At 39.9% G+C, this 144,179-nt stretch overlaps 7 protein-coding genes across 18 annotated transcripts in view; all 7 read right to left on the bottom strand.

The window, feature by feature from the left end:
* grik4 (glutamate receptor, ionotropic, kainate 4) overlaps positions 1 to 15,153 on the bottom strand; it is a 288,509-nt gene extending 273,356 nt beyond the window's left edge. For both annotated transcript variants that reach the window (XM_034867139.1, XM_034867140.1), the window contains exon 1: positions 14,319 to 15,153. The gene's annotated coding sequence lies outside the window, so the exon portion shown is untranslated. The remainder of the gene's footprint in view (positions 1 to 14,318) is intronic.
* Positions 15,154 to 28,549: 13,396 nt separating this feature from the next.
* Positions 28,550 to 75,665, bottom strand: arhgef12a (Rho guanine nucleotide exchange factor (GEF) 12a). Of its 3 annotated transcripts, none has more exons than XM_034862198.1 (41): positions 74,237 to 75,665; positions 51,895 to 51,915; positions 51,067 to 51,158; positions 48,500 to 48,565; positions 43,785 to 43,883; positions 42,620 to 42,669; positions 42,327 to 42,384; positions 42,057 to 42,229; positions 41,705 to 41,782; positions 41,205 to 41,324; positions 40,241 to 40,348; positions 39,791 to 39,925; positions 39,460 to 39,561; positions 39,163 to 39,273; positions 38,932 to 39,030; positions 38,448 to 38,490; positions 38,083 to 38,188; positions 37,779 to 37,916; positions 37,613 to 37,645; positions 36,937 to 37,051; positions 36,748 to 36,847; positions 36,457 to 36,660; positions 36,242 to 36,380; positions 36,114 to 36,146; positions 35,851 to 36,002; positions 35,440 to 35,586; positions 35,083 to 35,168; positions 34,205 to 34,330; positions 33,782 to 33,896; positions 32,521 to 32,621; positions 32,232 to 32,309; positions 32,016 to 32,091; positions 31,761 to 31,928; positions 31,442 to 31,529; positions 31,255 to 31,332; positions 31,079 to 31,173; positions 30,784 to 30,987; positions 30,438 to 30,674; positions 30,047 to 30,276; positions 29,864 to 29,939; positions 28,550 to 29,762 (listed from the first exon to the last, which is right to left on the bottom strand). In XM_034862198.1, the coding sequence occupies exons 1-41, from the start codon at positions 74,266 to 74,268 to the stop codon at positions 29,752 to 29,754; spliced, it is 4,323 nt and encodes a 1,440-aa protein (XP_034718089.1). In that variant the 5' UTR covers positions 74,269 to 75,665; the 3' UTR covers positions 28,550 to 29,751. The 3 variants fall into 3 exon arrangements, with proteins under 3 accessions (XP_034718089.1, XP_034718096.1, XP_034718106.1); XM_034862205.1 differs by having other exon boundaries at positions 30,047 to 30,273; XM_034862215.1 differs by lacking the exon at positions 48,500 to 48,565.
* A 1,692-nt stretch (positions 75,666 to 77,357) lies between these two features.
* Positions 77,358 to 82,658, bottom strand: tlcd5a (TLC domain containing 5a). 4 transcript variants are annotated; one of them, XM_034862262.1, is made up of 3 exons: positions 82,305 to 82,658; positions 80,579 to 80,782; positions 77,358 to 79,611 (listed from the first exon to the last, which is right to left on the bottom strand). In XM_034862262.1, exons 2-3 carry the CDS (start codon positions 80,772 to 80,774, stop codon positions 79,079 to 79,081), a joined length of 729 nt encoding a protein of 242 aa, XP_034718153.1. In that variant the 5' UTR covers positions 80,775 to 80,782; positions 82,305 to 82,658; the 3' UTR covers positions 77,358 to 79,078. The 4 variants fall into 4 exon arrangements, with proteins under 4 accessions (XP_034718153.1, XP_034718142.1, XP_034718164.1 ...); XM_034862251.1 differs by lacking the exon at positions 82,305 to 82,658 and adding an exon at positions 80,959 to 81,203; XM_034862273.1 differs by lacking the exon at positions 82,305 to 82,658 and adding an exon at positions 80,980 to 81,203.
* A 572-nt stretch (positions 82,659 to 83,230) lies between these two features.
* oafa (OAF homolog a (Drosophila)) lies at positions 83,231 to 98,661 on the bottom strand. The gene is made up of 4 exons (XM_034862228.1): positions 97,888 to 98,661; positions 86,607 to 86,741; positions 86,283 to 86,463; positions 83,231 to 85,144 (listed from the first exon to the last, which is right to left on the bottom strand). Exons 1-4 carry the CDS (start codon positions 98,116 to 98,118, stop codon positions 84,870 to 84,872), a joined length of 822 nt encoding a protein of 273 aa, XP_034718119.1. The 5' UTR covers positions 98,119 to 98,661; the 3' UTR covers positions 83,231 to 84,869.
* Positions 98,662 to 115,211: 16,550 nt separating this feature from the next.
* On the bottom strand, positions 115,212 to 125,316 carry pde9al (phosphodiesterase 9A like). 2 transcript variants are annotated; one of them, XM_034867650.1, is made up of 20 exons: positions 125,152 to 125,316; positions 124,617 to 124,750; positions 123,090 to 123,160; positions 122,454 to 122,531; positions 122,061 to 122,104; positions 121,873 to 121,927; positions 121,519 to 121,589; positions 121,245 to 121,332; positions 121,056 to 121,134; positions 120,882 to 120,956; positions 120,693 to 120,779; positions 120,475 to 120,579; positions 120,092 to 120,174; positions 119,658 to 119,814; positions 119,351 to 119,464; positions 118,977 to 119,081; positions 118,339 to 118,467; positions 118,159 to 118,254; positions 116,604 to 116,686; positions 115,212 to 115,856 (listed from the first exon to the last, which is right to left on the bottom strand). In XM_034867650.1, the coding sequence occupies exons 2-19, from the start codon at positions 124,683 to 124,685 to the stop codon at positions 116,636 to 116,638; spliced, it is 1,557 nt and encodes a 518-aa protein (XP_034723541.1). In that variant the 5' UTR covers positions 124,686 to 124,750; positions 125,152 to 125,316; the 3' UTR covers positions 115,212 to 115,856; positions 116,604 to 116,635. The 2 variants fall into 2 exon arrangements, with proteins under 2 accessions (XP_034723541.1, XP_034723542.1); XM_034867651.1 differs by lacking the exon at positions 116,604 to 116,686.
* A 4,150-nt stretch (positions 125,317 to 129,466) lies between these two features.
* Positions 129,467 to 137,398, bottom strand: hepacama (hepatic and glial cell adhesion molecule a). Its single transcript, XM_034867652.1, has 7 exons — positions 137,123 to 137,398; positions 133,570 to 133,917; positions 132,982 to 133,263; positions 131,413 to 131,503; positions 131,116 to 131,183; positions 130,893 to 130,963; positions 129,467 to 130,286 (listed from the first exon to the last, which is right to left on the bottom strand). Exons 1-7 carry the CDS (start codon positions 137,217 to 137,219, stop codon positions 129,924 to 129,926), a joined length of 1,320 nt encoding a protein of 439 aa, XP_034723543.1. The 5' UTR covers positions 137,220 to 137,398; the 3' UTR covers positions 129,467 to 129,923.
* A 4,372-nt stretch (positions 137,399 to 141,770) lies between these two features.
* Positions 141,771 to 144,179, bottom strand: part of spa17 (sperm autoantigenic protein 17) — an 11,259-nt gene continuing 8,850 nt past the window's right edge. For all 5 annotated transcript variants that reach the window (XM_034867375.1, XM_034867377.1, XM_034867379.1 and 2 more), the window contains one exon: positions 141,771 to 142,752. In XM_034867375.1, the coding sequence (XP_034723266.1) occupies positions 142,697 to 142,752 (56 nt within the window). In that variant the 3' untranslated portion in view covers positions 141,771 to 142,696. The remainder of the gene's footprint in view (positions 142,753 to 144,179) is intronic.

The following is a 144,179-nucleotide window of genomic DNA, read 5'->3' as shown; positions in this document are numbered from 1 at the left end:
AATAACAAGTTTAATTCGGATCTCTAGAGCTGGCTAGCCGCAAAGAAAAAATCTCCATGGTTACTTGACTGGGTTTAATTTAACCTGCTTTTGTGCAACCAAGTCAAAGCTAAATCCATCCAGGATAACTTGAATATTCCGGCTTATTTCCTTATCCTGGTTTTGTGCAACGAGCCCGTGGTGTTTTGTACTACCTGTTTTTTGTGGTAAATCTGGAAAGGGGTTATCTGTATGCTGTGACTTGCTGCAGGTTCTTTAAAAATTGTCTGATTTCACAGTGGCTGACCATTCACAGCCTGTACTATTGCTACTGAGTTGGTTTATTTTTTATAGTGAAGCCATTAGAGTCTAATAATAAAAAGAGGTTCTGCTGTCTATCTCCAACAGAATAAATTCATGACACAAAGTAGGTAGGTGAGGACTGGCTGCTATAGCAACAAGTGTCGTGCAGCCAGGCTAGTGCTGGATAAAAGCTATGTAAAGGTTTTCCTTATGCACATGAAATTACACTTCCTTAATATCAAGTGTGGTCAAAATGCAGCCTCTTGGGAGACAGTGTGATACAGAGCTCCATCATGCAAATGATACTACATTGTATTTATCACAAAAATAAATCCCTTGCCATTCAAGCCATCTGTGAAATTAGAGGTTCATCATGGTTGATTACCCTCAGAAAAAAGTGAGCAACATTTGTCCAGTTCACTTGCATTTCCTTTATTAGTTTCCAACTTTAATGTATTATTGATTTGAAGCGGTGAAAATCTAACCTCCCCTCATGGCATAATAATGAGGGCGAGGCTACAGCAAGGGGACCATTTATCTGTGTCAACATATTGCAAAGGGAAATTACACATCTCTCCTTTCCTTATGTTTGAGCTTGAGACTGAGGCCAATTCAGAGTCCATTACACTGGCCGTCTTTAAAATCCACCCTGATGTACAGTGACCTTAAAGGATTTGTGAGGCTGCATGAATAAATGGCTGCCAACTGCCTGACTCAAGGCACCATGCAGCTTTAGTTTACCCTCGAAGAAAACAATCAATACGTCCCATCATTTGTATATCGCATGCCACTAAGTGGACATGAGAAGGAGACTAAGGAGAGAGTGCAATAAAACAAAGTTAATCTAGAAAGAGACTTTTCTTTTTCAAGATAATACAGAGTGGTGTTTCTCTCTCGACAAAATTATTTCTGGCCAAGTGTAAGTGACACTGGCACTCCAGACAGCCAGGACAACTGACTGAATTTGTTTGCCAACATTTTTCATTAAGTTTAGCTCATGAAAACATTGGTTGCCAAATAATTATTTTACCTGATTTAACTTGTTAAGACAGCTTAATCACTTCCTGGCTCTTTTCATGATTATTGAAAAGTACTAATATTATCCTTATAATGAAGAAATGCTAGCTTGCCATGTGCCTATAAGTATCTTTAAACCAACAGACACAGGTCCGTTGTCCGGGGTAAATAATCTTCTGGAATCATTTGTCAGAATACTGTGTATTGTGAAAACTTTATAGAATTTGTGAGTCACATAAAAGCTTGTTTTTTTATCTTCCTAAATTTTACTTTCCCTTTACCTAGGCAAAAAAAGTTAAGACGTTTTCACGCTACTATGAGATCAAAGGTAACGTCTAGCCAGCCCCTCCTCTCCCGCGAGGAAACTTTCAAAAGGGCCAGCCATCAAATGTCAGGTGCTCAGAAAAGAGAAAAACAAAAAAGAGAAAAATGATATAGCTGCAAGGGACTTTATGGACAGGTATTTGATCAAACAGTGTTTGGGAGAGCTCTTTTGCAATATGCAAATGGTTATGTGTTGTGTGCGCGACCTGTGCACAGTCAGGACTTTGGGGGGTCATCTTGTCCTTGGCACAAGTAAGACACACAAAGGGCCTTCCAAAAGAGACTAAGGGCCTTTCTCAATCTGCGTTCTTGTCTGTAGTTTTGTCCTTGAAATGTCATCTTTTGGGACCAAAGTTTTGACCCAATACACAATTCGCATTTCTCAAAAGAACAGCTAGCGGTAATATCCTCGACATGCCCATTTTACCAAGGATGCATCGGTTAGTAGCTTGTATGAACTTGACAGCCCCGGTATCCCAACATTTATTTTGGCATTCAAGAGAGGATTGGGTTTGCAGCTGTTTCATCACTAAATTCCCATTTGAGAACCTTTTAGGGGAAATCCACTGTGTAGACACCAAACTTAGGCATAGGTCTTACAAACATTTTTAGCAAATTGAAAATTTTCCTAGGAGTTCAAAAGCTCCACAAACAAAGAGCAGTTGGAGAAAATGTTGTCAAGCAGTGTTTTATTTAACAGTCTTCCCTCATTGATGTTTTCTTTGTGTTATTTCACTATGAGCTGTTGAAATAAATAGTAAATAGTTTAAGCAGTGTTATCTTATAAAAGGACACAAACATTGGTCATAAAGAAAGAAATTCATAGCTCAATAGGTTTTATTTTTTGAAACTACTTAATAGTGATATTAATTCATTTTTTGTTTCTAAAATGGTTGTATTGTTGTCGTTTTTATTTCTGGCTGTTATTTTGGAACACTGCAGGCGACCTCTGTGTTGCGGGTATTGCGTAACACCAGCAAGAATGCACCGTTTCAAACAATCCACAACGTGCTGTGTATTCGTGACTCTGCAAGTTCAGTCTTCCAAAAACAAAAAAACAACTGGGAAGAACGTTTTACCCAAGAACACAAGTCCATTCTTTGCTTTCTTGGGGTTGAGAATTACCCTGAGAGTCAGTGGCACTACTTCACTGCATATTTGCATAAATTCATATCTCTACGGTGTGTCCATCTAGGTTCTCTTTTTTTTGACCGCAGGTAGGTCACAATCAGTGCAGGTGCTTTATCTATGGCAGCCTGCCTTGCACATACTCTAAATCTCGTTTATCACTGTCTAAACAGTTGACAAGTAGCGTGGTGGATATGGATCATCTTAGACAGTCAGATGAACCACTCCCAAAGGCACACTCTGCACACATTCACAGGCATGCTGTCAAATGAAAAATGAGAAATGAAAAAAGCCCAAGAGGATTTGCATACAAACTGTAGGTCAGTGATTCTCAACGTCCAGGCCGAGACCTGGTACTGGTCCTTGCTGTGCTTGCAACTGGGCCTCAAATATGTCATGTGACAAAAGAAGACAAATTCTGCAAAACAACATCTCTGTGCAGGCTCTTCAGCTCTTATCTCCAAGGATCTATGTTGTGAGAATGGGGCCCCTGTAGTAACTCTCCTCCTTCTGTTACATTTTAAAAACTGCCATAGTGTATCTAAAGAAAGGATTTGTCTTGTGTGTACTGTTAGGTTGTCATATGTCCACTTAAGAACACCAGCATCCAGGTTAATAGCATGTCTTTACATAGCATTGTTGCTAGTTGTTGTCTGCAGGCTTCAAAGACTAAAAGATAGATGTTTGATAGCTGGTTAACCTTCACAACTTTGGGGAGGTGGGCTCCCATGTCCAATCCATCAATTGATCAAGAACACAATGAGACCATGAATCTTACTTCACTTTTCTTGTCAGCACATTGCAAATGGCCCTTGCAGACCTAATATCATGTTTGCTCACCATGGCATTTATTCAAAATAGAGGCAAAACACTCTATTTGGCTTTCCACCCATTACTTTTCTCTTCTGAGTGGACTTTTTATTTACTCTTAGACCTGATGTTCTAGCAGTCTTCCCATTGGATGAAAACAGAACAATAAACTACTACTACAATAAAGAGACTGACTTACAATTGATGACTATTTCCTTGAAACATACATGTGTGCTATAACTGGACATTTCTCTCCCTTGCTGCAACCGACAACCACTAAGCCTTATGAAAATAGTTTTGTGATGATGTCACCAGTAGGGTAGTTCGTTTATGGAAAAAAAAATCATAATCACAATTATTTTAGCCAGTATTGAAATCAGGAGTTTTAACACAATTCCTCTTTGACTTTTGGAAAGATGTTGCATTTACTGAACTTAAAACTCAGTGAAAAAGAAGAAAAAAATCACAGTGAAAACTAGGGCTGCACAATAACCCCAATTTTATCAAAATTGCAATATGGCCTAGTGAAAAATCCCAATTGCTGGGCGGCACAATATTTGTTAAGGCAAAATATGTAAACAATTCCTAACTGAAACAGTATTGTGGTGCTGCGGAAACGTCCCTGCTTACAAATCCTATCCCCAAAATATTATATTTTTTTAATTTTAAAATTTTTCAATGAAAATTTAAATAATTAATAAAAAAATATCATTCCCTTCAATATTGTGTATCATATCGCAATATTAGTCAAAATAATAATAAGATACTATCCTCATATCTTGCAGCCCTCTAGAGCGACAAAGATGAATCAATTTGTTGTCAACTATCAAATTATATTATATAACTATTTTGACAATCGATTAATAAGTTTGTGTCATTCTTTCCGAAAATAAAAGTAAAAATTCTCTGATTCCTTGAACTTAAATATTTTCTCTTTTTTTTTATTCCTCAATGACAGTCAAATGAATATCTTTTTTATTTTATCATTTAAGGATGTCATCTTGGGCCTTGGAAAACACAGATCAACATTTTTTCACAATTTTCTGACATTTTATAAACCAAACAACTAATAGATTAATTGACAATGAAAAGAATCATTCCAGCCCTAGTTCAAACCTACGTGGTTTTTAGTGGGATCATTTGAAGGTCATTTTTAGCCAATTTTTACACCTTTAGTTGTGAGACGCATCATTTAAAGAGTCACAGCTCTTTCTTGCTTCTCCTGTTTAAAAATTCCATCAAAAATCAATTAGCTGATGCTTTTATCCAAAAAAAAATTCCTTTGCTATAACCAGAGGGCACACACCTCTGGAGCAACTATAGGTTAAATGTCTTGATCAGGGACACGTTGGTTGATGTACTGCAATGGGAATTGAACCCAACTCTCCTAAACTAAAGGCATGTGTCATGTCTACTGCACCACCACCACACATAGGAATACTGCAGTGCATGCTTGCAGCTTGTAACCCAGTATGAATTGACTTTGAGCCCTGTAAATTTGGCTTTCCTGCAGTGTCTCAGCAGGAGGATTTCTTTTTCTTTGTGTTTTATTTTTGCTGAACACACATAGCATTGTTATGGAAATAGTGAACTCAATTTAGTTTTGTAGTAATATCCTACATATTCGTGAATTTGGGGACATTTCATGAAACTAAAACAAAGGATATTGTGTAACGGTGGCTGCCTTTCCAGGCAACGGCACGGCACAGAGCTCCAGAGAGCTGAAAACAACATCCAAAACACCCCCACTCTACATGGTTTCTTTGACATGAGAAATACTTAGAATTTGTACGTACAAATCAACTTTGGGAGCATGATTTGGATTGGTGAGCTGTCTTTGTCTAACGGGTTAACTGCCAAAGATCAACAATATCATCAATTAGCCACCTCTAACATGACCTTTTCTCTTAAAGTTGGCTCACTTACAGGCAAAGTAAGTCTTTAGAACGTTGAGTGTATTTCAAAGGCAATTAAAGGTAAAAACTTACTTTAAAATAAAGTGTATTGCAAGATAAAGCTAGTCTGGTTCCAGACCTCTGAATCGCTGCCTACATCTCAGATCTTTTCAGCAGTTGAAATAGGTTGGGTGTTTTGCTTATTGGTGTTGGTCTCCCTGGTTTCTCTGCAAAGCCAGTCAGCTATTTGAAGGCCTCATCTCTGGCAAAAATTTAGCAATGGATATATGATAGTGTAGTAGAAGTAGAAAATATCTGCGGATCTACGCCCGCCAGCACTTTACTGGAGCTCCCCAAAGATATGGCCTAACACTCAACCTTGGGAGGCTGTCCAGTGATGCAGTGTGAGTGGAGAGATACCTGTACCTGAGTGCTATTAGAATGTTGTGTTTATCATGTGAAGGACACGGTTAATGTAACCTTGAGCAAACGACTCCACCAGCTATATTAGCACAATAAATATGTTAAACATGACCTATGGAGGCAAGGAAGAAAACATACAGCCTGCTCAGGAAACAGGGGGAAAGAAAGCCTGAAATTTAAAAAAATATATTTAATGCACACTATTGGTGTATTTAAAACTGTTCACTCATGTAAACTAAATAGAAAATGACCAAACAAGATTTTGGACACTGTACTGAAATTTTACAACCATCTTTGCGTCAGTAGTTACTGACACAAAGATGGTAAAGATGGTATGGTTATTTGTGTGACAGGGAAACCAGGCGTAATGAAGCTGAACTTACAAAGATACTAACAACACGTCCCTGAAACAAGCAGAGCACTCAGAGGGATAGGGAAAGATTGTATATACTATGTTCTTCAATTTCTAATGTTTATGAATAAAAGCCTGGTCCATTTTCCCCTTGTCAAATTAGCAATGTTAGGTGGGTATTTTACAGAGGACTATATACTGGAAGATGAGCGCTGTGAATTTGAACAGCATTACAAAATGGCAAACACATTATATAGTGTACTATTTCAGTGGTATGGAACGGTTTGGAACACCGCTTGTGTGTGAGAAATTAAGTCCTGAGTGTGAGAATGCTGCAGTGATGGATGGTTAAATGAAGTGGGACAGATGCAGAGCATGACAGTGCCCCTGTTCTTTCCAACCCACAGGAGAAGAGACTTAGTTAAGGACAACTGGGTGTCACTCTGTCCCTCACTGTGAGGCAGAGAGCAGCTGATGATAATTAACCTTCAACACAATCAGCTAAGACCTCAGAAGTTAATGTCACACAAACCCTGAGATGAGGCCAGTGTATTCACTCATGTTCTCTGGCATCCATGCCAAAGAAACAGTGCAAAGCTATGAAACCAATATTATTATAGTAAAGAAAAAAGATTTTAACATCTACTGAGAGGATATGACCTGTAGAAAACCCATAAGTGACCACAGGAGAAAATAAGTCAGAAAAAGTAGTTTAGCCATGTTGCAAGTTTCTTATTTTTTTGCAACAAGGGCCCGGTTGGGGCCAGTCACAGAGTGATGGCAGCAATTATGTAGGGCCCAAGAGTTTCTGGGATAACTGAATCATGGACGGAATTGCAAAGTTTAAAAAAGCTATAAAACAGATTCCATAGGGCCCTACATGAAGGCAGTGCTAAAAGCTTACTGGAGATTCAAAAATATTTCTGGGTTTTGCATCCGAGCCGCCCCACTTTAACTGTATTTTAAAAAACATCTTAAAGTGCTTCTATCATGTATTTGGGCTTTTTCCTTTACCGTGTTATATATCTTTTTTGTGCATGTTATAGGTTTACAAAGAGAAAAAGCCCAAAGTCCACCCCAAAGGGTCTTACCATCTCCGTCAGAAAACAAAAACAGCTCTATTGTAGTCCTGCCTTTACTTCCATGACAAACGTGCATCACTTTGTAACACATGAGATAATGCTCGCCTAGCTGCTAGTGCGGCAGGCCGTCATACTCTGCTCTGACTGGTAGTGCTGACCTACAGTTGGTACTGTACATGTGTGACACCCAACAGAAAGGGAACAGAAGTGAGATGCCTCACTCTGTTGCCAAAACAGAGAGCTCAACACACAGGGTGAAAAGAAGAGCTGCAGCAATGTGCAGTACAACAAAAATATGGTGTTTTTCAAAAATGAAACCACGTAAACCTCTGGTACAACTTCTAAATACAATTATAAAACTGAAAATGAGCATAATATGAACACAAAAAAAAAATAGGAAGGGCAACTTAGGCCCGGGGGGCCACCAGGCTTGCAATACACTCGGGGAAACCCTGATTCTTACTACATAAGATGCACATACATACTGTTGCCTAATTTTGTTTAACATATGTTATTAATAATTGTGCTTGATAAAGCATCCACTCGCTAAGTGTTTAAGTGACTTTGCCAAACTGCCATAATTAGTTCAGTGCATTTGATTGAAATTACTTCTAATAATAACCTTGTACAATTGAGATATATTTAATGGATGTTTCTCCAAAGGAAGAAAAAACACAGGCTGTATTTCCTACTAAAGCAGACAATTCAAAGTGCCGGCTAAGAAGGGCAATCTAATGGATTCAAAATGGAACATGGTGACTCTGACCGACCAGAGTGTGATGCTGGAGGATACCAGGAGACAACACATACCCCAAATTAAGCTGCAACGAGAGTTAAATCTCTCGTCAGATGTAATAACCGCTTCATCTTTCTGACCTTTCTTTCATCCAATCATAGTAATTTCTTACAGAACTGGGGGTCAGATTTGTGGATGACGATAAATACCAGGCTCCTGACTGCAAATGAGGTGTTCACTTTTACTTTTCAGCAATGTGCAGTAAAAATATGGTGTTTAAAATGAAACCATGTAAACCTATTCTTGAACAAAACTCAAAATACAAATACGAACCTGAAAATGAGCATAATATGAGCGCTTTAATTACCATAATTATAAGTATTCATCATTATAAAATGTTGTGTACCATCTTAAATCACAATTAATATATTAAATAGAGGCATTTTAGACCGAATATATTAGGACAATATAAAATATTAAGGTTTACAGGAAATCAAGCCTGCTCCTCTTCCAATTTGTTGATTGTAGTCTAGACCTCAGCAAATCTGGCCCTTGAGCAAGCTGAAATCCATGCATACTATTGGCGTTTTTCCACTGCTGGTAACATTTGCATGTGTTAGGGGCCCCGGTCAGTATTTACTAACGCTATACGCTAGCGTTATATAAAGTACATGAACTTTAGCAACCATGATTGCACACCAACATGTTTGCTGTGTACTGTGTGTGTTTCAGAGCAGTCACGCTTTGCAAAACCGCCGCCGCAGACCGTCTGGTGGGCAACGTCCGACCGGTGAGATCTCCGGTTGTGACCTGCTGGGCTTTGTATAATCTTTATGAGAGTCATGGAGAGATTTATGACAACGACTGGGATGCATCTGGGACGGCAGAGCCAGTGGGGACACTGTCACAGGGTGCAGAGGAAGAAGACCGGGATGTCCGGGAGGGTTAGATGCGCTACTTGAAAAGCTAAATAAAAACTTTTCTATGATTACTTGTCTTGTTTTTTTTAAGTAACAGTGTGCAATATTGGAAACGACATAAAGCCCCTAACAGCCCTTAATATTGAACAGTTGATATGTGAGAATAGTGCAGAGAGTAGATAATCTGTCGGTGTCTGGCTAGATTTGTTTTTTAAATGTCCATTTGTTCTGGACACACACTCCACACTCCTGTCTGCTAACAACGCAGTGATCCGACCAACCAGCAGTCTGCAGGTTTTCACGTCACCTTTTGGGCTCGCCTTAGCTCGCTTGGAACCTCGACTGAGGTAGTACTAAAAAAAGTCCCTGATAGCAGGTCCACGGGACTTGTTTTTGTAATGGAAAACCAAAAAAGGCAAGTATAGTCGAGGCTTGTCGAGTAGATACCATGCAGTGGGAAACCGCCATAAGTGACTGTACACCCGAGCTAGAACATATGTGGGCTAGTACCAAGTGAATTAAAATACTCACTTTTAAACAAAAGGAATTAAAAAAATAAAACATATCTGTGTCTCCACTGCAACCATAAACCAACATTGGCCGATGAGCTAAAAAACTGGCCCTTGGTTGAACCTAATTGGCAACCAATGCTTAAGGTACTGTACGCCAGCTGCCTACAATGCCCGGTTTCAACACACATCATTGGAAATGAGTGAACTCTGGAGCGCACAAACAAACAAAAAGCAGCCAGTGAGTGAAGTGAGCAACAGCACTCCACCCTCAGAAATATAGCCAGGAAATTCACAAACAGGTTGCAGGACACAAAAAAATAAATGTTGCACCAAATGGCATTGGGTAATCTACTAAAATGTGCACCTTCACCAAATGCAGAACAAAAAACGAGCAATAAAGTCTTAATAGTGCCGCGAAAAATAGAAATCTGGTATTTGGCATACAAATCCAAAATAGGAATAGCCTGACACTCTGTGACATTCTCTGTCACATCTGTGACAGAGAATTTACCTGTAGGCCACTTCTCTGGTAACTGAGCCCCCATCTGGTTTGAGAACAGATCTGCTGCTGGTCTGGGACTTGGCCTAGCCCTGTGTGTGCTGTCCTGATGCTGAACCAGGTGGCGTCAAACATTGGGAGCTGCTGCTCCTTCCAATCTTCTACTGTACTCTATTAAAAGCAAATTAAACATTTTCTAACATCTGTTTTGGGTTGGTGATTTGTTAAAAGTAACATTAATTTAATGCATTTAAAGAGGATTGAAGGCACTACATGTCTGCAGAAAGTCATAGTTCATTGCATTAAACATCAGTTTGACCAAGAAAATAAATGATATCCTTCAGAAAAGCTGGCCAATCTCTGCTACTTTGACTTTAATAACTGCAACTACTACTACTGCTATTATAATAATAATAATAAATCCATTTATTCATTATAAGTCATTACAAGTTAGTTTATTCATTCTGTTTCTAACCTTAGACAGCTAATACCATTTCTTTTTACAATTATAATTTGAAATGATGAAGGCACTTGCAGATGAAAAGGTTGTACAAAATGTAAACCAGACTTTGGTTTTATTATCTTCTTTTTTTGTTACCTCTGAAGGCTAATTAAGATTTGTATTAAACCTATGGCTTTCTTTCTTTCTTTCTTTTTCTTCTTTTTTTTGAAAACAACCAAAGCACTGACAACAAGAAAGATCTTGGGTACATAATAAGAATATGAAACAACATTGAAATCATAGGCTACAGCAATCACGTCAATGCTCATCTGTAGAGGAAACCATGAGGGGTTTCTTCTGATGGATGGGAAACCAGCACTGAATGGCTATTGACTCTTCCAGTCCACAGAGAATTCATGAACAGTTCAGGTTACTGATTGGTAGCTAATTAAATGCAGCCTCGTTATCTAGCTAGTCACAATTAGCAATTGTATACGGGTCAAATTGACCCCTTTCAAATTTTTACAAGAAGAAAAAGTTACATTTTTTTTCTACCTACAAATCAATGGCCTTACCTTATTTTCCTGTGATAAACATGTATTTCTGAATCAATTCAGTAAATTATTCCGGATATGGCCACAGACTGAGTAGGAACCCGAGGGATACGACAGGTTCCCGAAAATGAAGACAATTCAAGGTCCACGGTAAACGCTGGTAAATAATAAAGCTAACTAGCATTAGCTTGACGTTATAAATTCAGCCCAATAACTCTTGTTGCAGCTGGATAGAAGGGGTTTACAATGTATTTGTGCTGTTGGTTACTGACCTTTGAGAAAAATGCTTAATTTAGCCTACTGATTGGAATGTAGCAAATGTAAGTTAGGCTACTCATCAATGCATAAAATGGTGCCACTAACGGACATTGTAACCTTTAGCTAGTTTTGTAGCGTTAGTTTATGATCCTAAACAACTGGTAACAAGCTGAATTTTGAGTCTAGCAGGTAACGTTACAGACACGAAATGTAGGCTATCACAAAATTAAGCGGAAATTAGCCATATTTGTTTAATTATTCTTCAACAGAAGCAGAAAACTAGCTAGCATACCTTGAGCACACTTTGGTGGTTTCAGCAGACTGTCGTTTTTCTTCCTAAAGTTGCACGAGTGAGGTTAGACCCTAATTTCTAATCTATGGTGGTGTGTTCAATAAACCTTGGGAAAAAAGGAAATATGGGCTGGAAGATAAAGAAAACAGTAGACCCCACAAATTAGTCTTGCTCATGTCCTCATTATGAACCTGACCTGCATCAATTCACTTTTATCACAAACCTTAGTGACTTTACATTTTCTATTTATTATCAGCCTCATTACTAACAGAGTGTAAATTGTAATTTTCCCACTGGGGATCAATAAAAGTAAAAATTTTAATTATTATTATTATTACTAATTCAATGATATGATGACTGAAGTGGGGCTGTAGTACTCGAGTCCAAGACCAGACTCGAGTACTACAGCCCTGACTGAAGTGCTCTTGATACATTTCAGAATGTGTGATTACTCCATGTTAGCTAGCCTACTACATGAAAGATAAAGTGGACTCACATACGTGGGGGTCAAAAGTTCACATAGGAAATAGCAGCTTGATAAAATGATCTTAACTCCAGTTCAGTTTAATAGCTTTTTCCAGACTTTATCCATTTATTGAGTTTGGTCCATTGTCAAAAGATAAGATACTTTGGATCCCATGGGCAAAACAGCAGCTCAAATGCAAACCCAAGACAAACTGATTCAATAGAAATTGAAAAGAATATACTATAATAGGAATATAACAATAAGAGTAATAACAATATGTACACTAGACGCTGCTTTTATATACAGAGGAGTGATGGAGTTGCATTTAAAGTTGTCATCTTTAATAGTTTATTTAACCATCTGGCAGCACAAATCTTTAATTTCTATAAATGAGTTTTCAACAACATGGAATTATTCTTAATTTGATTTTCCTAATGATAAATCTTCACATGCTGGTAGTGTTGGCTTTCAAAGCTTACTCTCTGCTAGAACAAACTAGAATGAGCTAAAACTAGATTTGCCGGACATATAGCCAGTAGGCTGTAGCCAATTTAAGATTACCACCATTCCCAGTTAATGAGCTGTCAAACTTTAAGTATTCCGGGGGGGCCTTTGGCAGCAAATAGCCTACTGTGTGAAACTGGATGGTCAAGATGCAGATAAACTTATGAACATGATATTGATTCTGTAGAGCAAATATGGGACAGCCAGCAAAGCAGTTTGTGTTTATGGATGCAGCATTTATTCATTTTAGGATCAACACAGAGTACATGAGCTTGCAGAAATGCTAGCATCAGCTGGCACCAGTGTCCAAAACAGGTGGTTACCATGCCGTTGCCAATAAAGTCAAAATATTTTGCTGAAAAATGGAAAATAAGCAAAGTACTGATTTTTTTTTTTTTAAAGTACACGAGAAAAGACAAATTATTATCAAATAGTGTGAAGAGCCTTTGACCAGGACTGTAGAGGAAAACAAAAACATCACACATTTCTATTTGGAAAGTTTTAATTTATTGTCGGTAATCAATGAAATAATCAAACCGTCAAGTTGTACTATATGCAGTCTTTAAAAGACCGAAGCATTTGGTGAAAATGCATCTGCTGATTTAAAGTTAACAATAAGCTGTATTTGCCACGTATGAGGACACATATGAGGATTTTTGCTTTGGAACATCATTGCTCACTCACACTTGCTCACTCATACAAAACAAGCAACAAAACAGACCATGTATACACACTATAAACAGAAACAATATAGACAGGTTGAGGCAATAGTGAAATAAAGAGTGCAAAGTATGCAGGAGTAAATTATAATTATGATTATTGTTATTTTCATTACGGGACATAATGCAAAGGATGCTGGAATAAATAGTATTATGTTACAATAAGAACAGTATGAACAGCTCTGAAATAGAGAATGATGAATAAAGGTTATAACCATTTATTGCATGGGGGTCCAAAGCATACCCACATTGCTATTTACCCCACCATCACTTCACACTATCAATTCTTTGAGACGATAAACAAAAAAGGGGGTTTGTTAGTTTTGGCATCCACAGCAAAAACAAAAAACCTGTGGATGCCACGAGTGGAGCCAACAACAGACACTACATGGAACCACAAGGTGGTGCCAAACATGAGCGCATGTGTTTCCCCAACCATTCTCTCTTATTATATTTCAGTACAACATCACGATCCGTTTGTTTCCTTTTGACATATATACATACTTAAATATACAGTATACTTTTAATACATACATTAAAAAGTAAAAGTCAAGATGGTAAAAAAGTAAAACTCTCTAGTCCAAAGTCTCTGGGGAGAGTTAAATCAACATTTTACCACACCGGCAATCGATCATCTCCTTAATGAATTTACGCTTGATCTGTATCACTCCACTTAAATGAAACCCTTTCGCCCTATCATCTGTCACGACTACGTCCTCGGCCTCTGCCCCCTACCAATTAATGACGTGGTCTCCAATATCTGCTGCACGAGGACCATTTTTTTTCCCATTCAGCCCAGCATGCAACAATTAGGCTACAGCTGGACTTTACCAACGCATCTGGCACACACAACCAAAAAAATGTGGCTGAGCGGGTGTTATGGAGCCAGAATGTTAAAACATTCATTGACGAGCATATGATGGATAATCAATGTCTCAACTTCTGCTGCACCATGAAGCATTTTAACCTAATATCACTATAAGGAGGTTTAGTCAGTGACTGGCGCAGCCTTTATGAAATTGGCATTACAGCCTTTAAACAGACAGGTTTCCATAATATGCTCTTAAATGCATTGCGTATTTTGACTTTAAAACTTGTCTTACCTGCTTATCTGTGTGCACCCTTCTGTCCAGTTTTGAAATAGATTCTCTGTTAGTTTGACTTAGGTTTGGTGTGAGTGTCCGCTGGCCGCAGAAATATGTCGTTTTGCAAGTAAAGCGTAATTGCAATGTAACTCAATCCATCCCCCCCCCACCCCCCCGTATAGTTCTCTGGATGTTGTTCCGTGGCTCCCTCCACACGCCGAGACTCACTAGGCAGATGTGCAGAGTAACCGATAACATCGGCAGCAGTCCAGCTCTATTTTGTCTTTAGATGACCAAATCATTTCCTGTTTTATGGGGCATTAGCGCGCCCGGTGAATAAAAAAACATCCTCATCCCAAATAGTTGAAAAAAATACCCCATCCTCACTTTATCCTCTGGAGAAAATCAGTCATTTTCACAGCACCGGAGAGTTTTATTTTTCCTGGTTAGTCTTCACCACTTACGTTGCCTTGAAATGTGATAGGCTTACTGAACTGGAAGAATATTAGGCTTATTCCAGCGATGCCGGTGATGCTGCGCATCCTGCATCCCAATAACGCGATGAGAGAAGAGCGCAAAGAAAAAAAAAAAACAGCCAGAGATTTCGCTTTGTCCTGTTCTCCTTCAAACAAATTACGGACGTGTGAAACACGCTTTTGTAAAAACACAAACCAAAGAAACACCCTTTTTTACATCTTGGGTTGTGGATTTAGTCCCGCACAGTCGGCTGTATCCACTGCGGTCCAGTGGAAAGATGCAGAGCAGATTGAGGTGCAGGCGAAGTCTCGTCCCTTTTTTCTTGCGCGCACACACTCACAGTCAGAGGGGATTTTTATTTGTGGAGCCTTCCTCACACCCTGGCTGACCAGACTTGAAAAGGAAGACGCTCAGGACTCATGATGCATTTATAAAAGCGTCCAAAACTCCGGAGCTTGTCAGAGCTGCGTTTCTTCAACATGTGAAAGTAGCCAGCAACGGAACAGCTCATCTGACGGAAAGGGACATATTAAGGAGAATAAGTCCGTTTTTTTTTTATTATGACTGTGTACTGGAAGGTTCAGCAGTGGAGTAAGCCAGTGAGATCATAGCCTTTATCACGAGGGAATTCAATCTCCAAAAGAAATGTGCAAGGAGCAATTATTTCTTAGAATAATATAAAGCACATCACTCTGATGCAACTTGCTATAAATAGGCTTTAATGCATTCCTGCCTGTTTACGACAGCCTGCCCCAGGTCAGGGAAACATGTTTTGTCTTGTATCTTCAGTCCTCTGGGAATGCAGTAGCAACATTTGGAGGACACAGGAAGAGCAGCAACAAGGTGTTGTCCCTCCTGAGCAGGTGAAAAGTACAATCCACCCCCTAGAGAACAGTTTCTGACATCGCCACCAATCAACAAAGCCCGCAGCCTTGGCTTGCACTTCTACAGAAGTCAAGATCTCTCATTCAATTCAGTGGGTCAACAACAGGATCATAGGCTACTGCTGCTCCATCTTGCCCTTTGAATGGTTGGTGGTTAAGTTGGTTGGTTTCCTGCACTGATCAAGACTTCAGAGTGGCCACCAGCAGGGGCGTCGGACTGGCGAGGGGGGGGGGGATTGTGCAGCAGAATTGTGTGCACGCAGAAGATTAACATGTAACAGTGGACTTAAATGTCTTCTTTATTTTGTTTAATATTTTACTTTCAAATATTTCAGACTTAAATGTCTTGTTAAACACCAAACAGTGTAGTAGAAGGTGAAGGTTGATGTAACTGGACATCTGAGAATCATTTTTCACCCCACTCAGTGCTCACCCACCAGTCACACCATACAGTAAGTGTGTGATGGGTGGGTAAGAGGCTCCACAGAGATACTGAAGTGCAACCCCATCCACATATTGCTCAAAAGATGATTGCTCGGAGAATCACAATATCAGAGAATCGAAGAACCGTATCACGTACAAGCAGGATGGGAGGAAAGTAAGTTGGGGGATTCTTTTCCCATGATGGCAGACGTGGGATGTTTTTTTGTTGTATTGCTCTTGGATCATAACTACACAAGGGGTTTATTCCTTAGAAATCACCTGCAGCAGCGAGGTATCCACAGGCGTGTTTAGATATAGCCTCAGGAATAACAGTGAGTGAATGAATTACACTGTAATATGCACAACACAAAACCGATTTTCCATATCCCGTAGCAAGTTATCATTAATGCAATTTGCATTCCAAACAGTCAGCTACGTGTCAAGTAATTTATGACATAGTATTGATAAAAAATGTAATCATTATGCTTCAAGGGGGAATCAGTGTTATTGAAATTCCACTGTATTTGGCCAGATTGGAAACATATTGGGATATTGTGTAGAAGTGCAGGCCAAGAGTGATATTCATTTTTTATAAGCCCCCTTGCAACAAACAAAAAGCTCTGCCGAAATTGTATTTGGCTATTTGCTGTTATCTAAACGTATTAAATCACTGTTAATATATTGCATATTAGGAGTTTGTCCCTGATGACACAAAATGCTTACACAACAGGTTGATCTGATGAAGACATGCTTCCACTAAAGGAGGAAGAGTCACTTAGTGCTTCAAAAGAAGTTAAGATGCAACAAAAACAGAGATATCTTCCTGATTATTCCATGCTTTTCTCTTCCTTGTGAAAAGCCGGCGCCCAAATTACCCACAATGCAATGGTCGGGATAATGTAGAGCGAGGCGGTCATTACAGCAAATACAACCCTGACAGGGTGATGCAGGAGCCCAACGCAAACAGAGGATGTCCTCCGCACAGGGTCAAGCACACCTTTATCACCCGTGGTGCACACTTAAGCCAATATTTTGATGTTAATGACAAATAACAAGAAAGCTTACAAGAACAAAAGTAAATACAACATAAATCTGCAATACAAAACAGCGAAAAGGCCATCCTGCCCTCCCAAAACATTTAACTTCCTCCCCTCAGCAAAAAGAAAAACTACGTATAATGCGTTCCATTCACCTTGGAACTGCAGAGATCTGAGAAAAGGTTGACTATAGTCCTCATAAATCGACCGCAGTTAAAAAAAATCACAACACAAAGAAAGTGAGGGACATCCGGCGGAATTTCAGGCTTCACCTTAACAATCCCGGATATGAAAGTTGTTGATATCGCTGATACTATGTCTAGCATATATGTATAGAATGCTTTTCAACACACACACACCAGTCTACCACCACTCAGATCATCCCCATGCTGTCAGAACTGATTTTATTATTTCACTGATTACGGATTAATTAATGTATGTCTTGGGCTGGTCCAGCTACATTTGAGACCTTTGAACCCCATGTGAGGCAGCCTGTCATCTCAACACATCCGGAATGCTTTTATCGTTGCCTTTTACTGGTATATTGTTTTTGTGTTTGGTCTCGTCTTTCATGCTGTCTATTAACTACTGCAAAACAATGCTTTGTAAATCCAACTCATTAGTGCTACAACACTTGGCCGGTTTCAAATCCAGTACTGATGAAGTGCCTATGAAATTAAAGCTTCTACAGAATTAGATTTAAATTAAAGTGCAACACTGATGTCAGAAGATGTTAATAGGTCCCATGACTTGGTGCCTTAGTGGTCCCCTCATACCGTATCTGAAGTCTCTTTCCCAAAGTTCAGCCTTGGTGCAGAATTACAGCCACTAGAGCCAGTCCCACAAGAGCTTTCTTTAGTATGTGCACTGTTCATTTCCCCAGAGCTCAGTGCAGTGGCAGAAGGGCTGTCCAAAAAACACTGAACAGGACTGATTTGGTGTGCAGTGTTGCAGCTTAGGAGTTCCTAGAATATGAACGAGCATATCTGATCTCCCATTTCAGGCCCGGTCATAGAAGTGTGCATCTCCGGATGGGAAATAGCTTGTTAATGGGGCATGGACAAAACTTTAACTGTGGCTGAAAATCTGACTTGTGGAACTGGCACATTGACAGCTGCATAGCATTTGCTGAGGCACAGTATGCTTTACTGAGGGCCATATAGTTGTGGGTGCCCTTGTACTGTGGAACAATTCACTGAAGCAAGATGGAAAATCATACGTTGATTTAAACATGTCATCTGTGAGTCCTCGGCTGTCTCTCAGCCATCCGCCACGTGAAATTTGTACGCCTTAATTTTTGTTTGCATGACCACGTCTGACTTAAAACAAACCTTATTTGTGCGAGAGACATTTTGTGATTAGGCAGCACACTGACACTGCAATAGGCATTATTGACGAATCCCCAATGAGCTGCAGCGATCTGTGGGTGGGATGGATGTGAAGGAGGCTGCTGATGCTGAATTGGCAGGACAAGGGTACAGTCACCTCACTATGATGTGAACAAGGGTGCGTGGTGCAACTCACAATGGATGACACGTTTATGCTGAAGTCAGGGTGGGTTCATCCCTACTGGCTTATTGATTGAAAGAAGCTGGCAAGCTGCACCAACAGGGAATAAAATCTTCTGACAAATCAGAATATGGATAGTCAGCAATTTCCCTCATTAGAATTCAAAGCATTACTCAATTGACAGCTGTTTTTGGCATAGACTCTCTTATTCACTTGTCAACCTATCCTGTCCTAGGAGTGGACTGGTGTGAACTCTGCACTGAACTTTGCAAACTAGAATCAAAGATCACTTATCACCATGAGTTAATCGGGTCTCTAAATACACTCTCCATCTAATTTTGTGAGTAAAATTTCTCCAGTCAGCTGTAAACTACGGGGTCATACATTCTAACACACAGTTTCAGTTATGTCACATGTAAGACCTGTTGATTTTCTTGTTTTGTCCGGGCTCCTTTCACTTGTCTGAAGTGGAATTGAAAAACAGTGACACACTATTGTGTGCGTTGATCAGGATTTAGACATTTTTCAATGAAAACGTGTTGGTTTTGGGGTTGTTTGCTCACAGCACCAGACCATGATCCATCAAATGTGATCAAACCACACCTATATACCTCCAATCCTGATGAAGCAGATTAGCTTATAAATGGGAAACTAATAATAAAGAAAAGTTAGCAATGTTTTTGTTTTCCAAACTTTAAATTTGACACATTTAGTAATGTGTCTTAAATGCTATAGAGAAATACATCAGAATACAATGTTTTTTAGGGGCTTTAATGCACTATAAAAGTGTTATGCTGTTAAACTGTTTGCCAAAATGCAATGAATTTGTTTCTTTTGATTCTATAAAGTCTAGTTTCTATAAAGCTGCTACCCTTAATGTGTTAAAGACGGATTTACAACTTTCATCCCAGAGTGGTTCAACTCCTGTGTTTCCGCTGTGAGCCGATGCAGTTTGAGACACTGCAAGGCTGGCTAGTAAATATTCATTGGCTATAAATCAGACCACTGCTGCACTGGTGCAGTGTCGATGTGTCAGGTTGTGTGGCACGGTATCTGTGTGCGCACACAAACACACACGTCACCTCCCATCCCCAAAGGTCCTCCAATGCTGTGCATTGTGTGACCGAGTGGTGCTGTTCACTTTGCATCAGCTAACAGGATAGATCCCCGTCCTCCCTCAGACCGACAGCAGGCTAATGGCTCTGGCTTTGTTCCAGTGGCCAGAAAGAGCTGGGAAGACTTAACGTGATGGATGAAAAAAAAGAGAGAGATGGTGAAAAAGAGAGAGTGGTTGATGAGCAATAAAGCAGTGAAGAAGAGTAGAGTGACATGAATCTATAGCAGAAAGAACTTCTTTTCCATGTTGGTCCAAGCTAAGCGAATCCAAACAATAATTATACTTGACAATTTTGAAAGCAATCATACAATTAGATGCCGCCCGGATGGAATTGCATGCGCAACAGTGGATATGCTTCCTCTTTTTAGAAAAGCTGCTGTTGAGCCAGGGTTATACGTGCTTTGGTTGGCACAACTTTTGTCACTTGTAGCAAACCATTACCCAGGCACACAGAATAGCCATATTGCACTTAGCTAAGGAGAATGGACAGTTAAGTGTTTCTCTAACTCATTCCAAGGCAGGAGAAATGAGCAATGAGGACGGGTGGGAGTGACAGTAATAGTTGAGGAAGGTCTCAAATCACTGCCTGCATGGCAAGTAGGAGGCTAAACTTAAATTGGTAGAAAAACACTAAAACTCTCCAAATTGTTGTTGTGAATAAGCAAGATTAAATACTTATCTCTGGGGAAATAGTGCAACTATGGAAGCGCGCTTGTTCCCGTCCACCTTCTATTGCAAAGACGTAGCGTGTATTGCCTTAGCTGCCCTTTCAGAAATAAATCATCCGTCAGACTATGACTCAAGACATGCATCTTTGACCCCAAATGAAGAAAGTTAGTTTGAATTTGGGAAGATTTACCTGCAGGCTAAAACACACACACACACACACACACACACACACACACACACACACACACACACACACACACACACACACACACACACACACACACACCTTATCTTCATTTCCTTCTGCTCAAGAGTAATCTGGTCCAGGTGTCAATCACAATCACATTTGCCCTCCCTCTAGAATTGACTATACATTGGCAGACTGTATTTTTCTGATCAGGCGACTACATCATAGCCACAGGCACAATGGGACTGTCAGTGCATGACCTCTATAAACAGAGGGAAATGAAAAGCCATTCCAGATCAGCTATTACTTAAATAAGCTGTCTCTCGAGAACAGGTGCTCCTGCTCGGGAAAAGAAAAACTAAGTGAAGGGTATTTTGACAGGTCAGAATATCTTAACACAGAGACAGTCAACAGGGAGTCCTCAGTATTCAGTGCAGGGGGGTCGCCAAATAATGTCAAAAAAGAAAAAATTTTGGCAGTTGATTTTTTAAGAAATCAAAATATGTATGAAAATATATATTAGTATGAATCTGACATGTTAATAGCAAAGATAAATTGGCCTATTTTTGAAGAAAAAAAACATATAATTACACATTGAAGATAAGCGTATTATAGGTAAAGTATGGTAGCCGTGCAGTTAAGCTCACATGACGTATAAATAACATATCAATGTCCATTCGTTTATATCCACCCGACCCAGTTTGATATGTGCAATAGGTACAGTAAGGGGTCCCTACTCCGGTTCTTTTTCAGTTTAGGGGTCCTTGGCTTAACAAACGTTGAACACTTGACAAAAGCCCATGTGCTGTAAAACCTGGTTTGAGAGGCCAAAGCCCCGTTTATCCAATTTTTCAATGATGAAAAATTAGATAACCCCCCCCTGCCCCCCTCCCAGTTTAGAGGGATTAGCGTGGCCCTTGACTGGACTCATTCTCTGCAGAAGCAGGGTGAACTTCTGCTCCAGTAGGTCTTGAGAGACAGCTCACCTTTAGGCTTTGCCAGGGATTAATTGCATCCTCTGAATCCGTGCCCTTTTCCAGGACCAGCAGGATGCTGTTAGATGACTTTAAGTGGACGGTAGGAGAGGCTCTCGGATGTTCCAAACGACTAGTTTAGGGCCTCCAGCCTGTGCAGAGAATAGCAACAGACGACCAAACAGGAGTCATTTTCAATTCCAGTCAGGTTTTGTTGATGTTCTCTTTTTGTTTCTGCTTCCTCTTAACTTTTTTCCCCTCTTCGAGTGGATTCCTTCCCTCCTGATGTTGACATTAGCATTGGAGCATTATTGATCAGCACTCTACAGGAGCATGTCCGGTAGATTAAATCACCTGACCCCATCTTGGTCGCTCAGCACCCATTCAGGACTTTCAGGCAGGCGCGCATTACCGTTCCTTATCTAATATTGAGATGCAGCTGTAGCTGGGAGAGCTGAGCTCTCCCTCCCAACACCTCACTGGACACCAGACACACAAATGCACCAAGCACTTAGAACTACAATTAAAATTTAAAAAATCTCGTTTAACTTCAAATTTTTAGCAAACCCTGAATTTACTTATTTTTATATTTTTGTAAGCTAAAATGCAATCAGAGTAAGAGAGAATAAGAAAAAAATGTGATTAGATTGTGGTCAGATGAAGCTTTCTGCATGTCTTAGAAAATTAGATCCTGGTTTTTTGAAGGCACCTATACCTGAAAAAAATCCATTTTGCTCCCTTACATCTCAAGATTGAAGCTTCTTCCCTTCTTTTAAATTCACTGTTTACGAATACTGTCAATGTAAAACAAACCTGTTCAGCTTCAAAGCTCATGCAAAATCACGCTCATGCTTAAAACATAACCTGATCCAGGTGGGGCATCAGTGACTCATAAGAGGACAGCATGTTATTATATGCATGTAATTATGGATGTGGGCTTTAAAATAATACTACAAAAGCCTGTTTATTCTGTACATGCCCACTAAGAATTATCACACAATTAAGAAAGCTATTCACACTTAATGCAAGAAAGAAAGACTCCTGATGATTCCTCGATGACTCACACTTTGTGACTCAGGACTATGATTGTACCAGGAGGAATTAATAAAAAAAAAGGGAGGATGTCACGCACAGATTTCAGTACTGTCAGATTTATGCAACAATTATATAATCTTTCAGCCTGGGTGTTCATCAGGTGGGCTGTGTTTTGAAATCCAGTGTCACCAGCAGCTGCTTTCAACTGTGTTGGGATGTGTGTATGCTTCCTTTCTAAGTGAATGAACCAAATGTAGCTCTTAATAGTATATGATGCTCTATATCTATCTATCTCTCGTGTAGCTAAAACAGATCCATTCATGTAATTATTTTCCGATTCACATTTTATCGATACCATTCACAGTAAATATGTAGCTGGAGCCAGCAGCTGGTTAGCTTAGCACAACGACTGGAAACACAAAATATCAAAAATGCAATGTGTCAATTAGTCAGCTTTAGAGGTTACCTTGGAACAGAGCCAAGCTAGCTGTGCCCCCTTGCTCCCTTATGCTAAGCTAAGCTAAGCTAAGCTAAAGTAAGCTAAGCATCTGCACGCTCCTGCTGCATATTTACCAAAGAAACATGACAGTAGCATTGATCTTCATAGTTACTCATATTTAATCTTATATATATTTTATTTAGATTATTTTTAAAACACATCTGCAATTACCACTTATCAGCATAGGTCCCACCAAAGAAAACAAAACGGAGACCTTTGAAATTGTAACTTTAAGGATGAGAAATGTCTTTATCAATTTCTCCTCTCAACCAAATCCAGCCTCAGGAGGAGCGAGGCAGTCCCCATTCATCGCTGTCACAAACTGTTACTGCTGACCCATCACATGCCCAGAGGACAACACAAAGCAGCTGACTCTACCAATATGCCTATCAACCCACAACATATCACTTTGCTTCCATTTTGGATTTTATTTCCCCCCTTTTTTTCCTCTGTTGTCACGGCACTGTCCACAAAACCAGCCACCCGTTCTCTGCCCAACCTACCCGACAGAACAGGAGCGGCAGCCGTCTACCTTGCCAGCACTTGGTCACCAAAATCAGTAAAAGCACGGCTGCCAAAAAGTGCCATCGATTCCTGCTGCTGCTTTGAGCTACGTTTATCTCGGTCCCAGGTCACAGCTCAGTGCCTCTCTTTGGTTTCTCTTTCACTGCAGACTGAACCGGGGTGCCCAATGCCCGCTGGCCCGCCTGAAGCTTTTTACCCAGATACTCCATCAAAGTACGGTGTGGTAATTAGACAGGGCAACACTAAGCCAAGCCACAGGTGCCTATTTATTAGGTTGATTATCAAGTGTCCCATAGCAACAGCCATTGAATTGGCTCGGGCATCCTTTGCTGTTTGGCATACAAAACTCTGTGCTCTTTCGGCAGGACACATTTTAGCATATTCCTCCCATTTGAAGGGGTCAGTTCATTCATCTCTCTGCACCAGCTTAACACTTCCTCTCCACATCTCGCATGGCTCGTTGTGCTTGGGACAGTGATTACTCTGGAGACGCCATGGATTAATCAGTTGGTGGAGAGCACATTGATCTTCAGTCCAATTCATCAGATATTGGCTTCTGCTCGATGGAGGGGGAGAAATGCAGCATGAAAATCAATCCCATGGTCAAGGGTCCCAGTTTTGGGAATCAAGTTATAATTAAGGTGACTGTGCTACATACAAGCAGCATACAGTGTGGACTTGACTGAGTTCAACTTGACTACAGGAAACAGGCTTTTGACTAAGAATTGTGGTTTTAATGTTTTAATAGTTCATTTATTTGAATCCAACTTTTTAGGAGCAGTCCACCTTATTTTTTTCTTTATTTGTTTCCTCCACAGTTTGACAGGTAATGGGATTGAAATGATGAGCTGAACTACACAGTGATTTATGCATCGGAAAACAACCCCACTGTGACTCTGCTAGAAAATACACACAGAAGTAACGGAGGGTATTTCAAAAAATTTTGCTGACTGATCTTAAGTTTGATGACACACAATCTTGCTGATCCCATGGGTGATTGGATATGTACTGGTAAGAACAGCAGCTCATGAGGATGCGCGTGTGCATCCCGCTGCAAACACACGTTTGAATATTGATGATCTCCAAACCAGAAGAGTGACGCGTGCTGAATAGAGAATGAGATCCATTCTGTGCATGATTAGCTGAGTGATAACATCAGGTTTACCATGGGTAGTGACACTGATTACCTTTCTATGTAAAACACCAGCTGTAGCAACATGCCGTTTGTTTCAGTTCTATACATGTGGGTACAGCGTCGGCACAGAGACCCGACGTGGGAATATATAAAAGCCAAAGCCTCAGAATGGTAATAGATGCACTTTTAAATGCATGAGCATATTAATGAGAAACTCTTTTGGGACAGAAACATGCACACGTATGTTCAGAGTTTGATGACTGCAAAGCTGATTGGAGAGATGTGGATGCAACACATTCTCCAGAAAATTCCCCTTATTTGTTTCCTGTCACAGGTGAGTTATTTAGTCAAGCATCCCTATCTTGGAATTAAACCCCATGGCAACAACCATAATGATGTGCTCCACCATAATCACCCGCAACAGTTCTTCGTGGTACACAGCATCAAGTAAACATCAAATCCTTAAATTGATTTTCGGTCTTGGATGTGTATAATTTATGCAAATCAGTCTGAAAACACGTGGGTGATTGGGTTTTGTTCCGTTTTCTTATACTACATCTAAAGGAGGACACAACACTTTGGGGGGGGAATAAAACAACAACAATGCAAGTCTTTGCTTTTGGATAAAGGATAATGCTTCATTTTGCTGTCTGACTCACAGCACTGTTGCATAGCAGAGAGAAGAGGAGGAGGAGGAGGACGAAGAGGAGGAGGGGGAGAAAGGCTCGTCCCATCAGAGCTTGACACGAACTGCCCTCCTGAAAGGCTCTGATGTGACTGACACCTCTCTCCTCTCTGCCACTCCAATTAGCTTGGTGACAGGTGCATGTGGGGAAATAAGACAATCAATTACCATCCCCTCTCTTCTCCCTCTGTCCTCTCATCATCATCTTCCCTATGTCTTTATCACACTCTGTCCCTCTCCTCTCCCATTCTACTACTCTTAATTTATTGTCTTCTCTTGCTCTTTTTACCCCCAATTTCCCAGTCACACCTTGTCTCATTGTCTCCTCAAAGCATATCTCTCTCTCTCTCACACACACTCTCTCTCTACTTATCCCTCTGTTTCACTGCAGCATGCCTACAGTCAGGGTGACGGGGAGAGAAAAAGAGAGAAAATGTCATTAAGACTGTGAAGCGTCTTCCTTCTTTCCACTCAGAAACACAGAGCACTATCACTGCCAGGCATAACACGGATGTGTCTCCACTACTATAGGTAGCACTAAGCCCCAACAGGGTCCCACTAAATGCTGCCCAGCCCTCTGTGGGGTCCTCCTGAACATATCTGTTTGCATTACGGAGGCAAACAGGATACCTTCCTCAGTCCATTGATTTATCAGACACTAGTGTCAAATATATCCGGTAACTCAAAAGGTACCGTGGGTTATTTAAAACACTGATGTCACTGCAGGTTTCAGGGTGGGTCTTCTTGACTGGATGTTTGATGGTGGAAGTTTGCCACCTGCTGGTAAAGCTCATTACCTTCTCTGGTGTTTTTGATCAAACCTCTCTGATGAGTCCTACACAATCCTGGCATTTAGTGCTGCCAAACATCCGCAAAAAAGCTTTTCATTCTGTTAAGGCCAAAGGGAAATTCTTGACATCGGACCAAGAGGATCCAAAATGTTCATGTTGTCCAAATATCCAACCCTGTTTTCAATTTTGAAATGGCTTCGGGCAAATACATGCTCAACAGCTCATGTGTCGTTTAATTTTGGTTACTTAGATACAGACCATCTTTCAAATGGCCAAAACTCACGCCCTGCATCCATTAACAATACACTGAATCGCTGCCAGCTGCAACGCAACGAGCAGTCACTCACACTGCCGTCTGTTTACATGCTCCGGGACATTATTGAATAGCTAGTCATTCACTTACACAGTATAGTCAACAAAAATGGATAACTCCTTTGATAGATGCTCAAATTGCATTTTCAGCCAATTCCAAATGTTATGGTTTTACTTATAGTTAAGTCAAGTTGTCTGTGAAAAACAATGAACTAAAAACAAGGACAGATGCACTTTAGCTCACAGGGAAAGTTCTGAAACCCTATTAAAGACTTAAAGGCAACTTGAAACATGTTTATTTTTATTTTTATCGATAGATTGTTTCGGGTCGCAGTAGGCAGCTGTTTTCAGTAGAAAAGCTCTGATAAACCCACTGCAGACCAACTGCCAAGCACTGCAATGTCAGTCAGGCAAAAAGGCTAACGGTTAGCTATGGTAAATACAATGGAGCTGTTTGCCGTTAACTGTTAAACAGTCTGGTATTTCCCTCATAATAATTGAGCCGAAAAGGCTAAAAGAGAAATTGGACTTACATTTACCAAGTAGGCAGAATCATGAGTCCAAATAAATGATAATGAAGGCAATGGTTTGCCAACATGGTTGCTGCAATGTGTGTGTTCAGATTTCTCCAAAGTGGCTGAAAAATCACTTTTTACAGGTTTAAATAATAAGTCTTTAGTCAAGTAAGATAATTATGTAGTTTTATTAGTATTAAGGGAGAGATTATTAAAACATAACTCTCGCCAAAATGCAACCTAGGGTCTTTTTGTGAATGTACCCAAGTCAAACTTTGGTTTAAGAGCATATTTAGAAAGGAAGCGCCACTTTTAAGAATTACTGTATTCTCGTTTTCGGTCAAATGGCCTTTTGAATGGGAGAGCTAGGGGCACGACTACGATATCATGAATATCACTATTTCAAAACACTAAGAAGGCTCGACACAACATGAAACTTGGCTTGAAGTATCATGAGGGGCTCTACACATAAACTTGAGCATGGAGAATATTGTTTGTGTGCAGTTTATTAAATAGAAAGGTTTTGAACAACTCCCTTTAGAAGAAGTTGGGTTTTTTGCTTGCCGCCATCTTGTCAAAGAGTGTTGATCTCCAAATGCAAATGAACGGACTCCATAGGAGGAAATGTTGATCTTATATGCTCCTTTTTAAAGGTTCATTTTGTTTTACACTAACAACAAAACAACTATTTTGTATATCTGTGATTTTATATGGAAATAAGCTTTAGGAGGGTTTCCATCTTTACACTCCTCCCTGTAAAGTTGCATTTGGAGATTGACTCTTTTTGACTGGCAGGATGAACTCGAGCGGGAAAACCAACTGCTAAAGAGAATTGTTCAAAACCTTCCTTGTTCACAAAAAGACCCTAGGTTGCATTTTGACGAGATTGATGCTTTAAATGAGGATGTATAGGGTGTCATCTAATCAGCAGGGAATATAACAAGCACACACTGAGATACTGACATCTGAAATTTTCTTACTATCTATCTATCATGACCAGTGGACAGTTCAGGGTTTAAATCTACTGACTTCTATCGCTAACTCTATTTAACAGGAACTCAAATTCAAGCAGAAGATAAGTGGAGTGAGTACTCTACAGTTATATGAAAAACTGGTTATTTAAAGTTTATTGATTAATAGCATAACTGAAAGTTTGTCACTTTGAGAAAATGGAGTCATTTAACAATAGGGTGAGTAAAAATATGATAGGCTGCTTTTGTTAGACACCTGCGGATTGATGATGACTAATGCAGGTGTCCTTGAGCTTTCTTATCATGTTTTAAGTGATAAAATGGTCGTCAGACACTTCTCCCTTACTGAAACAGTCATTCAGTAAGTGCCGAATGACAATTTACTGATTTGCCGACCATGTGGCAGCCCGACAATGTAGTTATTTTATATATTTTCGCGAGATTCACATAAGGAATCAGGTGCGCATTAAAGGTTAAAGAAAATGAAGACAGGTATGTTTTTCTTTTTGAATGTGTCATGGCACCATTTATTTATTAAAGTAATGCATAACCTTCCAACTTGAACATTGTACATATGTTAAACTTCATGACATTATTAGAATATCAGGCAGTCAGATCAGCATCGCCAACAGCAGCTGAAAGCAGCAGCATTTCTGTCGGAACTGATACTGAAAGAGCACGAGGGCTCATGGTAACAGAGAGGGGAACGGGGAAAGATACCCAAACGCAGATGAGGAAGCATGACATACACAGTGTAGGAGGGGATAAATAGGCACGAAAAAGCTACTGGGATGAGGACAAGGAGAAGGACGACACCCATAAAGCGTCACAGGGAAAAGAAGAGGGAGAGTCACGCAAAGGAGAAGAGGAGCAGACGAGAGGCAAAACACCACTCACAGTGAGAGGAGGAGGAGGAGGAAGAAGGAGGCGGAACGAAAATGCAACAGGACCAGATCAGAGCCTTCAGACTCTTCATTCTAGTTAACACCACACATGGAATTTAAAGAATTCAAGAGTTGTAACACAATGGGATCTATCCATCATCAGTGCAACTCTAGCCTCTATCAGTCTGAATATATTCCTGCCATTTCAAAAGGGCACGCTAGGCTAGCGCGCCTTTGCGCTAGCGTGCACCCAACACTCACACTAACCCTGTATGACTGAAGCAGGAAAGCAAAAAGTTAACACCATGGCCAAAAGCATGCAAGCAATGTGGGAAACACTTTAAAAAAAGATAAAATAAAATAAAACAAAAAGAAAGAAAATAAATACATCTTGGGATAAAAAAAATCTTAATACATTATCTTAAAATTTTCCTTTTCTTGTTTTGTGTTTCATATATATATTCTTAACACACATCTTTGTACATTTTGGTATAAGTTCTCTTTCTTGCAGGGAGGTCTGGGGAAAATGGGTGTTAGATGGTTGAGGTTTAGGGGCAATCCCACTTCCCTGATTGCCTTGTGCTGATGAAGGGGGGCGCAGCGTCACAACGATGACTCCACCGTTTCAAACGTTTTTGCACACAATAAGTCTCTCATTCTCTGTGGCGAACGTGGGTGAAGGTGATGGAAAAAAGGGGCTCAGCAGGGGGAGGACAAGCTTATAAGATGTCCAGAAAGTCCAGGACACAAGAAGTAGGAACAGACTACAAGTCAGTACTTCCTCTTTGGGAGCAGAGCAAAAGGCTGCGGTACGGACTTCCACTATCTCTTATCTGGGGAAAAAATAAGGATCAAAAAAGGGCAGATATAGGAAGCGATTTATATATTAGGATCTAGTAATTCATATGTTGACACTGAGCATGAATTGAGATACCTTTGTTTCCATCCGTGTCTGCTGCTGACCTCTCTGGCCTTTGGCGTATTAGACTATTGTACTTGGCCTCAACCTCCTGCAAGAGAAACAAACAATTCACGGTCACATCAGGCAATATAAGTGTGTAAAAGTCACACGGTTTTATAGGAATGTGTGTGGGTGAGCTTAGTGCCTGTTAGATACCTTCAGGTAGTTGAGGTTGACCTGAAGGTTTCTAAGGTGGGACAAGACCTGTCTGCTAAACGAGGAGAGGCTGCCGGCCTGCGACGTTGAAGAAAACCTCAAGTTGATGCCAGAGTCGGCAGCGCAGCCTTGTGATGTCCTCAGCTGCTTCCCTGTGGTTGATGCCAAGATGTCATCATCGGTGCTACTCTCCCCTGGGCCACCGTAACCCTCCAGGACTAAATACCCTGCTGAGAGATTTAAGAAGACGCCTTTCAGGACAACCGCTGTGGAAATAACTGCAGGATCAGGAATTCAGACACAGCGCGCCTTACAATGACTAGTGTAACCTATTAAAACCGACAGGGTAATGTATAATGACAACTCAATTGTTCAAACTGTCCAGGCTCACCATAATCTTCAGGAGAATCGAAGAAGCCCGTGTCCCCGGAGCCCAGGTCCTGAGTCGGGTCCTCTATCGGGGAGCTGTTCTTCTCTGAGCCGTTGTGGGCCATCAAGCGTGCGCGGCTGTCCACGGGGGTCCGCAGAGAGGTGGTCCTGAGGAGGCGGGCCCCCGTGGAGCGTTTGTTTTGCTCTACAGCCTCCTGGGACATCAGCTGGGTCACCAACACCTGCTTTAACGCTGCCACTGACGGACAGCAGAGGACGAGGGTTTATGATTGTTCTATATTTACTGTGTACAGCTGATTGATTTGCAGCATATGTAGATGTAGATTTTGAGTCATCTGTGTGCTTACATGTTTTCAATGCTTCGTCTGCTCTGGAAGGAAACATGTTAAACGAGTCTCCTTCTTTGCCATCTTCAGCCACTCGGTAAGGAGGCTCTGGGTCCACAAAACCTTCCTCCTCCTCCTCTTCCTCTGCCTTTACTCCCTCAAAAGGATTATTACCTTGTAGAGAAGTCTGCGTCACAATTCTAGGGGCCGGAATGCTCTCTTTGTCTGAGGGGGTATAATTAGAGAAGGATTCTCTACACAGCTGACCAAGGTAGAATATTTAAAGTAACACAGAGGAAAAACTGTCTTCAGCTACCTGTGGACTGGGTGCTGCCGGTGGATGTGCGGTCTGGGTCTCGACTCAGCCTGGAAACACCTGCTGTAATGATCTCTACACCGTCTCTCTCCCCACTGGCACACAAGCAACATCTTATGTTAGTAACAAGCTCAAACCCTGAGAACCACATGATGAAAAATGATTGAAGAACGTACTCAGTCTGAGGTAATGGTATGATGCTGTGAGGTTTGACTTTCATGGCTTCAGCTCTTTGGGTGATTAGACGCTGCCACCTTGTGCAATGGGGGGGGACGGACAGTTATTAGCACATTTAACAACTGGAGCAATACAAATGTAATCAATCAATCAAGTGGTATAATGTCTTGAAGTATGTAGTCTTACGTTCTCTGATCTGAAACTGTGGGCGCCATCAACTCATAGATCTGGGCTCCGTTCTCTGACATGGATAGGACAAAGAAGGACTTGTTGTCTGGCAGGAGAGAGTGTGGACAGAAGATCAGGGTGAGATTAATCACAATACTGAGCATTAGACCAAGACTTCCTGATACCTTACTCTGGGTTGTATGCCTGGATGTTGTATAGGAATGGGGTTTGTTTGTTTCTTTCTTTTAATGATTTGCTGTGATCCTGATTTATGAAGTTAATGTTCCGCCGGTTGTTGTGGAATGCAAAACAGAGAAGAGAATAGGTGTTAACTGACCTGTGGCCACAGAGCGCACCAGCACAGAATTAAGTTTAATGATGGGGCTGAAGATATGTTTGGTATCTGCGGTGCCTGCCAGGTTTTTACAGTGACACTTCAGGATCAGACGCTCATCTTGCTTCTGTAGTAAAACCAGGATGTCCTGCAGGAGGAGTGTGTACAACTCTGAAAGGAGACAGAGAGGACACTAACATTCAGTTTTGGCAAGCAATGTTAAAGTTTCAATCAAACTGCGTTGTGCTGATTACAAACCAATAGTCTTGTCTTTGTTCACTTTCCATGAAAGTGGTCCCTCGTGCACCATTGTTCTCTTGGTTAAATCCAAATTCTGAAGGAAGTAGAACGGGAAAATACTTTTAAAGCTTGTAGCACCACCTTTCAACTGAGAAGTTATTTCAACCAGCGCGTGTGGGTGTACAAGTGAGTGTGCTTTAACTGAGGCTAAATGGGGTGGTGTAGATTACTCACCTTCAGCTCCAGGATCATGGGGTTGTCTGTCTGCTTTAGAGAGGAGAGGTCCAATCTTCTCTGATAGTCCTCCAATCTCTAGAGGAAGGAGGGACATGGAAACAGAGTAAAGGGGATAAGTAAGCCCCTTTTTAAAAAAAGAAGCCACTGCTTGGGGAGCAACGAAGGCAGTGAAAAAATAAATTGTAGTAGTGCAGGAAAAAGGAAGGACTTGGGATGAGACAGAAGGGGAAGAAGAGAAAAGTCAATGGGGTGGCATAAATTGGAAAGGAGAAGAAAAACATCCCACCTGCTTGTCCTCAGATTCCTTCACAGCCTGGTTCACGTGATTGAGGATCTTTCTGCAGCAGTCTGCGGCCTGCTTCACTTTGTCCTTCTCCACTGCGTTGTCTGAAAGATATCACGACAACAAATAAGAAGTGAGGCCTCCTTAGTTCTGCGGGAGGCTGTCCGGCAAATTGATATTTCCTCTGTCCATTAACACACAATCGTTCTCAAAAATTATGATAAAGCAGGGGGTTACTATGATCCTCCAATAGCTGGTTATACTTTATCGTTAGTGCATTCTCTCTGTGTGAGAGCCGAACCCCAGCCAAGACTAAAATGATGGACCAAATAATGGTTGTGACATTTCCCAAAATGTGCACTGCCGCTCCAGGACCATTAAAATGCTAATCTCTCCATTTGTCTCTGTAATTCACTAATGGCTAGTATGTTGCCACACAGAACCTTGCATGAGACTTCATTAGGTCCATTTTTAACCACTTTCATCTTTTTCAAGAGTTCAATCTTTATCTAAGTATTATATTACATTTGAAGACTAAAATAATGTCTAGTCAAGTCAGGAGAGTCTACAGTAAAAGGCTATGCAATAGTGGAGAAAATAAGTGCAATATTGGTTTGAAACTCTCATTTTTAAAAGTAGATCACAATTCCTCTCCCTGTGACACAGTCAGTTATTGACTAAGTATTTGTGACTGAATGGAAGAGACTTTGAAGTGTCTGAATAAGACTGCAGGATGGCATCCGTTTTTGTACCTGCGTAAACTATAAGTGGTTTGTATGAATGCACAAATGTGTTCTGTGGCTCCCGCTGCAGGCACGTTGACATCATTAGGCTTCATGTGCGTCCACAGCCAAAACAAGTGGCTGGCAGGTGCTTTAATCTGTGTCTTGCCTCAATATATACTACTATACTATATTATTAAGCTGTAGCGATTAGTCCAATGCAAGAAAATGTATCTAATAACTTTAATTGAATTATAAAGTAATTTTATTTTTTTAAAGCAGAAATGCCAAAGATGTACTGCTTTCCCACACTTCTGAAGAACTCGTGCTCTTTTAACTTGTGATGGGAATTTCCATTTTATAGAACAAAAAATTTATCAGGAATCGGTAGTATAATCAAAAATAAAAATTATTATTACATCCAAGACCATGTACACAGTTAGTAAGTAGAGTAATATGTGCACTACAATATCCATGTGCAACATGCGCAAATCCCTGTAAACTGTGAAGGTACTCTGATTGGAAAGGCAACATTAAAGTACCTGTGTACTTGGCAATGTTCTCTAGTAGCAGGGGGTACTTGGTGAGCCGCTGCATCTCTACAGGAATGATGTCCTTAAGCTGCAGTCGGCGACACAGCCGGTTACTCTCTGCCTCCTGCAAAGCATAAGAAAAATTATACAGAAGGGGTGAATTTAATCTGTCGCCAAACAGCCATCATTTAACAAGTAATAATGGTGGCTGAGCAACACTAAATGTAGCTTATGTTTTTACCAAGATAAGTGACATCTCAGAGATTTGTTTTTAAAATTAAACATATATACAGTACATTTTTATACATACATCCATATATGTATCTCGCTCATTTAACTTTTTTGTATGACACATTCTGAGCATTCATTCAGTATAGTCGCCAACTAGAAATTTCAAAGGTTACACCAATTTGTAAAGCATAATGTCAGTACCTGGACAAACGATGTAAACCGTGAGTCTTTCTTCTGTTTGGTCTTTATGATCTCCAGAGCAAAAGGCTGGTTGCTGCAGAAAGTCCCCACCGCCTTCTTGATCTTCTCCTCCTCTCCACCGCTGAACTGTAACCACCCAACCCAGGACAGGACAGGGCAGAGACGGACAGAGACGGTGATCAGTCACTCAGTCGATCTGGGTCAGGGGTAGTTGCCATGGAAATGTCTAGTATTCAACCACTACAAGGAGTGGCAACTCCCAGAAGGGGGCCGGGCTTAATAGACCTCGTAGGTGAGACAGCTTAAGTTTAAATGGAGACTCCATCAATGCTCAGAACCCCAGGGGACCGTTTACTCTACTTATCCCCCTTAGAGATATTTTAGACAAGCCTGCCAGCTGATATGCAGCTAACTCGCATCTAATGTATTACACATGATGCCGAGATGTGGAGATGTCAGCCAAATCTAGGGCACTGTCTGACATAACCATTTATTGAGAAACAGGCTTTTATTTCACTTGCTTGCTTCCACTGTGATAACATTTATTGGCAGAATGTTTACTTTTGTGCCATGTCTAAGGTTTTATCTTTCAGGACTGAGGGATTTAATGTTAACCTGCTCTCTCTTATTAAGAACTGTAAATAACCTTTTTCCTGTACATGTGACATTTCAAAACTAATAAAAATAAAGGCCAAGAACGCTATTTCATGCCAACATCAACATTTTTATTTCTCGCTATAAAGCAATTTTGGGCAACAGTTCAATTTCTATGTGCACAATACATTTTTTTCCTACCATATCAGTCATCTTGAAAAGTATTCAATATAAGAAAATGTTTGAAAGAGGAAATACAATTTCAGCCTGTGAATTGTACTCACCCAGGAGAGCAAGTCGTCTCCTATCTGATCAATTACTGAAGACTCATTTCTCTTCCGAACGGCTGCCATTTGCTCCAGTATTGAAACTGAAATTCAGAGAGGCACCAATGGACAGTTAGAGTGCGTGCGTGTGTGTGTGTGTGTGCTTGTGTGTGTGTGTGTATAAGATAACAAAGATGGAAGAAAAAAACATGGAAATATGAGAGTGCTGTGTGTACTGCTGTTGTAGTTAGTTTTACTTTAAACTTTAGTTATTATATATTATTTTCTTTTACTGTGTCTTAATGGTTCAAGATCAGTCATGTGTAGACAATAATTTATGTTGGATTAATGTGTTGGATTGTGTGTGTGTTGTACCATGTAGCTGTAGAATCTCGTCCAGGTTGGTGAATATGTTCTTGATGTCCGCCGGAGGCAGGATGGACTCTTTGGCGAGCTTCTGGTAGAAAATGTGGTCCAAAACTCTCAGCATCCTAACATGCGCACGCTCTGTATAAAACAGCTCTGCAGACACAATGCAAGATGTTAATTCAAGATGGCAGATCATTTGCACATCTCAACATGATGTGCATTCAACAACCACATGGGTTGGATCCCAGCAGATGCCCTGCTGCTGCATATCTCTTTCTTCTCCCTTCTACTCCCTATACTCTATTACACAACAGGATTTTAAAGCACAGTGAGGGGGACCCTCTTATGTTCTTTGAAAATAAATCTGGCTTTAATGAAATATGTCATATGATGTGTAGTGGTAAGCCATGTGCTCACCATTGATGACTTCCTGTCTCTTGATTTCTTGAGACCTGAGACCTGCAAGGACCTCCCGTCCCACCAGCTGTTGCCAGTTTGGAGGGTCATGCTCGGAGTCTGTTCCCTGGTCGTCCTCACTCTGGACATCAGCTGAACCCAGCCCCTCAAGCCTAGGGCATGACAGAATGTTAGCTTTTCATCTGGTCACTGAAGTTTCACCACTTCAAATCATCACTTTTGTTTAGATGAATTTAAGTTTGAAAATGATCAGGTTTCCTGACCTTCTTATGGCCTTTGGTGTTCCCTCATGGGCTCTACAAAAACGATTAACAGTAAAATTAAGTTTAAAAACAAATATTCTCTATGTAAGGAACCTAAAGTGTAACTGCAAATGTGTCTGTAAATGCACCTGTCGCTTTCTCTGTCATCCTCTTGCAGTTGGTCCAGGCTGTAAAGGTCAAAGGGAGAAGCAGGGTATGTTAACCCGTCAAGAGGATCGGACTGAAGGCCGTCACTCAGTCTGGGGGGGCCTGAGGTCGGAGTCCCACCTGAGAGACAAGTAAAAAGTTAGAAATAGTCTTTTTCTTCTATTGATGTGCTAAGTCAAGTCGCTTAGTAGCTCACCCATATCAGTGTCTCGGCTAGTGTCTGAGCCATAGGTGGCGCTGTTTGGGGATGAGGTGTTGACAGACATGGAGTGTGTGAGTTCAGTGCCCTCGCTCGATTGGCTGCCTCTTAGACGAACAGCTTCCATGTGATCACTTGCCCCCAGCGTAGGTTGAGACAACTGTTTCTGCGGCCTGGGACGACCATCCAAGGCTTTACCCACTGAGTACAGAGAAATGTGGAGTCAAAATTGGGAAAAGCTTAAGAAGAAGTGTAGTAATTTTTGCTTAATCAAAAGTTCTAACTCACCTGATGCTGCTTCAATGCGGCTGGGCCGAGGTCCAAGGATACTAGGAAATCTGGGTTTCTTCACCTTCTCTTCTCCTTCCTTCTCTGTCTTGATGCTTTTCTGTATTACATCAAAAAACAAGGGGCACGTCAGGTAGATGACAAAGGGTGAGGTAGAAGGGTAAAGGTGCAAAAAGCAATGTTAAGTACCTTGATCTTGGGAAGAAAGTTGATCCTGACCCGTTTGGACTCCAGACTGCGAGGCTCCTTGACCCTTACACCAAGGTGCTTCATGTACGTATAAATGACATACTGCATTGTAGTGCTAAATGAAAACGAAAGGGACAACACTTGAGTTTAGTTGCTCCATTTTGAATTCTAAACGACAAACAAGAGGATGCTACAATCTGAAGTGTCCATATTGCGACATGCACCATATGTCATACCAGTCCTTCTTGTTCAATTTCTACACAAACCATCTGGGGTGTGCTGCGACCATATGGCATTTCAAACAAGACTGTTTCAATCAGTCACACTTTTGAATTATTTAATATAAACACACTGCATAAATTACATGTCTTCTTTAAGAGACTGCCCGAGTGTTTCATTTGTAAAGTGTGACAGATGACAGCAATATGTTCTGTGTTATTTGCCAAAACATCAAAGACTACACTTTAAAGGTTAAAAAAAAGACTACCACTGACAGATATAATTAAATAAGATAATTCATTTAAAAGGAGTCACAAAGTCAAATAAATTAATGAATATGTTATTATATTATTGTGGGACAAACTACAGGCTGGAAATGCAATGAAGACACAGATGGTTTGAGAGGCTATGAGAGCCCCTGAAGTCTTAAATGTATTAATTAATAAAGTTGGCTTACCATTTCTCTTCCTCTGTGGTCTGAGTAGTTAACCTAAAACAACAATACAATTAGTGGCTGATTATGGTTAGAAACATGAAATATTTGTTAATATTTGTGCATCCCCAAAGCATATGTTGTTATGAATAGCATGTATCATGTAACTGTGTGTGCATGTGCTACTTACAGGATATCCTCTATCTTGGTGATGATGTTTTCAGCATATGAGCGCTCTCGCTCCAGAGCGACACGGTCTCTGACTCTCTCTTGGTCCAATCTGGTCAACTCTACTTCAGCCACCGTTAGGCCCATACTGCGCTTCTGCCTAAACGTGCCAATATATCAAGTCATATACTGTGGATCGGTTGATCATTTTTTATAAGGATTTATTTTCTCCATTTGCATGATGTGGGAGCCAAATTCTCATGGTCCGCAAATAATCAGAACGAACCAAACCATGGTAAATAAAAATTCTGAGGTGACAAATTTACCTGAAATCCTCAAGGTTCTTCTGGATGTCAGGGAGCAGAGAGTCCTGCAGTGTTTGAACATGTAGTCTGTTTATATCCTCAGGGATCAGTTCTGTCCGCCGCCGGTCTGGAAACACATGCACACACACTTGCATATAGTGTACGCCAACTCTCTGATTATGCCAAGTGCACACTTAATATGCACATTCATAGTTAAGCAACACTTTCCAAACCATCAGAGGATTTGATTTCTTGACACCTTATTTGGGAGTGGTCATGGCTTACAGGGACTGTGTAATGAGAACCGGCCAAATGGTTAAAGTGACACTTAAAATGACACTTTGCAGACAACCAAATGAAGAAAAAGCCCGCCATGAAATACTTACCGAGGTCGGTAGAGATGGATTCAGGAACAGCAACTTTCAAATTCTGAAAAAAAAACAAACAAACAAAAACTTTTACACTTCTTTTAAGTGATATTCAATGTCAATGTGAGGAATGTAAGGGCAGATCATAAATCAAAGCACTCGTAATCACATGCCATAACCTATGCATGATGTAATAGTCAGTTAGCTGTGAGTAAATTTTTTGTTCTAACCAGTAAATTTGCTATGTGGTGTTAACTGTGAAAAGGCTGAGTTTTTTTTTCATCAGGTGGATCATTCCACATTTTGTCTAAAATGTAATCACTGGTGTTTAAGATTGGAGCTTGGGCTTTGGATTTAAAAACACCAACAACCACAACAGATGTTGGGACTTTCTTTGGTGTATTTAGTTTCATTTTGATAATGTTGTCAAATGGAGTTTTTTGTCAGAATGTCTAACTTGTAGTGCCCATATTTTACTGTGGGGAAGTAAAACTGCACTTACTGCTCCACGGTCAATGAAAAAGGTGTGAAGGTCCATGAACACCCGTCTGGTCTCTTTGGAGTTGGTCTGCTTGTAGAAGTCAGTATAGAGGTAGCACAGCTAAGAACATGAGATAAGAACGCATTAAAAACAAAAAAACAACAATAACAATAGTGAGCTGTATTGTCTGCCAGGCTGCATGAAAACAGGAAATTAACACATAAGAGATTTCAACAAGGAAGAGAGTCATACCACAGGAGCAGGGTCAAACTGAGAGATAACATGGTGAAGGAAGGCTGCGAGGTGGGCCGGACGAGACTTGAGCTGCTCAATGCTGTTAAAGCTGTTACACTGTCCATTAGTCTGAAACAACATCAGTTCAACAGTTTCCATTCTTGTTCTCTTTTCTGACTTCACATGTGACATGCAAGTTTGAATAATATAATTAAGAACTTGCTTGCAAAGAAAATGTTATTAAAATATGTTTAATATGACAGCTGTGTTTAGTATTATGACATAAATGTTAATAAAATGCCTTGCGGTAAATACCTGCTCCTGGTCTGAATCAAAATAGTCGTCCTCAGCTCCAATGATTTGCGAGACAAGGCGGATGGAAGAGGGACTGCTAACTGTGGTAGGGGAGAGAGAGTCCTGGGGGGGGAAAACATTGGTAAATTGTGGAATGACTTGGTTGTTTATCTTCATCTGTACATATACAGTACAACCCAAATGACTGGGGTTGACTTGCACTCACAGGGATATTAATCAACATGCAATATCTATCTATTGAAAACACTTTCAAAACGCACTGCTCAAGTGTACACCAAGAAAGAGTACATTTCTAATGCAGAATTTGCACATGGCTAAAGAGTGTAGATACCAGCTCAGTGGCGTCCTCTGTCTCTGGAGAGTAGCAGGAGTTCAAGCTGTTCCTGGGTGTGTTCTTTGGGCTGGGGAAGGATGACTCTCTTGGGTACAGGCTCTCTGGAGATCCAGGTCCAAAGCCACGAGATATCTGGAGATGGGATGGAACACAACATTCCATTCTCAAGTAATCCCAATTTAACAAAAGAAAACTCAAAAAATCTCAACTGATTACAAATAACTTATTCTGTTAGTTATTATACACGACCAACAGTAATTTGAATGCAGAATCAATGTACACATTAATCAAAGCCAAAGCTGAACAGGGATAAGACTGATTTACTTCAGTAATTTAGCGTGAGGCCATTCATCAATTGTCATAAAGCTACCTAGTATTGGAATGATGCTTTAGCAAAAGTTCAGAAGGAAATTTAAATGACGTTGGTAAGAAGCACAGACAACTTACAGGAGTGCTGCTCCATGACAGGTCTGTACTGTTGTCTCCCTTTAAGACGGAAGCGTGCTCGGTCTCAAACATGCTCCCATCATCTGCATCAGCACCTGGAACAGGCTCCTACGGATTCACAAAATAATTGTTATAAATTATGAACAAGATAGCCTGTGTAATAATACTGTACATACATTTATCAATATTTTATTCTACTTTCATGAAACATGACTTTTAACATTGAGAGAGCAGCCTAATATGTTGGAATACATCACACAAGGTTCAGTGAGTGATGTATATAAAATAAGCTGTAACACAGACACAAAAGATTGGCTTCCCGCAGAGAAAGACAAATCCTCTAATAAGATTAGGATTATAGTTAGTCTGGAGCGATCCCTAAATGTACAACACAACATTACACTGCTTGGATGTTGCTGGTAGATCAGTGTCCCAAGATACCCTATTCTATATGCAAGTATATAGAGGGAGTTAGTTCACACTACAAAACTTTAGCCCTGATTTTCCACTCTGCATCAGTTTATGGAGCTCCCAAAGAAAATTCCAGATCAGAGGGAAATCTGTGCATTGTTTTGCATCTGCAATACAATGCAAAGACGTTGAGATAACAGACTATGAATAGTAAAGACGTGTTGAAACAGGCTATTTTGTGAACAACGACATCAACAAGCATGACTACAAGGAACGTTCTGCGGATTGCTTGAACAATCTGGCGCTAATGTAACACCAGTTCCAGTGTCACTTTTTGGGCAAGTTTATTGTGACAAAAAGCAGTTTGAAAACCAGGCATGCACATCGGGGATCCTAGTGAAAGTTCTTGAGGTGCTTGATCCCCCTGTCAGTCATGTAGTGTGAATACAACAATGACTTTAAGACTCCCAATAACAAGAAAGAAAGTTGTGTAGTGTGAACAGTACAGCAATTGGACAACTTTGAAAGGCATGTTGTGTTAACTTGACTTTACCTGTGATGCCCCAGAGGCCTTGAAGAGCTGACCCTGCAGCTGAGGAATGTGTTTCTTAGCTTCCTGGATGTCTTTCAGTAGTTTGGGGGAGGGGTTCCTGCTGTACTCCTCCTTCATGACCTTTACAGCAGGAGGGGTGAAATCAAAACAAGCAATCAAGACCAGTAGTAGCCCCTTATTAGTATACAATCAGCCTAGTTGACTCTGGTCTGAAGTGTGGGATGTTTAGAAAAATACTGTCTCAATTCCTTGCATGATAAACAGCAGTCATATCAAGTGTACACATATTGTACCAGCTGCCTCCTACCCAAAACAATCTTTGATTGGAAGATGGATGAGAGCTGATCCTTTCATTTTCAATACAGATAATGAGAAAACATCCCTTTAGATACATAACTGCAATAAAGAGGGGAAATCACCTCACTATTGCAAACACCTACCAACGAAAACAGTGTTAGAATTGAGAGAAGACTGTAAGTGGCAGTGATTGTGATGCTTACCTGCAGCTCCTGCTGTTCTTTTGAGAGCAACTTTTGCAACATGTCAACCCTCTGGTTGCAGACACTACTATTCTCATCCTGTGAGGAAAAAAAGAAAAGGACCTGTGCATTAGACTACAGATGAGAAGCATTCAAGCAAATATTAGATATAGGTAATCCAGATGCAATTAACATATATCTAAGGATAAAGAAAATATGTGAAAAAGAATGGGATATAGAGAAGCCACTACAAAACGGAGAGCAAATTTAGAAGGAAGCGAAAGACATTGATAACCCAGGTTAAAAACCCTGAAGATGATGTGGAGGCAAGAAATAGAGACAGGTCAAAAGGAATAATTGATGTCTTCCGTACCCATGGTGGTTGAGTGGAGGAGAGGCGGTCCAGAGGACTGTAGGGGCGTTCTGCTGCTGGGGAATTTGGAGAGGAAATGCTAACGCCCAACATTTCAGACTCCGCTTCAGACAAAGGGATCTGGGCGAGCCCTGGAGGACGCCCCAACACTGTGAGGGCCACATAGGAGCCCGCTATAATGGATAGATCAAAGAAAAGTGTCAGTTTTACTTAAAGGTTTTATTATTATTTTTTATGTGGCTTTGCTAGAACACACACAGAGGAACTTACATTTGATAAGCTTCACCACCTCAATGTGATTAGAATGTGTAACAAGGGTCCCGTTAACCTGGAAGAGAGCAACAGTACTATGTTGAGAATTTAAAAAAAAATACTGATTCCAAAACCTCTCTTTCTAGGTCCAGCTTTACAATGTGACATCTCATTCAATTATCAGATGCAGCAGAATACAGTAGAGCTACTGAATAACCAGAAGGTGGCAGCCTATAGCCTCTGTATTGGCCTTGGAAAAGAAAACTGTGACTTTAGCAGTTTCAAAACATGGAGGCAAATGAACACAATACCTTGATGATCCTGTCTCCTGTCTGAACACCTGCCCGCATAGCAGCCCCATCTGGTAAACACACAGGAAAAACAGCGTTAAGCAACAGAAGAGGTGAGGAAAGAAACAGAACAAATGGACAAATGAAATGGATGGAGGGGAAATAGAAGGGAAAGCACATAAGACATACTGCTTCATGGTCTGCACAATGAATACACCGTATAGCCTTGACAGACCAGGTGCTGCAAAGTGACTATTTGAGGGCTATTTTGAAAAACCATAACAGTGGTTATATTACGAGAAGGACCTGTTTCACAGCTCCACCCAAAACAAAGGGATTTAGACATGAGACAGGTTATTATGAGATCCACATGTGACTCTACAGTCAGCAGCATACAGTTGAAAGATTTTGTAGACCAAATACAGTTTTACTAATACACTACTTATGTGCATTTGGGGTTTTCAGTTTAGTATGGAAATTTAACTGGCGTCACTTAACCAAGGACATAATCAGTCTGATCAGTTAAAATGAAAGTAGAAGACCAAGCATGGGTAATAACTTGCCACTACATTACTTGTCTATATGAACTGGAAAGCTGCAGCAAGACACTACATATACATGCTGTTTGCTTCTCAGTTCACAATGACATGAAAAAGAAGTTGTGTGAATTATTCAGATGAAACAAAGTAGATAGCTCTTTGTGTTGAGTCAGTGACTGAAGCGCTAATAGGGAGCCATACAGGAATAGTTAAACACTGCCAAACGTTGATGGCTCGATCAGTTCCTTCCTCTTCTGCCTCTCTCCCTACTGTGCAGACCGTGTAATGTTTTTGTGACCTGATAACAACCCACATCATTTTTTACAGACAGCAAATGGCTGCCGGGGAGCATATACGTATCCTGTCAAAGTCCCCTCTTTATTAAAAGACAACATGATAAAGCAGAAGCTGCAGTTACTGTGAAACTGCTGAAGAGGAAATATACAGGCAACGGCTTGACTTCTCTAAGTAAATGCCAGACTGGTGGTGCTTGCTGAGCCCCAATTACCCCTCACATTTTAGGGCAAACTACCATGACAGTTTGATGTCAGTGCATTCAAAAAGTAGCCCACATCTCTATTTCAATTGCTAAGACCAGAAGTAGTCATTGTAACAACAATGAGAACAAATTTGAGGCTCCACCTTACCTTCTTTGACAAGTTGCACAAACACTGGGTTGTCACCACTGACAGTAAGCCCAAAGCCATTTTCATCTTTCTGGATGATAACACATCGCTGGACCAGACCTGCAAGTGAGACAGAAAGACATAACAGTGTTTTCAAAAGGAACAGGAAGTCACTAAAGGAAATTTACTTAACTCACTGGAGCCAGTGAACCGAATAAAACTAAACATCACTGTTGTACTACATGCTAAGCACATATTTTGAATAAGCTGAAACATTTATTCTGAAGGGAGTCGACTCAGTGATAATAATCACACGTTGCAGTTGAAACAGTCTATTAACAGTACTTTATGCTAGTGCTATCAAACAATTAAAATATTTAATCACAATTAATCACACATTTTTATCTATTCTAAATGTCCCTTGATGTCTTTTTGCCCCATTATTTTTTCTCATTTTAATGCTCTTATCAATATGAAACAGTGGATCAGCTTTCTGTAATGTTCAATTTCACACATAACATTCACACTTGGAAGAAAAAATCTCTCACACATTGTAACACTGTCCATAATAAAAGGGTGAAAAAAAATACTTTGACAAGGGGGTGGGGGGGGTGGGGGGAGAATTCACATTAGCTGTTTGCTTGGCCATCAAGTGGTATCTCTGATTGGACGTGCTCCAATGATTGCTCCGTTCACAACAACAAAGCACATAGATCACTTTGGTCTTGTCACTGAAACCATTTGGCAACTTTTAGAAAATAAATTTTGCCTTCAGAATCTTATCGGCATCCATCTCGGTGTCTCGTGCTCGCCATCCACTCAAAACGTAACGCTACTACTCTTTGGCCGGCTCGCAAGCCCAAACACGTGTGTGCAGCGTGCATGTTATTTTATTTCCGGTCTCGCTAGATCCGGTGTAGTATTTCGAACATTACTAGTTGTTGCAACAGCATGTGAAAAAAAAACGTTGCTAGGCCAAAAAGAACGTTAATCTTGCGATAAAAGATGTACGCTGTTAAAATGGGTTTGCGTTAACGACGTTAATAACGCGTTTAACTGACAGCACTACTTTATACACTTTTTGTAGTACCATGCGAGTCGACCATTAAATAATGGCAAAACTAGCCAAAGTTTTTATAACTTACAGAAACATTACATGTGATAGTTTGTCTTCTTTTTTACTCCCTCTCTTTCTAAAACACATACACACACACACGCATATATGCGGGCGCTGCAGCGCCTTGGCAGGTTCTGTCCTTCTCTCTACAGATTATTATGCAACTATAATGCATAAAGTTGCCGGTTTCTGGGTCGGGTTTGCACGGTAATTAACAGTGCGGATTGACTCTTACACACTAGACGCCGACATTGTTGTGTTACAAGTCACGCCTCTTTTTCTTCCAGAATGCCGGCATGCTATGTGAAATCACACCCCGGGGCGGCATTATGCTGGCTTTGGTTGGTACTGTGTCAATAAACAAAGCCGACATAATGGCCTTCATTGCGCCGCTATTGTGGAATCTCTGTGTGAAAGGGGCTTAGGACTCTGTTGTCAGGATAACATGACAACAACATCCCATAATGTGAGCATGTACATTAAATAAAGCATTAAAAAAATCCTCTTAAATACAAAAACACTAACAATGATGGTCCTTCTGTGTGAGAAGATGTTTGGAACGCCACACGTGTTTGGTTGTACACTCACAAGCCAGAAAAAGGAACGTTACTTTTCAGGTTTTTTATGATGTGTAGCGAAGCATAAAGAGATTAGATCTAGTCTAATGTCTATCTGACACTGACTAGACAGGACAGTACAGACAAAAGACCACACAATCCAAAGAATCCAGAATGCTCAAATAGAATAAAATACTTTCTTATGTTATTATGAACAAGAATTAAGCAGATTTTCCACAACGAAGATTGTATAAGTGACCCAAACTGAGTAAGGTGAGCCTTGAGCTGGTTTCTTGTGCAGAATCAACCAGCGGGTCAGTCAATCAATATGGGCAGTGGTGGGGTGGGGGTTAGAGAGGAAAGAACAGGAGCTAATACACGGAGAGAGGTTAGAGGTGGCAAAAGCCCCAGGCTGGGGGGGGGGGGGGGGGGGGGGGGGGAGGGTTATGGAGAGGGTAACGTCGAGCTGAGGGAGCAGGGGGAAGGGAAAGGGGGAGAGGGCATGGGTGTCAAGGAAACAGATGAAGCCATATGGGTTAAAGATCTGGTGTGAATTTGCCTCTAGATGTTGATTGTTGTTGATTGTTTTATGCTTCACAGTATTTTAGATCTTTGGTTGGTATTTTTAAACCAAGACGTGGAAGCGCTTACATGGTCACTGATCAGGTTAATCCATCTCCTCCAAGTTTATGTATTATTCATTGGCTTGACTGATCTGTAATCGGCACCCTTTGCTGAAACACATGGAAATGTGCGCTAGAGAATAAACTGACCTTAAATACTGACAATCACGGAAAGAAGGAACCCAAGTCATTAGCATGGCAGCATGCAAAGGTCACACTGTCCTCAAAACTAAAAGTCTGTTCAAAGTGCCGTTTCTGTGATAAATGCTTTTCATCAAATTGCAAATTTCTTCAATTCTAAGTTGGTGCAAGACCAGACACAATGAAAAAAACTGATTCAAACAGAGAGAACTATGCTTTGTTGAATATGATAGTAGAGGATTATCTTGATAATCTGTGTCCCAGACAGAGACTAGACATCAGCAGAAAGTGTTACCTCTTACTTGAGAATTTGTTTCTATCAATTCACTGCATGTGAGGACAGGCACCAGATAGAAGTCTTTTTGTTGGAAATATGTAAATGATTTAAAAGTCCCAAGGCATGAACATTTCACTTTATGAGGTTTTTTAAGATTAATCTGAGTTCTCCTAGCCTGCCTATGGCTAGAAATGGCATTAGATGTAAACTGAGCCCTGGGTATCCTGCTTTGCCTTTAAGAAAATGATGGGCCGATCTGGAATCCTGCCCCTTATCCTCATAAGGGGCAAGATTCCAGATCGGCCCATCTGAGCTTTCATCAGCTCCCCTTTCTCTGTTTTGCCCGCCCAGAGAATTTGGCCCACCCATGAGAGAGAGACATCGTGGCTGATTCTGATGCATCTGAAGTGAAGTGTGCGCATGCGCTAACGTGCAAGCTGCCTGTTGCAGTGCTCCGTCTCTGTCTTCTTAATACTGTTGCTACTGTGACACAGAGTTTCCCTTTGGGGATCAATAAAGTATTTCTGAATAGAGCAAAGGGGCAGTTGATCAAGGCCACACCCCCAGCCTCCACCTTGCCCCCCCCCCTCCTCAAAAGCTACAGACTCAAAAATGTACATACTAAGGAAAACTCATAGTTCAAAGTCTGGAATTATGCACCAAGGCTAAATTATGGGAAAGCGACTTCAGATATGGTATTAGGGGACCACTAAGAGCTATAGAAAAGCATCCAAAGAGAACCATGTCATGGGACCTTTAACAATTTCTGTCTCTATCTAAAGACAATTAATGTTAGAAAGTGTCACCAAGAGAACCAAGAGAACAGTGTTATAACAACAATCAATAATGAGCCTGTTAATGTGGATTTTAAAGAAATGTCACCTTGTTCATTGGGCGGTCCTTGTACAGATGCAAGCATTATTTTTGTGTGCGCTTCCTTTCTAATCCTATTTAGATGATCACTTAACTGAATTCGTGCATCAATATAAGGACCTGGGACCTACCCGGGGAAAACCCTGAACAACTTCTGGCAAATTTGAGATCAAATATGCACCTTGTTGTGTTGTCTCATCGTCAGGTCCGTCAGGCCAAGCCCATTTCCAATTTTTTCAAATCAATTAGCAATCACAAACGTTAAGGCGGGCTTTACATGATGACAATAGCACAGCAAATTTCTGTGAACGGGCTCTGCAACGCTCGCTGGTTGAGATGTTTTTCCACCGCTCAGCATACAAGCTGTGAATGAACCTTACCCAGTACCTTCTCAGTTACAACTGAGAAGGTACTGGGTAAATGCAATGCAATGTTTTTTAATAAAAAAATTTAAGCAATTTTATAATTTTGGACCATTTCTGTCCCCATATCTGTTCCTAAAACATTGGAAAAGCTATAACAGATAATACATATGACTAAAAAGCTTGACAAAACCTGCTAAGAAGTCCACTGGGGACCAACTACAATCAGTAGTTCTGAGTAAAGACATTTAGTCAGTTTTGATGCACACATTCATTCGGTTTAGGTGGTGCCCAAAATGGCGTGGGTGCTGTTTCTAAGCCTTATAAAAATGTAGGGAAAACCCTCCAATGGATTCAAATAGTGACAATTTTTCCTTCTGTGTCACATTGTGTCACAATGTGTTTAGTTGTATTTTGGCAAACAAGTTGTCATTGTTAGGGTTTGTTGCTCATCTTTGTTTTACACTATAGTGAATAAATAGTTCTCGGTTCTTGAACTGACTAAATTAAAAAAATAATTTTTAATTTTTTAAACAAAGCAAACAAATCTTGTGTTTATATCCTCCCAGTTAACATGATCTCTTGGCACTAATAATACAACCGACTCAGAGGGGCATGCAGCTCAGACCTTTGACCATGCAGTCAAATATAATAATGACTAAAAATAAGTGAAATAAATAAAACTCTCTCTGACAAAAACAAAAATCTATTGGCAATTTCACACCAGAATCTGAAGTATGTATAGATACAGCTGTCACACCAGCCATTCCAGCAGGAGCATCTTACCACAGGACTCTGGCTTCCCCTCTGCTAGCACACTGCTGCTGCCACTCTTCTGTACCACCAGAGCTTCTGCTCACAGCCCCCACAACGCAGACCACAGTGCAGACAGCACAGCAGCAAACACACACACACACACACACGCACGCACACACACACACGCACACGCACACAGCCACACAAAACAAGAACCGACACAAGTAAAGGAAACACAAAACAGGAAAGAGAAAATCATGAGGGAGAAACAATCATAGGAGAAGAAAAATTAAATGTACAAATAGGTAGTTTAAAACATAATGGTTTAGATAGGCAGCAGTGCAGTCTCGCTCATTTTTTTGTTGAAAGGATTTTTTTTTTAAATACCTCTACTCCTACAGATGTCACTCTAGCAATCCATTGCAACTTCATGGAGAGTGCCCCAATTTTCAAAACTTTGTATCCTGCATTCAAATGATGTGTTTAAGTGCAGATTGGATTTTAAAATTCACCAGGTCCTTAATAAAATAAAGAAAATAATTGGGCTTTGTGATCCGAAACAGTAGAGCTTCAGTAAGCTCACATTGCGATTCATTTTAGCATGATGAAGCCACAGCTGGTTAAATTACAGCTACACCCAGCCATAGACTGTATTAAATAGTACTCAATGCATTTTCAGGTCTATATTGGACCAAAAGGTGGTTTTGTGAGTTAAGTTGAGTTAAGTGGCAAAAGAGCTGCTAATAAATATTAACAAAACAAAGTTGCAGGCGGTCTTGGTCCAAGCCCTTTTTTAAATGTCTGGTATATTTTATGCCTTTAAAGATAAAGACAATAAATTCCCTAATCACTGCACATGATTCATTTGGAAGCATGTGAATGTCAGGAGCCAGTGTTAACATCCATTTCCAGAGTATCTGACTACTCCTGCCGATCCTTCATAAACCCAAACCACTTATTAACCGCTTACTAATTATGACAGAAAATGTGCAACTAGGAGACAATCTGGGAAAAAAAATGTTAAAAAGTTCATGCAGATGACTAAAAAGGGATGAATAGAAATACAGACAAAAACCATGCAGGCATGCAAAAAGTGATAACATAAATTCAAATCATGTCAGGAAACAATATTCTTATTTAAGGAGGACCTATAGATGGAGGTTTTAAAGTGCTCGTATTATGCTTTTTGGCCTTTCCCTTTCCTTTATTGTGTTCTTCATCTTGTTGTAAACGTTATAGGTTTGAAAAGAGGAAAAGCCCCAAATCCACCCCAAAGGGTCTTACCATCTCCAACAGAAAACACTGCTCCAAACAGCTTTAATGTAGTCCTGCCTTTACTTCCGTGACAAACGTGCGTCACTTTGTAACACATGATATAATGCTCGCCTAGCTGCTAGCCCTCATACTCTGCTTCTGACTGGCTTGTAGTGCGGACCTAGGTACTGCACATGTGCGACTCCCAACTCACTCTGTAGCTAAAACGGAGAGCTCAACACACAGGGTGAAAAGAGAAGCTGCAGCAATGTTCAGTACAACAAAAATATGGTAAACCTATTTTTGATATAACCTCTAAATACATTTATGAACCTAAAAAGAAGCATAATATGAGCACTATAATTAAAGAATCAATTTGCTTCTCTGGTTACTTTGCACTTGGTTTAATCACTGCATCATTCACAAAACGGACCACACCATCAGAGAGATACATGGCAAAAGGTTTTAGTGTGGTGATACACACAGACAAGGCAACAAGTGCATGTCTTGTGTAACCACTGAAAGATCACATATTGTCTATGTTTTGTTGCATCATACAGAGATAAGCCACCATGTGGTGCAGAGGATTTTCCATTTTGTTTTGAATACAGAAGCTGCAGCTATATCTCAAATCATACTGCCCTGACTGTTAACAAATACCACAGGGAGTGTCACCATATCAAACTAGTCTGTTTCTGAACCCTAACAATCTCACCCTGCCATAAACTTGAAACTGGAGTGCATAAAAGGCTTAGTGCCTTTTTTGTGCCCTTCAAGTATGCATCGAGACCACCCAACCACTTTGAACGTACAAAACCCCACAGTGCACTTATTTATGTACATGACAAAAACCACGTGAACATTAAACATGCAGCTGCAGATTTTTTCTTCTTTGCTTTTTGGCTTAAAACCTGCAACGTGTAATGCAACATAAGCTTCTGCCAAACAGTTGGTATAATGCAGTGTAATGCATACTTGCCAATAAAGAGATATTATACTTTCCGTTAGATGAATTAACACAAAAAGAAAGAAAACATTTCCAACTCCTGTTCAAAACACGTCGTTAGGCTCCAGCTGTAAGACTCAAACATTTTGATCAGACCACACAGGTAAAATGAATGTACAGTTTTTAAAATGAGCACAAAGCATAGCGCAAGATACACACACCACCTTTCCCCATCCCAGCATGCCTTGAGAGAGAGAGAGAGAGAGAGAGAGAGAGAGAGAGAGAGAGAGAGAGAGAGAGAGAGAGAGAGAGAGAGAGAGAGAGAGAGAGAGAGAGAGAGAGATGACCAAGAAAAACAGAACAGACTACGAGTCTGAAAGTGAAAGTGGAATGTTACCTGTAGGGTCAAACTCATTGGAGGGAAGTGAGGTTTTGTCACTTTTGGGTTTCTTGTCTGGTGGGGGGTCTTTACTGAGAATGCTGCTGGTTCTAGAGGAAGAGAAAACCCCATGAGAAACAGGTAATACCACCACAAAAAGGTGGTTAAATGTTGGCATTTATTCAGTATGTGCAGTCACCTCGCTGTTCTACTACCATATATGTGCACAAGATGCATGCAAGTGTTCGGGAGAAATTACACCAACACACAGAACCAGCAATTGTTCACTTCAGCATTGAGAATAATGTGGAAAGAGGACCTCTTAGTGTATGAATCGTGCTGAGTGGGTCTACTGTATAATGTGACAGCCAGAGCGGATGTGGAGCCGCTCTGCTGAGTGCCCGGGGAGCAAGGCCAGAGAAAGGACGCTCATCAGAGGAGGTGCTACAAGGCCAGACTCCAGCTTGAACCTTGGGAGGCAATGTATGGCTGCCTCTGCCTATACCAGCCCCAACAGTGAAAGGCCACTGTTCTGTTCACAGTGAAAGGCAGTGATGGACCGCCCTCAGAAGAGGGACCCCTTTGTCCCTCACTCTGTCTCTGTGTGTGTACATGAGTGAGAGAGGGGTTGGGAGGAGGGGATGTTTGGTTCAAGCTCTGAAGACTCCTGTGTTGCAGCACAGTAGTTTCTAGTGAAACCTGCCTCATTTTCCTCATCTTGAGCTCTGTGTACATGTAAACCACCAGTGTGTATGTGTGTGTGTGTGTGTGTGTGTGTGACCAAAGGATTACCCCTAACATGCACATATCTTTGGAAATAAAATATGAGAAATTAAAGATTCTTACCTATTTGCTTTCTTGGGAAACCTGCAAGATAAAACAGGAGAAATGTCAGTATCTCACAGAATTTAACTGCGAATATACGTGTAATGGAGGGAGAAAAACAAGATGCCAAGCTGACTGTCCCAAGCCCATGTAGTGGTAAACATGATAATCCTGATCAAACATCAGAGTTCTTCAGCTGCAGATTAAAGCCTTTTCCAGGTCAAATGTCCTCCCCCTCTCAGATCTCCGCTGTGTGTACGCGTGCCGTGATTTAGCTCCTCACAGACATCATGACTTGACTGTTATAATCATATCCTAATCACAACGATGGCCTGTTTCCTTTGAGGCAGCCTGCCCCGAAAAGGATTACTGCCACACAGGGATGTAGTGATGAAACAATTTAGGGATACTGTCAGCATCATATTGGAAAAGGCCATGTTTTCCAGGAAGTTAGAGATTTATTTATTGATTTGCTGTCTGGCAGATGCAAATTGAAATGATAATTTTAATTTAAGGAGATACTGCACTGTTAATTCCCCCGGTAGGTGTTGGAGGCCATCTTTATAATAAAGCCTTAGCCCCAATCAGATAGAGCATGTTTTGCAGATAGAGCATGCATTTAGATTTTAAAGAATACTACATCCCGTTTATTGTTTTAGTCTATTTTACATTTCCTTATGCATTTTACAAACCTTACTTCAAATTAACTGCTCTAGCAAATATGTCCTGGATAAAGAGATGTGGGCTAGACAATATCGTATAAAAGGTCTTTGTTTTTGTGGGAATCGTTTCCTGGCAGTGACACCAGTCTTCTCCATGCTTTCCACTTCATCGCAAAAAAAGCTGAGTTAAATGACAGTGGGCGCTTTTACGATCTGAGTTGATGTTTTTTTTTCTTCTACCCGATGAGATCAGGGTGCTCCTGCAAAAAATGTAAGGCGCATATAGTGGAAAAACGCGAGGCACTCAGCAACCTAAAATCAGCGAGCAAAACGCTTCACTCTCATTGGAAACAATTACAAAAAAAACTGTGCCAGGCTGCTAGGACAAGCTCGGTCTGATCTGGGCCTTGAACTCTACCTCTAACTAAAGTAGTTTAGAGTCTAATAATGAATTCTAAATTTATACTTAAGGTCTCCTTCCTCACTTGGACATTGTATTGGACCAACACGAGTGCACATTTGTGAATGAATAATGTATTGTAAATAAATAAATGTTCTTCCTTAAAATACACGGGGCATGAGTATTAACACCACTATGTTAAATTCCCAAAGAGGCAGGCAGATTTTTATTTTTAAAGGCCAGTTATTTCATGGATCAGGATACTATGCATCCTGATAAAGTTCCCTTGGCCTTTGGATCTAAAATAACCCCCCATATCACATACCCTTCACCATACATAGAGAGTGGCATGGGTACTTTCCATTAAATTCAACCAGCTATTAGGCTAACTGAAAAAAAAAATGCCAATCTCTAATTAAGGCATTTTTTTTAATTCCTCTTTTTAGTTAACTTAAGCAAGGGTTCCTATACTCCTCAGCAGTACTGTAACCATATATTTTTATCTGTAATGCACTTTCTACTGAAAGGAAAATGTTCTGAACACTCTTGAAGTTTGTGCCAATTATCTGTGTGGCCCCTTGGCTCTAAATTATTCCTGGTGGGGTCTGCACAGTCAGCACAGTTTAGAGGGAGCGATGATTTGCTACTCTTCTCAACGTAGTAAATAAAAAAAACCACTTATAAAATTATAAGAATTATATAGCTACATAGTTACCATAAAGCCTAAATTTAGCTTCAGTTTTTTTTTTTTTTTGGCGATGAAGTGGAAAGCATGGAGAAGACTGGTGTCACTGCCAGGAAACGATTCCCACAAAAACAAATACCTTTTTATACGATATTGTCTAGCCCACATCTCTTTATCCAGGACATATTTGCTAGACGGGACAGCAGTTAATTTGAAGTAAGGTTTGTAAAATGCGTAAGGAAATGTAAAATAGACAAAAACGATAAACAGGATGTAGTATTCTTTAAAATCTAAATGCACGCAGTATTATAATACAAAACAGTAGTATGAATAACTACACCAGTCTTCTGTAATAGGGAGGACGCAAGACTAACTATCCCACATTAACTCTCTTTCCCCTGGTGACACTGTGTCCCATTCAGAGCCATGAAGGGGCAGCTGAATGGCCCGTTTATGAAAATGCCTCAGACTGTAATAAGTTCCAGAGCCTTCAGCAGAAAAAAACTAGCTGTAAGTAGCCCACTCCCTAAGAAACCTCTGAATTGGAGAGATGGAAAAGTCAGCACATAAACACATACTGAACTGGGACATGTGTACGCACAAGCTTAGGGATGGCAAAACTGAGCAGGCAGATGTTGTTTTTGGTTGATCATACAGGAACAAATGAAAACGTGAGTTCTAAGAGGGCTGGATGATGTCTATGATGGCTATGTTAAAGTAGACTTATGAATCATGCTTTCAGAAGTAATGTTAAACAAGATGTTTGAATTGTGTTATCTACATGTTAAAATGGTTCAAAGAGATCTGAAAATTTGTTCAGAATTTTATTGTGTAGTATTCATATCTCAAATAACCACGAAATGACTTGGCTGTGACACATTTAAGTAAAGAGACAAAGGAGGTCATGAAGAAAGATTGCAGCAATGGACCAAAACAACAGGACAGAGGGGAAAAAGAAGACCTGTGGAGTGGCGTATCAGGGGAGTAGAAAAGACAGAAAATAGAATGGTAAGAAAAAAAGATTTAAAGGGAAAAAGCAAATCTAAACACAAACTTAGTGGTACTGAAGGCTGTGAACAGGTCAAAAGCCTGGACATTTATGCCAGTTTAGCCAAAAAGAGGTACCAGTAATCGTCCAACAGATGGCTGTACATCTGGATGAGGAAATCCCTCTCTATACAAAGACAAGTACTCAAAGTGATAGGTATTTTGTGAGTTTCAAGGGTATCAAACATGGTGTGATTTCACAATTATAATAAATATACTGTGACATGCAAAATGTTCTCAAAATGCAGGTGATATCTTAATGGGCAAACCAAAACTATCCTGCTGCACAGAATCCTGAAACTGCCAGATCTCTGGTAGGTTGGTGAAAACACACAACCCCTCCACGGCTCGACAGTAAAAAGCTCCCTAGTTTCCCCTCGCAATCAGATCTGGATCACTGGAAAGCCTTCTTAAGGTTGACAACTACTTTTCAAATGAGGTAGATTAAAATACAATACAAAAATAAATTAAAAAAAACTTACGTAAGGACAACCTGCGTGTTTGATTTTCACTCTAAACAGTAAAATGGATTGTGGGAAAGAATACTGAAAAGATTACTAAACAAAGGCCCGCCATCATCACAGCTTAACTACCTAAAACTAGCTAAAACTGATAGTGAGACGGTTTGTCTTTTCTGGTTATTTCATTAATTTAATAATCCTTTATGTGTGCCAATACACAGTAGAGTTTATAAAGTGTCCTCAATATTACATACACTAAATTTTACTTAAAGGCAGGGTTGGTAACTATTTCCAAAAGTAACTCTTTTATGTATTGTTTGAAATTATCTTTACATTTCAACAGCAATAAATAATTTATGGGCTCTGATAAAGGAGCAAAAAAAATCCATCATCTGATATAATCTTGAAGAAAATGCCCACCAATCACTGCTTGCTGTCAGGTTAGAAAGAACCAATGAAATGCCTCCACTGTATGAGCCTGAGATCAAAGTGCATTGTCGCCGCTGGAGTTACTGCAAGCCTTCTAAAGAATGGAGGAGAAAACTCAGCAAAAGTTGCCACTGCCAAGGTTACTTGCAACCACACACCCTGCTAAAAAAGGCAAAGAAAAGAGAGACTGAATCTTAAAGCAGCAACTAAAACAGCTGCAGGGCAGGGCGGACGGAGCCCCAAGGATATGATTCATTCAAATCATTCATAGCTAGATTTTCAACATTACCAACTTTGACCCCCCTCCTTAAAAGCTACAGACACAGAATGGTCCTTAAAAAAAGATCACTAAGATCTATATAAAAGCATCCAAAGAGCACCATGTCACGGGACCTTTAAGTTATTTAACAATGATTCTCTACCGACACTCTCTTTCCATAACCAATCGGATTGAATGCCTCTGTAGAGCTTCTGTGAAAGTTGTCTGAGACAGATACGATAACAGCTATTTTTAAATTACAAAGTGAAATCGAAAATGGCAGTTACTTTCAATGTGGAAGCAAAAGTGTCCTTTGGTTCAAATGGAGAAATTTACAAATAAGTAAATTGCAGTTCCCACTGCAAGAGTAGCAGCACTACCAGCCTGTATTTTAACTGACAACTGATGTCATCTTGCTTTATTATTTAGTGGCATTACAAGTCAATAGAAAGGCTTTCAACCGTCATGAATTTCCATTCGGTTTTGCTTACACCTCCGTTACATGTGCATAAAGGGCAGTTAAGTACACACTTGACATGTTAACTCATGATAATTCAAAAAGAATGGAGAACAATCCTCACATTACTGCACTGCTATGCCCTGTTCCACCCTTTTGAATTTCATGGAAAACCATACCACTTGGAAAGAGATATATCGCAAAGCTAGTCACGCAGACAAGACACAGTCAGTACATTATACAGTAAATACAGGATTAGCATGGCACTTCCTATGCTAACCTGCCTAGAAAGTAAACAATGCAATAGATATGGGTAATTAGGGTGTTGCACTTTTTAATGGATGCTTTCAATATAAATTCAAGCTAAAGACCGCATAGCAACTGAGGTTCATAATAAGTCACACTGCCTCCATAGCAAAATACTGTCAGTTTTACTTGTCACATCGTATGAGGTAAGATTCTATTGAAATGTTACCATTAGCTCGTTTAACTTGTACATGATTCATCAGAATGTGGCTGTCAGATCGGCACACAGAAGAAGAGTCACCAGGTTGAATGCACCGGCGCTTCAGGATCAAGTCTCACCTAAAGGACACCAAAGCTCCTGACATCCCGCTGGAAACCCACACAGGCACAAAAGCCACCCAGCTCCCCGTCCAACGCATGTACACTTGCTAAAGGCCTCCACGCTTGCCCTGGCACGCCCTCTGGTATAGTGATGGAGATGGAGATGGAGATGGACGCAGAGATGGTCTTATTTGTCCACATTGTCACCATCTTAGTTGATAGCCATCTCTACCCTTTCCGCTGCGTTTACTCTGATGGTTCCATTTGAAAACCTTGATCGGCCAGGCTAGCAGGAGAGTAGTGAGTTCATTTCCATATCCCGATGAGGGACTCATCACCACAAGCCTTTAGTGCCCAACATCAACCAGATAAAACACAACTATCTGTAAAAAAGAAAATTCAGCCTAAATTTTGCAGAGCTGACCGTAGGGCTGGGTACCGAGACCTGATGCTTACGATTTATACTCATGAGCAGCACCGTACCTAGCAAAAGGTAGCCTACCGTCAGCTAGCAGCTGGATTACATACTGTTAAATGCTGACAGCTGCACAGTTTATAAGTGTAGCTGTATTTCACTGTAGATGATTCCAACAGCGGGACGTGCAACAGTCTGCAGCTGCTGTCAAAAAAAAAAAGTTATTGTAAAATACCCTTTTCCCATCTAGTGGTTATTTTTTTTTTGCAATTTACTGGTAAAATAACTTATTGTTATAAATTGTTATTACATTTTTAATAAATCATTTCATTTTGACCATATGGCCTTAGCAATAAATAAGTTGTTCTTAAATGTCACAGCCTGTCGTTTTGTGCGATATATTAGATTATAAATTCTGAGAGGAGATGTTTTTCACAGTAGGCCTGTATCTTGGTGGATAAAGACACTGCAAAGCTGACAGGTCAGATTAAAGGGGTTTCTCTTGAGTTTTTACTGACACACAGTCATAGCTCACATAACTTCCCTATTCATCTCTAGTAAACTGTCACAATGGCTTGACACATTCGCAGTGAATTCTCTGACCACTCCAGTAGACATCAATAGTTTTTTGTTCTTAGTCCTAATGATACTTTAAACACAACTCGGTTATTGGAACAATAAACACATTATAGGATAACTGAGAACATACCAGAGCTGAAACATACAATGTCGATTGACAGTAAATCAAACAACCACTATTGAACATTTGCGCTACCAGTATCAGTATCGCCTCCGATACTGCTGAAAACGCTGGTGTCGGTATCGGGTCCAATACCATGTAAAAAAGGAAAACAATGAAATGAATCCGTTAGCTTGAGCTTTGTGATGGCAACTTTTCACAATTTTGTGAAATTTATTATACTAAATTAATTGAGATAATAATCAAAGGGTTTACCTATAACAAAAAATAAGCATTCTTGAAGCCCTAGAAAATACACACTTATATTACAATGTGAACTGTAGTGACATTGCAATTTATCAAACGCAGGCACGGGCGTTAATCAGAAATATTACTCAGTATTTATACTTCTAGTTTTTTCCCCCCAGAAAGCGTTTAAGAACATTTTCCTCAGCTCATTCAATCCCTCAGATACAGCTATAAAAGTCTTTAAGTCTGAGCTAGGACCTCTTCTTGGACAGGACCATTAAATGTGCACGGAGTGAGAAAGGAAGAAAGAAGGCAGAGTCAGAACAGGGTGGGATGAGAGGGAGGGGCAACGCTGGAGCGGGCCTGGGCTTGAATGCTCCATTGAGGTTTGGTGTTTTGATGGAAAACTGTGGCAGAGCTGGGCCAACTGCAGCAACAGTGGCAGCAAGAGAGGCCAGGACCAGACCAGACCACGAGAGAGAGAAAGTAGTAAAGTAGGGGGGGACAAACAGCCCTGAGGGAGCAGGACTCTGACACACAGCCATTTCTCTGAATGGCTCTACCAAACTGAAGTGGAAGGAAAACAGTGAACAATAAGGAACTAGACCAACTCATGCAAGATTCAAGGGAAGCACTTCAGGTTATTCTCAGTTCCACTTAGAATCAGTCAAGGCAGATATTTATAGAAGAGTTTAACTTAAAGCTAAATCATAATCAGGAGGATAGGAGTTGCCAGGATACATCCAAAGCAAAAAATGAGGTGGACACTTGATGAAGTAAGCTGCTTACCCTGACTTTTTCCCTTGCAGACAGTGCTGCTGTTGTAATTTGTGCTATATGGAGTTATTGCAAAAATCTACCAGGAGCAGAGAGCAACACAGCTCACAGCACAGGTGTTGTTGGGGCTGGGAGAGGTGGGGCCGGTCTAAAACTAGGAGAGGATTGGACACTTTGAGGGGTTGCCAGCTGGCTGCAGAGATCAGACTGAGGTGTGTGCCATTCCAGGAGGTGAAATACAACATAATCTTGCACCCTGCAAAAAAAGTTCAGATGATAGATCGCGCTGGAAAATGAGGGGGGTAACGTGACGTAATGACAGAGTAGTACGTTGGAAAGGAAGCTCCACATTGCACTGCTTTATTTATCATTTTACAAATATGTAACTACAGAAACGGCTTGTGGAGATATTAAGAAGCATTTGCACTCAGGAGGAGCTGAGGCCAGTGTTTGGGTGCCCCGTGAGATAAAATTTGAATTACATTTTTCCCCAATTATAAATGTATTTTTTTTACAGTGCACAAAGACCAGCGGCCTCTATCCCCTGCCCCTTGAGATGTTCCGTGCTGTGCGCATGACTCAGTCTCCTCATTCCCTTCAGGCTCAGGACTCATAGGCTTTTGTTAGTGGCAGCATGCTGCTGGTGGTCTTGGAGCGGGATTAACTGTACTAATAAACCATAGATAGCCACGCCATTTATCAGATTCTGGTTGCTCACCCTCTGCGCAACAGTCTTATCCTAAACTTATCTTTATGGTAGAGTTAACTGGACCTGACCGGAGCTAACTGCTAACCGTTGCTAACCCAGCCGTCAGTTTCCATTACCAGATTCATTACCTGTATGAATGAAATGGGGCTCAAAATGGCCTGTAAATGTTTTAATGAGTTGTTTGAATGACAAAAGTATGTTCAGATGAGATCTTAATGAGTGCAGGGACATGTAAAATACAAAACAGTGTGTTTAGGATCCCCACTTAACTTACACTGTATCATTTTTTTCGGTCTGATTTGTTTATTGTATAAATAGTTTTCTAGTAGTTAATAGTATTCTTTCTAAGTTATTAGTTAATGTTTTGTAGTCACTGTTTTCAATAATAGTTCATACACCTTTGTATGACTAGTTTATTACTGAAGCCCAAAGGGTTGTGCAGGTCCAAGATGGCGGTGCTAATGCGCCCAGAGTAGAAAAGCAACAGGCTCAGAACATGACGCCGGTGGACACTAGTGAACATTTTACCGCGCTGGAGAAGATCTCAGATGACTTGGGGACTAGACAGGCGCTCTATTGTTTTGAGACAAAACTTTCTACCTTAAAAGAGAATTCCGGCCAATTTTTACGGGTATCGTGATTGCTATAAATATGCGTCTACTTTGAAAAAATCCCCCAAAAAAAGAATTGCTGCAGGCAACACGGACTAGCTGCAGCTATGTGTACGAGCTGCCACTGAGCTAAAACAGTAGTTGTATTAGAGATTATTTGTGCCACTTAATAGACCCAAAATTCAATTAAAAAGTCTGTAAACATATATAACATAAACAAACATAAACAGGGCCCTTACGTGACAACAATATGATTTTTCAACTTAGACATTGTTTAACTTCATCTACCCTGTCTCTATCCTGCTAGTAGGTAGCTCGCCCCGTTAGCTGCCGGCCGTCATAAGTGTGTTCAGCAAGGCTTCTGTAATCATCACGCAGTTGTTCAGTGTGTATTTGTAGCTCATCCATTTTGTGTGTGATCAATCTGGTGTTGGTTGGTAGGAGGCTTGGCAGTGTCAATTTGTGTGGTAGTTCCCTTAGCCGCGCTAGCAGGCCTTGCTGGCATCCTTGTTTCTGATTTCTCCCCGCCTTTGTTGTCCCCCACAGTGGTCTGGCTATGTCCTCTAGAGGACAGGTCATGCATTTGCGATGAAAACTTGAAGTTTATTCCCCCCTTAAAAATAGGTAATTGAGCACTGTATTGGTTATGACCATATCAGTGACTATTTACCTACATGAAAAGGGGCCAAATTAGGTCTTTGGCTTGCACAGTGGCACAGTTAGAGAAGGCTAGCTGTAGTCTCGCGCTGAAGTCCCGGTGTAGCAGGAAAAAGTAAACAGTGTCCAGATCTCTCCTTTACATCTAAAGTACAAGCATATTCATAGAAATGAAGATTAACGTAAAATGTTTCCAAAATTCTCCTTTAATCCCCAGAATGGATGAGATCAGGAAGCGGGGGGGGGGGAATCTAAAAAGAGCCAACAGAGCTATCAAGAAAGAGGTTGACCTATCTGGGAAAAAGTGAAGAGTTAGAAAATTGAATGCAATGCAACAATGCTCTTCTTGTGGGCCTTTCGCCGAGGGCAGAGAAGGGGGCGATGCAGTAGAAGTTTTTGGAGGAGCTGATTCAGGATTTGCTAGAGATAGAGGGAAAATGCAGGGTTGAACGTGCACATAGAATCGCCAGGCAGCAGCCCGGGCAGGAGAGAGATCCATTCTGGCAAGATTTTTTAGATCATTGTACAGGAAATATGGTCTGCGAGTGGCAAGAAACAAGGGCAAGCTGGCTTGGTGAAATAACAACATAATGCTCTTTCTGGACGACTCCAGAGCAACACAGATGAAGTGTGACAAATTTAAGGAGTGTAAGAAGAAACTGCATGAGCGAGAGGGGAGATTCGGAATGCTAAACCCTGCTAAGCTCAAAGTCGACACCAAGGAGTTAAGACATTTGAATGCCCCCGAAGGGCGATGGCATTTATAGATAATATAGAGAGCTGTTTTTGTCAGCTTTTTTTGCAGCTGAACTAGAATGTTACTACAGTGATTCCGTTTAGCTTCACAGATATTCCACGTAGCCATTGAACAATTCCAAATACATAACGCATTTTGCAATGTAAATCTCACATCACATTTTTACTAACTATGGCCACTAATACCGTAATAACTAAGCAGTGTGTGTGTAAACACGCACACCAAGATTACACTATTATTCAGAATATGACATTAATCTGAATTTGATACAGGTCATGTAAATAACATATTCCGGTTGGATATTCCAAATACCTTCCTAAATTTGCATTTGCCAATTAAGACGTGGGATACCGGCATTATTTGGATTTTAGAGGCCTTCTTTGGACAAGTATACAGCGCATTAGGAATAAGCGCCTCAATCTGGGATTTTACTGCAGTTCATGCCCATTTTACGGCCTCTTGCTTGTTTACGGCTTATGGTCAGTTCTGGGCATTGCTATGGTTGCTGTAAACAAACCAACCAGCTAGCAGTTTTCGAGGCTGCAGACCAGATAAGGAGAAACACACTACTTTTAAAAATGATCAAAGACATTGCTATCACTAAGGTTTTGGATATGTGCACAAATCGCTACACCAACCTTCTCAAGAAGCTGGTTAAAGGAAAGCAAGACGCTGCGTTTGTACGGTCCAACAAGTCCGCCACGACTGGTAAACTTTGAAAAATCATATTCTGCGTGGCTACATGTAAACGGGAATATTAGTGGAACATTCACTTTCATTAGCCTTAGTAAACAGCTGAGTTGAAATATATAGCAACAAAAATGCTGAGGGAACATTACTGTGTTTTTTTTATTTTGGTTTTGAGCTATATGCATCCCTACTAACCAGGAACAGTAACGTTATACAGCGGTGTGCCGCTGCTGACATAGCGGAAACCTCGTCTTAGAAAGACCCAGGAGACTGTTGGAATTACCACCCAATTTCCTTGACACAGTTACATGTTATGAGTATTTAAAAAATAATTGGCAAACAAATTAAATGTGGTAATTACTTCTTTAATTTGTCCTGATCATGTGGGGTTTATTCTCGGGCGTAGCTATTCAGATATTCCATGGTCTGTAGCTAATAGACAATCCCAGATACAATAGCTGCTATTTCTCTTGATGGCGAAAAGGCATTTGATATGGTTGATATGGGGCTATGTGTTCAAAATTCTGGGAATGTATTGGTTTAGCAGCATTTTGGATCGGGATATATCCTTTTACGCCCATCTAAAACCAACCTTTATTCATCTGTGTAACATTTGCAAAAGTTAGAAACTTCTTGTCTCAAAACGATGATGAAAAACTAGTCCATGCGTTTGTTACTTCCAGGCTTGACTACTGTAATTCTCCATTATCAGGATAATCAAAGAAGTCCCTTAAGACTCTCTAGCTGATCCAGAATGCTGCAGCACGTGTTCTGACAAGAACTAAGAAGAGAGATCATAATTCTCCTGTATTAGCTTCTCAGCATTGGCTTCATGTAAAATCTATGATTGAATTTAAAATCCTTCTCCTGACCTACAAAGCTCTAAATGGTCAAGCACCATCTGATCTAGAAGAGCTCTTAGTGCCTTATTGTCCCACTAGAGCACTATGCTACCAGAATTCAGAGTTACTTGTGGTTCCTGGAGTCTCTAAAAGTAGAACGGGAGCCAGAGCCTTCAGCTATCAGGCTCCTCTCCTGTGGAATCAGCTTCCGGTCTGGGTTTGGGGGGCAGACACTGTTATTCCATTTAAGAGTAAACTTAAAACTCTCCTCTTTGATAAAGCTTATATTTAGAGAGTGAGGAGATGCAGCGTCCGCCTAGACCGGCGGGGGAGGGTGTATATCCGTGGAGGTGGCACTCCTTCTCTTCTCTGCTTCTCTTCATAGTCATCAGATTAATTTACAATTTAATCATTAATATAATAAAACTAGAGGGAGGCAGGGCAGTACAGCCAGACCAGCCTCCTCTCTTTACCCTGTCTCTCTTAGTTATGCTGTAATACTCTTAGGCTGCCGGGGATCTTCCTTTGACACATTGCGCTCCTTAACCATTCCAACAGTGTGCATTAATGTCCCAGAAATGCCCGTTACTAACCTAGCTCTGGGGAGACATTCCCCAGAGTCCTTATGATCTTTTTCCCCCAGCATGTTTCCGTGGATCAGGGAGGCTCCAAGATCATGGTTGCAGCTGTCTCTGTGGTCCTGCTACACGTCCTGCGATGCTCTGCTACATCCTGCTATGCTCTGCGGTGCCTTGTAATGCCGCACAGTGCCCTGCTGTGCAATGAACTACTACAAACTACACATTTTTTTAGTCACTGTTCCTTCTCTTCTTATCTTTTATTGTGACTATTCATTTCAACTGGCCCGTCAGACACCACCTACCAAGAGCCTGGGTCTGTCCAAGGTTTCTTCCTAAAAGGGAGTTTTTCCTTGCCACTGTCGCACTGTTTCTTGGTCTGGAGGGAACAACTAGAATTGTTTCGCTCTTGTTAATTATGCAGTCTAGTGTGGTCTAGACCTACTCTATCTGTAAAGTGTCTCGAGATATGTTATGATCTTGTTATGAATTGATACTATAAATAAAATTGAATTTAATTTTCATTAAATGGATTTAGGTGCTGTATTAACACCCAAAAGCTGCAGTCCAAACAAATGGGTTCAATTCTAAATGCTTTGCTCTTGGAAGAGGAACAAGACAGGGCTCATCCCTTTCTCCTTTGTTGTTTTGTTTAGCCATAGAGCCATTGGCGGTAGCAAATAAGGGGGAGACTAATTTCCCAGGTGTTATTGTAGGAGGAATGGTACATAAACTTATGCTTTATGCGGATTATATATTACTTTTTGTGACCGAACCTAGCAGATCTAGTGGACTAATCGGGATCAATTACTCTTTTTCAAAATGTTAAGTTGCTTTATTACGGTTTCTTATACCTGGGTATCTTATTTCCTCCTCAGTTAAAAGTTACTTTGGATCCATTATTGAACTAATAGGGGATGTGTTCATGGTGTGAATTGCATGTTCTTTATCTTGCTATTGAAACAAAAAATTGTTAATAATAAAAACGTCATTAACTGGTAATATCTCTTCTTCAGCCAGCTAGCCATTCATGCCACCTCTTTAAAACTGGTCTGTGATTCCATCTCAGTGGTATGATGATACAGTCTCTTAAACAGTCTGATTCATACATTCAAGCTGTCAATGGAAGAGAACACACACACACACACACACACACACACACACACACACACACACACACACACACACACACACACACACACACACACACACACACACACACACACACACACACACACACACACACACACACACACACACACACTTAATCTAATCTTTCTTACATGGCTTGGTTGAATTCTACTGTAGAATGCGGTCTGTTATTTTCTTGATAACAGACAGTTGCTACACATTGTCTGGAGGACAGAAGTTGGGTTAATTTATCAACAGTGACAAAAAGTGAGGAAACATGGAGCAATTTCTGTCCTCCAATTCAAGCAATGACAGCAGATCTGGTGAGCGTCTATTGCTGCATCTTTATATGCCGTCTATAATCGCTATAGCCGTAGGAACAACAACGCTAATTGCAACATTGCAACATATTTAATGTTAACTTACAGGTGTGCCAACATACCGGGGTTGTGCATAAAGGAAACAAGATGAATGAGCACATAAACGTCAACATAAATATTCCCAAAGAAGCCATTCACCCTGTCTCACTTCGCCGTCAATGGAAATGTTCAGTTTAATGTGAATTAGAGCAGCCAACAGCCCACTAGCTAGCTCACTACAACGCTAAAGTTGTGTCAATTCCTGCAGTGAGTAAAACAGCAGCTGGGTAATCTGTCCACCACTGCAGCACACCATAAAATATACGCCTACTACACAGCCCGTAAGCTGGTGTTGAGTAATAGACAAAGGGTTGCATTAAACAGCTACAGTTTGTGTTGCTATGGACAGGATTCTAACCGTAAAGACGGAACAGACTATTTCCTTTAGTGGACGGAATACAATCATATACATATACATCTTATAGTTTAATATCACACACTGATGCCACTCTCAGCGTGTGGCCTTAGCAGTGTAATCATACGAGAGAGAGAGAGAGAGAGAGAGAGAGAGAGAGAGAGAAAGGTATGGTGTGAGAGACAGGAGCAATAGCTATGAAGCTCAAGCAACAGCCTCAGGGGGAAAACGGTGCCCTTTCTGCCCCAATAAACCTCATCAGGATTCCTGACATGAGGACTGCGGGATAGACATTTCTTCACGCTATGCTGTCTGCTGTCCTCCAGCACTGGGAAAGGAAAAGAGGTGGCTTAACATGCTACACTGTCCACGCTGCTGCTGGTCATGAGCCCTGTCACAAAAACCTCAGAACTTTTCTAATCCACAAGTTACTTCTTTAAAGGGAGTAACTAGCTTCAATTTAGCTGTTAACTTTAGCACAAAAATATACTGTCTGCATGGGACCCATGGATAATTAATTTAATTTAATTGACAGTGTTTATTGATCCCCACTGGGGAATTTACTTAATAACTAAAATAAATTAATATAAAATAAGTTATAATTTTTTATTATAATCCCTACACACATGCCTGAAATACACACACACACACGCTCAGGACCTATTCATGCACAAATGGACTGCCAGTGCTCGACCAGCGCCCTGAGCTGTTGGGGGGTGGGGGTACGGTGCCTTGCTCAAGTGCTTGACAGACTTTTTGTGTGAGATCTGGTATCCTGGAATGATCTCAAATGTGTATTACTGGCTGTTAGAAGCAGACCTATGATGACATTTAAGCTGATGCAACATGTGGTAAAAAAGCACATTACTGCCTGCAGGTTGATGACCAAACTGACAGTTTTTTAGAGAAAGGGAAGGGATGTGTTAGTCTGTCTAGTCACCCCTGAATCAGCAGAAACAGGCAGTCCAGGATTAATCACTGCGCTGCAGCAGGCTGCTGGTCTCTCTCTAAAATACATCCTATACATAACACACAGAGACACATACAATTAGAGCATAGCCACTCTGACAGCCAGGGAAGGGGATATAAACAGGCCACAGGAATGACACCCAATTACTGTTGCTTTTTAACGTCAACTATCCATTAAACAAAGATTGCCCATATGTTACTTGTGCACTTACAAAATATGTATTGTATGTACTGTACATTACAAAATCAATCAATTAACAGCAAGAAATCTCAGATTAATCCCCAGCATCACATCTCTTGTGCCACTGTGCAGTCTGCAGAATATTGTGGCATTACAATTGTCAGTTAGCTTGAAGGCACAAGCCTAGTTCATGGTTACCAAATCCTTAAATGGACATGTGAGGACATGACACTTGGGCAAGACAGCTCTCTACCCTTGTCCCCTTTTTCTCTATTGTAGTTACCCTGTCTTTTGTGAAGTGAAAGTAATGTTTGAGCCCTGAAGCTCTTCTGGCTAACGGGGCCAGATTCTAGAGGGTGTCCACAAGCATCAGCATCACAGGGCTGGGTGATAGACCCCAACTCCCTCAGCACTCAGAGCCCCAGCTAATGCCTAGACTTTACCCACACACTATAACATCACTACCCCAAGGGCATTATGGGTAATACGTGCTTATTTTCCTCTCTGTCGTCTCGCTCTCTTTTGCTATCTCCCATTTATTTCCTTTTAGCCAGGTCTTTCTTGACAAAAATAACTAAAGAAAAAACATTACCCTACAAAAACACACAAGCGCCATTTCTACCTGTCTACTTTTCATCTTTATTTGGCTAATTTGTGAAGGCAAATTTGATGCAACAGTAATTACACTCTACCACTAGGCCTAATGGAAATGTGGTAGTGATGGGAGAAAAGGACTGACCAAAGCAAGTAAAAGGAATAAATGATAGATGTGATTGAGAGAGTGTGTGAAAAAAAGAGTGAAATGGGACCTGGCAAGTATGGACAGAGTATGGTGAGAGTTGGTGTGTGCCTGCCAAAGTGACATCCTGGTGTGAGCAGAATCTTCCTTGGGTCCTCGTTTACATTCTATTAAACAAAAAAAGAAGACGACTAAGAATTTGGTCAGGCCTTCCTTGCTGACTTGCAGTAGTTAGTAAGTTGCAATACAAATGATTCAAGTAACAATGAAAATATTGAGCTGCGAACCCAGCTTTTATCACATCCCCGAGAAAAACAGAGGATATTGCAGCGGTTTTGCTGCATAGAAAATATAAAACTGACTACCTTCACCAAAATTTGACCATGTCGTCAACAACAACATTTCCAGAGCACTGTGTTTAACGCATCACTGACAAATGTAATTGCAACAGCAGAATAACTCCAGGGAGACACAAGGGCAAATGACAACATAGTAGGATAAAAACCTAATTCAAATTATTATGTAAATGGGATAAAGGTCTGACATGGGACAGAATGCAGGAGGAAAGGACTGATTATGAGTTAGAGTACCCCTGATATGGATCAATAAGCTTCCCTTGTAACTGGTGATTTATGACAAAATGTGTCTGTGGGTGGTTGTAGTCATGGCAGATGTTGAAAAGGTAAATATAACATCCAGAGTAGTGCTTTTAACATCCAAACTCCACACAAGATCTGAGACCAAGCTGTTCTCCAAATCAATGATCCGGGCTGCAATCAAACTGCTTTCCCTTTTTTGCGCTGTGCACATGGAAGTTGTACAGCCACTCCTGATGTATACCATAACGCAACAACTGTGTGAAAGGAACTTGTGACAATTGACAAATATGCACTTGCAACAGATCAACCTGGGCTTCTTAGAGCTTTCATACTTGTTTTTCTTAAATTTTACCCCTTGGGGACAAAGTTTTAGAAATGCCTTTCACTGCAGCACCACAAACCACAACCTCCCTCTTCACTAAGGAAGTGAATCAACACTCTCTGACATAATCTGAACCAATGCTTGATATGATACTCTTTGTGAAAGGTAGGGATAATGGCAGAGCTGTTGTGTTTTAAATAAAAGACTATAAAGGTGTTTCTGTTGCGTTGGTATTTTCTGCATCACAAAGTAAAAATAATCTGCCTTAGGTGGAATTTGTTTAACAGATGTATTCCATAAAGGTATTCTTCAAAGTAAAACGTGTTGATGGACTACCTTGTACACAGAGGCCCTTGTTTTTAATTTAAGCTAATACATATATTTCACAGCAAATAAATTAAGTATAAAGTTTTTACTCTCTATTCAATGAGTAGGGCCCCAAAGGAAGGGTAGGAAGATGTGACGTTGCACACCTGCTCACAACCTGGAGCATGTTAAAATGTATTTGGCATAAACAAACAGTCATGTAGGTGGTGGAGATATCACCTTGGTCACATTATGAGCCAACACATCATCAAGTGAAATTTAGGCTGACCAGTGCGTGAGGTGACCGAAAAAAAGTGACAAAGATTGTAATGGAAAAGAAGGCATACAGGCTACAGCAAGCATTGTTAAGGTATAGTTAGAAACTATTAACAGGACTCTGCTCTTTCATTTAAAGTTAGGGAGGAAGTGAATTCCTTCTCAAATCTTAAAACATAAAGGAAAATCACACTGTCTGGTGCAGTGGGAAATTGTTAGGTATACAAGAACCAGGGCGGCAACTCACAAGTATTTTTTTATTGTTAATTAATCTCCCTATTATTTAATTAATAATTTATTATTCAATTAACCGATTAAATGTTTGGTATATAAAATACTATACAATAGTCAAAAATGAACACCATGCCTAGGTAGGTGAGTGTTTACAGCGATTACCTTATAACGCACTGTGCTGTGCTTGTCAAACCTCTCTTGCTACCCCGTTCCTACAGATTCAGCTGTCAAATAAAGGCAAAAATGTGAGGGAAAAAAACATATTTCTGGATCATGTCTTTTCAAATTGTTTTTTTTGTTCAACCAACAGTGAAAAACCAAAAGAAATTTAAAAGGGATACTTCACCGATCAGCATTAAGCTTTTTATCAGTAGAAACCCGGACGTATTATGCTTGTGTTTCCCTCCCTCATGTCCCCCAGACCAGAGACCAGAGTTTGCTGTATTGTCTTTCTGGAAAACAAAACTACGATGAGGCAAAAAACGTTGTTTTGCATCACGGGAGGCATTTTTGCCCAGATAATATAGACTACAGCCAACTAGTTCCCCTTGTTTTCAACCAACCCATAGGGGGTGGGACTGTAACTACCCGATGTGAGTTGAGTGTCAGCCATCTTGAAGTTAAGTTAAAAGGCTAATTGCTCTGTGGAGAAAGTTGAGTAATTAATTCATACTTTAGGAGGCTAACCACGATAGCGGAAGGTAGTTTTGAAGATCTGGTGAGCGAATCCAATGCTCGTGGCTACCTGTACGGGAGCAGCTGCTGCAGTAGCATATAAAATGTTTATCTTGCAAAGACTTTTTCGGCATGTGCATTCAAACTACTGCACATGTGTAGCACCGGGATACTGCTGGTACAAATCGGACAATATGAAGAAAATGTATTACGGATGAAATACTCAACACATTACGCAAGCTTCACCTGCTTTGGAGACCAGCACCTCAGCCAGCGATGTCACTTGATGCCGCTAGCCAGGGAAGGGGACATCGAAAGCGGTGTACGAGAAAGCAGAAACGCGGAATGAGGGCAGGAGTTCGAGCTAGGTGAAAAGCTAACACTGGACGGCCACTTGTCCCATCCATCCTGCTTGCAAATGTCCACTCATTAGACAACAAACTAGACTACATCTAACTTCAACAAAACTTGCAAGTTCAGAGACTGCTGTGTTTTTGTGGAAACACTATACCGGACTCTGCTATCCAGCTACCAGGCCTGCTAGCCTTCCAAGCAGATAGAGAGGCTGCTCTGTTGGGTAGGACCCGTGGACGGGGCCTGTGCACACAGTCTGTACGGATTGGTGCAGAAATTTGGTGCTTATGTCCAACTACTGCTCACCGCTGGTAGAGTTTGTGTCTGTTAAATGCCGTCCATTCTACATTCACGGCTTTGTTTATACTCTGTGCTAACACCCCACCAAGCGCTAATGCTACCAATGCGTTAGCTGAACAGAGCCATCAGTGAGCTCCAAAGAGGGTGAACCTAACTTATAACAATCAGTGCTCTGTTACAAGTCTATTCAGGCCCTGTATTTTGTCTGTCCTATCCCTTGTCTGTCTTAAATGATCTACTTTAAGTAGTCATTGCACTTTATGTGTATGTGTATTTTTATATAATGTGTGTGCACTAAAATGTAGCCTATCTTGTATTTTGTTTTTAGATAATGTTCTTTTTACATATTTTAAATGTGTAACAGCACTTGAATCACAGCAAAATGTTGTTTTGTATATGGTTGAAATGACAATAAACCCACTTGTCTTGACTTCCCTCTGTAACCGGTAGGCGTGGCTTTGGGGGTGGCATCATAGGGAAGCAAAGCAAGTGCATTCTGGGAGTTGTTGTCTTTTATCTATATGAGCCAAAATTACATTTTCTGGCTTTTCTTGTTCTAGAAGGAACCAACTTCTAAAGGATTTCACATTTCATCACATTTCAATTTAAATACATATTCATCTTTCCAGCAGTGAAATATACTTTTAAATTACTATAATATATTGTTAAAAGTATTGACTGTAAAAAGTGGCATATTTATACAGTGGAAGCTGGAAACATAGAATGTATGGAGTCATATCTTACTCAGCAACTTCTCGTAAGACACATACAACTATCCTACTTGAAAGTGACAAGGTAACTCACAGCTGCTAATCCTATAGTCTGATACCTTTAGTAGTTGTGGATCAATTATTTGTTAAATTTTTTTCAAGTGTATAAATACCACCATTCTGCACTGCATGCTGAGCTGGAGCCTTTGTACTTCTGATCAGAGCTTTAAATTACTCCTGGATACTCATTTGAATGCCCAGTTCAGAGTAGCTGACGCAGCTTCCCCACTATCAGCGCTGACTAGATGGAGTAGAAGCATACTGCATTATAAGGGAGGGATGCCAATTTACAGGAGACGCATACAAGTAGACCGAGCTGTCAGTACTACTCAATAAAAAACATTGTTCATCTAAGTAAGACAAATATTGACTCGAGTGCCTATGTTATTATCACTTGGTGTTGACATAATTACTTTATTAGTACAATAGACAGAAATATCAGTTGAAAAGAATTTAGATTACAGATTGTACCTTATCTATTTATCAAGTTTTAACACCAAGCAGATTCTAAAACGTGTCTTTTTATATTGTTGTAAATCAAAAGCTGGCTGAACAAAATAAACAATCTGTTAAGTTTTGAAGGGCATTTGGCATTATAATTGTACATATAAAGACTAAATGAGCAATTGCCCAATCACATAATCAACAATTAGATTAATGAATCAATTAATGACAACCTTGTTAAAATGCAACTCTATTACCATTAACCAGCCACAGACATAATTTAACAGCTGTCCTCCAACAGGGTAACAATAAAGACATACCAACCAACCTGCCTCCCTGAATGTACCTGACCTACAATGGTGAACCTGGAGAGAAGCCTACAGCAGACAACCACTAAAAGCTTTTGTTTACTATTAGTTATGTCACCAGCACCACTTCACAGGGAGGGCCTCAGTGGGGGGAGGGGGGTGGGTGGGTGGGTGGGAAAAACGTGGAGATCAGCAGAACTCTATGACAAAGAGCTAACAGCACACTAAACTGACCCATTGGCTGGCCGCCCAACCCCAATAGATGTTGGACGCATTCTCCCACCTTAGAAAACAGAGCGTAAACAAAATGCACAACACCACACATAGAAGAAGGGAAAGCCAAGACAGGGAAATACAGATGGACTTAAGGAGAGAAGGAGAGACAGACAACACTATTAATCAATAAAGACAGTATCAACCAAAACACTATCAAAAACTGCTGCAGTCCAAACAACACATTTTGTGCAACAGAGGTAAAGCGTTAGTTGCTTGCACAGTCTACAGACTGCTTTTTGGGGTCTTGGATCATGTTTTACTGGTGGAGTGACAATTATGACTTTAATAACACAGGCCCCGTGAAACCAAAACAAACTCACTCTAAACATATCAACCCACATACTCTGAATAAAGAGTCAGTCTCAAGCCTTCACATGCAGCAGTAAATTTGAAATGACCAAATATAGCCCACTGTATCTAATTGCCATCCTAACATTAGGTGCTTTATGACATCAGTATTTCTGATGTATTTGCCAATCAACAGCAGTTTGTGTTTCCATGCAGTTTTTTGTAAGTGATTGGAAAACCCTGATTTGTTCATTTTTCTGCTAAAAGCAAGCAAACATAAAATGGCATCTCCACTGGTTTAGTCAATAGCACCAGCAGGTTGTGGTAATACTATTATTATTATTATTATTATTATTATTATTTTTAAACACAGTTCAGCACCACAATAGCAGTTAGTGACAGACAGTGTTGCCATCCTAGCAGTGGGGGAAGGGGGTCATGTAAAATGGAATTGGGCTTAGCCTCTAGCTCATGCCCCAGCCAGGAGGATATTTCAGATCCCAACCTGTGCAATACAGCTTCCTTCTGCTCTGAATCCACCGACCACATTCCACTGTATTGGCCTGCTTTCCTTGCAAGTATATGGGATTTAGGTGTGGAGGCTTGACGTAATGCAACAGCTTCACTTCTCTGTTTCACTATCACAGTACCAAGTATCAAATAGAGAATAGAAACCTCCAAATTCACCAGATACCAAAACGCCGATGAATTCATTATTCTAATAGCACAATAATAACAATACTGACAAATGATATCCTAATGGCTTAAGGCAATACAGACTGGTCCTTTACACCCTTTAGTGTGTTCCTATGGTCCTGATCTTGGAGTTTAATCAGAATCAGAAATACTTTACTGAGCCCCAAAAAGAAATTCTGTGTTACAGTTTCAAGAAGTATATAAATATCAGAGTAGAAATATAGATAAAGAAATATAAGGAGTGTGGATATGTACAATATTTACATAGTTAAATGAATTGTTTGATACAGGACTTAGAATATTAAGGAGTTGTAATGGTGAACAGTAAGTTGACAGGTGTCTTAGATAAGGTGATTAGTTGACGAAGTTAAGGTCTTTTTCTAAATCCAGGAATCGCTTTAATAGGTGCAGGAGAAGGTTAGCTTTAAAAAGCTTATGAGGTAGTAGAGATGTTGAAACGTGTACAGGGATCCCAGGCGACTGTTCCCTGGCACACACACTGTGGCAGGCCTTCTCAATCACTGGACAAGCACTACTTGACTGTCTGCAGAGAACTCCTTTAGCCATGCTGAAATCAGCAATGTTTACGTCAACATCTGATGTCCATCCTTAGTAATTAGATTGTATAACGTAGTTATTACGAGCACTGCGCCGTAAAGAAGTGCTTTACTTGGACAGTGTAAAACATGTATCATCACTCATGTTAATATCATCAAGAAACTTTAAGAAAATGTTATGTTTTACAAGTGCAGACAGAGTGCAGACAGTGCATTAATAGAACGTACTGTACCTGTCAGTGAAGCTGGACTGTGTGTCACTCATTGGGCTTCCGGTTCTAGATTTGCAGCAAATTATATCCGATTAACATTTTCCAGAGTGTGATGAGGCGATTTCCTGGAGCGACCTTCTCGGGCATTCGTCTGAAGTAGGCAAGGATTTTGAGAATAGTGTTGACAATAGATGACCTATAGAACACTGCTGGGTTGTTGAAAGGCACGTTCAAACACTAGAGGAACAAAAATAAAAACTACCTATGTGCTATCTGTAAACCAATAATCCTTGCCAAAATCCAATAGCAAGAAATCTACAGTGCAGATCTAAATTAATCGGGGCCTCTGTCGTATTAGCTGTGCAGTCAGATGATATCCTACCCCGGCTATGAACAATATTTTGCAAACACGAATAAATATACTGCGTCAGCTGGCACAAGTTATCGTGCATGTATGGACTCCTTGTATAAATCCTTTGCATTCACATCCCAGTTTTCCGCCGATATAAAATGTATAAAAAATATGTAACGTTATTCCAATGCAACGGACACCTTGGCCCTGCAATGTAGTTCGTCTGCCACCACCCCAGTTCGACTGATTGGCCTCGGTTCCTAAATGGTCTTTGAAGATGCTGAAAATTCCTCCAGTCCCATTTGATATTCCCTGCTCCCAGAAATTCCTGTCTGTGGCTGTGGGGAAGACTCTCCCGTGACCATGAGAATCGCTCAATAACGAGTTTAAACGACCCGTGTTACAAATTAGCAACAACTGCAGCTAATGTGATACCGGTGTAAGACGTTGGATTTGAAAGCCAAATTTGTTATATGGTCGATTTAAAAAAAAAAAGCACTGTTGCTTTTCAAAAGATTCTTTCTCACGGAAAGCTGGCTGGCGTTGAATCTCGCCAGCTACCAGCTAACAAAACAGATGAGCTCTTTCAGCAAAAAACTTTGCTTCGTATGCTCTTGTTTCGAGTGCAAACTAAGCAAACTCCCGTTCACAACAATGAGCCGGCCAACGACCGAAAAATATATGTACAACACTGCATGGATGTTGACTGGCTTGCGAGGTTTCCGTGTTATGTCCTTCAGAAAGTCTCCTTAGAAAAAGAAAATCCAGTGAAGTCGGTTAGCACAGCGCGACGTTCCTTGACTCCATGTTTCCAGAATTCAGTCGTTTCTCGGCAGAATTCCCGTGGATGGAAGCAGGCTAGCTATGTGGCCAGCTAACGGGGCAGAAAGCAACACCAGTCCTCTGTAAACAACGGCTAAAAGCTACAGAGGCGGTTAAAACTTGTAGCGAACAGCAAACGCTGTTTTTCCAACGCAAGACGTTATTTGTACAATAATATAACTTGCGGAAAGGTACCAAAAATCCCACTTTTGCCGCTAGCAACGCCCTAGCCAGCTAGCTGTTGGAGTCCAGTAGCGCTTCAACTAACCACTTCCGCCGGGAGATGGGAAAACTCATTTTGTTTCAGCATAATGTTACTGCAAAGTAACACGACAATAACAACAGCAGCCTACCTATAATACCGCCACTACTACTATTATTACTACTCCTCCTACTTCTACTACTACTACTACTAATAGTATGGGTAGTATAGCATTCACATAGTAGGCTATTGAAATTATTTTAAAGTAACGTTAGGCTTATATAAGTTATGAATAAAAAGTATAACATATGGACCTGCATCAATCAATCCATTTACAAACAATGAATCTGCAACAATTTTAATTATCAATTAATCATCTGTTTTATTATTTATTTTTTTTGTTGGGGGGGGGGGAGGGGGATGACAACAACAACAAAAATACCTGGTTGCAGCTTTTCACATTTTCTTGAAGACATCACATTAGACCCTTGGAACTTGTGATGGACACATTTTTTTGTATTTGTCGATTATTTTCTAGAAAAAAACGATAAATTGATAATGAAAATAATTGTTAGTGGCAACCCAAATACAATTCATTAGACTTGTAGCCCACATTATTTGACTATTGAACATAGACAGCATCTCTCTGAGAGTTATATACTATAGACTAAACAATTGTATTGATTGTATAATCAATATATTAATTGATAACGGAACTACTCATCAGTTACATCCCTAGTTGTTTAGACATGTATCGCGTTATTGTTTACTTTTCCATGACTGGGGAAACCAGTCCTAAGAATTTTCCAGTAAGGAGGCACTTTTCTTTAGGTGGTTGACAAACTTGATGATTATGCATGTTGTTGTATGATTATTTCATCGTTTTCATGGCTCTGTGGTTGGTCTGGGACTGGGAGAACAGTCATTATGTTCCTTATGTACAGCTTACAGTCCATCCATTGCCCATCATCAACAAGGCACTCATACTGTATGTGTGTGTGTGTGTGTAAAAAAAAGTGCAGCTAGTGAGCATGTACTTTTTTTGACATTTTACCCCAAAAAAACACACTTCACATCACATCACCAATGTCATAAAAAATGAATATTGATGGGTGTTCAAGAGACAATTATTTGCACTACCACAGTGAATCTGTCCATATCTTATTTATCTTTAATAGCCAGTGCTGGTGAGTAAAAGTATTCTTCTCTGTTGTCTCTCAATCTACTTTGTTTGTTTGTTGGTTTGGTTCCTATGACCCTTTTAGCATACTAAATGTATAATGTATGATTATCTTCACTGTGTTGTGCCTTGCAATTCTATTTTTAATTTATATGATTGGCTGACACTATACTGTGCAAAACTACAATATAATGCAATACAAAGTATCATCACTACCATACACAGTATTAAACTTTGCATGCTCCAATGCATGAAATCATTTTTTATAAATAATAAAAAAATGCTTGAAAGGACAACAAACTGGCCAATTTTGATTAACTATAAGTAGAATGTGACACAATGCTCTAATCCCCCCCCCCCCCCCTTTTTTAATATTTTTATCTTAGTATTGCAAAATGAATGCTCATATCGCCTCACTAGTCATTCATATAGTATTGACATGACACCATCATGTGGACAGTTTAGGTAACTGCAGTCTCAAGCTAATAAAATTTGAGTATTGGTGGCATTTAATTGATGCTAATGCAGCAGATCCCTTAGTTTTAGTTTACATTTTGTAATTTAAAATGGATTGGAAAGCATGCAAACAATCCATAACATCTTTATTTAACTTCACACAGGGATTACAAAGACAAATCATGAAACCCCAAACCAAAAATAGTTCTGCATTACTCCTATACTTATGTTTACAGTATAGCACAAGACAAAAACCAAAGACAAAATTAGGAAAAGTAGACACCAGTTAGATTTTTACTTTCTTGGATATAATGGTGGTGATGCTCAAATAGTTCTTAACAGTGGCAGCCAAGTAGACAGCAGCACATCAAATCTCAATCAAATTTAAACAGGAAAACAAAGGGATGGCAGAAGTTTTAGCACATTACTGCATACATCCATGTGCACTAAAGAAAAAAAGAAAAAATTGTCATAATATTAGGAATATCGATTTAAAGACTGAACACAATAAAAACCTGGTAGTTTGGTAACTTTTTTGGCATGGAACAAAACCAGTCGCAGAGCGGGCTCAATTGTAATTTTTTCAATCCACCTGCCTTCAAACCATTATGCACGCGTGTGTGTGTGTGTCCTGTCCAGGCAATAAGGTGGGAAACAATATTGAGATGAATATTTTTCTGAAAATGAATATCACATTATGGCAAATGTTGGCAAAATTACACATTAAATACAAAAACTCTGACAAAACTATTGACACATACTGTATATGCATTAAATATTTTAGTTGTAGTATGTAAGTATGTTTGGAATGAATGAAACATAATTTTGCCAAACAAGAACCCAATATCAGTATTTCATCTCAAGATTTTACTCGATAAATAAAACCTACTGTATTTCCCAACCCTAGTTGTGTGCTTGTGTGTGTCACTGCTTGGTGAAAATTAAATGTGAATTTATAACATGTCAGGGGCTAGAAACAAAAGATGCATGCATGAATCTAGAAGTCTTTGTCCTTTCCTGAAAGTAGTGTATTTTTGTCTTAAAGATTACTAGATATATCTATCTATCTAGCCATCTATTAGAACATACGGAGTGTAGAGCTTGTACATCCCGAAAAACATTTAAAGGTGCTGGATCAAAAACATAATAACTGAAGAAGTCAGACAAAAGATTAGCACACTGTACATAGCTCACAATACATTGTATTTAATTGTCTTGTCTGACAAGATCTCTGTAAGACTGAACCATGCCTATTAAATTAAATTAAGATATCAGTACAGAGTATGGATCCTTTGAAATCAGAAACTTCAAATAATTTAATATACTATAAGGCACAAATTCCAAATCTGACACAATTTAACCCAACACTTTAAGTTATTTAGAGTTGACATATATCTAGACGGACTGCAAAATAATAGCATTGCCATTGTAGAACTACATAATTGAGAGGTTTTCTCTTCATGTATCCCTTTACACAAAGCAAATCAAATTTATAACATTTTTACAGGATTTCAAAAGCTTATATGAATTGCAATATATATTGCTATAAATTAGATTAAACAAAATAATCATCACATCACACACACATTTCCATCTTGACTTTCTGGTAGGATTTCATCATCCTGAGCATTTCATTCCCATGCACCAAAAAAAACACAGGATTACAAGGAAACCACTCCTAACTTTTTGAAATGATTAAAAAGGCATTACATGTAAACTGTCTCTTTCCTAACATTGAGATCTCCTTTGGAGCAGTTTAACATAGAAAAAGTTGATTTTCTTTGTACTTTTCCTTCTGTGTCCAAAGTGAAAAACAAAGACACAGATTTCCTTTAAAGAAGCCCAAGCCGATCAGTCCTTCTTCCCTTCATGACCATTAGCTGCCAATGTCTCTTGTTGGACTTGCTTCTGTTTGTTCCAGCTCTTGCTCTTCCGAATGGCAAATTGAACAATGTCCACCATAAACACCCAGGATAGAGCGTACATAGCCACTCCTCCACACTTGATAAAGAATCTGGGTCTCGGGGAGATCAGCTCACAGTACAGCATTGTGCCTCCCACAAAGATTCGCATCACCACAAACAGCAGCACAAACAGGACATCCACGATGTCCCCCAGCAGTGTCCCGTAATGTCCTGTCTGTTTGAGGAACCAGCGTGCCTGAAGGAGGGGGTTGGTGATTTCACTGCCAAAGAGTACCGCGCAGGACTCAATGCCAGACTCCCCCAACCAAAGGGTCAACAGGATTCCCAGGATGCTCATGGTGTGGTGGGCCAGCATAACGGGTCCCTCTGTGCGGTAGTACACACACCAGGCCATGTCAAAAATAAAGTAGCCTAGGCTCACAACCATGGCACTTATCTGCAGAGGAGTGTTTTTAGTACCTGTACGGCATCCACAAGAACAGAAACAGACAGTTCTCAGTGAGAATATCTTTTAAATGCAATACAACAATCATGCAATCTCAGAGATAACATAAGATAAGTTATTACTGTGAGGGGAGCAGATAATTATTAATATCACCTTGTGGAAACAAATTCTGATTAGTAACTATACAGAATAAAGACAGCAAAGGTAAAATTATTTGGTCATTGGTGAATGGTTTATTCACGGATGAACTGATATGGAAGTTTTAGTCCCAATGCCGATACAGGCCGCCGATTTTCTTGAGCCAATATTTGGAGCCGATACTGCTTTTGCTCCCACAATATTCCTCATAATATGTAAACCCTGCAACACTGGATTTATTTTGGGAATCTGCCCTGCCAGTTATTTAAAATTAGTGTCACTTCTGCAATCATCTTACATTCATATCACCCAAATTATGTGTGCAATGTGCATAATATGGATGGGTGCACTGCATATGGTAACTGTGCGAGGGTAAAAGGCTTTCATCAACATCTACAACTCAGCTTTGATGATGCATTGCTTGATAACATATTATAAGACAGATTTAATCAGGTCATCACAAAATGTCCTTTGTTTAATTTAAATAATTCAAGAAAACAATGAACCTCAAAAGTAGCCATTGAAATGAAATGCTTGATTTGTATTTTAAGACTGCCATGGTGCTATTAATGGAGGGGCAGTGCATGGTCTGCACGTGAGCTGCAGCGTCTCTAGCAACACAGAGCTGCCTATGGATGCCTGTCTGTAAATAATAAAAGTAAACTGTTGACATTACAAGCCTATTCAAGTAACACACATTTTTAACAACATACCAATCAATGTAGAGCTAAAACAACTAGTCAATCAAGACAAAAATATATCTGCAACCAAGGTAAAAATCAAATTGTCATTTTTCAAGCAAAGACTTTGACAGTTTGAACCCACAGGTGGTTAGCGTCCTACCTGGATACGTGAAAGGCCAGGGTCCATCCACATAGCCTATGTATGAAGTGATGCAGACTGCCAGGATGCCGTGTACCAGGGTGACAAGGCGACAGTTCCACTCGTAGCTCCTTGACGCGTTAACGTTACACAAGATAAAGTAGAGAGAGACCCAACAGGACAGGCATAGGAGAGCACCAACCACAACCAGTGCCATCTTCTCTTCTGTAGACAAAGCAAACAAGAAACCAACTTAACCTAAACTAAGTTAAACTAACCTAGATTAACTTACAGTTTCTCTGAAAACATGCCTGTTAGCAGTCATCAATCCAACTTTGAATCACATTACACAAAAAGAGAAAAATCTATGGAGGCACATCTTGTGCTGTAATATCGCTTACAGTAGAAAGAGACAGCATTACCGTCCAGAGACTTGGACTGTGCAATCCTTTGTAAGTGGCCAACAATTAGCCTTTGCTTGAACTATAATAGCACTATAGTTGGCCGGCTGAGGGTCTGGTGGGGTGAGGGGGACGTCTCTTCTTCTGCTGTGACGTTTGTACAAGGAGGTGAGACCATGCAGATGGGCAGGCCCACTCTAACTGGACTGGAACAAGATGTACTGAATCTCAAAGACTTCAAGCAAGTTTCAAAACTAGATGAGAGGTTACTGGGTACTGGGCCTCAGACAGTTCTCATGAGAGAAAGGTTATTTCAGCTGTTGTTAAATGACATGAGTAATAATAATAAAATGTACTGTTGTTGTCTTGCTTTTATGGATAAATGTCAGGATAAAGGGTGAAGCTGTAATATTATGTATAGTTGTAAAGCATCAAACTTTCACATTGGAGAGGGAGGAAGCTGTGAATCTTTGGAATGTTTAGCTTGAAAATGACTCAAATTATTAATCAATTATCAATTTATCAATTTATCATTTCACCCGTCACGTAAGCTGCAATGGGCAGGTGAGATACTAGGACTGTTTGAAGCTTCATGAATGAGAGACCATATTAAGAAGGTTACGTTTGTTTAGGTTTTCATAAATAAAGGTAATGCACTTGTCCAAACACTACAAACCAAAACAAAGGACGCAGATCAAAATCCAACATGGGATCGGGAGAAGCAATGACAAAAAATATCAAATGGAATAAAACGAACTATGCAAATTATAAATAGCATATAACAAGGTGTGAACACCAGACTAGACAACTCACGATCTAATATTTCCAAAACAGTTTTGTTTACTATTAGGCAGTATAGATACAAAATATAGATAGCAGATCTTAAATATTTCATTGTGTTATGTTTGGTATAACCTCTGTATTCTATGTGGTAACCTACTGCTATCTTGGTCAGGACACTGATTTTTAAACCTTAGTTAAATTAGGTTATGCTATTACACATGTGAGTTAACGTTACTAGGACTGTCATAAGCTTTTTGATTGGAAGAAGTTTTTAGGATGCTTACATCCATAACGTGTATCTACATTCATAAACATAACATTTTAATGTTGCCATGGAAGCCTGAATAAGGAACAGAGATGCTGGTAAACTAAAGGAGGTCCAGAGCGTATCCCTACTGTAAGAGGATGCTCTCACACCAGCTAGCTAGCGTTGACTACCCTGTTATGGCTCAGTTATGCTAGCAAACTAACCAATAACAAGCTAACGTTAAGCTAACAAAGCGTTTTCCAAGCAGTGACAGTGAGATTGTAAATTGTTCCCAAACGAAGTGAAATGTCATTACCTGGAGGTGCACATGTGGCTGTCTCTTCGTTTACATCCTGCGTGTTTTGTGTCCCGTGAAGCTATGCTTCTAAAGGAGACTTCTTAAGGTTTGTTAGCAGATACTAGCCTACTATCGGTTGTCTTACGTGAGCTCCGCCGGTGGTGGTGGCAACAACAGCCTCCTTCAGCATCCCTTCATTCCCATTCCACTTTATTAGCCGTTGTAACGCTATATGCGGAATTAGCAACTAGTAGTGTTAACGATAATTATGCCATAATTGTATTACCCCATACTTCACAGTAATGTAGGCAAGCTTATTAAATATTTAACCGAAAAAGCACATTTCCATCCTTTTTAATATCTTGCCAAAGCGATTCTTCTCTAAACCTAATCTTTTACACAACGGCGACACCTTGTGGTCAACAGCATACATTAAACACAAGTTCTCCTCCAGCACGCAAAAGGACAAGATGGAAGAACTACATTCATTATTAATATCACTAATAGTGTGATGTGTGATAGGGGGCTGGACAGTGGGGTTATGGTTGCAGAGAACATCTTACCTGAATGACTAGGGATGAAACCTTGATACCAAGCCTTATTGAAGTATCCACACACACAATGCATTCACACTCCTTGCTGCATACCTGTGCTTGACCTCCCAGAGTAAGTCAGGAAACAATTATTGTCCCACATGAACATGATTAAGCATCAAGTTGTAATTAGAATATAATATTGGGGCATCCTGGCAACCAAGGAGATTCAGATGTTGATTATGTAGTCATAATATTCCTAGAATAAGTCCAGCATGGGACCTTGGCTAACTGTTCTCTTTCTCGTCCCTTATTTGCTGTCAACTCTCTGCTGTATACGGTCAAATACATATTGTGTAAAAAAAAAAAATAGCCTCCTAAATACTACACAATGAATGTCTCACAACTGTATGCAGTGCAAAGAAAGACTTTATTGAAACAATTCTTTTAAAACTCAACTCTTAAATGGTACATTACCTATTCGCTTCATTTTCTTCTTATGGCAACTTTTTACAAAATATTAACTCTTTCATAGAAAAAATATGTTTACACATTAATCTACAATTATATCGCAAAGATATCAGCGGAAATGTTAAGGCACTTGGATCACCGGTAAAAGCCAAAAATAGAAATATTTCACTCATTTGGTTCTTTAGTTAGCTGGACATACTAATACACAAAACACAAAATGATCTTTTGATATTCGAGTTAAGACTGAAATGAAGATGGAGGTAAGACAAACCAAAATCATACTTCAACCTATAGAAATAAAATTTGGTCCCATGAGTTAAGAAGTGCTCCTTGAATTACGCATGTTGACATAAACTGTCAAAACTGAAAAACCAAAAACCAGAATTTTGGCATTGGGATACAACCATAGACTGTATATCAATTCATATAAATATGGTCTATGGCTACAACAGAAAACATAAGAAACTGAAACACTGTTTAACCAGAAGGTGGCAGTATAGACTTTTTTTAAAAGCCATTCTGAAGTGACTCCTAACATGGGAAAACACCACGGTGAAAAGTCTGTTTACAGAAACTGAAACGTTACACCCTTACTTAGAAAGTATTTTCTTTGACTTTGGTTTATTTCACACTTTTAAAACAGACTGAGAATGTGAGTGGTGGGCATGAGGTGTCAACTCTCCTATTAAAGAAGATAATAATTCAGTAAGTTCATCCACACTTTTTATACAACCATGAGAATGTGGCAACTAAGACGCAAGAAGTATGGATGAGTCTAGAAACAACATCCAAAATCCAAGAGGTTAGAATGTTCTGAAATGTGTGTGAAAACTTACTGTTACTGAGGACCTGTGGTTTAGACTTTAGAGCTTGATTAATGCAAAACGATACAACAAAAGTTCTCAATAATTTCAATTTGCAACCAAAATAAATAAAGCTAGCATTGAAGAAGCATTTCCTATGTCAGCCAGCTTACATTATAAACAGGCAGTTACAAACAGGCGTTTTGTTGGCTATAAACAGTTGTTCACAGAGCTTTATAAGAAAGATATTTCCATAATCCAAATTTCCCTTCACCAGGATGGAAGATTATGTTTTCCAGTATGACTCCTTTGATCAGAGTGGGACTCTGTTGCTCCTTTGCTGGTGTGAAACTGACCAGAAATGAACTGTCCAGCTTTGTGCATACTGCAGCTCGTTTGGGAGGTTATTGATGTTGGCACTCTCATCTGCTCCAATCTCTCCCAAAAAAAAGGCACAAAATTCAGCTTCTTGGCAAAGTCACATTATAGCTGACAACGATATGTCACTGTCCCAGAAAATGCTTTTAAAAAAGGTAGTGGGTCCTCTTAGAATGACGTGCTGCATCTTTCCTTCTTCAACGGTTTTGGTCTCATTTGGAACCTGAAATAATTTCTGTTTCAGCTTGGCCATCTAGATCTCACTACTCTCCACCTGAGACAGTTTCACATCACATAAACTGAGGTCCAGTGTTACTGCGTTTACTTTGAATAGTGGTGAAGCATTGGCTCGGCTGGTGGAAAAGGTTTCTCTTTTCTTAACCATCCCAAACAAAATGCTAGGTCTCCTCATCCCATAGACACAGCTGTTTTTGGGGAACATAATAAGTGAAATGGTAACCCTTGCTGCAGCTTTTTATGCCACATTTGTAGGTGGAGCCTTTGCCCGTGGTGTCCCGGCTGCGGCAGTACTTCAGCAGACATGGATACCATTCCAGCCGCAGGCTGTATGTGCAGAGACAGGGCTGCCACAAGTCTTTAGTAGAGTGACAGGCCTGAAAGCCGGGCACCTCTGTTGTTTGGGGCAGGACAGTGAATATGGAGCCGTCCATTCCTATAACACAGACAGCAGAGGGGCATTAAAGTATTAAAAACAAAAGCAGCTATCATAGTGTTGAGTGCATCATTCTCTTTCTGATTTCACTCAATTAAATACAACATTGAACCGAATAGGGTTAACAAAGTGGCTAAAAGGAGGGAGATAGTGCCGTAAAAGGCGCGCTTTGTTATGCAAAAGGAGATGCTACTGTGATTCCCTCTGCTGATAATGGTGCGGAGTGCTTGGTGAACCATGACCATCAACATTGTTTCCTCTGTAACAGTGCTGTCAGTGGATAATAGTGCTGTCATATGGATTCGCCTCAGCTTGGATAATTTGGACTTTATTACTAGTACAGTGCACGTTCAAAATGTGCCTGTTTGGAACAGGCCGGTTGCTTGGCCTGTGGTATTGCTGCTTCTAGCTTTCTCCAGAACCATTGTAAACAAAAATTACTTACAGAAGGCCACCAAAGCCACCCAACTGTATACTACCGACGTACTGTGTACTTTTGCTAAACATTGGACTACTGACGGAGAAATGTTAATGGTTACGTTTGAAGGTTCAGATGTTACTCACAAAATATCACAATTAAAATATGATGCATAATTACCCATTAAACTATCCAGCATTAAATCAGATTTGAAAGTTTCATCTTAAGTAAATGCAAGTACATTGTGCTGTTATAATTTCTCTCTTTTCACCTGAAGTGAACATATGAGTTGGACTTGTACTGTGCAGTATTAATAGTTTTACTATTAACAGTTATAAAGAGTACCACTGTCAAAACAAACATTGCAAGTTAGAGAAATGATGAAAGGTAAAGCAAGATGCTGTTTGTTAAGTAACACACACACACACACACACACACACACACACACACACACACACACACACACACACACACGAGTTATCATGACTGTAAAGAGACAAAGAAGAAGGTAAATAAAGATAGCATGAACAGTAATAGAGCCTTATCAACAAAAAGCCAGATAATGCTTGGGAAAAAATCCCTCAAATGAAGTGGAAAGAGGTCTATGGGTGATTAACAAACAGGAAAGATAAGAATGTCTGTGTCAGTACAGTGAGAAAGAAACAGGACAACAGAAAGAACTTTTGCCAACTGATGAACAAACATAAGATGACCTCCGACCTTTGTCCAGCCAGTGTTTGACATCGGACTCCCTGGTGTAAATGGCCTCATGGGCCTCGCTGCACATGTTGTGGACATGGGAGCTGAGTTGAGAGGCCTGACTAAGATTGACCGCAGCGCTCATCGTCAGCTGTTCAAGTCCTCTCCGCTCCTCTGCCAAGCGAATAGCCTGAGGATTTTTCTGGGCAGACAATACAAAAGATCAGTGTTCACACCCTCAGATGCTCCGAATAATATACTGTAAATAATGTTTTTTTTCCAAGACTTCGTGAAAATGTTAATAATACAACATAATACATTCTGCTTTACGTCTTGACGTCATACCTGTCTGAGACGGGCCATGGACTCGCTTGGGATGATCTCATTGCGGCTGAGACGAGAGATGAAGCACAGAGCCTGGTACTGGTTCTGTCCTCTTTCCAGCTCGCCCAGGATCAGCGCTCGGAATATCTTCACATCCTGCAAGACATAAGGGATGAGAGATGACTGGCTGAACAGATAAACAGACAATTTCCAGAAGACATTGAAATGGTGCATGAAGCGAGGTAATAATAACTGACTCTTTATATGTGTTTGCTCATACGGATTACAACCAATATTCTTTCCATTGCGCTACTTAGTGTTGCACATTTCCAGACACTCAAAAGTAATTTAATATGTGGAGTTCAGGGATGTTCAAACAACTGTCTGCTAAAAGTAAAGAGGGGTTTATGTTCAAAACGCCCATAGAGCCTCATCTAAGGCAGATTCTTTTATTGTCTGTAGGCCTGTGCAACGTTGCGCCAGTCATGCTCTGTTTTTTTGTACTGTCACATTAAGACTCCGGGCCTGTTTCTTAACAAACTTATTTGAGTTGCTCACATGCCGTAAAAGTTTTATCACCCTGTTTTAGGTGGAACTTTAAAAGTAGGAAAATAGTGATAGTGGAGAATTCACAAACTTGTTACTGTTGGCAAGTGTGTGAGCGATCTGGCGCCAAACCCAAGGCCATTAAGGCCTGTAAGGGGGAATGCAAAGCATGATGGGAAGCTTCAACAGGGGGGGGGGAGAACAGAGCAGCAAACCTCTCTCCGACATCCTTCCCCCATTCCTCAGCTTCAAGATAGACACAGCCCCAAACACCCCTCCTCCGCTTTTCACACACCCGTCTGAAGCAAACAGGCTGCAGAGGAGTAGCAGTTTGAAGGCTTTCACTCCCTGAGCAAGAAGGACTCTGGGATAGATAAACAGCCCGGAGATAACCCCATTGAGTTCTCCTTAAGCTCTTTTGTCCCACTTCCTGTATGCAGAAGTGTACGCACTGGCAAGAAAGCAATACAACCTGCCTTAGAAGTGTTTACGCTCTGTAGTTCTTGATAGACTACTTTGTATGAGCACTGGTTCCTTGTTCTAACAACCACTTTTGTCTGTGAAAAGAGTTTCTGGCAGGGGTACAATACAAGCACGGGTATTACACAAGACAATCATGCGACCATTGGAAAGCAAAACTGGGCCAATATTGATTCACAGGCTTTATGGGATATTAACCTCAGATCTCACAAATCTCTGCTCAGCGTATTAAAACAGACTCTAGAATACTAGCAAACACTAGTTATTATTATTATATTTTTTTTGAAGTACAAAGTCTGAATGATTAGTGAGACTGTCAAAACTACAGGAGGCATAAATACATCACAGTGAACGGAGTGAGATGTAAGGAAGAGGGAGTACAATGCCGACAGAGAGATGGCCTAGAGTGCCATTTCCCCTCAAGTGTAGGAAGACGCAGAGGCCACGACTTCAAGACCTCCCATATTGCAGACACATGGCGCTGTGCTGGGGCACTGTGTGTGTGTACTGTACGTTTGTGCGTGTGTGTGTGTGTGTGGGCAGAGAAAAGTAGAGAAAGATGGGGGAAAGGCATTCGTGTCAGCCACATAGATTTGCCCTAGGGCTCTCTGGGTAATTACAGAAAAGCAGGTTAGCTCCACTAACTCTGCGTCTTTGGATCTTACTTAATGGCACAGTGTAGTCGTGAGATCTCCTCCTCTTGTGTTTTTATTTTGTCCAGATTAAAGATAGTCTACATCTAACGTCCGGCATTTGGATTTAGGCCAAAAAGGATAAGGGGAGAGCAACCGTGCTCACTGTGGCAACAGCGTTTTCTGATGTAACTTTGTGTCAAGTTGACATCATCTGAAATAGAATATCTTTAAAATGATTTTTGGGATATGCATTTATTTCCATTCTTGCCGAGAGCTAGATGAGAAAAATAATACCACTCTGTCTGTATGCTAAATGGGAAGATACAGCCAGCAGTCAATTAGCTTAGCTTAGCCCTGGAAACGGGGAAACTGCAAGCCTTGCTCTGTCTGAAGTTAACTAAATCCACCTACCATCACTTCTAAAGGGCTCTAATTGTGATGTTATATCTCATTTGTTTAATTTTTACAAAATTCCAGATTATAAAAACAACAATTTGTGGTTTTGATTTTACAATTTATCACTCTCATACTATTCATTTAATCATATAGATAGCACTGAATTAAAGACACGGTAAAATATTTCTGTCTCCAGCCAACTGAGAGAGAAATTAGGTGTAATTGTGGCCATTAAATGGCAAGAAAATAGTCTTGAAATCTTAGTGGTCTAGATGCTGCTCAAATAATCAGCAGCATGGCTAGTAATGCTTCTAAAGCCAAAAGGAGTGATGACATCAACTCCACATTTCCATCCAGACAGTTTGTTTGGACAAGACTAGCCTCACTTCTGCCTGTCTGAAACTAGCACTGGCACATGCACACACTGGCTTTGACAAAAGAAGTCTCAGCAAAGAGTGAAATGTGAAGTGGTAATTAAAGGAGGTTTTACACATGTTGTATCCCAACACCAGGAAGAGTGAGTATTGAACAACAGGTACCTCTTTTTTTAAGTTGTGGAATTATTCTATAGCATACCATAGTACAGTATGTCTTTGACAGAAGATCAGACAAATATGAAAGAGGCAGGTGTCAAGCTCCTGTGATATCAGTAGGGGGTAACATGTTGTTATTTTGTGGTACAGTGGACAGCGTTCAAGCGGAGCTTTAGTATTTTTCAATATAGGGACAACAATTTTTGAAATTGTTCTAGTATTGAGTGAGAACACAAAACATAATCCTTTTACGCACCGTCAATTTACCCGTCAAAGTGCTTGTTTTTACCACTGACAAGCTCAAATTGTTATGATTGCCCGTCTACATTATGTAAAGGACCCTACAGAAAAATATCAAGTTTTTATTTACATTTGCATGGCCGGGTCTTTAACCAAGTTTGTCTCACAGAGAAGGCTCGTCTTGAAATCTTGCACTGGTGACTTGATTCATTTACATTGTCGAAAACTCTTCCCAATATTCAGCCATGACATTAAAAATATTTAAGATAACACTAAGCTAGTTTTCTTTACTCTAACAGAAGAAACACTCCTCTCCCTGGTTTTATGGCAACAAGCCATCTCTCAAGAGATTACAGAATGAGACATCTCTGTGAGTAAGTTGGTTAGACACAACAACAACAACAACAACAACAACAGACTGGATCAAGCGAAAGATAAAGAAAAATGTCAAATTTCTCTGTAGGGTCCGTAAAGTTGTCGGACACTTAAAATAACAGACGGAGCCTTTCAGTGGCAAAAAAAACACTTTTAGTGAACGTACAATGACAGTTGGTAAACGTCCCATAGGGTAACATTGCAGCTTGTTTTGCGGATGCACACATTTAACTTTTTGACATCATAGTTGCGTGGGCCTGCTCCAGCTGGAAAAGGAGTAAGGCCACTTGAATTCATAACTACTCCTTAGAGAAGGAAAGCCTATATCAGGAAAATGAGTCACCCGCTAAAAAGTGCATTTCCACAGACCTACATAGAATTAAAAGGTTTGCAGACCAACATTTAGAGCAAATCACCAGGTACGGACATTAAGAATTAAAAGAGTGACATTTCCCCGTCTAGAAAAAGGCGGGCAATACCATAATCAAAAAGGACAGCAGAGCCTTGAGTTTTTCCCTACCAGAGCGGTGTAAATGTCAGCATGGCTATAAATAATCCACACAAGTACAGATTCCTAAGCATTGCTCCTCGACACCCAGGACTTAGTCCATTTGCAGACAAACTACCACTGGCCAAAAGCCAAACACAAGGCAGTATTCATGCAACCTGACTAGTGGTTATACTAAGACCTGTTAAACTTAAAGAGGTGGAGGGCTGTTTCATTGGTGGTTACCTTTGGTGGGCCAGGTTATTTAAGAGGTGCACAAAAGCCCATTCAGAGACTCAAAGGGTGCCATTTACAGTGAACATTCTCTATCACTGTAGTTGTAACCCGGGTAGCCTAATGTGTTCTCCTCACAGAGGACATACCTGGTTTATTGGCTGTGAAAATGAGAGCTTTGTGAGGCCCTTTACTGAGAGAATAAGGTTATTTTATTTGAAGGTACTGTAGCTAGGAGCAGTTTAAATCTCCCAGTAAAAGGACTATTGCAAAGCATGTACATCTCACTTTGGGGCAACATCAACTGTGCCAACTTACACTTGCATGCATGGATGGACTTTTAAACACAAACAAACGCATGCACACACAGACACAAACAGTGTGCCAGTAGCTATCCCCTGTGCAGGAGGTCCTTCCTGTTTTCCAATCCCCTCTAAGACCCTGTCTGTTGATAAGGCTGATGGCTGGCTGGATAGGACTGTTGGTCAGACACGCTCTGATGAGTCATTTGGGATCACTGTGGGTTATTTGAGATGGTATTTTTTCAGGCAAGCCAAAAAAAGTATCCAAAAAGTTTTTGAAATGTAAAGAAAAGCTAGCCAACAACTAGGATTTCTTTTCTATAGCCTTTTCCTGGTCAACAGCTAATGAGCTTGCATAATAACACAAATCTACAATGCTAAAATAAAAGCTCACTGTTTCAGCATCAATCAGGCAGTCAGCAGGCCAGTTTATCCCTTTGGCCTATTTTTGTAGAGACAAACCTAAGTGATGAAATGTGTTTACTTTAAGGACCCCTAACCTGTCTAAATGGCTCCGACTCCCCTTTAAAAACATACAGATTTCCTATGTTTGGTGATGGGGGGGCTATTTGCCTTGGTGCACGAGGAGAGCCCAGTCAAAAAGCACAGGTGTGGTCAGGGATTAAAGATCAGGTTGGGAGACAGACTCTCACAGACAAAAGAAGTGGGAGAAAAGCTGCTGTGCTACGAAATGCTTGAGTTGAAGCTAATTACATAGGCTCCAAAGGCAGGAATGTGGAGACACATTTGGGGATGGTCACACCTGGCTGTCCAAAGAGTGAACCAATTAGTAAACAGTGGTAGTGAATGGACAAGAAAAACACTGGAGGCAGCAGACAGAAAGGTGTTCCCCTCAACTATTTTCCTGACAGCAATGGAAGGTAACTTACTTGGAGTGTTAATAAGTTAACTCAGAAATTCAGCTACTCCAACAGCCTTGGATCCTTAAAAGTCGTCAAATCTGTTTGTGCCAACCACAATGAGGGAACTATGCATTCACACAGAATCTGGATACAATTATCCATACAACCAAACTGTTTATAGAGACTTTGCATTCAGGAAATGAGAGGAACACAAAACAGTGAGAATTAACAGGGAAGGAAATGAAGTAGATAGATATGTAAGGCATAAACAATAGAGATGGCTACAGCCCCATTCAGCCTCTAAATGTCCAAAGCTTTCATATCCGTTTGCAGGGGACACACAAACGGCTAATCAGTCACAAGACATATAAAAATAAGGGTAGGATTTAAACTATATTTCGTTACTACTATTTTTAAAGACAGATTATAATAACAATGTCTTTGTCAAAGTCTCATGTACAAATTCCATTAAACAACCTAAATTTAAAAAAAGATAAATTCAAGTCTTACATCTAAATTTTCAATGAAAAAAATTATCAGAGTGTTTGACCTCTCATCATTGTAAATGAACAGAAATCAGTTCTGTAGACTCCATATTTACTATTTGGAATATGTGACTAGCATCTTTATCTATCTTTTAACCAAGCTGCTTCATGTTTATTTCTACAGTATTCTTCAAAACAGTTTCCTTCACAAGAATTTCCGAACTTTTTCCGTCTTCAGAACTTTGACAATGTGTTTTGTGACTGGAGAAGTGACACAAATCAGTTTATTTGACAAGAAAAGGATGATGTGTGGACCTTTATAACTTAAGCACCAGAAGTGACTGAACTGTACTGAACTGTGAAATTACTTTTAAGTTACCAGACTGAGCTACTCAAAAGGACACAGCCATGGATTTGACAAAAGGACATTTCAGGACACTGTGTGAAAGACAGAACAGAAGCCTTGGCAGAGTAAACCCTTTGTTAGCTTTTTTTTGTTGCCAGCTGCAATCTTAAAACCTCTGAGGTAGTTCAAAATGATCACAAATATACACGATGCAACCCACAACTACTGTCTTCTTGTCCATCAAAGACTGTTGCCACAGAAACATGCAGTCTACTGGCCCTGAGAAATCATTTAAAAAAAAGGTGGATGATAGCGGTCTCTCTGCTATGTCCCTGCATATGACTGTGGGAATGGGAAGTTTTTAATTTTTTTATCATTACAGACAAACATCTGGTCTTCTGGCAATAGGAGGATAAATAATAAAGACATCAACAGGGGCTGAAGGGCCACAAGAGGCCAAAGGGGGCCCATGTTGGGCATTGAAGGGCCATAACAAGGCATAGAAGAAGCCATTTCCCTGGGATTCATAGTCAGCAGGGAACAAAGGGTTACTCAGAGAAAGATTAAGTGTATGGGTTCATCTTTGAAGGGTCAGCTGCCTGCACACATAAAAGAAAAAGAAACCCCATACTATAAAAAAAAAAAAAACACTTGTGAAAGAATTTCAGGTGTAACGTGTAATCTTTTTCCCGCAAAGGAAAACACTCATACTCAAATTCCAAATAACATGTCAAGAAAGTATTGCAAAACAGATCACATCTAGACAAGAAAGAGCCTTACAATGCCTCTGAATCACACAACTTGTTTTACAATGCAGTGACTTATCTGTGGAGTTTCACTCTCCCTCACTGAAAAAGCCATAGCACAAAAACAGAGCATGAGTAAGAGTACAGGTCTTCTAAGGTACTATGCAATGTAAACAAAAGTTTGAGTCTATGTGGGTTGAGGAAAATGAACTGAAGCTTTTTTGGAGTGCGTTTCATTTTCACTCTGTCGTGGGACAATTTCTCCCATGGATGACTTCACTGAGCATTGGTGACTCGCACATGACCCACAGTGACCTTTCACAACCTTTCACAACAGTAGAGAGGAAAACTCGTGCCCCTCTAATGTGTCCTCAGCGGTGTCTGAAACAACAACATTTCCCGGAGCAGGTGACACTTAACTGTAAAAAAACATTTTACAAGTTTGTGCAAGTGACAAAGTGGGATGGTGTTCCAGGGTTGAGTAAGAGGCAAGGTGTGGCAGCCAAAAGAGGAGATAAGCAAGTCATAAAATGTGTTGACTGCACTGACTTGCAACTGATGTCAGGTACATGCCATCAGGGTAAAAACACTGGGAGTTGCTTCATTTGGCGAACACCAACATTTCCCACAAACAAAAAAAACGATACGGATTGTCAGCACTCCTCCCACACAGGAGAGTTTGCCTTATAGGTTTTAAAGGCCACAGCTTAAATCCATTTAAACAATTCTAATGGATGAAGCAGTATGGAAGGGCTGTGAGAGAATGGGCTTCTGCCAAAATGGATAGATAGACACTCTGACTCTACTGTATATCCCAAAGGAAGGACACATAGACAGGCAAACCAACCTGCCTCCCCACCCCCAACTTTCATCCAGTGTTTGACATAGCACATGAGGGTGTGTGAAGAATCTCCAGTTCACTCTTACAGCAAGCTTACTGTTGGCATTGGGCGTACCCATAAAGCCTCTGTGCTTTGAAGACAATCAGAATATACACTAGAGTGAATTGACCTGAGGGTAAATCAGCCCCCAGCTGAAACACAATCCTGTTTATAAGGCTGAAATGAAAATCTACAAAACAGCACACAAGCTCAATCTCATCTTATTGTGGTGCCATTGTTACAAAATCCAGACCCATTTAACATGATAGTGTGAGATAGTGAGTGTGAAGTGGCCTCTAACATCTGTTGCCCCCAGGACCCAGCAGCATAGCAAGAGGTGACTCTAAGGCCATGTCTACACTAATGTCGATACATTTAATACTTTCAAGCACAGACAAAAAACTCTCCAAAGTGAATTACTTTGAAAAGGGTTTGATGTTGAATTATGGATTGCACTTATTTAGCTTTTTGACAACTTAAGTCTTAACTTCAGTTACAAAGCTAATGGCTTATCTAGCCCAAAATGAAAATGTTTAAGCACTCCCTCTTCTCATTCCTGTGAGGACAGCGGACTGTTAGACTGATCTAAAAACACTAGTGTGGATGGAACGCTTTCCAAATTCAAACAACCTTTTTAAAATGTTCTGGATTATTGTGGCCAAATGATTATTGGTATATTTTTTATTGAGTAAATTAACACAGAATGTGAAATATGTCCTCGCAGATATTTTATGGTAGGGCCAAGGTGCATGTTACACTAAATGCACAAGGGTGTGCACCACGCATTGCATCCCAGAAATTAAACTTTCAATTGTTAAGTCAGCCGAGATCAGCCTGTGAAGTCGTTGACATTCCTGCATTGATCAAACCCACTAGTGAGACATGAAAACAAGACACGCAGAGTACAAACTGATTTGCTTCTTTGACAAAATATCTACATCTGGAAAGACCCAAAACAACCTCTCAAATATGCAAGACATTTCCCTTAGATTAAACTCCAAGACGTAGTTTATGTTCAGCTCAAGGTCTTAGACTGTGTTAGACCATAAATTGTTGCAGTGGTTGCTGAAGGAAAAAAAGAAATCAAATCTACACCGACTCGGCAAATGACTAAAGAGGAATGGTCTATTCAAGGCTACAACAGCACATCTGATTTGTCTCCTATTGAAAGAATTGTACGGTGATATCGAGCAAGCCATCAGGATGTTACTGACCTGCAAACAGATTGCTGAAATTTTACAATACACTACAGAGATGATTTGGCTGTAAATACTTCACTGTGATACCAGGCAGGAGTAAAAAAAAAAAAAGAAAAGAAAAAAAAAAAGATTACAAACAACTCTCCCAAAAGATTATAGCAAGTTAAGCAACCTACACATGCAGTTACAGACTACACAGTGAATCATCAAATCCCACAATACCTTCCTTTCGCAAAAGTGATATAAGTTCTCAGGTGGATTGCGTTTAATTGAAGAGGTTATCTATATCACATTTTTTACTGGCACAGAGGTGTTATGAGCAAGCTAAACCATGCACATCGTGTTTTTCATATGTCTACATGCCTTCAGAGCAAATGTAACCCTCCTAAAATCACAGTACAGCTGATTCTCACCGTGATTTATTGCTTGGATAAAGCTGACTTAACTTCCTTCTCCCATCCAGCAGACCACTCTCCCAGTGTCTAATGACCATAGCATTTACCATCACATCTTTGCCACGTATTCACAGAGCAGATATGAATAAGGCGGCTGCTGTCTGATTATTTATAGGAGGTTGTTTTTATGATGCTAGTGATAACAAAGATAATAACATAGAACTTCAACCCTGGTTGAATCAAACATATATAATTGGATATCATAAATGCTTGTTCACTCAATGAGTAACAGGAATAACATGTACAGTACCTATCTACCTTTGGCTGTGTAGTGCATTATAAATCTCCAGTGTTTAACATCCATGTTAAGACACTCTTCTCCCCCCACACGTCCATCTGGACTTTATATTCATGGCAGCTGGATGGGACAGCTCTTCCAACTTTCCATAAATCTTGGAGATACTGCAGAAGAGCTGAATGAAAACCACATGCAGGAGAAATTGAGGAGAAAACAGGAAGAAGTGAGCAAGAGACAGAGCGGGGGACAGGGGGAGAAAGAGACAGAAAGAGAGAGGGGTGGGGGGGGGCAAAGAGGCAGACCTCCAACTGGAACAGATAAATCAGGCAGCGGAAAAGTAAAGTGATCTAAGAAGTTCTGTTGGCTTTATTCAAATAAACAAAACCACATGCGCATATGTATGTGCGTGTGCACGGATGTGTGTATACGCTTAAAGGGCCGCGGCAACACGGGGGCGCCTGCACGACCAAGCAGAGACTCCCTGCTCACAGGTCGGTGTGCGTCTTTTTATATTGGTGTGTCACCAATGATTGGGGGTGACGGCCTCTTCTCTTTCAACTCTAAATTAGCTGTTTTGGTTAGCGAACCAAGCTGCAGATCAAAAAGGTCAGACATGCCCACTTAATCCTGGTAAATCTCACCCTTCACATCTCGCCAGCCTGTCAGCTTCTGTGTGACAGCAACCATCACACACACATGCCTTTGCTCCGTGCGCCTCTGTGAGTCCATCCCCTTGCACACAGCCGGTCCAACCAGGACTGACATTTATGTGTCTCTGAGTAGTCATTGACAACAGTGGAACTATGTCATCTTTCCAAAAATCATAAATGTAGTGCTGGTTAGGGAGGGACACTTGATCTGCTTGTCTACTTTTAGAAGAATGCTAAATATGGCCGCTGATGATCAGCTCGGGGCCAGGCCCATCTGTAGCAGGGGTTTTGAGGCCATTGGGGTGTGAGGACATCGACATCTAAGGAGCAGCAGCTGCATTGACCTCTGGGCAACTCGTGGGGGAGATGAAAAAGGAGGAGTTAAACTACTACAACTAAGTTGTACTTTTATGTGAGAGTTCCAGTGTTGGCTGCTGGAGGGTTAGGCTTTTAGGATGTTTTCCTTTAAGCCTCAGATTAGATACCCTGAATTCTTACCAAGAGGCAACTATTTAGCTTGACCACTAGTTATTGTGGTAACTTGATTTCAGCCGTGATGGGATATAGATTTGGGGCTTATCTCACGAGAGAAAATGAAAAAAAAGAAGCTAAAAGTCGTCAAGGACTGGGTAATTTAATCACACTTAGTTTTTGGGCTTTAGACCTTAAACCTAGGGACATTGGATTCGAATTGGATATGTAAGGGCAGGGGTTTCTGATCATGTGAAACATACACACACCCTTCCGATTTGAAGCCTCCATTAGGTGAAATTGTTAAAATCATTTAAGTTAAATCAGAGGTCCCCAAAGTGAAGGCTGGGTACCACGAACAGTCCCTGAGAGATCTCCAGGAGGTCCCAAAGGACAGTGTCTTCTTGGACTTTGGCTCATTTTTGGGATGACCAAGAATGTTTTTTAAGATTACAATTATGTCGGACTACAGTATAAATTCTCTGTTAAAACACTTGATATGCTACATTATTTAACACCCATTCTCAATAAGCACTGATGGGCCCATACTTCATTTTGGGAACCAATAGTTGGGCTCAGTTGTAAAAAGTTCTGGTTCCGGCCAAAATTTACAATTATACAGTCAATTAAGACTTTCTAATAACATCTTACACATCTTGTATCACCTGGGTGTCAGAGTGAGCGAGGGCAACGTCCCCTGAACGTACAACAGCGTTTAGTGTGACAGGATGACCTCTCACCTGTTTGAAGTCCGCCACAAAAGTGATGAGTGTTCCATCTCCCTGCTTGAACTCCAGCGATATCGAGTCTCTCTCGCTGTCCGCCTCCAAAACCTCCTCGGTCACCAGTCCGTCAGCGAGCCGGACCCGGACCCGCAGCTCTGAACCGAGTCCCACAGCGACGACCAGCACCAGGGCGCAGAGACGGATCAGTATCCCGACTGAAGCCGCAGAGACGCAACTCGCAAACATCCCCAAAGACGCAAAACTGAACCCTACAGAGGAAAAAAAAATATAGAGGCGAAATACAAAAACATGCGTTCATATCCCCTAACTAGTTTCTTGGATTTTTTCGTAAAGTCTTTTCCTTCATATTGAAAGTGGGGTTGCAGTTTATAGGTCGCACTTCCATATGCACCCGTGTGCCAGCACTTTCCAGAATCACAAGCACGGTCATGGAAATCAGACGACAATGCCCGTTTACTAAAATCTCTGCTTTTCACTTCTGGGAGCCGAGCTCACTTCCATTGAAAGTCTCTCGCTCCGGCGTTGTGGATAAGGTCATGCGCATTTCAGTTCCCCCCCAGCGCTAGAGCCAGGAGTCCGAGGATCGCACGTTGCTTCTCATTCTGCTTTGTGTTGATATTCCCGTCTCCTTATTTTGCCCTCCTTCTGCAATTCATGAAGTCTCGTCACTTCCTATCCGTCGGTGTCCCGGTGCTCGCCTGGCCTCCAAACTTTCTGTTGTGAGTGTGTGAGTGTGTGTGTGTGTGTGAGTGAGCGCAGTGATGGTAGTAAACTCTTAAAGCCATACCACCCTCTTTAAACTCTGCCCATCCCCCTAAAGGCCTCATGTGATCCTCCTGCACTCCAGCAAGCAGGCTGAACTAAGAATACCCCCCAACAATTATAACAATGGTGATGTTAGGATTTGTAAATCATAGCTTTGTGGAGGGGGCTCTTGTCGTGTAGGGATAAATAAAAGACTGGGCAAATAATAACCTGTGCCTGGTGGTGATCAAAAAGCAAACAATAACTAGTAGCTTTAAAAAAAAAAAAATAAAAAAAAAAGGTTGTTAAAGATTTTTATTCAGTTTATGTATGTCTGTCTGAGTCTTAGGTTTACAACCCTTTTGATGTCCAGATAAATATGACATAACAATATGCGTACATGCAAACAATTAATTCATCTTTGTTTCATTAGGTTTTCTCACAAAAGAATTAATTGAACACATTACTTTATTACATCATCATGTTGTCTGGCTTATTTGCATTTACACAGATGTGTAAAATTAAGACTATTACGATGGAAATCAGTACTGCAGTTAACTGCCTACAGGCTCATGAGATAAACAAAGATGCCGATTATATTAACCTGTAACTTTCTTTTGTGAGCTCCTTTTTTTGATTCTCACTTGTTTTGTATTTACTCTCTCTGACTCCCTTTTTATTTAGGAATTCTGTTGTGTTTTACTTTCTGAAGTAAATCTATCAGTTAATTACCACCTTTGATGACAACATATGTTTGATTCACGGGTTCCAGGTGAAGGAAAAAGTACAGTCACTCCTTTATTCTCCTGACATATTATTGAATTTTATGATGTCCTCAAGGGAAACCTTGACAGACTTAAGAGCTGCCAAACAGAGAAAAGCTGCCTATCTGAAGGAAGATCTCAGAGCCACATCAAATGGTAGATTACCACTGTGTGTGCGTGTGTGTGTGTGTGTGGTTGTGTGTGCGTTTGCAAAAAGGTATACATTTTGTCTATCCTGCACTAAACCACCAGTTGTGTTATCTCTGTCGGCTGGGTGGGCCCCAAGCTGGTGACCCCAAATGTGAAAGGACTTGAGTGCTGCTGAGAGCAAGAGGTGGTCCCTCCACTGAAGGGGAAAGCAAACAGAGATGCTATAAAGCAGAGCAAACATTGTTAGCTGGGCCTAGCAAAGCAAACGGGGCCCTGGACTCTGATAGACTAGAGGAGTGAATGTCAGGCAAACACCCTCTGTCACTCTCAGGCTACGTCTTAGTTCCATTTAAATAGCTGCAGACTAACGTTTGGGCGGATTGGGGATGGGATGGCCGTCATCATCAATCACTGTCAGCCAACATAGAAATGTAGCTTCACCCTTTGGAACAACAACAATCTTTGGAGCTTCATTTAAAACCATGTTCCTTCCTTGTTAGACCTTCCTCACCCTGAACGTCTGTACTGTATCCTCACACACAGGAGTCCAAAGGGCAGTAGCTCTGCCAGGCTTTTTGCATACACTAACACATGAGATAGCAAAGACAGACACAAGCTACAGTGTACAGAAGGCGTTCATGATTAACTAGCAATTGCGTGGTCCAGCGGTAATTTGCAAACTTAATGATCAGTGTATGGTTAACCCTTGTGTTGTCTTCCTGACGACCATGCCACTTTAGGTTTTTCTGGATCAATTTTTTTTTAAATTCAATGTTTTGGTCCTCTTTTTTTAATTATACAGTTTTTGTCACTTATTGCGATGTTTTCTTCGATCGTTTTTCTGCGCTTTGTTTTGAAGTCTGCTTTTTCTGACATTTTTGTCACTTTTTTCAACGTTCTTTCATCAATTGTTTTACAAATGCTTTAAAATTAAACAAAAACACCCAAATTCAGTCAAAGTAGGGACCTGATAGCTTTTTTTACTTGTGAAGAATGTTGCATGGGACCATCCACTTTATTTATTTTTGACAATTTGGTTGAAAGAAACTCAAATTTCTGACATGGAAACATTTTGAAAATGGGTCAAATTTGACCCGAGGACAACAGGAGGGTTAACCTTGTCAGCGTCAGCGGGCCAGAGCGGAGAATGTAAGATAATCCTCAGAACCCTGAGGATTATTATTGATTAGGACATCTACCATTTAGTCACAATAGAATAGAATTTAAATGTCATCATATTCCTTTCACTTTTTACTTAATTTCCTTAGTAGGCTACTGTCTTTGTCCCAGTTGTGCCCTGTTCTAAAATATTTCTTGAATGTTCCGGCTGAAATGCAGAGAAGCTGTTTGCATTCCTAAAAGCAAAACCTGTGAAACAGACACCGCAGTCTTGTCTGGTCAGTCTCCTGTCGACCCTCCTATGTGTTTGCTTTTTCATTCTAACAACACAGCTGCAGAAGTGTCCTGATCTGAGCACCTGTAATCTAGACATCCTCCTAAAGTTGTGAAATAACAAAACCAATTCATATTTCACCCCTTTGTAACAGTAAAAGTGCCACATTGTGTCTATAAAAGAGCAGTGATGTAAGAGTGTAGATAAAGAGTAAGATGTCTTTTATGTCTGTTACATTTGTACATCCATTTTAGAGTTACCTAAAGAGGACAATTTAGACTATTCACAAAGAAAAACAATGTTGATTTAATTTTTTGTCAAACTACCGGGTGACATTGAATTGTTGTAAAGTAATTGTCAACTTCTGCAAACACACAAACACACACAGACACACACAGACACACACAGACACACACACACACACACACACACACACACACACACGCACACACTTATACATGCACTTCCACTTTTACTGTGTACTTCCACCCTTTGATAAGGGACAATTGGGCTTATTTGTGAGGTACTCAGCTTTGAGTACAGCCAGGGTGCTAATACTGCATTCCAGTCGAGTGTGTGTGTGTGTGTGTGTGTGTGTGTGTGTGTCTTTGTCTGTGTCTGTGTGTGCGTGTGTGCCTATCTGAAAATGCTTGCGTTTGACGGGGGATTTGTGCCACCCAGATAGAGCTTTTGATAAAAACAGCAATTTTTGCCAGTGAACTGAACTAAAAGTCTGGCTCCTCTGCATCTCATAAGGTTTGTCATATTTTACATTATACATAATGTTTTACATAACACATGCAGTAGCACGAATTAACAGCATATTTCCAAACCAGAACCCTTTGCTTTCATAGAAGGGTTTGAAAACTCCAGATAGAGAAAAACAATATTTGCATTGTGGGTTGATCGCCATCACATGCAGCCTAACAGTTATACCCCTAATACTCCTTGAAAACGTGTAATATTGTCATCCATAATGGTTTGCCTAAAGAAAGTATTCAGAGGTAATTAGAAAGCCTCCAGAACCAACACGCTGATAATGTTTCACCTCTGAAACAGCAAGTGAAGGAGAGCCAAACTCTGCGGTTGATCTTCTTGTTGATCTCACCTCCAGACCGATGCCAGAAGAGTTTGTGTTTGTGCGTGTGTGTGTGTGTGTGTGTGTGTGCGTGCGCATGTGCCCGCTCTTTGAGAGTGTGTACAGTATTTACATAACTATTGCAGCAGCTGAATTCAAGCTGCTTTCCAGCCCTCTGATGATATTTTCATGTGTTTGCTTCCCTTCTTTTCTTCGCTCTAACTGCTTTGTTACAGTGTGCAGTTGCTCAGTGAGCTCCCTGCTGTAGGCTGACTGAGGAGATATCCCCTTACACATATGGGGCTCTGGGGCCACAGTAACCCTTTTGGAGCACAGGCTCACATGGAGGAAAAGACAGTAAGGGAGAGAAAAGTTGGATAATGGTGGGGAAACAAAAAATGAGAATCAAGGCAAGTTGTATAGTCTACTTCATACCCAGGGGAACACTTAAAAGGATAGTTCTCTTGTTTTGGAGTGGGTTGTATGGTGTACTTATCCATAGATAGTGTAATATTTCAGTAGATGGCAGTCGGCACACCCCAGTTTGAAGAAACAGACACAGAAGCTAAGCAATGTAATGAGTTTGATGGGGGAAGCAGCAAAAATGTATTTAGCCACAAAAAAAAAGGCCCTCTTAAAAAGGACAACATCAGTTCACCGCTTTATCTGGCCGCGGGACAGTCCTTTCTTTTGGTGTTACATTTATGAAACTGAGCCACACTGTATTATGCTACCTATCAGCTCTTTGGGTCAGACTTTCAGCAGTTCATGGAAGAGACAACAAATTCAAGAAAATAAAAATGATGACAGTGATGACGAAATACTCTTTACTGTGGAGAGAAGAGGATACATTTATGAGCCAGATTATTCAAAAGAAGAACTTTTTCAGAGAGAGACTGAGAGAGAGAGAGAGGGTAAACGTCTGTGAAAAGGAAGGAGCTGTTTGAGGGCAAGGTAAAGCAGTAAACATGTTCTAAAAACAGATTTATAGTTACTGGTTAATATACAGATTAAGAGTTTACATGTAACTTGGGATCAGTTTGTAAAATATGATTCACAGATTTTTTACATTATCTTTGATACCAGACAATAACTCAAATTCAAATTCTCTGCATAAATATCTTGATGTATGGCTTGATACTAAACTCTCATTCAAATTACACATTGAGCAAGTTTTACGTAAAGTTAACTTTGGAATCAATATTTTATATTGAGCTCGGAATTGCTTCACACAAAGTGTTTGTATTAAACTTTTAACTTACACTTTCAATTCTTGACTGTTGTGATGTTGTATATTTAAAAACATATTATAACTCAGACCTTGTTCCACTTAAAACACTATACAATAGGCTTTGTAGATTTGTCCTTAGATTTCCGCTCATCACTGTGTAATGTTTAATGCACTTAATTGGCCATTTCTAAGTAGTAGAAGACACACTCACTGACTTCATTATATTTAAATTAAATACATTGAATAAATACCTTTATATGTATTTATTTCAATTATCCTCCTTATTTAAAACAGTATCTTGTACCTTACACCTCAAACTAGGAAGTTTGACACTCTACTCAACTCTACGTATCTGTCCTGCAAGTAAAAAAAACAACTGGGCAAACAAGCTTTAAGTTTAAGGCTCCAGCAGATTGGAATCATTTATCTGTGGGAATGTTCAAACATGCCCTGTCCGCTCACTTTAAGATGAACTGCCAGTGTTTTTAAAGATGCAGGCAATCCTTCTGCCTACTGTCTATTACTAATGTTTACATTTGACTGTAGTTAGAAATCCACTCACACTCTACTGTTTACTTATTAATTATTGGGCATCTTGGCCATTTGGTGGTTGTGATGTATGGATGAACATATGCATGAGTTGTTGATGTTCTTTTTTCTTTTTTACATTTATGTTGCCATATTGATAATTTTATTTTTATTTGATTTGTATTTTTTTCTTGTTCTGTCACTCCTCTGTTGTCATGTAATGTTTGTGTTATATGTTGGGACCCCCTCCAAAATGAGATGATACATCTCAAGGGGTTTATGCTAATAATAAACAAATTTGAACTTAAATTGCTCTTAAAAAATGTTTAATGTTACCTTATTATCAGAGGTGTCAAGTAACAAAGTAGCAAAGTACAAATACTTTGTTACGTCAAAATATTGGGTATCTATACTTTACTGGAGTAATTGTTTCACAGCAGATCTTTTACTTCTTTTCCTTCCATTTTCACCCAATTATCTGCACTTTCAACTCCTTACATTTTAAAAATTGATAACATGTCTCAGAAGTTTGACTTGCACCATTACAATACTTGTAGGAAACTATAGTTATCATATCTCAATTTTTTAACATTAATATTTTAATATAACATTATAGACATCATGGTTTAAAAAAAACTACTACTACTTTTGGGGTGAGGTTTGGCGGTGCCTGTAGGCCCCTGCGGCAAGGCCAAAGCTTTTGTCCTCAATGGCATTTCCCCCCCCCTTACATTACTTTTATACTTTAAGTAGTTTTGAAACTAGTACTTTTACACTTTTACTTGAGTAAATAGCTATAGTTACTACTTTCTTAAACCTTAGTATCTCTACTTCTAACTGAGTATTGATTGTGAATACTTTTAACACCTCGAATAATTATCAATTGAGAAAGTAAACTAAAAATATTTGGATGCTGTTAAAGTATTCCACATTACTTAGAATTACTCGCTGCGAGAGTGGCATCTAGGTGTTCATGTATGGGGGTACAGTTCAGAGGGAAAACACAGTGAAATAACAGAGAAAGGATCATTTAACCCCTGCCTCTCCAAGAAAAACAGCCTACACAATATCTCACACTATAAATGGATAAAAAAAAGTCCATGGGAATTCCCATAAAGATAATGACAGAGACAGAGGGCGAACGAAAGAGAGGGAGACACAGCAAAAATGGGTCTTTTGAATTGTAAAAATAAATAAACATGTTTGGGCTTATAGGTCGGAGCATTAAACACCACAGTGAGAATCTTTCCTGGCAGAGTCCCAGCACGAGATGAAAGACAATCCCACTTTAAACACAGGCGTAGGAAGGTATCATTTATCTCTCCCCATTATGGGAGGTCAAAGCTGTTATGATCTAATAGCTGAGGTGGAGCTACCTCTCTCTTTCTTTCAAGAAAATTCCTGTACAAGCATCGAGCATTGAGCATCTACCGTTTGTGGTAATTATAGAACACAAGAAGCCGCTTCACGCTTGTGCGTACACATCTGGCAAACCTTAATATACAAACATAAATACATCCATCTTCAAGAGCCCTTAATGGAAAGCAAAGCTATAACCTGAATGTATTATTGGTGGGAAAATGAGTTTTTAAGGTAGATGATACTTGGCCAAGAATCTCAAGCAACTCTCCCTTTGTCACATGGCGTTGATTAGAGTCTTGGTTCTGAGGAAGCACATGACTCAGCAAACATCTGTTCAGGATGCAGGTTAAGATCTCCTTGGTATTTAATGAAGGAAACTCTTGGCCTACTAGGGTTATTGTAGAAATGATTGCTAATTCTATGTGGGGGACATTTAATAAGGTTGCTGGGAGTCATTTAGAGGTGAATCACTAAACAAAGTTTCCATGGCAATTAAAACTCCTTTTACATGCACAATACGTGATCGTATTTCTTTTGGGACACAGTTTGCACTGTTCATTTACTAAATATCTGCAAGGTGGGGTTACAATGTGTTCAGCTGTGTGTGCTGCTGTAGCAACAAAGTAATATCATATGGAATTTATTCTTATACTTGTGCATTTATTGTAGTGTAGTCGGGTTCAACGGATGTACGTTGCTGGGATAAAGCCTGACAGCCGGTGCATCTCCATCCCCTTTTGCTATGTCCACCTTTGGGGGCTTAGAGCCACCCTGGACGGTTGTGATTAGTATAAAGAAAGGACTGCAGTTTTAAGGACTCGGTTCTACCAAATCATGGATAAGACAAGGCAAAAAGTTAAAGAGAGAGACAACCAGTTTGAGCTAAGCTAAGCTAAGCAGCAGGACTGAGCTAAACTGCACCGTGGGCCATGAGTGGCTCTGATTGGTTGTGAACAATAGGGAATTCTGACTGCCAACATGACACAATATGGGCTTGAAACTGTCAACCACTAATGCCAACAGAAACAAGAGCATTTGACTGCTGAACAAGTGTGTACTAAGACAGCTCCCTTCAGTTGCTTTCAAATAGCTGTTTCCAGCAAAAACGCTCTAAAAGTGTCCCAATTGACAGACAGACAAAGTTCACAACTAGCTGTTGAACATACTGAAGCATTTGGCAGTTAAAGAGCCAGATAATCCCTAAATCCCTAAACAGATCTAAATTAAAGTTAATGTTGGAGTTACGTTCTTAATGTGGCCAGAAACATGACTTCAAATGAAGGTTATTGTTGCTTTGTATCTGCATCCAATAGCAACTGTTTGTTCCTCATATGAAGATAAAAGGTGATACTACGTCAGTGTTGTGTTAGCAGCTGGTTTTTGTTGCCCCCCAGTTGCCAACCCCAGCTATGTGTTAGCCTGACATCACCAGACTAACTCACAAATGCATGTTAGTCTGCCACCTCTCAGTTAGTTTTTGATCTCCAAAGGCCAAATGCCTCTGCACGCAATTTAACAGACCTCCAACCAATCAGAGCAATGAAACATTGTGCAGAGATGAGTTGTGATTGTCTTGCATCAACATGGTTGTAAACAAGTGTTGCTGTTTTTACCATCATAATTTGAAAATAATACTTCAATGGAAAGTTCCACTTCAGCTGCAGCCATCTTGGTTGGTTTCAAGAATGCCTCAATGGCGCTCTTCTTTACGTTAGGTTTAAGGAGGAAAATCTAGAAACCTTAGGAGGAGATTTCATTTACCAGAGCAAATAAAAATGTAAAACTCAGATTCATCTGGTTCCTAGGGTAGGTTTGTGTTGTTGTGCCCATTGAATAAGGAAAGGACACTAATACAGTAATTTCTAAAGGACTGATGTTACCATGTTACAAGCCTTTCACAAACCAAAGTATATTTGGGAACAATGCCAAAGAGCAGTTGTCAACACCATTATAAAAATGGAAAGCTCAGAGAATCATCATTTTAATAGTGATTATCACCGTAAAGCAAACCCTAACCTAGTTCCACTCCAGTCCCATGCTATTACCCAGATTTGAGCTGACTGAGGAAAGACTTTAAGGTACTTTATGCTAGTGGCATTTTTTGTAAACATACTGCATATGTCCATCTGTCATAGGCCTGCTATACAGACAGATAAGAGGCCAGTGTAATTGGCGTGCGGCCCGGCAGTCACAGCATGACTGCTGATGTTCTGCCAGCACACAATCAAGATGACTGCTACAGATTATCACGCTGTAAACAAACTGGTGAGGGCCTCTCCCTCAGCGAACTGTCAGGCCTCTTTCCTACTCTGGGATAAGCATTTCTAACTGTCAGCTGCCACACTGGGCTCAGTGCTTCTATCTTGCCATTCTGAGTAAATGTGTCAGAATCAGATAACCAAACATACAAATCCATCAGCACTCTATGAAAGTATTAACTGTTAAACATATTTTGTATTATTTACAATGGTAGTATCTACTTGATCTGATTGTGTTGTTGAATCCACATTATTCATGTCTGCATGCCTGGTGCTCTGCTTGAAAGGTGGGGGGACTTTAAATGTTACTGCTTATTCCGAGAAAAACATTTACCCAGTGAAATGTCTGTTTTTGGAAGGCTGTAAATTGTAAATGAGAGGAAACATTAAGACGGTCTTTTTTAATAGGTGCAGAGAGTTAAACTAAGAAAGGCTGTTGATTGTAAATATAAGATAATTGCTTCTATTTCAACACATACAAAATGTTAAGAAATACCCACAGGGACTGTGATTGCAATATTTTGTAGTCTACTCTAAAGTCAAAGTGGAAGAAAATATGTCCCACAAGTTACTCAACAGCCATGGCAGCTTGTGAAAGAACAAATATCTGTCCATGTCCCAATGTCCCCAAAAAAGAAAAGAAAAAAATATATATGTCTATTTTGTTGATAAAGCATGAATGAACTTTGCACCCATGAATTACAAAATCTGTATAAAGTTCATTGTCTTGCTTAATACTGACCAAAAACAACCCATTTCAGGAAAAACACAGCCTTAGGGACAGCCATTCACTGACATGTATCACCACAGCAGAAGTAACTAACGTCAAGTCTGGGAAAGTGAATCATACTAACTAAACATGCTGGTATGCAAGAAACTTCCTACCACAGGCAGTAAAACTTTTTAACATCTCATCACTGGGTGCTAGATAAGACTCTGAGACATCACGTTTGCACTAAGTGCAACTTGCACTAAGGTTTATATACATATTCATCATTACTAGTTGAGCAGGTGCACCTTTTGTATCCCCAACTTTTGTATATTTTAAATATTTGTTCTTGTATTTTATCATATTATTATTTCATGTATATTGTATGTATGTTTGCATGTTGTGTCCTATTATTTCCTGTATATTGTATCTTCGTATTGTGTTGGTAGTTTCATTCATATTTGTATTCTGTGCTGTGTGACTCATATTTTGCTGCTGCTGAAACACTATAATTCCCATTTTTGGGGATTAAGAAATATCTATCTATCTATCTATCTATCTATCTATCTATCTATCTATCTATAATAAATATTACTTGAGCTTATATAGCCTCCATGTGCACAGCTCTTTGGAAATCAGATGTTTTACTTTAATATTACACTGCAGTAACCATAAAGAGAACAAAGTCTATGTAGTAGTATTGAAGTGTGGTATTATGGTAAATGATGTAGTTGCTGGACGTTTTCTCAGTCAAAATGAGGTACTCTGTGGAGTTTTTGATCACCTGTTGGTGGTTGCCTTTATGTGCCAGAGTAGAAGAAGAGTAGAAGAAGTCTGGAAGCCAGTTTTTAAAAAGCATGTTTCAAAACAATAAAAAGCCACAACAGGTTTTTATGCTTTCAACATATTTTTTAACACTTAACAATACACACAGTGTGTGTACAGGATTGTAAACAACCACCAACATTCTTTTTGAAATGTTATGCAATAGATTTAAAGTGTAGGAAGCTTCTATTTCTTACTCAAATGTAAAACGTGATACTATCATATTCTACTTAATAGCACCTCATGGAAACATACGGTCTGATACCTGTTTCGTCAGGATGTAGTGCAGGTGTGTCAGAGCCCCGTGGCTGAGTGTGTGAGGTCTTCCTACCTTGTAAAAAGATTTTAACTGTTAAACACACTGGTGAGTTTATAGGATTGGGTTATTTATAGAGCAAAAAGATTAACAAGGACATTTTAAGGAAGGATAGAATCTTTAAATAATGGCCAGTTAATTTCAGAATCACTGCAACATTGGATGGTTTTTCAGAAAAGGAAAAACTATTTTGTTTTGGAGCTTTACACCATCTTGGTTTCCTCTGCCACTAAGCAGTCCTGACACAAAAATGCAGGGTCGACTTGTGCTTCTGACCTTTGACTTCTTGCCATTCTTGTCAGGGATGTAACTGTGTTAAGTAAATCTAGCTTGTGTCCTCACAGTCCAAACAAGGAGCTGGGCATTCTTGTGAATGTGGGAGTCAGGGGAATGGGACATCTCTGATGACTTAACTGCCTCTCTCCCACAAGCATGGCTTTGTCTGCGTGTGTGTTTCCTCACATGAAACAGGCCTGGGCTTTTCTGTTGTCTGGTCAGCAGAGAAAAGCCTGTGTGGCCTTCTTATTCCTCCTACCAACGCCACAGTCTAATCTGCGGTCCGACAAAAGATAAATGGAGAGTCGCCCGTGTTTACATGGACTTGGCAGAGTATTTTACAGCTTAGATATTCAGTTCATTTAGAGACCTTTAAAACGATGGAAGTACATAAAGAAGAACAGATTAATGGACAGTAAGGTAATAAAAGACCTAGGTAGTAGTGAAATCAGAATTTATTCCACGGCATGTGATTTGTATTTTACCCGGTTTCACATGAAACTAGGCCATGGATAATCCACGGCTTCCTGCTGCGAGACTTCAATTTTGGAAAGCACATACACACACACACTTTAACCCCTGGAAGAACGCATGCTGGGTGGAATTCTCCACAGTGCGTTTTGACCTGGGAAAGTAAGAAAAAGAAGAAAAAAATAGAAGGAAAGGAGGAAACAGAGATTCACATTTTTCTAAGTTACACTACACGTGTAAATATGTCTCTTCACATGAGAATTATGTAGAACACACATGAACGTAAAACAGATTTTCAGGGATTGTTCCAAGATGCTTTTTGAATTGTAGAACAAATAGAACAAATGAGAGAAAGACTTTGCGTATTAGAGTAAGCATTATTTATTTCTATGCCCTTTGACATATGACATGTGAAAAGAGCCTCATTGCACAGCGGTGGATATCTTTCTCTCCTCTTCGTGCTGCTGTGCAAACTCAACTTTGATCAACATTACTGATACTTCAGAAATTTTCTCACCTGCCTATTGCCTGATAAACCAGCTATGGGTGGTGTCTGCACAATTCATATAAAGAATGTGCATCTGTGCAATTGGCAATGCTCATAACTTTTGACAGCCTCTAATACTACGAGTGCAACGTTTTACAAAGCATTTCCAGTGTCATTACATTCATTATCAAACAAACATATCGCCACTGTGAGGGAAATTGTAGAAAAAACTTGAAGTGAAAATAAATGAACGGAGCTCCCAGGGACACCAGAAGATATTAAAGGAGTATGACTAAAATGAAAATGAAAGACACTCTGTGTAGGATTTGAACATTTCTAACGTTGTCGCCCCCAAGTGGTATGATGAGAAAAGACCCAGATGGAGCCGATCAGGTGACACTGTATTAAGACCCAGACTGCACCACTTTGTTCTTTCAGGATATCCAGTGCTCGGACATTATTTCTCCTATTAGCCAATGGGAACGCCAATATAATGGGAATGTGTGCCGCTACAGTAGCAACTGGCTTCTTTAGTAGCAACAAAATGTGAAGATGAAGACTTATTATCAAAATACATAGCCAAAATGATATGCATTAAAAATAAATTGTATTTATTTGTTAGTTCCAGGAAATTGCAAGCAAATCCCTGATTAAGGAAAAAACATCAGCTAAGTAATGTCAGTTAAAAAATACATCATGAGCATTAGGTTTTCAACACATCTACCTAAGCAACAGAATAGGTTGATTGCTAATGACTCCCAAAACGTATGACATACATGACGTATGTATGACCATTCTATTTACTCTTTCATTTGCACATACCTACATGCTCACACTCATATACCCTCATACTCAAACACATTCTGTCATGCATGCATGTTAACAATATGTATTTACATTAATGAGAGAATGCATGCATGCGGTCAGCACCAGAATATATACAGTATATGTATAAATATTTGGCCAAGGCAGCTTCTCATAGTTATGAGCTGTTTGCAAAATCAGAAAGGTTTAATACCCGCAAAGTCAAATTCTGCTATTCATCTCAATTTTTTTGTTAAACTTGCCTTGTATGTTACTGTTATACTGTGTTTGTATTGATCTTGTGCCAATTCCCCTGATTAAATGTCACTGCAAAAATGCCACACCTTCCTTTTCATACTAAGGTCAAGTATTGTGCAAGCCTAGTGAAAGAAAAATGAAAAACGTTTGACTGACATCAAAGTGCTTTTGTAATGGATACAGTATTCACTTTTGCATCAGCAACAGTTGAACATTGAAGTATTGTGGCAGTTAAACATTATGTGACACCCAGCCTAAAGGCTAAAAGAATGGCAAAAGGGTTTTAGGTATCAGTTATTGTTATTAGAGTTACACACTAATCTAACTGTCTACTGAATGATGGGCTGGGTGGGATTGATCCATCTTTTGATGAACTGAAATGTGAGCAGATTATGGGCGTTGGGGGCAAAAGACAATCTGATTGCCGAACTAATAAAATCTGATTAAATTTGGCGTTTAAAAAATCCTTTTGCTAAAATGTGTAAAATGTACTGTAAATTTGCTGTAGGTTTTAAATTTGCTGACCGTGTGTTTAAGATGATGGAGTAAATTGTTTCGGACACCTAATGTGTCTTTGATTACCTCACCTCCGAAGCCATTTGTAGTCTTTTAGAGATGAGACCTCGCAGCATTTTAATGCGTTATAAGTTACGTTAGCTAGTTAGCGGTGGCTATTGCCTGCATTGCTTCAACAAAGCGGAACAAAGATGTCAGACTCCTTCGCTGCTTCTCACCTGGCGGCTTCAAGTGGTTTTGTGTCCCCGCCAGAAACTCAAAGGGCAGAGGTATTAGGGTTTCTTTACACGGTAAGCCAACACGATTATAAAACGTTTCACATTACCAAAAAAATAAAAGTTAGCTTTTTAGAGATCGTGGGATTTTCCAAACCAAATATATAGCACACATACAGTATTTACACAAAACTGCTTTGCTATCCCATCGGGGTGTAACTAAGATATCTGCAGAATTACTTTTTTCCATTGGCGGATTTAGCTGCTGTATGTCTGCAAATTTCCCATGTTTAGTGCAGTCATCATGGGTGTATTGGCTGTCAAACGGATTTGAGTACGTTCTACATGTCATGTTGACCAATGAGATGTCCCTTTCGAATCTACTCATACAATGTTTTTTGGGGGGGATGCTATAAGGACATTATTAAGCTATTAATTTAGTTAATAATCTCATTAATGACTCATTATATTCTCTTTCTTATCAAAACATTTCCCCCAACATTTTTAGCTCTTAAACTATATTTGTGGTGGCCTTAAAATGGTCTTAAAAAGCATTACATTTGACTGTAAAAAAAGTGCAAGAACACTGAAGAAACACTTAAACATGATACAAGTAATGGAGATTGTTTCAACTTGTCACAAAAAAATCCTTTTATTTATAACTATCTATGACTTTAATCATTGGCCATGCAGCAGCATACACTGTGCACTTTTCCTTTTATGAAAAGACAGTGTTTTGTTTAACAGTGCATTCCTGCATGAATCAATGTGAATGTCAATAAACTCTGTCACGCTATGTGAAGAAGGCAATGCATGATTACACTCATTCAAACACTCAGACTCAAATATGTTTACACACTTTCTCACATCTAAACTGCAAAGCAAACACACGGTCTACAGTTTTTTTTTTTAATTGCTTTGAGATCGTCAACTTACATGTATTGCCAGATGCCAGAGCACCAGGCATGCAGACATTGCAGATGTATGCACACAAATAGTCATGATAATTAAACATAGACCGTCAACATGGGAATAAATAGTTGTATCAATCAAATTAAGATACAGACTGGAGGGGTGAAATTGAAGTTTATTAATTCTCCTATCTATTTTTGACATGCACAAACAAAGAAAGTCTTTGGTGATTCATGTTTTGTGCTATTCTGTGTTATAAATAGGATTTCATCAGAGATATGCAGTTGGTTTTTAATGTGTGAGAAGTGAGGCCTCCAGGTGAGGCAATAATAACTCTGGAGTTAAATTATTGTTGCCAAATAAAACACAGTAATAAAAATACTGTGGAGTAGCTGGAGGAAAACCACCCAGGTCGGATATGGCTCAAAGGGAAGTTGTGGAGAGAGAGACATAGACGAGAAAAAGAGACAGAGAGAGAGTGAGTGAGAGTGAGAGAGAGGGGCGTGGCGCGGGTGAGATAAGTGGCACCTTTAGGTGGTACAGAACTGGATAACTAGTCATATTTCAACACGTGTCTACCCTTAAGTCTAAAATGGGGCAACAAAGAATGCATGCATCATGCATTTTTACAGGTGGGGGTTGTATAAAGCGTCAGTCTCATGTCTAAAGGTAGAGGAAGTGATTGAGGATTTGAAACAACAGAAACAAGTCATTTTTCAGGTGACGTTATTAACTGAATCCAAAATTGTGAAATGTTACCACAGTGATCGAAATATGCACCTGCTGTGGTGTGTTGTGACCTCTATGCAGTAACAGCATGTGCTAGTAATCAACAGTGATATGACAAAACAATCCTAAAAACAGAGTTATCACGTAACTTTTTCATGGATCTGGATATCACATTGTCTTTGTCAGAGACAAGAGGTTGCTTCATTGTAATGCCGATGGATCTGCTGACACTAAGCCATCTAGGGATGAAGAGTGTGTGATATGACCAAAAGCCCCAGAGAGAGTGTGTTGAGAATATTTTGTCAAACTACTGTTTCCAAGTTCAGGAAGATAATTTTATCTGATCCACAGTGACATGTAAAAAGTCACATGAGAGATTAAAAATAAAAGCACAAACAAGGGTTTAATTTATCTCAATTAGTTGTGTAATAATTGTCAGCAGGTCATTTTTTCACTTTACCAATGCTTCAACTCAAACACAACTTGCTTCACTATGTGTGATCATTCTAAAGTTCATATCCGGCTTTTTCAAATTATCCAAGTGTCTATTACTGTCAACTTTTCCTTTAACAAACCTCGGTCAACGTTTGTTGTTTTGAAATCATTTCTATTAGATAAAGTGCCTAATTTTTAACACTCTGAAGACAATGTGTGTTGTCTGAACAGACGTGCAACGCAACGTTTTACATCTATTATGAGATATCAAAACTTTTTATAAGGCACGTTGTGTAATTCCTTGGGCATGTGCCACTATGTGCCTTTATTTGATTGAATAGTGTTGAAGGTAAACTAATGAAGATTCATGATGGTTTAATAAGGTGCACCAGATCAATCATAAAAGGATTGCTACAGTAAGGTTAAAGTGTCTGTATTATGAAAAAAATGGGGTGTTATTTTATGTCTCTGGTGCCTACACACACAGACAAACTTCCCAAAAACTATTCATGCGGTTTTGATTGAGATACAGAATTGAGATACAGCCTTCAGTCTCTGGGTGAATCTGCACGGCTTTCTACGTAACTAGCTGAGACGAGGTGGCTAACCTTAGCCCATGCTAGCGCTAGCATGCTAGCTCATTCTCAATGGCAAAACATTGCTACAACACACACTAGTTCACCATAATCTACAAAAGAACTACTTACATGTCGCTTTTCTGCAGGATTTCCACTTGTGCCCTTCGTTTAGAAGAAGTCTCCCTGCCCTCCGTCTCCCTGCCTGCCTTGTACTGAACAACGTTGGAGAAAAAGTTGTCTAGCTGATGTGATCTTACCTAGCTACTGCACACATGCAACTCCCAACATAGATAGTATAGAGTGAGATGTATCACTCTTTAGCTAAAACAGAGAACCTAACACGCAGGGTCAAGAGAGGATCTCCAGCCATGTGCGGTACAACAAAAACAAGGTGTTTTTTTGAAAATGAAACCTTGTAAACATATTCTGGTACAATGTCAAAATACATTCATGAACCTGAAAATGATGGGTGCTTTAAAACTTTCAACTCGGGTGCATTTCATTCTTCTACTAAAAAACAATATATTAATTATGTATATATATATATATATATATATATATATATATATTTTTTTTTTAAATGTATGGTTATTTATCTAAAACACTGTAGCTTTGTTTTTGAAAAACTTGTCTTTTTTCCACTATTGAGATGAAACAAAAATGAATAAATAAAACGAAATAAAAATGTAAGTAGAGAGAACAACACAAACACAACACTATACAAAGAGGTCAGCAGGTCCCTGTCTGTTACATCCAATGAAAAAGTCTAAGTCAAAGTTCAAGATGCCACCTTGACGCCTACGTTTACTCCAGTATTCAGCCAAGCAGTGTCTTTTCTCTCCCTTCTGATCCTGATCCATCTTCACCGAGGCCTCACTCACATGTTTTAAAGTCTTTCCTGAGTGTAATCACAAAAGAAGAACCCTGTAATGAAAAAATGAGTTTGGATCAGGTGGAGAGAAACAGCAGGGAGTTAAAGAGGAAAGCGGAAACTAAAACTAGGTGTAAAAACTAGAGAGCTGTGCCTATCAGCACAAACCATGCTTGACCACCAAAGTGTGGGTGGTCATAATCCTCCACAGATGAAGGCTATTGGTCTGAAATTGCCTTTGAGAGCTATGAGTGAGAACTGGCATCCCTGTGTGGAAAGTCAGAACTTACTCACATGGTTTTTAAGAGGAAAACAAATGAGCAGCAACTTCAACACTTTGTTTTCAGTCGTGACGATGACAATATGAAAGGAGACGTATTCTGTGATGACACTACAGGAATCAAAAAGAATCACAAATATGCTGGTGTTTCTTACTGTTAAGCTGTTGAATTTTTTTTCTTTCTTTTTTCTTTGTCGGTAGTTCAACTTCTATACAATCATGACCCTCGTACTCGCCAATAATTTCACATGCTGAACCAATATGGCTTGAGACGACTAAATGGGATTACCCCCTTGGTTTTCTTTTTTGTGAGTAAATTAATACAAACTCCTTGGTGCAAATTTAAAAGGCAAATCCAAAGTGATGAAAGTGCTGCACATTCCTAAAGGTGTGGCTTTTGTAGATAGAGTTCTGTACAGATGACAGTTGCTTTGCAGAGAGGCCAGAGAGAGCCAGGGACAGAGCGCACTCGTGACACTAACACTAAAGTAAAATTAAGGAGTCAGTTGCTTTTACTTACACAGATACCTTTGCACTCACTCACTGCAGAGCTTACTTTTTCTTCCCGCCTAATGACATATTTTCAGTTTTTTTCTTCTGTGCCTCATTAAACAAAAGACACACCTTTATGTTAGCAAGGGGTTTATGTGTGTGGGTACTTGTGTGTGTGTGTGTGTGTGTGTGTGTGTGCGAGACGTCATGTCCCACACATTTCATGACTGATAATTGATATTGTTTGGTAGCTCCAGATGAAAAGCTTTAATGACACTGTGTTGATTGACTTTGATTTGTTTTCAGTTTCCTCCTCCCAGCAGGAAACCTGTATTACTGCCAGTGTATTACACATGTACACTTTAATGACTGTGAGTACTTTCAAGGCTAGACTGGCAGTGTGTTACAAACCAAATTTAATTTGGTATGGTACACAGGCACAACTACATGTTGGCGACCATGAAGAAACATTTTGCTTGTGATCACTGCATGTGTGTGCAGGCTCAAACCATTCCTAGTTTTGAAAATATGCTCACTTACGGAGCCCCTCCAATATGGGTGAGAAAGAAGAAGTAGATTTGTAGAAAAAGAAAGATAGAAAATGTACTTTTTCAGGTTGGGGGGAAACGGAAAAAAAAAGTCAATGTACTTCTAGGTCAGTTCGGCACCATGGAAACAACCACGACAATGGAACACTTACACCCGTGGGAGAGGTTCATAAAACAGAAACCCCACCGCTGGGGCTCACAGTGGGTTTTTATCTCAATTTGAAAAAGTTTTGATGGAACACAAAAGTTTCTTGGGAGAATGCAAAAGTACAACAGTATATATATACATATTTTTGTACCTATATATCTGTTTCTCCCCATCCCCACTTAGGTGCTTCGTATTCATTTGCTTTTCTTTCTTGGCTGGGACCAGTAACTTTCTGGAGTCTCTGCTGGTTGCCTCTGGGCTAAAGGTAGAGGGTGTTGTATGCTGGACAGATTGTAAAGCATGTGAGGCAAATTTAGGATTTGTACTTTTGGTCTATGTAAATTAAACTGACTTGATTTGGATTGCCTGCAACTGGTCAGAGTCAAGAAAATATAGAGGGCCACAAAATGTTACACTAAGTGTATTAAACAAGCATATTTCTAAAAATATCAAACCCTTTAAATAATCACTTTTTCCTTTACATTTTTTCACATTGTGAGATATCTCTTAATAACTGTTATTTCAATTCTCACTACAGACTTATCAATATCCAGACAATTACATGTAATAGCAACCGTAGACAGCAGGTAAATTAAAGGAGGTCAAAAAAAGTGTATGGAGTAGCATGGGTGTGTCTATGTGTGTTTGTGTGTACATTTTAGCAATCTAGCTCAAATCAAATCTCCATTACAGATTCTAGCTTTGCTCCATACCTCCTACATGGTGATGTTATGTTACATAGATAGATAGATAGATAGATAGATAGATAGATAGATAGATAGATAGATAGATGGATAGATAGATAGATGGATAGATAGATAGATAGATAGATAGATAGATAGATGAATACAAAGGAATGGAATAGAATACTGTGGAATAAATTCTACCTCTGTCATGGCATCATCAATCTGTTTCAGCTCCTCATAGTGGTCACGAGAGTCTCTCAAAGGTTGAACCATGATCTCCTCAATCTGAGGGAAAAGCTGTTGGACACCACAGTGAGAGGAAAACTTGTTAATCAGTAAGTGTGTTTGTAAAGGAACATATGTACAAACACATGATCCTACCTTCATGACTGTCTCAAACATTGGGATGAGGACAAACTTGATGAATCCAATCTGAGCAGTGGGTTTGGTGACTTTATCTCTGTCCATGAAGGGAGCCACGGGGAGACCCTCAGACTTCTCCCGGTCACTCTGGGAAGCACATCCATGGGAATATTGTCACGTAGCTATTGCTCACAATGTACACATTTTTTTCTTCATCTTGAGTTGACATGATGGATTTTGATAGAGATGTTCCGATACCAATACTAGTATCAGTACCGCCTCCGTACTGGAGTTTCTGCACCAATCTAATACCACGTATTTGTGCGTGTATAGGTCCTGAGCATGTGTGTGTATTTTAGACCTGTGTATTGTGATTACTAACAAACAGAGTGTAAATTGTAATTTCCCCCACTGGAGATTAATAGACAGTATGAAATAAATAAAAATTAAATTAAATAAAGACCTAAAGAAAATCTACGTTAAAACCTAATAAAATACATAACAACACACTGGCATCGGATCAATACTCTGTATCGGCCGATGTCTAAGTTTAAGTATTGGAATTGGCATCGGGAAGCAAAACAAGGTATCGGACCATCTCTAGATTTTGATAATGGACCAAGAGTTTTGTTACGTAAAGCTTCAGGTTTGGTCACCTGCATGAAGTACTCCTCCAGTAGGCAGTCCACCCATGGCTCAGCTACCTCAGTTGGCCTCACTTCGTTGGAAATGTCACAGCACTTGATTAAAACCATCTTCAGCTGAAGACACACGCACATGTACACAAACATACATGCATCACATAAAAAACACAGGATAAAGAAGCCTTTTCACCATACAGCATCTATGTTTTTTTTGTGACAACTTTCCCAATTACACTAATACAGTCCCTTTGGCCTCTGCTGATCACAGCACACTCAACGGATAAAGGCCTGCTTGTGTTGAGGTCATGTGTTGGATGTACAGCACGGTACCAGTTGATATCAGGTGGAGTTGTAACGTGAGCTTATAAAGCTTATTGTATACATACACATGTCACATGCTCTTCATTGGTGAAATCAAAGTTGTCCACTTTTTGCTTAAAGGAGTCCAGTATCTCCCCGTGTCTGGCCATGTCGGTGGCCAGAATGAGGGTGATGATTGTCTGGAAATATAAGAACAAAGCCAAAAGTCTGCCAGAAGATAGTTGCATGACAATTCCACACATCTACAAAAAAAAATAGTCTTCAGATGAAGAATTAATCAATAATGTATATGTCAATATGTTACAAGATTGTGCAGGATTAAGATAAAACTTGCTTGGCATGAATAGTGAGGGTTTTACATGTGCATCTCACCTGTCGGATCTGTTTGAAGGCCTCAGGATCCACATTTGCAAAAATATTGCACTCAGGAAGAGAAAGGATCTGGAAGGCCACAGCACAGTGATGGTTCTCCAGTGGAGAAATGTCATTGTATCGCACTGCCAGCTCTGTGTGCGCATTGATTTGGTACCTGGTAGATGGATGACATGGGTGAACGGATGGATTAAAATTATATTCCCATGAAGTTTCCCTGAAAAGATAGGTCCTCTCCCGCCCAAAGCTCCAACCAGAAACAACATGATAATCTAAATCAGTGTGTTTACATACCTGAACTCTCTCCATGCTGAACTAGTTTCACAGTTCATTGACAAAATTGAAGGCAGAGGATGTCTAAACACACTGGGGTCAATGGGCATCTGCAGTGCTACGTCTTTCAACACACCTACAGACAGAATAGGGAGTCTTACGTGTTGTTGTAGCCAGGGTGGTCCAGGTCGTGACACACTGCAGCTGTCATTAGAATGCCCATATCTGTTAGAGTCAGCTTCTCCTGCACAACAGTATAAATTTATGAGTACATGTGTTTATTGTATAAATTATTACAAGTTGTCCAAAACATGGCATAATATTGAGTCTTGGTCTAGTCTGGCTATCAGACCAAGCCAAGATTTAAGATTTTGGGGGGGGATGGGGGGGGGGTTGACCCAGTTTAGTCTTGGTCGGTATTTAAAAACAAAAAAAGCCTTGTAAGAAATGTTTAATTGTTCAAAACTTAAACTTATCAGGAAAACAAACACACACACACACACACACACACACACACACACACACACACACACACAGACCATACCTGTAGGTTGCAGAGATGAATCATGCCATACATCATCTGACTAACGCAGAAACAGTGGCGAAAGTTGTGGAAAGGGTTGCTACGGTAGTTCTCCTGAATCGCCAACTAGAAGAGAATCATTAATTCAGCGACTGACTGCAAACTCTTAAACCAAATATATTCCAACCTTGTACCACTTTTAAACTGTTTTGTAATGCCCTTTATTGCTCTAACTATACCAGCCAGCGTTTGAGTGTGATGGGGTTCATGTTGAATTCCTTCACCAGTCCCAAGTCATGGTACATATACTCCAAACAACTTAACATCTGCAGTCACAGAGGAAGAGAAAAGACATTCAGACCTCAGACATGTGGATAACATAGAAAGGAAAGGGCCTAATGAGTTCTAGAGGAGATATGCCAACAAACCTCGTTATGTTCCCAGTGCCAGACGTCGAATGTTGGCTTCTTGAGCGCCTCAACAGTCTCCTGAGACAGTGTGTACTGTATGCCAAATAAACAAGGCCATCAGAAGAGGCTGTAGAGATTCATGAAGTTAGCTTTGTCCAAAAGCAATGCAAACAACAGTCCCAGTGGACATACCTTTGGGTAATTGGGGACATCTCGTCTAGGAGTTACCTTCTTCCCATCGTCAAAGTTGTATTTGCATGGACAATTTACTCTGAATTTGAAAAAAAAGACATCCCCAAAAAGTTTTTTTTAAACTTGATTTTGTTTCTGTTGACGTGTGTGGGTAAGATGGTCTAATGTCTAACTATATATTCATTTCACCTGCCACCACCTCTTGAAGTCATCTCATCTCGAAGCTTTTTCAGATCATTTTTACACTTCTCAATCTCCACCACCTTCAAGCCCTCCACTGAAATTAGATGACAAGAAGTATTGCAGTCTGGCTTCAGCACAGTTCAGCTGCATTTCATGTTTTATTCAAATCTCAAGTTCTATTGCATGGGAATTGCCTGGGGGCAATTCCCATGACCCCCGATCGGGACCCCCGATTTCCTGGGGGTCTCTTTTCTTTATGTAACCTAAATGTACCACATACATTCCACTCTCTTCTCCAGCATGGCTAGCCTGTTGGTGACCTCAGTCTTCAACTCGTTGATGCGAAAGGCTCTGTGAGAGGAAACGATAACAAAAGATGAGAGACTTACACATATTCCACATGGTAATTGGTCATAATGACAACATCAAACTAGAACAGGGCCTACAAAATAAATGACAAAGGGGAAAGAACTGATATAACTTGCGGGTTGAAGCTCATATTACCATAAGTACCTAGTGTCAGGTATGTAAGGGCAAGGGACGGAGGGGGGGGGGGGGGGGGGGGGGGGGGGGGGGGGGGGGGGGGGGGGGACAGGCTTCTGCCATAACATAATATAAACAACTGAGGTGTTACCTGCTGAACTGATCAGCCACCTGGGACAACACGTTCTGAAACATGTCCTCCTTCTCTGTAAACAAAAATGCACTCCTTTGGTATTTTCAAGCTCATTGTTACTTTCACAGTAGCTGTGTTGTTGTTGATGCATACATGTGTGTGTGTGTTAGAGTGAAAGGGAAACAAAGCTGTTACTGACAGCTTACCTCCAAGTTGACCAGTAGACAGAGGGACAACTTTGTAGAGAAAGCTGTAAAAAAAATCCGGGGAGCAGTAATTATTCCTAATTTATGGCATCAGCCAAACAATTTCTTCATATTGTTCTCTTTTCCAAATATTGACGGAGCAATCTGACCACAGGGCTCATTAAGTAGCTGTTGGAGAAGCTGTTGTGTAGAAAACCATGTTGCAGCTACCAAAAGAACCTTATGGGGAGATTGTTTTGTTAGCTACTGTTTCCAAGATAAACAAATCTTTAAATCTTGACCTCAAATTTTGTGTTTGTGAAATTGAAAAGGAATTTAGAAAAAGTATGACAGAAGTAAAATGTAAAAATGTGATTTCTATACAAAAGCAATTTGATAATGCTGGTATGTTACTTTGGTGAGTTGGTGGGCATGGTTGGATCTATTGAGACCAAGGCTCCCGCTGGGTCCACCATCATGATGGCTGTGTTTCTGCAGTGAGAGGAAAAGTAAGTAGATATGCAAAATATTCACTCTCCTCAATATTTTACATTATTTCTCAAACTAGGAGTCGTTTAAAAATGTGGGCATGTTTTTTGCCTAGGGAGACTGTAGGGTAAACAAAAATGATCCATACAATACGCATACAAATACGTATTTCTTGTTGTGCTTCACACAAAACTGTGAAGAAGAAAGTATTTTTACCTACAGTATATTACAAAGTTGAGTCAGCAAAGACTTTGGCTTGCTAAACGAAAGCAAGAGAGGGCCAAATGGATGAAAAATGCATGTATGTATTTATTTTCCTCAGCAAAACAGAACTAAAGACAGACAGTGAGTTCATCTTGCATTTATCATTTATCGTTGTCTGCTTTGATGTGTATGGCTAATGCAGTGGGTCTGCCTGCATATTGCATGCACATGCTCATTTTCTTGGCTGCTTTGTGCTGCTTTGTGATAGTTCCATTTTCAAGTACACCAAGAGAGCCAGATAGGGAGCGATGTGACGTGTGAAAAAAACAACATCAGTGAGAAAACAAAACAACAAACCTGGGAATATGAGATGAGGAACACAGAAGTTCCTTGATGTCACAGGGGCTGCAGTGCCGACTGAACACCACCTGTGAGGTAAATGCAATTTGTATAAATTTATTTGATGGAAATGATGGCAGAAGACCTCTACAATGTACATTGGATGAACATATTAATGGTAGCAGGTTTAGGAGAAACCCTCTTCTATGGTCCACAAATCCAACACAGTGCAATCTGTGTCTACATGGTTTCCCAAGGTACACCTGCACACAGACAGCTGCTGTGGTTTGTAAGTAAGGTCTCAGTGTTCTGACAGGGTCTAAGGGTATTCACATTTCATGTGTTTTTTTGACACATGGGAACATGGAGTGAGAGTTATCTCATTTTATGGTTGAATAGGGTCAAGTCAGCAGAGAGACCACTGAGAGAAAGAAAAGGACAGCTGGAGTGTTAGTGTTCATGGAGATATTAAAGATAGCAACAGTCTCCATGCCTGTCATGTAACCAGCCGGGTTTATGAAACCTAGCACTCGGGCACGCAAACTGCTAGCAAAAACTGCAATCTCACATCTTGAAGGGAGCAGGTGTAGCAGACAAACATTCAGCCTCAGGCTGTGGGCTCGGGGCTCTTGAACAGACATGTGTCATCGCCAGCTCTCTACTTGAAGCACTCTGCATCACCAGATCAACAAGGCTTCCATTTATCTGGCAGCATGTTTGGAACGCAGAAACACGAAACTCAAGGCTCACACCATTAAACTAGACTAAAACTCTGAAATAAATCCGTGCTACACCTTATTTTGCACTCCATTTTTTTTCTCTTTTGTTTATCCCCTCTGTTCATTGGCTTATTTACTGCTTCTATAAGTCAAGCATAAGGAAATAATCTAAATCAATATTTTCATTCAAATACAACAGAGGTGGGAGGCAACAGAAATGAATACTGGTGTGTGTAAGATGTTAACAACTGGTGTTGTTTAAAGTTGGTTTTATAATTAAACAAATTACAACATTCGCAATGTCTTAACGTTAAATTAAATAATTAATTAAATAAATAAATCAAAAAGTAAATTCAGTGTTCAGTATTCTACTACTACTATAATATAGTTCAAATTCAGTATTTAAACATACCTTGAAATTTATTGCCAATACAATCCATACAACATTATTCAAGTATTTTTTGTTAATTTATTGATTTCATCAATCATTCATCATTTCATCATTTTTGGGTCAGATTAAATCTACATTGGTTTGCATTTTTTACCAATCCAATTTACAGTATTTGACCAGTTTGCTTGCAAAAATACAATGTGATAAAGTATTTACTATATATATATATATATGTATATATATAAATATATGTAGTGAGTATATACTGTATATATATATATATATGTATATATCAACTTTACAGTCAAACCAGCTCCTTTCACACAGATGAAAATGTTTTAGTCACATTATGTTTATGACAAATAAGGGACACTGGACAGAATTTTACAATGCAAACAAAAACAAATACAGCCTTTTCACTGGAATTAGACCCACCTTTTGCACTTTCCCATCCACATCCAGGTAAATGGTTTTAGGGGCATAGGAGGAGGAGCTGGAGCCCATGTTGACCTCCCTCTCCTCTCTCAAACGCCCGCAAAGATTCTGGCTTGATGCCCTGATCAACAAACCTGAAGAGCCACTAGAAATATTGGAGACATTACACATATAAATATTCTTTTCTGTTATTTTGTGCAGAAACAGCAAATGTACCGCAAAACCCTTGTAAAAACAGTAAATCATGACAAAAAAAGGCAAAACATAAGCAACAAGTGCGCATGCTGAGTCAACAAATTTCAAATGACAAAGTTTAAAAGAAAGAAAAAACTAAAAACAAATATATGAGAAAAACAATAAATTACCATGACAAATGTATAAAACATGAATGTTTTCAATTATACACAGCCTGTTTTCACAATTCAATTAAACAGTAAAGTGTTTTTCGTTCAACGTAAAACAACAAAACACAACATACTGATACAGTTTAAATAAATCACAGTCAAATTAATTGAAGAAATGCAAGAGCACTCACAATGTCAGCGATGCAGCTTTCCCTGTGGATACAAAAGGTAATGTCCCAGGTGCTGTGGATACTGCTGACTCACATGCAGACACACTGATGCACACACACAAAGGGAGGGCTACAGGGGGGAGAGACAGGAGAGAGGATGTGAATGATAGAGAAGATGAGAGAGGGCATGTGCAAGGGATAAAGAAGGATATGGAGTAGTATGACTAAAACTGGCCCTCTTACTGGTTGCCAGGAGACAGTCACCACGGAAAAAAATACAACCCTAATGTCTTAAGATGTGAAGGGCTTTCACGTGCGTTGGTCACACACTTCTTTTCTGCATGGTCTAATTCACTGTGTCTCATAAGGGGGAAACACACCAAAACATTGTAAAAACCTACATCTTCATCAAATGCTGAACATTACTTGTTAACTACATGGATATTTGATTGAAACCTGGCTAGATAAATATATGTTATGGATGTGTTCTGTTGAATGCAGCAATTATTATTGGCCTAAAAAGGCACAAAGGCACAAAACATAAAATTTAGCACCCATCTATAGATGGAAAATGACATCTTATTACACCTCATTTCAGGCAATGCTTTGTTCTTTCTGTCCGTTCGAGTTGCATAATTGCTGAATTGCACACATGCGTGGATGTGTTTTATGTTGCAAATTTCCAAGAAGGTTAAGGTTTTTGTTTGGTTTGTTTGTTTGTTTGTTGGTTTGTTTGTCTGTCAGCATGATTATGGAAAACTGTTGGCTGGATTTTTTTTTATTTGGTGGGAGGGTGTTGCATGGGCCAAGGAAGACCGCATTCAATGCGTGTGGTATTGGAATAATTGAAAAAATGTGTTTACCTCTGGGAAAATTCATTCTGCATTAACGTTGTGAGGCAAGCCTCAGCTGAAGGAGACGCAGCTTTATTTGTACAGCACAGTTTCAGCAAAAGGGCAATTAAATGTACTTTACACAAAACATTAAAGAGAAGCAAAAAAATTTAAAACAGATAAAACATGAGAATAAAATTGACATTGCAGTATAAAATCAACAATTTTCAAAGTAAGGCAACATCAAAAAGAAAGGTCTTCAGCCTTGATTTAAAGTCTGCGCTATCTGAGTGCCCTTCTACAAAGTAGTTTTATATGTATTTGTGTTTTTTTAGGTGCGTGTGTGGGTGCACGTGCATGTTTGTGTGTGTGTGTGTGTGTGTGTGTGTGTGTGTGTGTGTGTTACCCTCCCCAGTCCACTCATCCATTTGTTGAGAACATGTCTAGCAGATGGTTTTGTCAGATCACCATAGCACTTGGGAAGATTTTGAAATGAGGAATGACTTTTCTTTATGCATTTCATTTCATGTTATATAGTCCAAAATCGCAACATCTGCCTCCATTTATTTTGAGGGGTTTACAATATGTAGCCTTTAACATTTGTCTTGAGATCCTCGATTTGGATAAGGAAAACAGATTTATTGAGAAAAAAGAAGACACCTTAGGAGGGGCAACAGAGGAGGGATCCCTCAATAGGAGGGTGGAAGAAGTAATCTGACCCAAATAGCTATTGTATTACAGTTTTTCTCAATCGCTTTGGTGCATTTCTCGGATCGGAAATGAAGTTCTTAAGACTACCTGTTCAATCTTCACATCATTGTGTCACTTGTGCATATCAAAAAAGCAGTTTCTCATTTCTTTGAATAAGTTGCAAATGCTTTGGTACATCCATGCAAATGAATACGTACAATTCTCTGCTGTTTCCTACATTATCAGTTGCTTTGGTTAATAGCGTATGTCTTTACATGCAAAACGGTTGAAGTTATCATGATATGTCAAGCATATTTCTAGACTTTTCCATTAGTCCTTTTATCATATCTGTCCTGAAATGGTAACTTGCTCCCAGGTGAATATTTCTCCAATGAAGGTGCATCTCATGAACCATCAACTGGCAAGTAGCACATAGCACAACACAATGTTACAATGTCTGACAGATGTTCACTTTTAAGAGATGAACTATGGATGTTGAGCTCCAGACTGGCTTTTGCAGTAAACCATGTATTTTATGGTGTTTTGCTACTTGTATGAATTGTTTTGAGAAATAAACTTACTGTTTTGCAAATGTCGAGAATGATTTGAGAAATGTACCAAAGTGACTGAGAAAAACTGCAATATACATTAATACTGATAATACTAGTGCTTCAGTCTGTAAAAAGTGTTTTTTTCCTGTTGGAGCATTTTTTTTTCTCCATGTTATGTGCAGTTAGACAAGTATTAAAATACAGCAGTTCTCATCCTAGGGGTTGTCCTCCCTCCTGAGTCACAAGATGCATGTAAAGGATCAATAGATGATTAAAAGAAAAGAAGAATAAACTAAGTGCAGATTGCACACATTTGTATTAATTCGTTGGATGTTTCTTCTGATTGTTGCTTTTTTTGTTGTAAATTGTTGAACCATTTGACCACTTTGGGCCTAGAACAGATATATTAATGAAACTCTGTCATGATACAAGACACACTAGATACAAGCTTTCCAACAATAAAGTCACCCTCCTATTCTGCAAACTTCATCACACATTAATAGTCTGGCACATTAGATGCAAGGCTCAACGAGGCAATACAAGGAAATACTTCATTAGAGATGCAGTGCATCATACATACACTCTATTTAGGTCAGAGGACACCTACTCTCCACACGCTTGCAGATACACTGAAACATGTGCTGTACGCACACAGATGTGATGATCCTGCTCCCCAGAGTCCAATTACTGCCTGGGCTTCCAAGCTCCTCTGCCACTCTGAAGGAGAGGTGAAACATGATAGGACATCAAAACAGATGAAAAGCAATTTCCAAGCTCAATAAAAATCACCCACTGTCATTTTCTGAGTACATTTTATTTTCCACTTAGGCCTACTGTAAGCCACAAGCAATTATGCACATGTTTGTGTGCTGGTCTGTGCTTGTGTGTACGTGCAATGCTGTATGTGTATTCATGAGTCTGTTTTGCCAAGGAATAAATTGGGTTTCAAATAGAACAAAGACGGCAAAGCACAGATCAAAACAGGCGGATCTGATTTGCAACCACAAGACTCATCACACCTTTAGTACCGGAAGATTCATTTCAATTTCAGGATAAAAGCAATAAATCCAATCATGCAGATCTTAATGACAAAAGATGTCCAGCTGGACCTCTGGAGGGAACACATTGTCCTGTCACTTTGTGCGCGCATCTTTGTGCTCATTTACACCCACAACCCAACCTTTCACAAGCTTGTGCCTCACAATCATTGAGCACTTCACTTCTTGACAGCATTTTTTGTGCAGTGGAAAAAAAGAACAACTTTGTAATCTTAGGAAAAAAATAAATCCTATATTACCCAAATTACTCTAAACAGTTTTTCCATGATTAAAAAGAGTCTGTTGAGCAACCAGTTGTGCATAGATGTTGCTTTAGGTAAAGCAAAAGAGCAAAACAGTGGTAACACGCAGACTATTCTTCAAAATGGCATATGTCAACTGCCACATTTTATACATTAAAGTGGGAAAAGTAAAAAAATACAAGTGTGAAATGCAGTAGTTAAATTAATGTGTGGGCGACACCTAATGTACCAGAAAGGAATTAAGCTCACACTAGAATACAGGGCAAGAACAAGGGACTAAAATACATACCAGAATGGTAGATCACATACAGCTCCCTCATATAGACAAAAGAAAAGTTAAAGTGCTCATATTATGCTTTTTGGCTTTTTCCCTTTCCTTAATTGTGTTACATGTCTTGTTGTGCATGTTGCAGGTTTACAAAGTGAAAAAGTCCAAAGTCCATTCTTACCATCTCCACCATAAAACATCGTTCACAAACTGCTCCAAATAGCTCTATTGTAGTTCAGCCTTTACGTCTGTGAAGTTGTGTCACTTTGTAACACATGACATAATGCACGCCTAGCTGCTAGCGTGGCACGCCCTCATACTCTGCTCTGACTGGGTAGTAGTACTGACCTAGCTACTGCACATGTGCAACTCCCAACAAAGAGGGAACAGAAGTGAGATGCCTCACCCTGTAGCTAAAACGGAGAGTTCAACAGACAGGGTGAAAAGAGGAGCTGCAGCAATGTGCAGTACAACAAAAATATGGTGTTTTTGGAAAATTAAACAATGTAAACATATTTTGATATAACCTCTAAATACAATTATGAACCTGAAAATGAGCATAAGATGAACACTTTAAAGCGTTTCTATTTTGTGATAATAATTTGTTAAAACACAGATTCAAATACAATGTAGTTCAGCTTAAAGTTTATGTTTTGTAGATTTTTCATAACTGATGACAAACTACAGTACTAAGTATTTAAACAGTTTTTATTACCTTAGGTTATATGAAGACTTACTGTTGAATAACAATACACTTTGTTGTTTAAACACCTGACCCGAAACTATTAACTTACATATGTACAGGTATAATCAAATATTCCCAGGAAAATTCATAGTTCATCAAGAAGCAAAAACTATACCAGAGCTGTAAATTCTTTACTGTCTTAGCATCATATACATTACATACTACATGCTGGTGGACAGAATATTATTTTTCACATGACAAGATATCATGAAAAAACTACAGAAATATTGTGCATAGCCGTAGAGAAATACGTGATAAATAATGGCATGTGAAAAATTAGCTGACTGCAAACTCATCTCTTTACCTAGTGCATCAAATCCAATGTCCTCGTGGAAGGGTGAAACTGAAGACCAGCAAACTACACATGTACTTTACATATCACAGAATGAAAACGTACATTAAGCCGTCACTGCTGTGAGGGACAGTGGGTCTGATCACAAGGCTCAAGGCACTCTGCCTCTACAGGCAGGTGGCTGGTTGGGATGCCCACTGGTGGGCGGGCTTTTCTTATCGGGCTGAAACTGCGTGGAGATGAACAAGGAGAGTGAGCAGGGGAGCGGACTGGGCGCAGGGGAGGACCTGGAAGGGGTTGTGGGAGAGGCTGTGCCAGTGGAGAAAGGCAGCGGGGGTATCTGCGTGGGGCAGACCAGATGGGCCGCTCAGTTCTGTTGGAGGAGGGGGGAAGCACTGGAGCATAGGTAGCAGGGATGTTCATTTCTGATTGGACGGCAACATTGCCAGAACATTCTTCCGAACGCTCGATAGTCTCCTGAAACAAGATTACAATCATCATCAACTGTGGTGTTATCTATTATTCTCATTTTAATGAAGCCATAAGTTGTAAAACATCTAAACTGGTGCTCTATGCATGTTGGTCTGCACTTTAATCCTGAAATATCGCAACAACTAATTCACCAATTGCCATGACATGTTGTAAACCAACATTCATGGTCCCCAGAGGATGAATCTCAATGACAGTGATACACTCAGTACTTTTTCTCCAGCACCAACAGCAGGTTGGCATTTTTAATTTTTAAGGAAATGTTTTATTCTATTATATATCTTATTGGATGCGTTAGCACAGTGTGATTGCAGACATTAGTGGTGCCCAGGGGATGAATCCTGAATGACGTTTGTGATCCCCTGAATTTTATACCTGGTGGATGCCATTGCAAAAAAAACTTGGATGAGTGTTGGACTTCGACTTCTTACATTTTTTATGACTACATACCTGACAAACTAATGACATTTTTACATTACATCACATTACATTACATTATTGATTATAGAAGGAGGGGGAGAGAGGAAAGTCTTGTTTTATTCTAAAGCTTTCAATGGCTCAGATTTGACTTTTGGGCATAAAAGTTTGCCTTACGTCTTCATTGAGAACATAAAGAGGCATGGGACTCCTTCGGCCAAGCGTCGTTGGTTTGGGAACAACATCAACTGCAAAACAGATTTATTAATTTTAGTATTGGTTGATATTCTGCTGCATGGTAAACACTTTCATGTGCAGAATGATTCTTGGTTGTTGGATTTCAAAAGTTAAAACAACATGTAAAAATACATAAACATGTAGATGTTTAACTGTTGCTCACCATCATGGCCGTGTTCACTCTGCTCCAGATAGATGGGAGCTCTTTGGGGGACAGGTCGATGTTTCTTTCTAAAGCAGGAAAAAAACAATAGTTCATGAAAGCCACAGGTCACTGACTTTATTACTTTTTCACCATTATGTCAGTGTGTAGTGACACTTGTGAGCTACTTGAGATTCTAGTCACATAGTCAAGTGCAATATCAAAGCCGATGAGAGAGGGAGGGAGAGAGAGGAAGTAAAAGAGGGAGGGAGAGAGGAGGAGGAAAAAGAGGGCAGAGAATAAAAGGGTAGCTCTCACTTGGATGGTTTCCAACAGGCACACACTGTCACCAGGGTGATTAGGAGGAATATGCCCCCGGTGGACAGGATGATGTACAGCGAGCTTCGTCCTGAACCAGAGTGATACACAGAGGTAGACAAAGACAAAGGAAGAAAGAAGGAACAAAAGATAAAAAGTGGGAGAAGGTTTGTATCAATTAAAGCACGGCAATGGAGTTTCTCTCTCACTGACTCTCAAATGCTAACTTGTACTTTGCGTCACATATCACTTCAGAGCTTTACAAATATACTGCATGCAAAACTTCATGCCAATCAATTCCTATTTTTCTATTTGATAGTGGAAGTCAAGTAGTCAAGTTTACAGGATTAAATGAAGTTGTGTCTTTACTGGTATAAACGTGTTGATTTGGAACATCCTTTTTCCTTCATATTATACTATACAGTACATTATGTATGTTTATGGAACAGGCATGACATTCTTTTCAATTCAATTTCAGTTTAATCTTATTTATAGTATCAAATCATAACAAAAGTTATCTCGAGACCCTTTACAGATAGAGTAGGTCTAGACCACACTCTATAATTTACAAAAAAACAACAATTCTAGTAGTTCCCCCCAAGAATAAGCAATTAGTGCAACAGTGGCGAGGAAAAACTCCCTTTTAGGAAGAAACCTTGAATAACTTTTTATAACCTTTTGTTATTGTGTTATGACTCTTTTTTTTACATGGCTTGCCAAGTCTTTTAAGTATGCCGGCATGAACAAGGTGCAGTGAAGTAGCACATTAGGGTAGTCTCTTTGAGACTCTGTGCCGTTCTGCTATGCACAAAGAGGGAAAAGAGAGCAGTTTGAGGGCCTGTCTCTTCATGCAACACATCATAGTACATTGATAATGAAGTCAGGATTACTGAAGTCCAATGAGGCAAAGCGTCCTCCCCACCTGCCTTCTTTTACTGCTCCCTCCTCATAAATTACTGTCCATTGACTGCCTTTCCCTCTCTCTCAGTCCGACATGTTGCCCTATGTTGGCGCCCGGTAACAGCCGCTGTGGGCCAATTCTCAGGCTCAAAGCCTGGATTTGCACTTGTTGTAAACAACATTGTTGGAGAGACAGGCATGCATGTGTTCGGGTTGGCGTGAGATGATAATTGCTTCTGAAAGCTACTGAAAATGGATGGTTGTTGAACAATGAGCTACAATATAACCAGTTACCATACTCATTTTTACAGTGGCTGGTATTTATTAGACCTAGACACCAGTGTTGGCATGTACTGTGCTTTTACTGTACCTTAAAATGCTTGAACAAGTAACAATAATCCAAAATTATAATGTGTAACAATTTAACACCAACAGGGTAATTCTGCATCTCAGTTGACACTTTAAGTACATTTAGCTGATTCTGTATTATTTAACATTTTGTATACAGAACTTTTACTTGTTGTGAAGCGTTAACTATTTTTTTATTTAAATAAAAAATCAGAATACTTCTTTCTTTTTTGCCCATCTGATGTTAATACACCATCAACTCTTCATCTTAAATGTAAACTTGCATAACTTGAGATGCTATCGGCGTAACATGCCACCTACTGTAGACAGTGAGCCGGACAGGCGTGCTCTTCATGCTGCTGATGGGGTTCTCCACTGTGCAGGCGTAAAGGTCATCATCTGACATCACAACACGCGAGATGGTCAGCACTTTTTGGTCATGGGACAGCAGCAGACGTGTGTCATTGGTCAGCACCTTGCCTCCCTTCAGCCAACTGTAGATGGGCTTTGTGCCGTTATTGTGGGAACAGTGGAGGTTAAACTGCTCGCTCCACTCCAGGACGGACGAGGCTATCATCTGGACGTAAGGTTTGGACACTGCGACTGATACAGGGAGATAGGACAAAAACACAGGGGGGTTTGAGATTGAATTTTCAACGATACGAGAGGGGGTTGAGCTATAATGATATAACAAGTGGAATCATAGTCAGTGTCTACCAACTCTGTGAATCACTGCAAGTCATGTTCTGAGAAAAATATTACAACTACTCTCTTGGGCACGGTAAGGTATTTTCAACTTGTATTGATTTTCTTAAAGCTTCATAACAACTCTTCTGTGTTCTTCTCAGACTCACACATTGTGAAATAAGAGAGAACCCATCTCTTTGAAAGCAAGGTAATTCTGCATACCATCCACAGTGAGCTCAATGTAATGCTCTCCAGTGAAGGTGTCATCTGTGATGGAGATCTCGACTTCGTACGCCCCTTCGTCTGACAGCTGCAGGTTGTGGAGTAGCAGTGACCCATTCTCAAACACCACGATACGGTTGCGGTACTCTGGCCTCAGGTTCCCTATGATGTCTGTTCCTATGGACTGCACAACAGTGATAGGTTTCTCTTTGTCCCTCTTTAACTGCCACTTAATCACAGGCTTGTCTGAGCTGCTGCTGGAGTAGCTGACTGACAAGAGGGCTTCTTTGCCCACGGTGCCCCTCACCACCTGGGTTTGGCTGGTCACATTCACTCCTGACACCTCACCTGGAAAAAAATCAAAGAGAAGATAGTGAAGTCTTGAACTGAGTAACAAATATAAGGAATACAGGGATGTGAAGGGGTTGTCGGAGGTAATATAAGGCCTGTCACTTTGCAGCCTTTGATGCTTACATGCAGTAAAACAAGAGAGGACTTGTGCAAAAACACACTAATTACTGCTACCCTAATTACTACAATAACTAGAACAAACAGAAATATAGAATACAAATACAAAAATAAGAGTAGCAAAGGGTCGTGGATACTATGATCGTGTACAATAATAAAGTACATTCACACAGTGTAAGTACAATATTACGGTACTTTGATTTTACACGAATGTTCCTATTTTGTGTCAATAGTTTCCACCAGTGTTTAATTTAGTTATACTTTTTACTTTATTTATTTGATTTCTGTAGTGACTTGGTCATTTTCAGTATTGGTTTTATCTTATTGTACAACAAACCCTCATAAGTGTGACAATGTTAGACTTCCCATCAGTATGTTGTTTTAACTGTTTTATATAGTGGAACCACTTGAAACATTGAAATACATCTTACACAGTGCTGCATTCATAATCTCAGAAGTCAATGTTATTTTATTGTTGCTGGTTTTACTTTACTGGTCCTTTTTTGACAAGATCACCAGCCCACCACGCAAGAGGGTTTAAAACATGGAAGAAAGAGACTGCACACCTTGGTCCAATGCAAGTATCCATTTTTTTACGACTTGCATTCAACCTAAAGTGCAGAGGCTGCCTTTGTCCCCTTTTTATTGGTAATTGAAATTAGAAAAATGATAAATAGTTTTCCATATGTCAAAATTTATTTTCAAGTACTTTTTTCCTACCACTGCATCTTGCAATGAAAAGATGAGACAGTTTGCATGTAAAATCCACTTTTTAACCAATTTTACATTCCATCCTGTTTACTTTGTACCTAAATGCAAGAAACGCAAATCATTTGGATTTAACAATAATATTTTTAGCAGCTTAAGTTCAATTTCATATAATACCAACAGTGACATGTCACAAAGTGCTTTCATTCTAATAGGCCTTCAACCAAGATGTTTTTTTCTTGGTTGCGGAATTGGCATTTTTGCCTTAAAAGATGCAACATGTAACAGCCACCGTTCATTATTGTGACTGTTATAAGATAAATTTCCAAAAGATGATTTTTTTATTCCTCTTTTTGTCAACTTAAGCAGGGGTTCTTACAGTCGTGAGCAGCACTGTACGGGAGGTTTTAGGCCTATTGGCAGACATCCATTTCAACTGTAGCCAATGGCATGTAAAGAGCCTTTTTCCATGTTTGTCAGCGTGCACTCTAGTAGTGGTTGTCATTCACAAGGCTACTTTTACTTTTATTCTTTGAGTACGTTTCAAAGCCTGTACTTTATTACTTTTACTCAAGTAAGTAAAGAAGTTAAATCAGTACTTCTACTTTTAGCAGAGTATTTTTTAACACAAGTATGAGAACTTCTTCTTGAGTACGGTAAGTGAGTACTTTCGACATCTCTGATTCTCACCTATTCAGGAGAACATTTGCGTCTCTGGTCACGCAACTGTTAGAAACACTGTTTTTTAGGTCGGATAGTATCTATCTCCGTTGATCTTGTTCGTTTGTTTGCTACTTCTATGCCATTTTTACAAGTAAAGCTGGCAACTTGGCTCAGTTGTAAAAATAGGCAGTTAACACCAATACAAACAGACCTTCTGTCATGGATTGGAAATTTGTAAATATAATACTGGCTGCATTTTTTTCAGAAAAGATTTCAACTTAGCATAGTTTCTTAACATCTGATGATGTATTGTGTTCATTTTTGGATTTATTCAGTATATATTTTAGGCCTACATATTGCACCTTTAAAACAGCCATAAGTCAGCTTACTCTATGCTATCCACACACACAAACTCATATGCACACACGTTGCTTTTCACTAATCACTGGTCTGTTTCTCAGAAACCCCCCCCAGGAATTCTTCGTGACCCCTTGTAGTGAACAAGTATACTCCAACTGTGATTTGTGCTCCCCAATTATTGTCCAACTCCCACAGTGATACAGGGATAAGGTATTACAGTGTGAGCCACATTTCATCCTTTATACAAGAGCCCTGTCTTGGAAACCAAACACAGCAAAGCTATTATGTTCATAGCGGAGATTCCTATAACTCAGCTGCGGCTGGACACATTGGCTGCGGGCCTGTGAGGGGCATCCTACTGTTAGAGCCTCAGTAATGGAAACATCAACCTAGAAGAGAGGGAGGAGAGAGAGAGTCTGCACTGTTCACAATGCAGTTAGCAGGGCATCGCCTTATTACCGTAGTAACCATTCGGTTCGCCTGACAGGGGTTGCCGAGGCAATAAGACAAAGGGCATGATTGTTGGAACTAGTTCCTCCCTTGAAAAGAGTGAGAGAGCGTTAGAGAGGGAGAGAAAGAGAGAGAGGGAGAGGGAGAGATAAAGAGATAGAGAGAGAGAGAGAGAGAGAGAGAGAGAGAGAGAGAGAGAGAGAGAGAGAGAGAGAAAGAGAGAGAGAGAGAGAGAGAGAGGGAGAGAGAGTAGGTCTTTGTCACCGGTGAAGTTGGAGATAGACACTGGATCCAGTGATTCTACCAAAACTGAGTAAACTGGGCCCATAGTGGGGTCATGAAATTAAATCACACATTTTAAAACCAAAATATCCACATACTAAACTTTTGACATTGCTTTAGCCCTCGACTTAATTCCTCTAAAGCTTCCCGCACTCAAAAAAGCAAGCCCTGCCCTATTCACCGGCTCTGCACAAATCTTGATATCATCACACTTAACCTACACGTCCCCTTCTTACACGCCTACAACGGACCCTCCCGGCTCTTTTGAGCTTGTGAAGGGGGCCCACTAACAAAACCATTGTGCTGCTAGCCCCTGGAATACACGGAGAATAAAAAAAACTAAGAAAGAAACTAATTAAACATGGATAACTTCACTTCAAATGAAGCAAGAATTTGAGTTTTGATCGAGCACAAAGAAAGCGACAAACCAGTAAAATAAGACAATTTTACAAATGTGTAAATTGAAATGATGACTACTGATAATGGGCCCAGAGAGTTTTTTCTTTTCTTATTCATGAACTGTCAGAATATGACAATTTGGTCGGTTGTCACCTGAAAGATAGCACAGTCTGAGTAGATTGTTTATCTTCTAATCTCTGGACAGCATAATGTTTGAACTCACCTGTGAAGAGAAGGAGGAGGAGGCCAAAGAGCGTCAGTAGTGGAGGAATGTCAGTAAAACTGTCGCCTGTAGAAGAGGTCTTCCTCTCCACCTTCATCTTGTGTCCTGGGCAGAGTCTTTCTTCCACTTAGTGAGCATGGTTTATCCACTCTGGGCACGTCTCTGCGGCTCAACACTTTCTCCACTGCCCGCCTGCTTGCAACACTGGCCTCTGCCTGGTCACACTGAGCCCCACTCTCCTCACAGCACCCCAGTCACAGCTAACAACAGCCAACTGTGTGTGTGTGTGTGTGTGTGTGTGTGTGTGTGTGTGTGTGTGTGTGAGAGAGAGAGACAGAGACATAGTGTAGATGAGCTCTTCTCACCCCCCCCCAAGTTGCTCTTTCTGAAAGGAGCTCAAAGAAAACAAAAAGTTATTTATCTTACCCTTATTTTGTTTTATAAAGCTTCCTGTAACAACTGCTGTTTTTTTTTTTTAAACATTCAAACCCATCAATGGCAAAAAAAAAATGATTTCAGATACTTTGCAAGAATTCCTGCCGAGAAGAATTAATGTACTTCAGCTCTAAGAGGAGCCCACTTCAAGCAATGAAATGTTTGAATTTGAAAAACAACTACCCCCTCCCCCCTTCTTCACCCTCTTTGGCCCACTTTTTGTCACAGTGTGCAAACTCCTTTCTGGACTGGAGCCTCACAATAAACTCACAATTTGTCACTGGGCAACCAACCCTGCTGTTGACCCACACACAAGCACATGCAGCCTTGAAGCATTTTGCTGCTAGATGCTAAGGTAGCCTTCAGGTGCATGATCCTTGGTACTACATTCGGAACTGAGAGCTACATGATAATAAGAGCAACACATGAAGGAAACTCATGAACAAGAACGTTGTTGTACCTACTGTGTCCCCTAGGTGGTGTACAATACAACAGTGATGCATCTGGGGGAGTTTCCATCCATGGCAGTTTATCAACAGCGCTGGCCATGATTTGACATTGAAGTTGTGGCTGTCTTGCTACACTCTTGCTCTTTTTTTCCCTTTTAGTTAAGTGTGTCACAGTGTCAAAAGAAAACACCAGGGTCTCTTCAAGAAGGGAAGTCCGACAAAAAAAAAAAAAAGTCTGCAAAAAGTCAAAATACAATAGTTTGAATTAATAAGGATGTTATTGCTTTAGTGTAGACCGTTCTTCTGCCTTCCAATCCACCATCCAGTTTGGAAACACTTTATACTAACCATCACTAATAAATACTAAACCTGTTCTGATGGTTGATTTACTGTTGACAAACAATGGAATGATAATTAATAACTCTTACGGATTATTAGTGTGCTATAATTTGTGTTACTTTACCACTTTATTCATATATCACATTATGTATGCATTAATGATTACCAAATGATTTGTAACATTTAAGAAATCAAGTGCAAACTGTGTGTAAACATTATCTGGATGGCCTTTATAAAGTTACAACTGATCATAACAATACCTTGTTAATAATACATGCTTTGTAAAGCATATATATACAAGATTTAGACAGCTGTTCTTAGTGCACTAATAATCAAATAATCAAATCTTTTATAAAAAGATTTAATGAGGCCAAATTAATGACACTCAATGCTGTAAACAATGTTTTAACCATTAGCTGATCATTATAAGTTGCCACTTCATAATAGCATCCAACTAATGTTTACAGATAGTTTAAAAAACAATTATTAACAATTGATAATAGATGGTAGATAGAAACTATTGGTGTAAACTCATTATTAATATAATAAATTGTAAAATTACTTATGATTAATAAACAACATAAATCATCATTTCATTTATTGTCTTTTTAACAGTTAGCTATTAAACCTTGTGTTGTCTTCCTGAAGACCACGCAGCTTTTTGTCATTCTGGGTCAAAATGAAAACCTTTTTTTTCACAATGTTTTGGTCGTTTTTTTTGGCTTTTTTGATGTTTTGAAGCTTTTTTTGTCACTTTTTCCAATGTCCTCGTCAATTTCTTGTTCTTTTACATTGTTATTGTTCTTTTTTAATCAAGTTTCTGAAGCTTTTTCTGACTTTTTTGTAAATGTAAATGTGCTGTATTTATATAGCGCTTTTCCAGTCTTAACAACTGCTCAAAGCGCTTTTACATCTACAGGAAACATTCACCATTCACACACATTCATACACTGTGGCCGGGGCTGCCGTACAAGGTGCCACCTGCTCATCAGATAAACATTCACACACATTGACACTCCGATGCGCAGCACCGGGGGAAACTTGGGGTTCAGTGTCTTGCCCAAGGACACTTCGACAATGACTGCAGGGGCGGCGATCGAACCACCAACCTTCCAATTGGCAGACAACCGCTCTACCACTGAGCCACAGCCGTCACTTTGTCTTTTTTTTGAAGTATTTCTTGTTTTTTTCCCCCACGTTCATGTAATGTTTGAAGCATTTTTATCACTCTTTTAACATTATACATGATATATATGATAAAATCTAATAAAATACCCAAATAAATTGAAAGGGTTCAACTGATAATTTATTTTACACTAAAGAACATTGTAGTGAACCATCCACATTATATTTCTTTGGCCAATTTGTTGAAATAAAACCATATATTATCACCACATGCATCTATTTGTGTTACCTCAATCATTTCATCTGTGTTCCAATGTGTCCTGGAAATTCAAGCTTGCATGCATTGATTTTTTTTGAGCGTTTTGTTTGACAACAAATGGAGGTTTTATGCGTAGGAGGAATCATGGTTAATAGAAAACTCCAGGAATGTGGGAGCGGCTGCTGTTCACCATCACTCCCCCAGAGCTCAGGCTCCTTTGTAGTGGCCCATCAAAGCCAAACCTCTCCCCTCCACCTCTGCCCTCGATAAAAGCAGCACCTCCCTCTTCCTCTGATCTTCTAACACACACTCTGAATCAATGGGGACTCTTTTCACTCAATACAGGAAGAGAGAGGAGCACAGGCGGGGCCTGTGTGTCTCAGTCAGTTTGGGTGCTTGTGTTGTCCCTGAAACCATTACCATGTTTGATCCACAACAAGTCTGATGTCATCCCATGTGACTCAGATATACACATTTGACAAAATGTATCTTAAAGATGTGATACACCACGATGCCAATATCACATATTTTGACTGTGATTCTTTTATCTTACTCTGTAACTGATGGGGATCTATCAGGAGTTGTTTAAGCAGCTGCAACATTTAAGTTATTTCATTACTGTTGAACTGTGTACCCTACTTGGTATTAAAGATACTGTATCTCCTGAGATGTTGATGCCAGTGGCCAGTGGCACAATCACTGGAAAGCAGATAATTCTGCCCCCTGCTGTTTTCTTTTGGCTTATTCATATCTAATTATCACCCAAGAGACCAGAAAGAACTTTTCTCTCTGACAAGCCGTCTGAGAAACAGCACAAACCAAGCAAGCAGATCTTACACATGCTCTACTCTTAAAATAGCCCATGTTCAGCTTAAAAGAGACAATGCTATCAATTTTTGTTTCACCGTGGCAAGTTTAAGGCCGCGCTTCTCAAACTCGCACTCTCACATGACTCACTTGACTCACGTAAGGATGCTTTAGCTTGTTTGTGGAAACCTGTCTTTTTCCTCACTCTCAGAATTCAATCTACAACACAAAGTGGGTGTTGTGCTATGTTTAAAGGTGTGCAGAATATTGATTGTTCACCCACAGTCATTAAAGAGACAGGAGAACATGGCCATGGCACCTCTGGGACTGAGTAGGAGAAAAGAGAGATTTGGTCCATATAAAACCCGTAGAGGATGTTTATGAGAGTGTGGCGGAGGAGGAATGTCAGCCTGAGAAGGAAGTGGTTTGCACACTGTTTGCAAAAAACCACAGAGAGCAAGACTCATCTTGACTGTCCCATCTCTACAGCTGGTGACACAGTCAGCAACGCCTGTGTATGTGTGCACGAGAGCAAATGAGTGACTTGATGGGGATCTGCATACTAAACTATGGGTTGTGTTTTTCCTGTGTGAGAATGCATGAGCAGTTTGAGTTTGTGCAGAGTGCTGTATGGCTCAGATGTGTGTAGGTGGGCTGAGTGGGAGCACTAGGAGACTGAAGATGCTCTAGCTTAGCAAAGTAAGACAAAGCACAAATTGCGTTGCTTCCTTGGGGATTTAAACAGCCTTATTGCAATAAAGATAGATATATAAAAAAGGTATGACCAAATATCCAACAGGTGCACACATCACAGTGGTGAAGCTGTTCACATCAATGCACTGTTGATAGGATGAATACATTTTATAATGTTATACATCCAATGCACACAATCTCGTTATTTAAACAGCCCTATCAAATGTCTATTAGTATGAGTAAAACCCCAACTAATTCGTCTAGTGTAATTGGCAGTTGTAAAATGAGAAATGCACAGTTTTATGGAATGAATTATTCATGGGATTCCTTGTGCAAGAGAGCCACACAGGAGACAAAGCATTGCTTTAGCTTCATGGAAACTGCTCTCTCTAATTAGCAGCCTTGCTTACGTTGCAGAGACAAAAGAAAAAAGGGCAGCTTTGGTTGCTGTAATGTTGTACAAAAATCTTAACTTTATCAATGAGGAATAGAAATGGAAGTGACAGACGACAGAAAAGGTTAGTTTCAAACAAACATTTCATTGTATATTTAAGGTGGATTTATTAGTGTAATGACATGACTCTACAGCAAAGTTCAGCAAGGTACTATTCATTTAGTTAGCATGATGACTCTACAAACTATGATAATTAATTTCACACACCTGATTTAACATATGTCAAACAAGTTAAATCTACCAACACAACAACAGAGCATATTGAAGTAATGTCTTAAAGGAAAGCTGTACCAAACGCATCTGGAGAAAAATAAAAGTGTTATCATATCACTGCATGCTTACTGTTCTGGAAGATCAGATTTATAGAAAATGCTTGAATAGGTGTAAAAAGAACATACTTATAATATGATCAAAAAGAAAATTGAGGTGCAATCTGAATTAAGTAACTTATTAAAAAGAGCATACATAGCTACTTCACTTCTCTGCGGTTTCAATACTTTTTGTAAGCATGTCAAATAGGTAAATAAAAGTCGAGATACAAGCACATCGTTAACAATGCAAAATAACAAATAATTTAATCCACTAAATATGCAAAGTCTAAAGCAAGTGCTTACAAGGTTTGTACACAGATGGTATGAACCTATCCATCCAACAATAAGCCCTGTTTAGCATTTAGAGGACATTCATTTATCACATTCACAGATCATCATCTAAAAGCTAGCACACTACCAGAAGTTTCACAAGTACATGCAGTGAGTTGCAAATTCTGGGTCAAAGACATTCGTACTGATGAGAGTGCTGAAGAAGCAGAAAAGGAGTGTTGAAGTTCACATATAAATTCACATCACACCCTCAAAACTGTCGGTTCATTCTCTACTGCTAATTTGTATTGAAAAAAAAAAGACTCCTGGGGTAAAAAGGTGTGCCTGAAAGCCAGCCCAGCCAGCTTATGTTAGCCATCTCTCGCTACCTTGCTTCCCTTCTTTCTCTCCATCCAGGTCAGGACAGAGGCGTCACTGCTCTGGCACAGATGTGTCGTCTCTCTCTACTGCCCTCGATCCTCCTGTCTCTAAAAACAGAAACAGGCGAGGCGTAGTTAAATACAGAGCCTGGAAAAAACTGTTTCTGTTAACGCTCTTATCGTCAAGGTTAAAGGATCGGATGCATAGCCACAAACTGTGCGGATACTTGTGGGTGGATCTATAATAAAAACACACTTGAAGAAAACTTGATATCAAGTTGCTGCTTAAGAGAATTCATTTTCAGAGGAGGTGAAACTTTCCATCATGCAAATATCTGTTTGTAGAATAATTTCTAAGTTTTGACGTATTTTGTAGTGCTAAGAACATGGCTTACATTACAGATAAACTCAAAAAGCCCAATTCTATTGTGAAAAGGGGTTCTCCCCCAATGGGAGGGAATGCATGGTTCCATTCCGACAGGTCCATTAATTCTGCTTGGCCTTATGAAGCATTTCCTGCACCTAATGCACCTGGAGCTATAAATACATATCCTACATAAGGATGCAAGGCAGCCAGCAACTGGGTTAAGGAGAATCATTGAAGAGCATCCCTTGTGTCAGCCACATCCCCAAAGAAAATGCTGCTTTGTCTCAAAGAAAAAAGTGACATTTTGAGGGCTGGGAATCTACAGCTTTGTCTTACTTCTTAGTTCTTAGTACAACTTATACTACAATGACTTTGTGTTCTATTTCCCTTTTCAGAGATAAAAAGCATACAATCTAATCTAAGTGTTTCCTCTTCTCAGGAGAAAACAACAAACCATTTTTGGACTAAAAACTGAATACTGAAACCATTTCCGTGTCCCCAGTAGTATAAAATACAAACTAGGAAAACGTGTTTACGATTGGGAGAATGAAACTTGACGATGTTCCAGGTGAACTGAACTCTGACATACACCTTATCTCTCCAGCAATTTAACAATACATCTATCAAGAGATGGATTTATAACCCCTTTAAGAGAGTTATTAATTGAGATATTCCATCATCTGTAGCCGGAGACTGCATGGGTAATTAAATGAGTCACTCGGTTATGTATTGCAGTAATGACACTTGGGATAACCCATAAGGGCCTCTAACAGGTGTATTTAATTATGTATAGCTTTTAAATGGTTTCTTCTCCCGTGTATAATGGTAAATCAGTTTGTGCTCCTGCATCATGCGTTCGGCTCTGAGAAAAGGTCACATTTTCCCTCGAACATCTTATTATGGGACACCTGAAAAAATCTTATGCTCAACCAACACCATGCAGAACATCAAACTAGGCTATACTAGTTATTTTCTTTTTATAGAATATTGAATTGTTCTAACTCTGGGTCTGTATACGGTCAAATAAGCAACTTATGCTCTCCATTGCTTACCTTCCGTCACCTACTGTGGTTACAGCTCCTGATGGGAGACTCCGTTACCATCCTTACAGTCATCGCCATAATGCCTTCTCTGAAGGCATTATGAGACCTTATCCCATGGTTCTACA

Source organism: Etheostoma cragini, chromosome 3 (assembly GCF_013103735.1).
Source record: "Etheostoma cragini isolate CJK2018 chromosome 3, CSU_Ecrag_1.0, whole genome shotgun sequence".
Taxonomy (NCBI): Eukaryota; Metazoa; Chordata; class Actinopteri; order Perciformes; family Percidae; genus Etheostoma; species Etheostoma cragini.
This window is presented reverse-complemented; position numbering and strand designations above follow the sequence as displayed.

Bases quoted from the DNA above. Each gene is read 5' to 3' on its own strand.
- arhgef12a (XM_034862198.1), bottom strand. From the start codon at position 74,268: ATGAGTGACACACAGTCCAGCTTCACTGACAG. The intron at 34,331-35,082 runs GTGAGTACAATT...GGGTGGTTACAG, and splicing joins GAGACGACTTGCTCTCCTGG to TTCAGCGGTGGAGAGGAGGA. The intron at 30,675-30,783 runs GTAAGCACACAG...GCTGTCCGTCAG, and splicing joins AGACGAAGCATTGAAAACAT to TGGCAGCGTTAAAGCAGGTG.
- tlcd5a (XM_034862262.1), bottom strand. From the start codon at position 80,774: ATGGCACTGGTTGTGGTTGGTGCTCTCCTATGCCTGTCCTGTTGGGTC. The intron at 79,612-80,578 runs GTAGGACGCTAA...GATGCCGTACAG, and splicing joins CTGGCCTTTCACGTATCCAG to GTACTAAAAACACTCCTCTG.
- oafa (XM_034862228.1), bottom strand. From the start codon at position 98,118: ATGTTTGCGAGTTGCGTCTCTGCGGCTTCAGTCGGGATACTGATCCGT. The intron at 86,742-97,887 runs GTGAGAGGTCAT...TATGTCTTGCAG, and splicing joins TTGTGGCGGACTTCAAACAG to GATGTGAAGATATTCCGAGC. The intron at 85,145-86,282 runs GTCGGAGGTCAT...TCTGTGTTATAG, and splicing joins CAAACACTGGCTGGACAAAG to GAATGGACGGCTCCATATTC.
- pde9al (XM_034867650.1), bottom strand. From the start codon at position 124,685: ATGGGCTCCAGCTCCTCCTCCTATGCCCCTAAAACCATTTACCTGGAT. The intron at 122,105-122,453 runs GTAACATACCAG...TTTTTTTTACAG, and splicing joins ATGCCCACCAACTCACCAAA to CTTTCTCTACAAAGTTGTCC. The intron at 119,082-119,350 runs GTATGTATACAA...GTGTGTCTTCAG, and splicing joins ATGAAGAGCATGTGACATGT to CTGAAGATGGTTTTAATCAA.
- hepacama (XM_034867652.1), bottom strand. From the start codon at position 137,219: ATGAAGGTGGAGAGGAAGACCTCTTCTACAGGCGACAGTTTTACTGAC. The intron at 133,918-137,122 runs GTGAGTTCAAAC...ATTTTTTTCCAG, and splicing joins CCTCCTCCTTCTCTTCACAG to GTGAGGTGTCAGGAGTGAAT. The intron at 130,964-131,115 runs GTGAGCAACAGT...TCTGTTTTGCAG, and splicing joins GAGTGAACACGGCCATGATG to TTGATGTTGTTCCCAAACCA.